General features: G+C 33.6%; 4 protein-coding genes across 13 annotated transcripts; 3 read left to right on the top strand and 1 right to left on the bottom strand.

The window, feature by feature from the left end:
* The first annotated feature begins 1,464 nt into the window (after positions 1–1,464).
* LOC105339835 (RAF proto-oncogene serine/threonine-protein kinase) lies at positions 1,465–25,063 on the top strand. 3 transcript variants are annotated; one of them, XM_034469693.2, is made up of 12 exons: positions 1,483–1,678; positions 2,273–2,399; positions 2,766–2,824; positions 3,191–3,844; positions 6,155–6,200; positions 18,247–18,345; positions 19,685–19,846; positions 20,546–20,767; positions 23,030–23,164; positions 24,147–24,276; positions 24,484–24,564; positions 24,685–25,063. In XM_034469693.2, exons 2-12 carry the CDS (start codon positions 2,317–2,319, stop codon positions 24,769–24,771), a joined length of 1,758 nt encoding a protein of 585 aa, XP_034325584.2. In that variant the 5' UTR covers positions 1,483–1,678; positions 2,273–2,316; the 3' UTR covers positions 24,772–25,063. The 3 variants fall into 3 exon arrangements, with proteins under 3 accessions (XP_065944628.1, XP_034325584.2, XP_034325585.2); XM_034469694.2 differs by lacking the exon at positions 1,483–1,678 and adding an exon at positions 1,682–1,789; XM_066088556.1 differs by lacking the exon at positions 19,685–19,846 and having other exon boundaries at positions 1,465–1,678.
* Positions 25,064–33,867: 8,804 nt separating this feature from the next.
* Positions 33,868–98,021, bottom strand: LOC105319791 (small conductance calcium-activated potassium channel protein 2). 8 transcript variants are annotated; one of them, XM_066086741.1, is made up of 12 exons: positions 97,637–98,021; positions 86,625–86,934; positions 65,876–67,159; positions 54,961–55,056; positions 51,731–52,152; positions 46,495–46,630; positions 45,975–46,085; positions 45,385–45,512; positions 43,118–43,187; positions 39,467–39,538; positions 36,842–36,943; positions 33,868–36,725 (listed from the first exon to the last, which is right to left on the bottom strand). In XM_066086741.1, the coding sequence occupies exons 3-12, from the start codon at positions 66,740–66,742 to the stop codon at positions 36,354–36,356; spliced, it is 2,376 nt and encodes a 791-aa protein (XP_065942813.1). In that variant the 5' UTR covers positions 66,743–67,159; positions 86,625–86,934; positions 97,637–98,021; the 3' UTR covers positions 33,868–36,353. The 8 variants fall into 8 exon arrangements, with proteins under 8 accessions (XP_065942813.1, XP_034325593.1, XP_065942814.1 ...); XM_034469702.2 differs by lacking the exon at positions 97,637–98,021 and adding an exon at positions 95,586–95,689; XM_066086742.1 differs by lacking the exon at positions 97,637–98,021 and adding an exon at positions 91,470–91,856.
* Positions 98,022–101,079: 3,058 nt separating this feature from the next.
* On the top strand, positions 101,080–103,168 carry LOC117689255 (E3 ubiquitin-protein ligase Midline-1). The gene has a single exon (XM_034469708.2). The coding sequence runs from the start codon at positions 101,095–101,097 to the stop codon at positions 103,021–103,023; it is 1,929 nt and encodes a 642-aa protein (XP_034325599.2). The 5' UTR covers positions 101,080–101,094; the 3' UTR covers positions 103,024–103,168.
* Positions 103,169–111,953: 8,785 nt separating this feature from the next.
* Positions 111,954–113,895, top strand: LOC136276351 (E3 ubiquitin-protein ligase TRIM56-like). Its single transcript, XM_066088222.1, has 2 exons — positions 111,954–113,065; positions 113,240–113,895. The coding sequence occupies exons 1-2, from the start codon at positions 112,000–112,002 to the stop codon at positions 113,893–113,895; spliced, it is 1,722 nt and encodes a 573-aa protein (XP_065944294.1). The 5' UTR covers positions 111,954–111,999.
* The last annotated feature ends 2,158 nt before the right edge of the window (positions 113,896–116,053 follow it).

Consider the following 116,053-nt stretch of genomic DNA (forward strand, 5'->3'; position numbering starts at 1 on the left):
AGACATATTTTTGTTTATAGCCGCTTACAAAATTTGGTCGCTCTCTGACGTTTTGCCGACATTAAATGCATGAGAGAGAGAGAGAGAGAGAGAGAGAGAGACGCCAAAAGAGCCCGGCTTTCAGTACTTTGATTTACTGAAGTCGTCGCTTTTCTTCAGTATTTCCGTAAAACACGAAAACCGACCAGTATGTTAAATTTTCATGCAGATCAAGGTATCACACCGGTAATTGTTTCCACACTTTTGAGAAAAAAAGTTCTTAAAAATCATGATCAGTTTGTATTTCTCTTGACAAAATATTCGGAGGAAATTTTATTTGTTACCTGTTTCATCGGCTGACACCAAAATGGGCACACGGTACGGCATTTTCTCAAAATATCTAGCTCCAAACAGGTCTACCCTCAAAACCACGTGTTTTCCGTTTGTATGTAAACAGACTGCACATTCCCCAGGAATCTGTTGCATGTGCCCTAAAAGAAGTATTCCCTATGAAAAAAGATCATCATCTAACAAAATACACAAAATTTCCTTTTCAGGAAAGGAAAATGTTAAAATTCAGTCAGAAAAAAAAATAATTCTGAAGTATATAATTATGGAACTACATTTGATGTGATTCCTCTAGAGTTGCCCTATTACTTGTAAATAAACTGCATTACTTCACTTTACGGGGCTAGTGTTGGCCTTTAAAAGTACAATAAAGCCAAATAAATTAACTATATTTGTAGGAAAATATCGTAGAATTTTTTTAAATCAGTTATTTATACAGAATGCATGTGTTTGATATAAATTTTACAATTTGTGCGCCGTAAATTACATCTTATTAACACGTAAGACTTGCAGCTACATGTATCCTTGGTACAGGATCCCTTTTCTCGATCGGTTGGAAATAGTCAAAGTATAAGTGGTTGTAACCAATTACATGATCCAATTACATTAATCATACAACACGTGACAGGTTGCTTGGGTAAAAATGTTTCCGAGTCCCAACTGTCCATTAGTCAAACGTCGGTTTTCCTTTTTTTTGTGTCGAACTTCTCATAAAACGCTAACTTTAAAATTAATAAGGACATAATATATAGATGTGCAAATTTGAAGGAAATCTTTATTCTAATAATTTTTCTGGGTATTTAAAAAGGGCCATTCAATGAAAATGCAAACAAAGCAGTTTATCAATGCCGCTCCTCTATCCAATGAATTTAACATGAAACGATGCTGTAAATAAGGACATAATAATGTGTATTGATGTTTGCTTTTACTTAGAAATTTTTGATTTGATATTTTTCTGATATCCTGTTTAGTAATATATTTAATAATTTGCTGGATTTAATGCATAGTTTGCCACTCAATATGGATCGATTTTCAAACGGATATACATGTACCCAGTGCACAGAGATACACAAAATCAGTTTGTCTACCACGAAAATTGTTTTTTTTACTAAGAAGCGAAGAATATGTAATATTAAAAAAAGAAGAATGGATGAAAGAAAGAATTGATATTTCTTGATGATATTTCTATTAGCACATCAACGGTTGTAATCAATGTTTATATGTCACAGCAGTGCCGTCGAAGAAAGACCGTTCGCCGAGAGCGTGTGACTGACACATCTCGTCGGTAGAAGCGCAGTCTCGTATCGATCACAAACATTGCTTGGTTGAACAGCGCCGAAGCTCTAACTAGGTATGTTTTGTTTCGTCGTTTGCACCATTTATTAATTATCAAAAAGATGTACCATTTGTTTAAATATATATTTTGTTGGTCTTTAAAAGAGATTTCGGAATTTGTCAAACGGTAAGGATTACTTATTTGTTTTTATTTTGCGTTTCATTTGCTAACAAATTTTGTAGTTCTGTTCATAATTCCCTTGAGATTTGACAAGAGTCTTGCGTGCTAATGAATTAGTTCAAAAAATACAGTCTGAAATTGGAGCAGCCTTAGTTTTGTACTATTGAGAAGAAAAAAAAATCCTCTCATCAGTAATTAATAATCAGAAGAGGGATCTTTAATTTGATCAAAGGCTGCTATTGATAAAGTATACCTTACAGACGCGTTCTAAACAACGAAGTTAATTATATTTTTCAAACTAGGTTGAAGATGTAGTCTCTCTGTCGCTTGCTGAATATTTTTTACTTCCATCTCCTGACTAGCTACTTTATAAGCAGTATAAAATTGAAACCGAACCATAGCACGTGTATCTAACATATCACATGTTCTGGGTGCGACTACTAATATTTAATTTGTATACGTATGAATCTTATGATGATCATTGTATAGTGCACCCAGTTGATCAAAGAAAAAAGAGTAAGATGTGATCTAAAATGACGAAAAAATTTGGAAGCAATTACTGTTTGGATGATTTAGAGGAATGTCCGCCCCTGCGACGTCGACATACGTTTTCAATGTAAGTCTTCTGTGTTACATACAAATGTATATTTCAATTACATTTATCAATGAGAACCTGTACTTTGTGAAACATTTCATATGCATGAATGAAATTACTCACTTATGTCAGTGACTTGCATAATATTATTGAGCTGAACTTAATTTAACTCTGCCATTGCAGTAAATTGCAAGATACGAAATTGGACAATGAGCGATAACAAGCTGTAAATATGATATTATGAAGGCATTATACTGATGACTTACGAACAATATTTCCCAGAGCATCAACTGCAGCGCGTTGAAAATTGTTTGATTTATAAACACTACAATATATTTTGAGTAAACCTTTCTCTAAAGATTTCATTCATGCTTTTAATTCTTTCAGTTTTTCAACATCTGAAGATAAATCGGCATGCCAGCGAAAGCTTTCCAAGAAAATATCAGGTATAAAGTTGAAAGCTGTGGTTAAAAAAGGAATCAAGTATGTTTAGAATAATAAATCTTTCTTACGACTAAAATTCAGAAAAACATATGTTAAGCACTACTAACAGAAACCGAGGAAGTAAACAAATACAAGTATGTTTTAAGATCGAAAAAAGTGAAATAAAGTATTAATGATAATATCTCATTCACTTGTTGTGAATAACATACTGTGATATAACAAATACTTAATATACTGACTAGATTCAGTACGAATGTTCATACAACAACAACAAATTTTAAATCCTCTATAAAAATGGTATTATGTTAGCAAATATATCTTCTCATTCTTTCAAACAATCATGATCATTAGCAGTGTGATGATTTCAGGGGATGAACATTGGCGGAAGTTTCACACAACAAACGAGACACCGGTCATTTTTCATTCTAGACCACATCGTCCTTTAATCCGTAGGTCTCTCAAAAGGTTAAAAATACAAATACCTTTTCGAAAGACACGACTGAAACAAGAATCCAAGGAGGTCCAGAAATCACACACGTCGTTGTTTCGCAGGTTTTACATATGGATGAATTCCAAATGTCGCGTAGAAAACAGGCAGAAAAGCCATGCAGAGGACACTTCCACATCAAAATTTCACCGAAATGTCACTAGAACTATTGCAATTGACCCCCTTTCTCGTGAGGACAACAATCGTGCAAACAGTTATAGATATGAAGAGACAATTCATCTAGAACCCGTCGGATGTGACGTAAACTATGTATATATTTGTAACAAATCGTCTGAAACAGTGGTTCAGGAACAAAACACAAATGACGTATGTAATTTATCGCCCGCTAAACCCGTTTCTTCGAACACCCTTCATGTTTCGGCAATTCATGTGAGGATTAAGGATGTTTCACCAGAAAGGCAACCACTGGGAGCGACCTCCAGTTGCCCCCCTAGAAAGAGCAGTGGCGTCGGTATATTAAACATTAATTTCTATGGAACATGGCCACTGACCAAACGAAAGTTGGACGAAAAAGGTAAATAAAGCTATTTCATATTTAAATTTGCAGAGAAAAATGGATTGATAGTTGTGTGCTACTGAGAATCAAATTTTTCATGCTATCAAAACCAGTGTGTTCCATATAGTTCAAAACAAAAGTCCTGCTATTTGTAGCATATTTATGTGACTGCTGGCGCAAGTGTCATCAATCTGTTTCTGTAACGTGCGTGTCAACACCATCAATTATTTCAACATATGAACCATTGATCGTATCAAGCTGTTAATTGACACGTGACCACAAATCCTACATATGAAATCAGGTCAAGTGAAAATAACTTTGATCTCGGCACTTCATTTACTATTTAGGAAATGTAGTAGACATTTTATTATTGAAACAAAAAATTCAAAGATATATCCTTCTCCCATTCCTGTCGAAAACCCTCATATTTTGATTCTAGAAACCGCGTCAATGTTGTACATATTTACGATCTTTTCTTTGACCGATGTTTGCTAGGATTTACACAACCTGCTTCTCTGCAACTTTAACACTTGTATGTAATTCATGCTTTTGATAAAAAGAAATCGATATTTGCTTACTGTTTCTTCATTTTGACACATTCCCTGCACCAGGTCTTAATCATGTGAATCCTACTGTTAACTCTTAATAAACGTATAAGCTTTGGTGCTCAATAAGAATTATTTATATGATATTAAACTATTTGATAATTAAAAGATGCAGGTAAATACGTTATATTTTTAGCTGTTGATTTGTAAATCTAATAATACGCAATTTGTTTAAAACATTTTAGACAAAATGAGCTTAGTAAACTAACTTCTATTTGATGTTAAGATTCTGTTCTGCGGGCGCCTATGGTGATCAGTCTGTCCGTTAAAGATCCCTTGTCCGGAGCATATCTTTTCTCTATTTGACCCAATCTGACTCAAACTTTACCCACAGAGTGCCTTTTGGTAAAGGCTGTACACTGACCTTGAACCGGTATTCTAGATCTAAGGTTAAGGTCATATCATAATGGACTGAATTTTTTTTGTCCGCATTCTATACTTCCCCTCGGTCCAGTCTTACTCATACTTCACCCACAGAGTGCTTTTGGTTAAATGCTGTACATTGCTGTAGTTTCTAGGTGAGGAATCAAGGTCTTATGATACTATGCAATTTTTTTTCAGAGCATGTTTACTTTCTTCTAAACCCAAACTGGCTCATATTTCACATAAACAGATTTTGGGTAAAGGATGTGCAGTTACTTTGAAATAAGTTTCAAGGTCAAATGAGAAGGACATACACTGTAGCAGATCTATTTAAAATCCATTTGAGACCATTATTAATTTCTAATTAGAACCATTTTAACAAGGCCTTTGACTTTTGGTAGGACGTAACTATCTATTTCTTGCGTCAAAACAAGTTAAAAATGACGCCGATTTCAAGCGAAATATACACCAATTGCGTAGTCTTAGCTCAACAGCCAGACAAATCTTGTTGATTTCAAAGAGCAATGGCTGAGTAACCAACAATGAAATAGACAGGCCTACGTCTCATTGCTGTTTGGTATCAACTACCCAAAGTCCAAGCTCTTGTTAAAATGGTTCTAGCTTAATCTTGCTCAGATTAAACAAAACATTTAAATTAAAGTTGTATGCCAATTGCAAAATTTAAAGTTAAAGCAAAATCATCTGAAATGATTTTATCCTATTTTCCATTATTTAAGCGGGGCCCTTAGAAATGGACACATTCTCAATTATGTCTAATTTTTATTCTCCCTTCAACCGATAAAGGGAGCTTCTGTTAATAAAAATAGGCTTTCATGATTTAAAACCGTGGCAAATGACAAGCTAAAATGGATAAACGATGAAAAGGTGTCGATTTTATTATAAATATGCATACGTGTATGAATACTGTGTAAAAATTATTATGTTCTGTTACGTACAGTGCATTCACACAGAGGGTAGTCAAAGCATTGGTTTGAACGTAAACCACCGCCTATTTATGCCTCTACACGGTTTTCAGAATCAAAATATGAGAGTATGCAAGAGAAAAGTTTGTGGTTGATTTAGTCTTTGTATTTGATTGTCTGACCTACATTCTTACAGTCTGCCTAGAACTATATTTTAAAATCAATACAATACACTCAATTATTGATTTACGTTTGCACACATATGTTTCTCGGTTGCAATGCACTTTCAGAAAACAATATATCACCTTTAAAAGCCTAATCAATTTAACAAGATAGAGGCAATAAAATCTACTCAACGGCACCAGACAGTCAGATACAATATTATTTCAGCATAATATAAATAATCCATTTGTGAATCATTGACATTCAAATTACAGAGGAAGAGTGTGATCCAACGTTCGAGAAACTCATCATTGACGCAAGGTTGGTATTGCAATAGAAGACATTTGCAGCCTTCATTTATCACGTAGGCACATAGATTCAAACAATATCATAACCCTTGTATAAGAAGATTAGATGAATGTTGCTTATAGTTTTATCGTGGTTAAAAATGTATTTTCAATTGAGACTAAAAAGGGCATGGACTTTTTAATATAGAAAGAGATGGAGATTTGTGGAGTAATTTTTATCAAATGTTTGAACATGAAAATAACAGTCAGTTAGCTTAAGGGTTAAAGTTTCAATATTCTATTGTGGAAAATGAGAAAAGGATGTTTTAATGAAAAATGAGAAGACGGCTATGTTTGTATTCACTTAATCAAATTTTGTTGGTGTGTAATACTTCCTTTGTCGTGCGTATTATCATTTATGAATGCACTTGACCTAATTATCTTTATTGACGAAATGTAAATGTGGCATGAAAAGTTATCAAATTTGTAGGCTTAACAAAAGCAAGGTAGACAGATGGTTATGCTCTAATGCTGTGTATTGCAGAAGAAAAAAACCCTAAAACCTTTAAACCAACCAATTGGAAATATTAGATAATATAGAATTCATTTTAACTAGCGTGAACTAAATTGTTAAATAACCGTAGAAATCAATAATTATTTTTTAAATACTGATGAAAAAGTGTCTGGTCATATTTATCGGATTAATAAAAAAATATCTATTTACAAGATATATGAAAAGTATAATGATAAAAGAATCCATAATTGTAATTCTATAATTCTTTCTTTTTCATATCATGATACAATTACAAAAACCGTCATATACACATTGATTAATTGAAAGTTCTGTTTCGCTTAATATTTTTTTCAATGTATACTGAACATTCAGCGAAATCGTCAATTATTTAATGAGCTGCTTTCAGGCATCAATTCATTACACGCAATCCTCAACCAAAGAAAATGATACTTTTGGGTTTATACTGTATGAAAAAGTCAAGGATAAAGTTTATAATTGCCTAAAATTTCTAATTTCTGTTCGTCCCTTGAGGTACAAAAGGCTTTGGCAAGAACTCATTTTCTTCCCTTTATACCATTATACGATAGCTCTCTTCCCTTCATTTTCTACCATATCACACAATACAATGTTTAAGACAATTCATACGAACAATTAATTTGATTATAAAACAAACGAAAGCTGCTTGCCAATATATAAGAATAAAGCGTTTATTAGTTATCCATAACAATAAAAGAAAGTCTATTGCTGACACTTGGTTATTTGTGAAAAAAAAGAGATTGAAATCGATCGAACAGTGTTTGAAAAAATCACCTGGTTTTCAAATTATGAGACTTTAATGCAGTTATAGCCATAGACTGAACAAATGACGCTATTTTGAAGTAATCTGAGTTCCAGAGGCGGGTTATAAACTTCGAAAGTGTTTGTTTTTTTGCTCTTTGTCTGCCTCGCCAGTTGTCTTCTTTTTGTATACCGGTATATTGTACTAAAAGTACTTAAAGTTAAATTCCAATCTGCACTTGATTTGCATGGTTTCTAATATCTCTAAGATTACGGAAATGGGAAAGAAAAATTTTTGATCTTCATCTTATTAGTGTTAATATTTTTTTTAATTTGTTGGTAGTCTGATACACAAAATCTCCTTGGAATTAAAAAAAAGGGGGATTTAATATGTCAAACATTATTTGATTTAGGATCGCAAGATTTTTAATCACTTGTACATTTTACGAAATTGTTTCGTAACAAGTTCAAATGTAATAAAGTTGCTGTCTAACGAGCACTGTGTTTTGATGAAATGATTTTCTGCATGACGTAAATGACTTTCATGTGTAATTTAGTAGTGGGACCTTTATTCAGTAGTCTACTTCAAAGAGCAAAATTAATATTAATATGTAATACTGATTCCATAGGTGCTGTGTGATATGTTTGAAAAGCCCCAAATGTAAATACTTTGTGTGATTTAATCAATAACGGTCTATGCCGAAAAGCACAGAGGTTCAATTTTTCATTAGCTCACCTGAGCCAAAGGCCTGAGCCTTCCTTATCAAAATTTGTCCGTCGTCGTTGTAAGCTTTTCACATTTTCGTCCTCTTCTCCAAAACTGCCGAAGCCAATATCAACCACACTTGGCACAAAGCATGAATATTGGGCGAACAGGATTCCAATTTGTTCAAATAAAGGGCCACGCTCTGTTTGAAGGGGATATAATTTTGAATTATCAATAATTTGTTTGCATTTTTCTTAAATTTCTTTATAAAAACCATAAGGGATTTATAGAGAAAAACTCATAACAAAGCTCTTCTCAAAAACCATACGACCAGAAGGGCTCTACCTTGTGTGGAAGCATTCTCATGTAGTGTAGGTTCAAATTGTACAAATTATGATCCCTGGGAGTAGGACGGGGCGTCAGTAGAAGGAGTTGAATTTTTACCTTGGAATAAATATACAAAAATCCTTATATATCCTATTCTCAAAAACTGAAACAAACAAGAAGCAGGTCAATATTTAACATAAGAATTATTTATATTGGAGAAAAAATCTCTGAAAAACAAGATACTAGTATAATCTACGAATTTTTCTAAAGGGTGTTAAGAAAGTTCGTTCTGGTTATAAATTGACAAAAATAAATTGACAAAAGCAATATTTCTGTTTCAAATTCACACTGGTTATACTAGAGAATTTTCTCTCAACATATCATCAGTTATCCTCCCCTATGTGCACTCTCTGGTGGTGTCATAGAGTGATGTAAACATTTATGTCTATTACGTCATCAAACAAAATGACGAGTTCGGTGAAAAAGCAGACGTCTTGCACAAGTGTCGATACTGTCAACGAACGAGCCCAGGCTTTGGCTTTATTAGATGCAGGAATCAGTGTGAAAGATGTGGCTAAACTGTGTAAAAGTGAGCGATGGGTAACAAAGTGGAGACGCAGGCGAGAGCAAAATAAACAGCTCACCGACCAACCGAGATCGGGCCGACCGTCGAAAATAGTAGGCCTAGTTAAAAGCCTAAAAAGGAAAGTCGAGAACATAAAATACAAAAGAGGAAAATCAACAAGAAAATGCAGCAAGGAACTCAAGAACTCGGGCTTTAATGTAAGTCATGTGACTGTGTTTAATTATTTACGGAAAGTAAAAAAATGGAAGGCATTTAAGCGATCAAGAAATCAGCTTCTGACGAAAACACAACGACAAAAAAGATTGAAATTTGCTCGTGATCACAAGCACTTGACAGCTGAAGACTGGGAGAACTACATCTTCAGTGACGAATCTTCAAAATATCTGTTTCATGTTCCGAACCGACAAGACGATGTTGTGTGGGGGTCCCAGTCAGATGAGGTACCCGACGTCAGCTGCGTCAAGTCAAGCGCCAAAGTCATGATCTGGGGTGCAATGGGAGTAAACGGTTTGTCAAAGCTACACATTGTTCCATCCGGCAAAACTATAAATGCAAGATATTATGTAGATAAAATTCTTCAAAAAGAACTTAAACCTGCACTGAATCGACAAAAAAACACTGGCAGGATTGATGAACGAAAGTTGGTTCAATATCCAGGACACGCTACGTTTGTTCAAGATGGTGCGACACCTCACACTGCCCTAGTAACACAGAATTGGTGTAAAGATAATTTACCAAACTTTATTTCGAAAGAAGAATGGCCGGGCAATTCCCCAGATCTAAACTGCATAGAAAATCTCTGGAGTATTCTGGACAGTGAGGCCTACAAGGATCCGCGCCCGACATCCATGGACCAATTACGCCGCCGTCTTCAACGAGCATGGAGGGAGATACCTCAGAAACATTTGATTTCTTTAATTCATTCAATGCCAAACAGAATTAAAAATGTACTGAAAAACAAAGGTGGTCTATCTGGTTATTAAAAATCAAAAAACTTACAAACGAGTTGTTTATTAATGAATCTAGGCTAAAGTAAATCACGGAACGAACTTTCTTAAGTAAACACCCTTTAGATATTTGTATTTTTTACTCTAAGGACAATCTAAAGCTTTTGTAGGTTTTTTCAGGTGATCAATTTGGCACCTGAGCCTTGTGTTACAAATATTATCAGAATAGTATTTAATAACTTTATGGTAAACTGTTTATTACCATTGCATTCAACTATAGCTAATACAAATTAATAACCTATTGCATTAGTCACATGGTTTTCTTTTATAAATAGATCATCACACTGACTTAGTTTGAGTCGGGTTTCCAATATTATAATAGCAAACACAGCGTTAGAACAGCATATATAGTTTAAAAAATGATATCAATCCCAATCAAGAGTACATTTATTTCACGGAAACAAAATTCATACATTTTTTAGTTTATGACCATTAGGCATTTTCCCTTCTTATTTTTACCTCACTATGACAAAGTCAGAGGAGAAAATGCTATGTACTTCGAGATTTATAGTACATATTTACAGATAAGATGAAATATTTTATAAATGATATTTTTCAGTGTGTATATTTTGTTGTTGCTGGACCAAACCATTGCAAAAATCGCACAATTTAAAAAACGGTTGCTAGAGAAAAAATTCCACCCCTATCTACAACATTTCACTTACAATTAGATTTAATTTTTATCATTACTCATAATATTTTCTAAATACCGTGCTTTAAGGTTTAATGGAGAGAAAATTTTTATATCAGAGAATAAATAAAATTTTGGTCTTATTCTATAGAGAATGCTGATTTGTTCTCGTACAATGATGAATTGAATTAAGGAGGTTGGCTCCTAAAATAATAGTAATGTCTATCATCCGAAAACCACTTAGATATAAAGATGGGGACCTAAAATGTTCATTTATTTTATTTGTGACCCATGTCACATGCCATTTTTGGAAATATAGGGCCTCAAACAGAAATGATAATTTCCCGGAAATTTGTGCTAAAATTTGACATAGAAATTGTTTATTTGAGGAAATCAAACAAATATTTATAGTTTGAACAGTTATTTACATGTAGTTATGATTTTAATACAGTATGAAGATGAACACTTGTAGTGACTATTAAAGTAAAATCTAAATCAAAGGTTATAAATTCTTGCTTTCCTGGTGGCTTCAAAGGCCAGTACACAATGTACACAACAGAAGATGTTACAAAATTTTGGAGCAATCAAATTATAACGCAAAAAAAAAATATTCATGTAGTAATGTCATCTTTCCAAAACTTTGCATACAAATAGACATACATTTATTGCCTCAATTAAAAGTAAAACAAGAAGGGGTCACATTTAAAAAAAATTGAGATATAGCATGAAATAAGCTAATTTTAGGCCAAAATTGGAGTTAATTTTTTCTTAAATTTTATGGAATATAAGCTAAATATGCCAAAATATATCGATAAAAAAATCAAAATGTTGTTAAAATATGTTTTTCAGAATATCATGAATCTATCGTAATACACAAACTATCTTAGACTAGAAGTTTGGTCTGCGCTGAAATTTAGGAAGCTAAAGTAACAGTACTTTGAAACTAGAGAGTTATGAACATTGTTCATTTCCTTCTTGAAAACCTTCCGCCACAAAATTTAGTCCTTTACTAAACTGTAAAAATGTAATTTAAAAAAAACCCCAATTTTATTCAATATAGTTTATTGGCATTGTAAAATATAAATATACAACTAGAATTAATATGTGATGCAGAATTTTCAGACTAAAGGTGACCAAAATGGCTACCCAAAACCTTAGGAGCGAACCTCTTGAACTTCTCTTATAGATGAATTTGATACAATCTGCTGTTTAACTGAGAAAGTTAATACTTGGCTCTTTGAAAATTAGAGTTCACCCAAATAATGAAATATGTTAGTTCTTATCCACGCAGCAAAGAATTGTACGCTGTCTAGTTTGTTTTTATACAATTAAATCACAATCAAAATTGACACAATGTCAAAGCGGCCTCAAAGCTATAGTATTTTTTTACTTAAAAATTGGCAAATCAAGGGATATGTATGACCTTAGCAACAACTCAAATATGATTTGCAATACATAAAAATATCCTATATATCATAATCATAGAGGCAAAAAGTTGTCAGCCAAAAATATATCAATGTAAAATGCCAATCGTTTAAAAAAGTTATACCAGATAATTACTTACTTTTACGTTACTTTTAAATAATTTATTTCTGGTTGTAACGCAGCATTTGATTGGATAAAAAAAAGTTAATTTGTATAACTTGGTTTGCATTTCATAAGACACGTCATAATGCACCAGCGTCAAAAACATACTAATCCGCTTCACGTAACGTTTGAATTTTGAACAGATCAATATCATTTTTAAAAATTTAACATGGAGCTGTTTACGCTTTTTCATAATCCGCTTCACGGATTTTAGGGCGTAAACTGCCCCAACCCAGGTTATACGAGTATAACGTTTAGATATTAAGTTACAAATGTAGTTTCTTAAATAAAATAACAATTGGATTAATTGTTTCATTGTTTTGATAAATAAACTACACAAATACGTCATAGCTTCAAAAGCGTCCAATCAATTGCTGGTGTATTTTATTATGTATTAATCAGCTGTGAAGTTTTAAGTTTCAAATAGTTAAGGATTGACGGACCAATTTTATGGATTTTGTAATTCAAGTTGCGTTTAGATGTCAATTCGTTGATTTGCATTTTTATGTATTAGAATTTTTTTTAAAAAATGGTTTCATTACTTATTCGTGTTGAAATTGATTTTGCGATCTTTTATATTTCTATTGAACACCACTAGTTGCTGCTGTTAATAAGCGGAAATGGTAACTACGTGTATTAAAAAGGAAATACACATGCATGAAAATTAAAAATCTAAAATACTGTGTTTTTTAAACAAGGTACAGTACTTTCATTTCCTGTAAAGTGAGAAGGAGAATTTCATTTGAGTCGCACTTGTTAAAAGCATATTCATGAAATTAGTTCTGAGCCGTTCTGATGTGTAAAAATCACAGGAAATTGTAGTAGGACAATGACCAAACAAGGATTGTTGGATTAGCCATCCAGAAGATGAGAAACTATATTAATGTCGTCAGTGTAAGAGAAACCTCGTCAACATTTCTTCCGTTTAAGAATTTCCAATCTGACAATCTTCGACTTAATAATTTCTTGACATCCGTTTTGATGAAGCTTCATTCTCCAGTCGTGGTGACGTTACTCCAGCGAACAGCCTTTACACATATTTCAGCCACTTTACAAAATAATTTGTGTTATGGACAGTCTTTATAGAAATCAGGTCTTTTTATGGGAAATGACTTCAATCTTAGTTCACTTCACAATGATCTGTAAAAACCTAATAAAATGTCATGTCCAAACGACCTTGCAGCTATCTAATGAGTTGTTTGCTGGAAAGTTTTATCGAATGATTTGAAGCATTTGGAATATTATGATAATTCCTGGCTTTACAAGTAAAAAGGGCAAAAGCAAATCCTTTTACATAGAAAGAGTAAATCTGGAAGGAAGAGTATTGCCATTTCATTAATCTCATTGTGCAAACGAGACTTTGATATGAAAACACTCGGTCATTTCTAACTCCGAAGTTTTTTTTTCTAAGATCTGACAAAATTTAATTCTTAAATTCATCCAAAAATTTAGCTCATGTTAGTTTTTCCTCGTTATGAGAAAAGTTAAGATGCCTTCTTAGCAGACTAAGTCAAATGTTAAACATGTACATGTATATATATGACATAAATTGCTTGGATACAGGATTGATATAGTTTATATTTACATCCACTAAGAACGATTGCCTGCCTCTATTTCTTATTGATTGTAAAATGATTGTAATTTACAGATGTATAGAAACTAACAGGGCTGAAATCTACACGATCCAGTTCTAACCAGTTTATTCATCGATCGTAACTTTCAAGAACCTAAAAGAAATCACGGACTGCACGAAATAATTATGATAATGTCATACTAAAGATTCCCATATTAGACGACTTGGCTATTTCTTTTATCGAACGTACTGTCGTACATCCACATAATTAGTAAACAATAATTTAGTTACTTTTACCTACTTTTTACGATAGATTCATTAAATTGTTAAAAGATAGATATAAATATAAACAAAAAATGCTTTGTTTGATGATATATGTGGGTTATGAATAAAGCGATCATTGCAGAAAAATGTATGTTTTTTTCAATGTCGCTACCTTAATAGCCCGCATGAATCACAGAAGAAAGAATTTTATGTGTATAAATGACTCTCTAATTCAAATATAATCCGATTTTCATCCGTTTAAAAAATCATACGATTGTTCAGATGGGAAATTTCATAGTCAAGTTGTGACGATGAAAACTATTGACTCAGCTTGCTGAAATATTCAACTCAGCTGATAATCGAAAAAAAAGTTTGTTCGAGAAATGCAATATAGTAATTGTATTGGAATATAATTGTGTTGAGTTAGCGCTTGGTGGTTAGCAAGAGAGAGAGAGAGAGAGAGAGAGAGAGAGAGAGAGAGAGAGAGAGAGAGAGAGAGAGAGAGAGAGAGAGAGAGATTTGGTCATATAGCAAATTCAAACAATGTAAGTCTTGTAGATAAAAAACAATGTAGATCTTGTAGTCGAAAAAATAATTATTATTTATGCCCATTCATTGATCTAAACAGTTACCAATAAAGCTTATTCCATTAATAGACTTAAATCTTTCGTTCCATCTATGAACTGCATCTTGTTAATTTTTTACCTTAAAAAACAACCAAATAGTCATTGACGAAATAATGTCATTTATTAATGACGAATCAAAAACTTGTACAAATAAACCACATCACAAACAGGGAGATCCCTGACAAAGTCAATACTTAAACTTATTAAAATGACTTATGTAACAGGTACTGTGGGATCTCCCTTATTAGTTAAAAAACACCTGAGCAAATATTGATTCACCCGGTAAAATATAAACAAAAATAGTAAACAACAATGGCATATTGATTAAAATGAAATTCGTTTACTAATTTGTTGACAATTTTATATCCATGGTAATGAAAAATGTTATAAAATTTATTTTCAATCTGAACCAATTCCGATTAAAATCTACATTGTGCACACTGTACATATTAAAAAAAACACGAAACAGAGCCTTTTGTTTTATCAATAACAGTCATCCTACTTAACTTACAACGACCTTTACTTATGTGTCTGAATTGTACGTTAAATTGTATTCTGATCATCGGATCATTCACTCTAAACATCTACCAATCAAAAGACAAGTTGTGCATTAGATGACATAACAAACAGTGTTTAAAATCAAAAGTCCAGAGGAAAAATACAAAACAGGAGGCAGAGAAAACACAAACCACTAAAAAAAAATACTTTTTCAGTAAATGCTATTATATAAATCCATTACATAATTTATTATATTCAGGTGACCAATAAGGTTCCCGGGCCTTTAGATTTTTCTCACGATCGTGAATTTTATCTTTTCAACGCTTGGAAATGGTTAGGAACTTTACTATTGTATTAGTCTTATCATTCCCAGATTCAAATGTAGATTAACTCAATGGCACATGTCTTCAAAAAAGGTTAAAACAAGAAGATAAATTGTTGAAACAAATTTCATTATGAAATGCTGTAGCGAAATGTAAAGCTGTGTTGGGGAAAATGACGTCAGTTACTAGTTTATTTAATAACAGCTGCTTACGCAAATCACACTTAGATAATTTGTCAAGTGTGTTGTCATGTTTCCCACTGAGATGTTAAAAGTCTTATTTCATCCGTAATCATTTGGCACATGTAATTTCATTTCAAAGTAATACGTCCATTGGACGATATATATATATATATATATATATATATATATATATATATATATATATATATATATATATATATATATATATATATATATATATATATATATATATATCTTGGACAAGCGATTGGGTGGCTATGAAAAAGGATGATTCATAAATAACTGAAGGAGGCTGGATGGTCAACAAATTGACCTTTAGATCTACCTAAAATTTGAAATATGGTTTGTTTAGCCATAAACTAGGCTATAATTATTTAGTAAAGCAAAAAAAAACCCCATATTTTTTGGCGTTAAATTTTGTGATTTTCTAATATTTCTATATATAGTCTTCTTTTAATTGAGATCAATACAGTCTAAAGCTGGTCGTCTTAAACACAGCAATTAATTAGATCTATTGAAACGCGAATTAAAGTGTTTTGCAACGAGTGTTTTCAAAAAAAGTTATGACGCAAGCGACCTTTTTAACGTTTTATTTGTTTCCTGGGAAGTCGCCCTACTTTTTCATGATTTGAATTCAATTTTTAAAAGTTTTTGAAAGACTAAAAGAATTTTGGAATGATACAGATGTTTTAAAAACATACTAAAGAACAGTTTCGTATACATATTCCAATGTAATCATGTTCTTTTTCTTGAATCTAATTACAATATACACATGAGGCTACTGGTGCCCTCGTTCAAAAAACCTCGAACACATTTTACGTCTCAAAAACTTATATAATACACAAGAGTATTTTATATTGTTATGCATACAATTCAACTTGGAAGACCGTTTTCTGTATTTTGACAGAGTTTATATTTTATGGGAAATTGAGTCGGACATCAGCATGATTATTTCGTGCAGTCTGTGAGTGATTTTTCTTAGGTTGTTGAAGGGTTAGACCGATTGAAAAACTGGTTAAAACTGGATCGTCTAGATTACAGGCCTCTCAGTTTCTTAGAACTATTGATTACAATCAGTTTTCGAAGGAAATAGAGGAGAAAATACTTTGTATAATATGTACGCCTCCTTTGATATGCGGATTATCTGGAAAGGCATACATCTATAGCAACTAGAGGGACAATTAAGTGAATAGAAATGTTAAGCAAAATACAGAAGTAAATAGTATATTGTACATGAACAATATATAAGTAAATGCAATTGTGGACATTGCTGCTTTGTAAAGAAACAATCTTATGAGATGTTATATAAAAGGAATATTTTTTCAATAGTTACAATGACATACTGTAGCGGAGTATCTGGTCTTTGAATCTTTAAACTGTCAAATGAATTTCCTGTTGTGCTGTTTCGCAAGAGAAACTCTTTTTATCCATGGCAACGCAATGATTTAGTTAATTTGCTTACGGGAAGTTCGTTTGTGTTTTCTGGTGCATCACAGTTTGATTTTTGGCCAGTCAAATGAGGAACACGAAAGTCTTCCTCTACTCGTACATTTGTTTTAGCTGGAGCTACTTGTAACCAAAACTAATTATATTAAATATATTTTTTGCGGAGAATTTGATTGTAATTTCTTAAAATAAGAGCCCGAGAAACTGAGATGAACTGGTTCTGGTCATGCGTTTACAGCAGTTTTAATAAAATGAATTAAAATGTTTAGTGTTAGGCTGCACGAGATTGAACTGTGTACACGTGCTGAGTAACTAGTACTTATATCTGGTTTAAATAGTGAATAAAGAAAAAAAACTTAATTCTGCATGTGTGGACATGTATCATGTACTTATACGTGGATTGTATCATTTACATATACGTGGACATGTATCATGTACATATACGTGGACATGTATCATGTACATATACATGGACATGTATCATGCACATATACGTGGACATGTATCATGTACATATACGTGGACATGTATCATGTACATATACGTGGACATGTATCATGTACATATACGTGGACATGTATCATGTACATATACGTGGACATGTATCATATACATATTCATGGACATGTATCATGTACATATACGTGGACATGTATCATTTACATATACGTGGACATGTATCATGTACATATACGCGGACATATTTCATGTATAATACGTGGACATGTATCACAAGTTACATTTTCCTTCGTCTTTGTGTTAATTTCTCTTAATTTAAAAAATACTGAAAAATATATTTTGCCGTCTCGATGCAAGTTAATTATTATTATTATTTTTTTTTTTAATTTCATTTCTTTTTATTTTAAATCTGTTTTGTGTAGGGGGGTTATATCAATTGATCAGTTAAGTAAAGGACATTATTTTGAATTATTTACTTTATTTCAAATTTTCGGGAAGCATTATACTAATTTCAAATGAAGTTGTTATAGTATTTTGGCTGTTTTATCTATAGATCTGAGAAACACGACAGACTTGAGGACTTTTCCATTGCCTACGAGGATATCGAGTTTGGTGATTGTCTCAGAGTTGGACGACAGAGAAGTATTTACAGGTAGTGTGAAACCCGTAATACTTTTGGAAGATACTTCCATATGTTTTCATGATATGAGTTCTGTTCATCCTTTCTATGAAAGCAAGAAGACTAATCCACAAAGCATGTCTGTTCCTACTTACACTGGAAAATTAAACAACGACAACTCTAAAATTTAAATTAAAAAAAAATAATGAGCTTACATAACATGTAACTGCATAATTAGAATTCTAGTACTCATCCTCAGACTGTTTCTTAAAAAGACTGTTGACTTCCTATCACAGAAAAAAAATCAACTCTTAACATACACATTAAAAACGTCTTCGGACAAATTTACAGAGCTGTTTTTCTGTTGTATGTAAAGGAAATGCATTGCCCGAGTGCTAAAGTACCTACGTGTTGTGATAATTTGTGTCTACATTTTCTATCCAAGAATTTTTTGAGTCATACTTGAGGCAATATGTTTTTTAGAGGCCACACCTATCAATAAATGAATTTTGTTTTGGTACAACATAAAAAGAACATTTAGCAAAATTTATGGAATAGAACCAAATTTTACTTTGACACTCAATTAATTTTATGGATAATGAATCGATTATATATCTTGTTGTTGATGTTATTTCAAAAAATTGTTTACATGTGCTGAGAATATAAACCATCGGTCACCATTGATGTGTCCATCCCTGATGCCTAACTAGTGATAAATCTTAATATCGTGCCATTGCATCAGGACAGGGGATGCCTAATATCAAAGAGAAAATAATTGAATAAGATCGTTACAGAATGATTGGTGTAAACGATTACTGCAAAATCGAAAGGACTGTTGAAAGTAAATGCGAACTTGGAAACCCTTTTTTGTCCATTAAAGGTTTATCAGAAAATCGACTTTGTAATCCACTATTTAATTAATTCATTATATACTTTTTCGCTTATTTCTTTCAGCTGAATGTATATAAAGGAAGCTAATGAGTCGAAGCAAATCCAGTAGATAAATGAATACATTGATTTCTATAGACAATGAAGAGAATATCAGTTTTATCAACCTCTTTTAACCTCATTCAAAATTCGAATTCGTTGTTATCGATGATAATGATTATCTAAAAATCTTTACGAAAGGCAGTGAAAATTACAGTCGCTGTAGCACTACTTAGGTCATATATGAGCTTCTAATAAAAGCTTAAAGTTTAGAGCGATTCTAGAATATTGGTAATTAAGAAAATTATCTGCTCAGCTTTTTCGGAAATTTTGACTAAGGTGATTAACGGGCTTAAATCAGCCGAAAAAAAAATAAGCTAAAACTTAATGAATATTTTACGAGACCAAACTAGAATTCGTTAGATTGATTTTCGTTTCCTTCCAGAGGACGCTGGCACGGAGATGTTAATATCCACGACTTCCACGCTGTATCAGATACGAGTGACTTTTGGAATAAAGTCAGAAAACTATGCCGCATACGTCACGAAAATTTGGTTCTATTTATGGGGGCTTGCTTAGAAGAATGCCATCTTGCAATTATATTAAGGTAAATTACTCTTTTTTGGGGAGTATTGATTCGGATGTTAATGGTTTTTATATATATAAATTATTGATATTAAGACAAAGATAGAAAGCTACCGACATTGGAACAGAAGGGAAGTAAATGATAATTGTGCTGACAGCTTATTGAAAAGGTGCCAATCATGCGCGGATCTATGGGGTGGTAGTTCAATTTTTTTTATATAGTAAAATTCATATAGTAAACCCCCCCCCCCCATCCCACCCCCACCCCCACCCCCCAAAAAAATAATTATCCCTAGGTCCCTGCTCCCTGGGAAAATAAAAACTAAATTAGCGCATGCCAGTACACCATTATAACTATTGTAATATGAACTGAACACCTTAGTTTACTCTTCCATAACCACAATACAGACGATATTTTAAAAAATCAGTTGTTTCCTCAATCGATATTTCCGATTTCTCACCTTAGTTCTTTCGAAATTGAAAGCAGCATCCTTCTTTTATTCTATAGAATACCTTTCGTACAAGATACATCTTTATTAAGTGCAATATTTTGTCAGAATTCAACTGAAAAAGATCCTAAAATGTGAACACATTAAAACATTTAAAAAGCTAAGTCTCATTAAATTTCAAAATAATGATAGTTGCATTTATATTTCTTGACTGCTCCTGTTGATGTTGTTTTTGCTTTAACCATTACCATTTTTTTTTTTTATATCTATAGCTGCCAGGGCGGTATCTCTATGTATGACCACATCCACATACAACGTGAAAAAACTTCCTTGATCTCAAAAATCCAGTTCATCAGACAGGTTTCCTATGGAATGGGGTACCTACACTCCAGAGACATCGTCCACAAGCGGCTTACAACGAGAAATATATTCCTGTGTCCCAACGTTAGAATCAGCGTTGTTGATTATGGGTTGGCGGAGGTCAAGTACGACAGGTGCGTAAGCCGCTTACCCAATCGCAACTTCTCGGGCAGGCTCGGAAAGGCCCGGGAAGTTGCGATTCGGCCCGAGGAGTAGCGATTGCCACTTACCGTGTTTTCAACTCTAATCAGTGGGTGTCAATCAACGTCCATTTAGTGGAAATCACATTGTCTAAGGATATGTAATTTCGTGATCAATGATCTTATCAATACAATACGTTTACTTAATCAATACTTAGTCTAGTAGATATTGCACTTTAATGAACATAAAACTTTATGGATCAACTCTGTAACGAAAGCCATGATTGGGATGAAAATCGGTATTAAACGAATATTGATAAAACAACATTATAATTACAGTTTCCGTTGCATGCATGCAATATTTATTCTTCTTTTTTTAATCCAATGTCATTTGTAATTGTGTTTTGATAGTAAATGACTGCTGAATTGAAAGTCTCCCAATATAATCCATTATTACTTTACAATAATCAATTGATTTCACCAATTGCAAGTTATAATTGAGAAGGTGCGCATCATGTATTTAGACAAGTGATGATGTGCAAACAGAACAAATATTTCGATAGCAAGCCAGAGTAAGCTGTGTTTTTTAATTAACAAAAAAAAAAAAACCCCAGTAGAATTCACGCGGTACGTTCTTTATAACCCCTTTGAGAACGAAACACTAGAAGTCTATTTTCTTTGAATAACATATAAAAACGTCGAATTATATTGTCGTCATACTCGAACGCAAGGGATTTGATTTTAACAATTTTACTGGATTTTGAGCTGCGTTAACGTTTACTAAAATATCGATATCGATCAAATATATAAATATTTTACTTAGTCTTTTTTTCATCATGCATCATTGTTTGATTTGACGTCATTCGGTATAGGAATTAATGGTATTGAATTTAACAAGTAGATACATGTATTATTAATATATTAAATTTTACATTTACTTTTTTTCTCCCTATTACACTGTCTTGATTGATTACAGTGATATTTACGCATAACACTGAGGACTCAATCACCTAATCTGGTGCGAATGAATACATTCAGTCTTCCTTCATTACTTCTAGGTGAACATGACTCAGTCTGACTCTCCTCGTGACTTCAAACCGGATCACGATCTGATATTATACTTACGCTGATTATTATTTCATTGATGTAAATATTTTTCAACAGTTAAATGAATTCAGTTGAATAATTTCTTAGTATACCAAAAGTAAATTCATCTAATTACACAATGAAAAAATAGAATTGTGTTATAATTAGAATCTAAAACGTTTTGCACTATTTTTGATAGCACAATTCGGCTGTTCCAATGGCTTTTCCGTTAATTGCGCATTACTCGTTAGCTAGCGCGCGTTATTCAATTTGTGTGCACACATCGTTGCAGTTATGAGACCACATCTTTCAAAAAATAATGATTCAATGCTTAATTATCAGATATCCTGAATTAAGTTGTAATGTTATATCAAACTATGGTATGATTGATAACACAAACTTCGAGGATTTGCAGAATTAAAAAAAACCGTAATAACATATTCATTTATGGTATGACTATCTCGAAAACTTTAGGTCGTTTGACTATTAAAAAAAAATATTGAATAAACAGACTTGGCTATCAGCCGCAATTGTATCGGAACAGTAATGGCAGCAGAAACAATATCTTTTCAGAAGTAAATTAATTAGTATCAAATGAACGAAATATTAATGCATTAACTTTACTTAATTAACCATACCAACAGAGAAGTGTTTTTTATGTTTTCTTCCTTTATACCCCCCCCCCCCCCAATGATCATACTATTTTAACAAGTTTTTTTTCATTACACCTCATTCAATAAGTTACGAGGGTATAATGTCATTGACCCGTCCGGCAGTCTGGGGGTTGTTTTGTGTCCGCGCAACGGAATTTCAATTTAGTGATTTTTCTGTGAACCTTGATTTGTTTGAACTTAGAGTGTTGTTGTTATTAAAGACAGCGTCTGATTCTTGGCACCAAGAATCTCAAAAAGTAAAGGAAGTAATTATCTTTGAAAAAGAGAAGCAAATTCCGGAAATGAAAATGCTAATTCTTTGTAACAAGCGACATTGTATTTGGAGGGTTATACGAATTATGTTTAGATGTGCATATCTGCAAGAACATTTGATAAGATGATTTTATTGGACTTGTATCCCTGTATTTTATGTATTTAATGCGAACTTTGTCCTTCATTAAGTTTAACATTGTCAAGTTATGTACGTGAGCTTATTCATTTTTTCTTTCATTACCAGACCCGGATTCGCATGCTTGCCAAGAGGGGACCTGACGTACATTGCGCCGGAAGTCTTATGTTCCATGTCTGTTGTTCCTCCAATGCTCGTCCCCAGCGTTCCTTTCACTAATGAAACCGATGTATATGCCTTCGGGTAGGTCTTTCCATCCCATTTTTAAACAGTCAAGTGAACAATGAACATATTATTATCATTACGTAAAATTCCATGGTAACGTTACACTCGTGCTGAAATATTATTCATTTCTGCAGCTAGTGACACCAGTGACGTCAGTATATTTTTCAACTTTTCGACGTGATGCAATGTGGCACGTCATTCTATAATGTTTGTTATTAGCACTTAGAGGTATTTTGATATTCACCGCTGGTTTAATGATTGAATGGTGGGAAACGTAACACATATTGATTGAGGTTTTTTTTTCTTACAAGAAATTAATTTTTGATAATTTGTCGGCCCAATTACCACGATATCATAGATAAAACGAAAGCTTTTTTTTTTTACGTGTTTCCAGGGTTTACAAGTATACCGATATATCGAATAAAACTATTAAAAATTGAATTCATTCCATAAATATATGGTGATTCAATGATTGTAAAGAAAAAATCACTAACGCATTTAAAACAAAACCAAAAACGTCCTTTTTTTAATTTGTTATTTCCTTTTGTCTTAATGGCAATGGGCTTTCATAATTCAAAATTTGAAATAACACTATAATGGCAGCTTCGACAGTTGCATGCAAAGATATGATAACTCTCTAAACCCCAAAATGTCAAAGTATTTATCATCAGCCATTGAAGACAGCAGTAAGACATTTTTGAGACTTGTTACCTAAATGCAATAATGCAAATCCACTCAAAAAGTTCTTTCTTCAAACAATATTGAGAGTTGCTTTTAGCAATTTTACGCGAGCTGCAGCTAAATTTAGGGCTTTTCTGTGGATAAAAAGATTGAAACAAGGAAATTATTTACTGCTAATATCTCTTAGGAATCAAGACAAATAGAGAACGCCTACGTCATTTTCGTCATAGTGCCTCATTTGATTGTCACATCCGTAATGTCAAATGTCGCCTGTAAATAACTAAATGTTTGACGTTTATGTTCCTCGTTCTAATTAAAGAACCGTTGTCTATGAGCTGCTGACAGGACATTATCCATACTACGGAAAACTCCCAGAATTTATTATTTGGCAAACTTGTAAGGACAAAAAACGAGGGATTCCTAATAAGACCGGCATGAAAATTCTCGAGGTACGTGTAACTTCTTCATCCTGTTAACGGTCGAAAGTTTTTGAGACCTACACAGGCTTTTATTAGTAATAAATCTTAGATCTTAGTCTTTTATCAAATGTTCTCTATTATGATTAACATGCACTACACTCAAAACAATCAGTGATCGGCATAATACATTGTAAGTGTCGAATTGCAAGAAAAACAAGAATATTTGACACTTTTCAGACTCTTACAAGCAAATGTTGGACGCACAATCAAGCGAAACGGCCAAGTTTTCAGGATATCAGCAAAACGTTGCATAAAAACGTAAGATTACTTAAAAAAGAAAATAATTTGAAATTATTTCAAAGTGTTTACAAAATTTTGATGGCATTCGTCAAATGAATATATTTCATTTTTTATTTCATTTTTTATTTTTTTATAAAGGCAAATCTTCACAAGCAGCATAGTGTATCGGAACCCGACATTTCAGGACGATTTGGAACCAACCTTTTGAATGGCTTTCTAAAGTAAAAGAATCAAATGTACAGATATTAGAAATAATCGAATCAAATCAATCTTCAATGATAGAATTACATTTTTTCCCCCAAGACAAAATGAGTATGCATGCATTAAACGTTGTATAAATTGATGGAAAAACAATTAAAATATTCCGTGGCTGCCATGTGGCCGTATATTATATGTTATACAAAATGTTTCATTAAACATGATTGTGTAAAATATTGCATTTTAAAGTCATTGTAGTTTTCGTATCTATGTGTTCTTTGAATAATAGTACTTTTTATCAGTAAACTTTTAAACCCTCTTCTTTTGTTTTGTGAATACAAGGTAGAGATTAATAACGACTTTGTATTTTTCATTGACGTATTTATTTTTAAAATTATGCAATACAGGGACTTGTAACATAAAAAGCATGCTAAGATTTCGATTTTAGTAGGTTCATTTGTAGGACTTTGGTGAAATCTTAGGATCTGCCCAAGTCCTACTTACTACTGTCATACCGAAATATAAAGGAACCCAGGCAATGACTTACCCAAGTCATGTTTATGTAAAAAGTTGTTACGAATTGCTCATTTCTTTTATCGATTTTGAATATATTGATAATAAATCATTGTCATTATCTAAATAATCATCTTGTTTATAACAGTAGTTGGCCATGAATGAGTTCGCAAAATTGCAGCGGCGTTTAAAAATAATTTCCGCTTTGAAAGTTGTGAGTAAAACTTTACCGTGAATCATGATCGTATCAAACTCAATTTTATCCGAATAAAAGTTTAACCGATTTTTGTTTTTTTGTTATTTTCTGGATTATTCCCCTTTTGTAAACAATTTATCGTCTGTATAGAAACAACGGCTCCACATGGGAAAGAATTGACAGAAGATGTTTTAAAAAATCATCATTATTATGATATCTTTTTTTTAAATAACGGGTTTCAAAGCTACAAAATTCATGAGTTCACTAATATAAACAGCAAAACGATTCAGAAATTTTTGGAAGGATGAACTACAAAACCCAAGCGGCGAAGTGGGATAAGAACAAACAACACTTCGAGACGAGCGAGTTTTATTAAGACGTGTGAAAGGCAACAGAAGACAAACATTACAAGATCTGAGAAGTAGGTTTAACAACATTACAGGGTGTAATGTGTCTGAAAGAACTGAAAGAAGAGGACTTTGTGATGATGGATATAGCTAGGAGGCGTGTGGTTTCTAATCAAACTACTTTCTCGCACCTAAATCGAGAACGACGGACACGATTTTGTTGACAAAAATTAACGTGGACGGTTTTTGAAAATTGGTCTAGAGTCATCTTTAGTGATGAAACGAAAATTGTGTTGGGTAACAACAATTAAATATACGTTTGGAGGAAGCCAGACGAGCGTCTACGACCCGAGTGCCTGGGTGAATGTGAAGACAGGGTATGTATTATGTTTTAGGGTGTATTTCATACCATTGCGTAAGAATCCTTTCACCAGTTGACGGCAACATAAATACTGATAAATATATTTATATCTTTGATGATCATATATGGCCTGTGGTCGCACAACGTTTCCCGAACCGACCCTGGATCTTCGAGGGAGACAACGCCCCTTGTCATGTGTCTGCTAGGGTCAATGCTTGGAAAATCATCAACGATATAAACACATTACCATGGTCAGCCCAAAAGTCAAGATCTGAACATAATTGAAAATGTCCGGAAAACCTTGAAAATTCGCATGCAGCAACGAACATCTGAAATTAAAAACGCCGAAGACTTGAAACGCATTTATTTACGTTGGGAACGTGGACCGCATTAATTTACCTCTTCACTATACATATACATGTATACGGGGAATTAGAATTGTAAAACGCACAAAGGGACGAATAACTAAATACTTAACAAGAAGGTAAACAAGAATTAAGGTAAGTGATTCATAATTTTCAGATCAAATATCGGAGTTTGATTTTTAGCAGACAAAGTTTGTTTACATTGTCGACGCCGCCATTTTGGGAACTCATTCATGGTTAACTACTGTAGATACAAGTGCCCGATATTTTTGATATAAGATGGGGTTAGAATGAAATGTACGGAAACAAAATTCAAAGTGGCATAAGTATATTGTAGATGAACCTAACATTTGTTATAGAGCTCAAAGCGATGGATCTAATGCGATGATTCAGTCTACAATTGTTACTTCTTTGTTTTGAAGAATATATTCACTTGTTTAGTTTAGCCGTCCTCGAAGATTGCACGGGGCGTAACTTCCGTAAGAACTTGGAGAATAATAAGTTGGATTTCTTCTTTATATATTTTGTTCTACGGTTACCTTACAAATAAACAAACTCTAATAGTAAAATTTCTTCATAAAGTCGATATATCGAAATGAAGCAATCGTCACCTTTTAAATCATTGGGTGTCTGTCTTTAAACGCTTTTTCCAGTTTTGCAAGTATATACATGTAGTAACTTCTTGTAAAATGACTAGTAAATGTGTCTATGACCTATTAAGCAGCCCGCTTGGATAAAAAATAAAAAATATCACGGCTCATCACGACCAATGTTAATATTTATATCAATTAAACTAATACTTTTACATGAACTGAAATCACCTCTATCGGGCGCCTAAGTTTTGGTAAATTGTTACAGCCCCAGGTCTTCTCGAAGACTTACATAACGTAATGATAATGCCACTAACAAAAAAATTGTTAAATTTTTAAATTAAATAGAAAAACAATCGGCAGCTACCCCCAAAAATATGTTGACAGATGAGGTCCCATGATAAGAGCTCTAGAACAAGTAGACCCTGAAGAAACACTTTTATTAGTAGCCTAAGTGACCCAATTCCCGCAATTTTGCAAACAAATGAAAACATTGTAATTTTTTCTTTATACATGTATTTAGCGATCAAAAGTATAGATCGCATATCTGCTTAAGTTGATTTTTACATGTTTTTCTTCATAGTATTATACACATCACACTAAAAAAAATGGTAATTGAGCAAGCACTAAAAATGGTAATTGAGCAATTAAGCCTGCGTTCGATGTTTCCAAGTCAAAAAACCATCGGAAAATACCAATATTTTTCTACAATACATAAAGAACTTTATATGATATTAGTCAAATTTGGCCCCCCATAATTCGCTGTTTTTAAAATGATTCAGGTACATTAATTTGTTGTGCTATTTTATAAAAGATTTGACCTAAAATATGTTTTTTCACCTATTTATTTGATTTATATGCACTCACTGGCAGTATATGACGTCAGAAGTGACGCTATTTTTGATAATTCAATCAAAATCAGTCAAAAATTGACATTTTTCTTATCTTTTTTTCGAATGGGAAATATAGAGCGACTCTTTGAACAAGAACGAACTTTTTGCCACTTATAAGTATAGGAGAGATATATCTTTAGTGAAAATATTGTTCAAGCAGTCGCTCAATGTTTCCTTCAAGAAAAACTGCTTCAAAACAAGCCGTTTTATGCTATAAATGAGAAAATGGCGGGAAAACGTAAACTTTATGATGTCATATTTTTAAATTGTGGGCACTAAAATCAAAATGAAAATTATGAAAAAACTTCAATTGTATATTTGTACAAATAAAACAAAGAATTACAGTAAAATGACAATGTTCATTATAGGGGACCATTTTAGGCTCAAACCATATATAGTCCTTTATTAAAATAAGACCATTTTGACATTATGACTTCACTGTGGTGATAACCTTTTACACACTTGTTACAATTGACATTTTATTGACCTACTTTTTTGAAAGTGAAAAATAACACTACCGTGAAAGGTGTATAACACACAATAAATGGTTTTTCATTATCATTAGTGGATTTTTTTCAATCTGAATAAAAGCAACAATTAAAGGTATACATAGCGTATTTTAGTGAATAACATTAATAAAATCTGATTTTGTTTTCCATTACTTTATTTAAAGATAGGACAATTACATAAATCACGCGGTTTAAGTCATTCGCGTAACAAAGATACGAGAGATGAAAAATATATAAAAAAAAAAAATGTACGTGCTGTAAAAAAAATACAGAATATTTGAATAACCAGCCCGCCTTTAACGGGTCACATGACATCCAACCTCGGTCTATCAACAACAATGGCGATGACAAGAAAGAGAGAAGTAGACCGATAAGTTTGACAGAATCGAAAAGGAAATAAAAAAAGAGACAGGCTGACAAGGATAGGAACAAAAGGGGAGAGATCTTCATTAGAGACCATGTACACGAATAAACGTTTAAGAAGGAATATGGTTGAAGCCGAATTGATCATGAACTAATTGTTTCCATCATGAGGCTTTGAGAGTTTTGCTAGACACTTAAACAGGTTCATGTTTCATGTCTTAACTTTATAAGTTATATCCACAAGTAGATTTTCGGATGAAGACATTTTTGAAGAAAGAAGAAATAAACACTTTCAGTACATGCATCCCTCAGGGGGAGTGGCATATTGAAACCGTTTCATACCGTGTCAATGATCCTAAAATCGTGTTTTTAGCTCACCTGAGCAAAAGGCTCAAGTGAGCTTTTCTGATCACAATTTGTCCGTTGTCTGTCGTTGTCGTCGGCGTCGTTGTTGTAAACTTTTCACATTTTCATCTTCTTCTCAAGAACCGCTGGGCAGATTTCAACCAAATTTGGCACAAAGCACCACTAGGTAAAGGGGATTCAATTTTGTTCAAATGAAGGGCCACGCCCTCTTTAAAGGAGAGATAATTGAGTATTGAAAATTTGTTGGTATTTTTCAAAAATCTTCTTCTCAAAAACTATTCGGCCTGGAAAGCTTAAACTTGTGTGGAGGCATCCTTAGGTAGTGTAAATTCAAGTTTGTTCAAATCATGGTCCCCGGGGGTAGGGAGGGGCCACAAGAGGGGGATCAAGTTTTACATAGGAATATATATATATATATATATATATATATATATATATATATATATATATATATATATATATATATATATATATATATATATATAGAAAATCTTTAAAAATCTTCTTCTCAAAAACTATCAGGCCAAAAAAGCTTAAATTAAAATGGGAGCATCCTCAGATAGTGTAGATTCAAGTTTGTCCAAATCATGGTCCCTGGGGGTAGGGTGGGGCCACAACAGGGGGATCAAGTTTTATATAGGAATATATAGAGAAAATCTTTAAAAATCTTCTTCTCAAAAACTATTAGGCCAGAAAAGCTCAAATTAGAGGGAAGCAGGTAGTGTAGATTCAAATTTGTTCAAATCATAGTCCCTGGTGGTATGGTGGGGCCACAATGGGGGTATGGATTTTTACATAGGAATTTATAGAGAAAATCTTTAAAAATCTTCTTCTCAAAAACAATTAGGCCAGAAGAGCTCAATTTAAAAAAGAAGGATCCTCAGGTAGTGTAGATTCAAGTTTGTTCAAATCATGGTCCCCGGGGGTAGGGTGGGGCCACAATAGGGGGATCAAGTTTTACATAGGAATATATAGAGAAAATCTTTAAAAATCTTCTTCTCAAAAACTATTAAGCCAGAAAAGCTCAAATTAAAATAGAAGCATCCTCAGGTAGTTTAGATTCAAGTTTGTCCAAATCATGGTCCCTGGGGGTAGGGTGGGGCCACAACAGGGGGATCAAGTTTTATATAGGAATATATAGAGAAAATCTTTAAAAATCTTCTTCTCAAAAACTATTAGGCCAGAAAAGCTCAAATTAGAGGGAAGCAGGTAGTGTAGATTCAAATTTGTTCAAATCATAGTCCCTGGTGGTATGGTGGGGCCACAATGGGGGTATGGATTTTTACATAGGAATTTATAGAGAAAATCTTTAAAAATCTTCTTCTCAAAAACAATTAGGCCAGAAAAGCTCAATTTAAAAAAGAAGGATCCTCAGGTAGTGTAGATTCAAGTTTGTTCAAATCATGGTCCCCGGGGGTAGGGTGGGGCCACAATAGGGGGATCAAGTTTTACATAGGAATATATAGAGAAAATCTTTAAAAATCTTCTTCTCAAAAACTATTAAGCCAGAAAAGCTCAAATTAAAATAGAAGCATCCTCAGGTAGTTTAGATTCAAGTTTGTCCAAATCATGGTCCCCGGGGGTAGGGTTGGGCCACAATAGGGGGATCAAGTTTTACATAGGAATATATAGAGAAAATCTTTAAAAATCTTCTTCAAATTAAAATAGAAGCATCCTCAGGTAGTTTAGATTCAAGTTTGTCCAAATCATGGTCCCCGGGGGTAGGGTTGGGCCACAATAGGGGGATCAAGTTTTACATAGGAATATATAGAGAAAATCTTTAAAAATCTTCTTCTCAAAAACTATTAGGCCAATAAAGCTCAAATTGGTATGTAACCATCCTCAGATAATGTAGATTCAAGTTTGTTCAAATCATGGTCCCTGGAGGTAGGGTGGGGCCACAATGGGGGGTAAATTTTTATATATAGAGAAAATCTTTAAAAATCTTCTTCTCAAAACTATTACAGCAAACTACATTGAAGCGTTTAATAGGCGCTAACTCCACAAAAGTTTCTACATAATGTTTTGACTGACCTTTGTCCAATCAGGTCGTAGCTGGATGGAGGTGAGACATTACCGCTCGTGACTTAACTTGAGAGAGAGAGAGAGATAGAGAGAGAGAGAGAGAGAAAGTTAACTGGTTAACTGGTTAATGGAGTAAATTATAGCCTAGATGAGGCAGATGAGCGAACTATCTGTCAACAATAGTTATAAAGTGACAAATCAAGGTCTAGTATATCTTTTTTAATTTATGAAACTTTGAAGTCCTTAACCGGGGAACAACGATGTCTATATATAGATAATGTGAGAAGGTAATGTCAAACATCGAAGACTGTACGAATATTTAAGAAACTGTTTTTATTACGAGTGTTACCGTTAGTACTCTAATCAAAGTTTGCCGAATCTTCTTGGAATTAAACATAGGTTGTAAATTTACATTGTATAAAAACTTTCTTCATGGTTACTCAGTGTGAAACATTCTTTACCTTTTGACGAATTTGTCCGCCATTGTTTTACTTTTCCACTAAGCATCCGCCTGCGTTGCCTTTCCTTTACACTACATCTAAATTCATCATGTTCATAAGTGATCATTCGTTCGCATTTCAAAATATTTAATGTCCGTATTCTCGGACTCCATGCTAGGAAATTTAGTTGGTTAGCTACGTCATTCTTATCCATGTACATGTTGTTGACGGCGTGCGGCCAAAGAAATTTTCACAATCGTTCTTTAAAACGCTTTAAAGTTATACTAATATAGGATATACATGTAATTTTTATAAACAGACCTTAATTAATTTTTTGCAAGTTTATAACTAATGATTATTCCTTCATCGGCACCACTTATAATTTACTCAATTCACCTTCTCTCTCTCTCTCTCTCTCTCTCTCTCTCTCTCTCTCTCTCTCTCTCTCATTCAAGTCACGAGCGGCAATGTCTTAACTCTGCCCAGCTACGATCTGATTGGACAAAGGTCAGTCAAAACATTACGTAGAAACTTTTCTGGAGTAAACCCCTATTATAGGCTTCAATGTAGTTCGCTGTAGGCCAGGAAAGCCCAAATTTGGTTGGAAGCATCCCCAGATCATATAGATTCAAGTTTGTTTAAATAATAGTCCAGGGGTAGGGTGAGGCCACAATGGGGGATGAATTTTTACATAGATATATAGAGAAAATCTTTAAAAATCTTCTTTTTAAAGACTGTTTGGCAAGAAAAGCTTAAACTTGTGTAGAGGCATCCTCGGGTAGTGTAAATTCAAGTTTGCAAAATCTCAGTCCCTAGTGGTAGGGTGGGGCCGTGATGGCGGTTTGAATTTTTACATAGGAATTTATAGAGAAAATCTTAAAAAATATTCTGGGAAAGTTTTCGGTCCAAAACTCAGTACTTAGTGTGAAAGCACAGGTTATGCAGATTTAAGTTTGATGAAACCATGATTCCCTAGAGAAAAGTGGGGCCACGAAATGGGAGGGGGGGGGTACATAGGAATAGAGAAAAATCTTCTTACAGGTACAACAACAAAAGGGGCTTGGTATTTTACTCAAAAAAAGAGGTGGATAAAAATTGGCAGATTTTCATTTTTTTTTTAGCAAGATCTACTGTACTTAGTTGTCAAGATATTTTGATACTGTAATGCTAATTTGATCAGAATTAAGGCAATTGTTGCTCAGGTGAGCGATGTGGCCCCTTTATATGACTATAAAACGGTGTGTATATATATATATATATATATATATATATATATATATATATATATATATATATATATATATATATATTTCCATGTTTGTAAACTTTTATGAAATGTACAGCCCCTGACTACGTTTTGTTAGTCATAATGATCTTTCTTCGGCAATATCACTTGCGGGCTCCAAACATATTACAATACCCTAAAGAAACCCTATGAAAAATAATGGGGTCATACGTAAAGAAATAATGCTTATGAAATTTGAAAATAACAAAAAGTAGGAAAATATTGTCAGTGAAATGTTTTCTATGAGAACCTTACTGTTAACGAATTCTTCATTCACAGATCGCGACTTAATTAAATTCGTACAGTCCAAGCTCTGTTGTACCCGTTTTCAATGTGATATGTTCACCGGTTTCCATAAATCATCGATACATCTAGATAAGCAATATTCATAAGCAAGTTATGTCATGCATTGTCCTTGTAAGGGGTGAAAACGAGAAACTAGAAATCTACTATTACTAGCCTGCGATGCCTGGGTCAAATTCACTTGTCAGGTACTGTCTCATTACAATGTAAATGATACACAGAACCGATGACTTTATAATACTTTCTTTTTAGCAGACACTTTTCCAGAAAAATAGTTTTTACCACGTAATTGACAGCGAAAAAAGATATTGAATATATACAATCCTTTATTATTGATGCCTGTGGGCGTAATAGAATTAGAATTGATTTCTTTTGGTAAAACTAGGTTTTGCAAATGTAATTACGTATTATAATGTTTTTACGTCACCTGTTATTTTATCATTCACTTAAAGCCAAGATTTATTGAGCAAGTCTTGTTATCGTGTGCATTCATTGGAATCTACTTGTACAAATAAATGTTTCATCGGGAAAATCTTTCTAAATTCTATAAAAGACAAACTGCCAATGTTTGTTATATATATCATTTTATTTCGCAGTATCACTTCCAAACCATAATTTTCAATGATTTTATATATTATATGAGTGCATTATTTTAATATCAGGGCTTGCTGGTGTTATATCCATAAGAAAAACAAGACAATGACATTGGAATAAAACAATAAAAACGCATTATAAACAGGTCTATGAAAGTAAAAATTGTCAAGTTCACAAGTGATTTCTGTTTTAAAATTAATCATAAAGAACAAAAATATTTATTTTCAAATAAATATCTGGAGATAATTGTGATTGTCTTAGCACACGATGTATTAGTAAAACAAAGAGGAAAAAACATAATTCATTAAAGAAGATTTCATGAGAAAAAAGATATTTAAACTGGAATGTGTAAAGTCATGTCTTCATCTCTTCATACTTCGGGAAGATGATTCAACAGGAGAAACAGAGTCTTGATGCTAAATTATGAAATCAAGGAAGAGAAACGGTAAGTTATATTTTTTTCTTTGCTTTAATAACATGATTTTGTTTAATTTTGACACTCTGTTATTGCAAACTACAGGCACTTGTCAGTTTTAAATTTCAGTTTCCATTTTATTTTTCTTAAAAATAAATGGCTGTGAATGAATTAAGTAACACAAAAAGTGTAATTCAAGAATGTGAGAATCAGAATTTTTCAAAGGAACAAAAAATTCTTGCAAATGATAAATAATAATACATTGTAACAAAACCTACATAATCAGTACTTGTGATCTTAAAGTTCTTTTCCTTAAAATAGTTTGCTTCATAGATATATCTTATGCACGTTTTCTTTTGAATTTGAATATGAACAAAAATGTGATAATTAAACATTTCCATGGATACCATGATAATGTTAATTGCAAGATCTGTTTTCTCAACACTCAAGATACATTTATTGATAAAATTAATCAACAGACTGAACATTTCATTTTGAATAATCTGCAATTGCCCAGGAACCAAATATTTAAATGAAGTACAATATTGTAACGTAAATTGTTTTCCCAGAATATCACATAACAATGAGCCTAGAAATTGTTATAGTATCAAAGAAGTGGAGATACATTTAAGTTGGGAATATCTTTTAACTTACAAGTCATATGTTTCATAGATTAAAAAGAATGTAAGGGCGAATTTCGTGCAGATGTGCTTAGATACATCTTTTAAATCAAAAGTACCTGGGTGACTGAATGCGCTGATGCTTATGTTAGTAAAGAGGGAAAAGGTTAGAGGCTGCTGTTTGGATAATGGTTATTGTTATTCATTAATTTTAAAAAAGTGTTAAAGTTTAATTATAGAAATCTGTTGAGCACATGGGGAATGATTAAGCACGTAACACAGTATTGACAAAATAACAAACGAAACAAAACAAAAAACGTACTTCTTCGAAAAGACGAACTATATATTTACAAGTCTACAAAAATATATTCTTTCTGCCAATTGTAACAAAACGTTTTCAAAAATTAATAACAAATTTCCTCTGGCAAGTTATATGTTAAGGTATTAACACATTTTGTTAGTGAATAAATTTTGAAAGCCAAAGCAGGATTTATATTTTCAGTTTCTTTTACATAAAATACAACAAGAAACATAATTACTAACGCAGTTATACAATAACGAATAATTCATTAAAAAACTTCTGTTGAATTGAGACGATTGCCTCCTCAAGAGTTATCTTTCTTTTTCCACCACAAAACATTGATAACATATGTTTTGTCATACCATATGAGCGTAGAGCAATGTCTTTTAAAAAAATTAGTTGATACACTGCAAAGATTGAAAACAGGTAAAACCTTTGGATTTTTTTCAGTTCTTTGTATGCATGCTGTTTTAGTTCGAAAAGCATGCTTAATGTTAATCGTTGAGGCACTGTAGCATTTTTTTTTAAAAAGAAAGGAAAGGAATTAAAGCATGAGAAATGTGTCTGAGGCGGATCCAAAGGGTGAGCCCTGCAAACGGAAGACACTGTATTAATTATAAGATGACATTCACCACTGGAACCACACCTGTATATTCAACACTTAACGTTTATATAACGTTCAGTTTCTATGGAACGTCAAACAACATTTAACATCACAAAATAACATTGTGTATATCACAGCTTTTGCCAATCAAGTTCGACAGAACAAACAAAAATTAACGGCAATAATATAGTTTTCATGAAACATCCGTGTCACTTGGCAACCAAATCACCAGAGTCCTGTTTCTCTGAAAACCTTCATCGATGCAATGGAAAAAGTCGAACCAAACAAACAAAAATCATCAAATAAATGATCACCTTGTTCACAAGCGATTAAAGTATTCATGTAGCAATAATCGTTGATAGTCCTGTTAATAAGAAATCAATATAAAGCTATATGGAGTCTAGTGGTATTCACACAATAACACTGGAATGACTATACTGGCACCATACATGATTCCATGACAAAAAAAAAACCGCTATCGTTAATTGAGGGGGTTTCCAGAGACAATCTGGGTCAATATTAGATTTGACTCATACTCCCTTGAGAAGGTGGGTATTGTGTAAGAGTGTTTGTTGAAGGTGCGGATTGCTGACGTCGACGAGGGGGCGAGGTTTTCCGAAGTTGATGAAACTCTGATCGGGTGGACTCTGCACTGTCCCGAAGGTCAGAAGAAACATCCTCGTGCCTCCGCTCTCGCTCTCGATGTTCTACCTGCTCACGTGGCTCAAACAGTTTGTCACGTGACTCTACATGCTTCTCACGTTCTACGTGTATTTCGCGAGAATTACGATCCCTGTCCAAATCCCTAACGGGAGGTAGAGAATAATGCGGCTCGTTCCTTCGTAAGGACACTTTCTCCGCAATTAAAAATGGAAGTTTCTCAAGCTGACCCTGTAAAAATGAATATTGATGTAGCCTATGGAAAATTCATAGTTTCTTTATCTTAATTTTGCTTAGGCTTTCCACTTCTCATAGTTGTACTCTGGTGATTGATTATAGGTACTTACTTGTAAAGACACGAGGGTGTTTTCTATTTTATTCACACGATCTTCCAGCGTAGATGTCTTCGTAAAGACATCTGAAACTGTGTCATGAATTTGTCCCTGTGTCTGGAAAAAACAAGAATTTCTTTTTCGTTCTGAATGTGGTTTGGATCAAAATGTGTTTTTCCCCCCAAAGATCTCTGGAATAAATATACCCGAAATCGATATTTAATTATTTTCGTTCAGAACTAACAGTGCCTCTAAACAGTTTATAATTTGCAGCTGTCCTTTTCTTTTATTAATATCCTGCAAATCAAAGAAACAACAATCTCCGTGTAAAAAAATTGCTATGCTTTAAACAAACTCTAAAAACATCACTTTTAATTTCTAGTCCAATTCATTATCAAGCAGTTTGCTTCCAATCAAAAGAAACGGAAAGCGATGTTTAGAGTTGTTATAAATTAGTAAAGTAAATCAATCATAAGCCAAGTCTACCGCAACCAACCATTTTGCAACCATGTACCGACACATGTATACATCTAACGACAGCATCACAACATTACACTCAGTATGCGTAACATACACATATAGCACATTTCATATGAAGCAATCATACAACAAACCCCAAACAAACACGAAATCAACAGGCCATAGTGCCTTTCAATGCGTCTGTTCGACTTAGTCTTCATAGGACAAATGAACATTGAGAAGCAACTACTTTGTATCCATAGATACAAAAACGTTTCTTCATAGTACAGTAACGACGGGTTTTTTTTATAACTAAGATCAAACAGTGTAAATATAGGGCGACTTATAGCCTCAAAGCCATATGAAAGGAAACTATGCGAAGAGGTTTTTAAAGCTTGTTGAACATAATGAAGTTTTATGATTGTGTTTCAAAAAAAAAAAAAGAGATCGCTATCCTCATTATGTTGTCAGCTTCAAAATAAAAAAGCGTAAGGTTTGAATTTTCAAACAGGAGAAACAAACTATTTTTCTCTATTGGACATGAAAAAGAATCGTATCTAAATATAATTTTAAAACATGAATGTGTGAATTTAATATACTTTATGATGAAAAGTGTTTAATATGAGATACGGATAAGATACTGATGTTTGAGGTATTGCCTAAATCACGTCTATAGCCCAAAAGAACACGTTTGTTATTTCTCAAGAAAATTCATCAAAATCTTTGTGTTTGGGTTATTAGGAAAAACCAAAGAAAAATGACCAGCACCTGGAAAATTCAAGAAACTTGAAAACAGTCATCTCACCTGTACATTCTGTGTGAACAAGAAATAAGGATGGTGAAATACAGACAGAATTAAAAATCCTAACCTAAAAAATGGCGCCTATACTTAGAATTTTGAACGATACATTAGTTTTCATGTCAACATGCTTTAGTACATGTATGTACATGAAGTCTTGCAATCAACTATCACTTACTGGACATAGCAGATCAGACAAACAAAGTCGTCATATCTGTTATGAAAAGTGACAAAATATAGCAACCTTAAAAGTTAGAGGTATCATTATACATGAAATTCTATTTGATCTAAAGATAATTATTTCAACATGTCTCAATTTTCATTTTCCCTCTCTTTCTCTATCTCTGTTCATGTACTTTCTCAACCGAACATGGCTTATACTATGTTTAGAACCTTAATTAACCATTTGTTTAGAGAATGCGTACAGGTTGTTTTCTGTACTCAGTTATCTCAACAATTATGTAAGAACGTCAACACGCGCGGTTAATCACTTGCAAGGAAGGGGATAATAAGAATCACATTGTGATGGGTTGATTTTTGTATGTCTGTCAGATATTCGGTACCTATTCTTTTTGGCTTAATGGAAACTGAACTTGTCCACTGTTATGACAAGTGTTGAAGAGAAAACAAAGTTGATGTGTCCGATTCCATATAAAACCACACTATGAATTAGAAGCGCCCAAGCAAGTTGCATCACGAAAATTAAAATGAAGGATTAAGGAAAGCTGGAAAAATATATGTTCTTTCGTCTGTTGCTCAAATGCCTCGCCCGTTCTTGCAAAAGCTTTTTTTTTCAAAAAATGTTTTAAATATTATACACATTTAGATATCCAACTAATTGACTTCGAAATATATTCAGTTTGTTCTAATTTTAGATTTTCAAAATTACATGTACTCAGATACAAAGACATTTATTTTGCCTTTTTCAAGAAAAGGTATGTGTTTGATGCACACGCTGCGGTGAAACTTATGCAACAGTGCTGGGAAAAAAAGCTGCAATTGTACTAAATAAATGCATGTCATGTATTCAGTTCCATGCCAACTGTATCCACAACACACGATATATTTATGGCGTAATAGTAACTTGACAATAGCTCGTGCAGTGAAAATTCAACCAGGACAAGCACTAATTTTAATATACAAAAACCATTTTGAAAAGATCCCACTTAATTTATAATTGTCATAATAAAAAGATAATTTTATAAAAAACGCCACAGTAATTGACAATAAACCGACAGACAATGTGCCCCGCGTGCATGCGTGATATAAGGGACAATCTAACTACTAATAGCTACAGCCCACGATGCATATTGCCTGCTACACATATAGATATATATATATTTATAACTGCACAGTGTGCACAGTTATTTATGCAGTCAAACCTGTTTGAATTGCACGTGGGGGATTGAAATATAGACGCTGTGAGGCGGTTCCAGGCCTGTACGACCTAAATTCTACAAAGAAAGGAAAGGGATAATCGAACCTTCTTGACTCAGACCAATAAAATCTACAAAAAGTGAGCAGCATTAAAAATAATCATGAAAAAGTTAAGAGAGTAAGAGACAGAGTGATAGAAACTGTACCTGATCAAAATGATTTTTCCAATTATTATTCTTAGGATTTATTTTAATACTCTTTTTGTATCCATTTTAGCCTGCTGCTGTTGAAAGCAAAACGATTTTTTTTGGACTTAACATGAATCAAGTGGGGATATATCCCTTTCCTTTGAATGTCTTTTACAAAGACTTAACGAAATGCTAAAATGAATACAAAAAGAAGAAAGGTTTCTGCGGAAGGAGTGCAATGATATATACATTAAGGAGAAATAAAAAAATAAAACATTATATACATTGGTGGAGGGAGGAGGATTGTTTACACACTACAAATCTCATGACAAGAATTATTGCTCCATTGTAGCAGACAATGCTCACACTTTCACCAAGAACTCGCTCACAGTAATCCAATTACCAAGCCAAGAAAGGAAAAATGGAATGTATTGGAAAAGCAGGTGTTTTCTGTTGACAGTGACTTTTAATTACGGTCTTTTTTTTGTTTTCCAGAGAGTGTTTTAACCGAAGGCCATAAAACACTCAGAAAAAAGTAACGAGGCTATTCAACTATTTTGGGTTGCACTAAAGGTTTAGGAAAAAATATCACTTTCTTTATATTTTTTTTATCTTACTGCCACCAATAAGTGCGTTGATCTCTTTGTAATCTATTTCTAACAACGAATTCACACCATATAACAAAAGCAAAGTGGAAGACAAAAGGGATTTCCATGCATTATGTAGGTTGAAATTATCCTACCAAATCTAAATTAATACCAAACAGTTCAAAACACCATTTCTAAGTTCTCTTGGCGTTAAATCCACGGCATCCTTCTACAAACAATTCCATCAGAAAAACTTTCATAGACAAACTATCAGGATGCAATAATACATTCTCACTCATGTAGCAAAATATTATATGCATGTTCCTAACTTTGGCATGCTCTAGAATATTCATTTAATTTATTTAATCCTTATTGTATGAATTTGGAATCATTTGATTTCTAACGATAAATCTTACATGTACATGTAGGTATGAAAATCCAAAGGCATCAAACTAATACTAGTATACTACCAACTGATTATATAATTAATTATATTTACAGGTACTTAAATTGTATTCAAAATAATCATTGCACTTTAATCTTTTCTTGAAACTGAAGTTTAAGGTCAGACGACACGTTCCTCGAGAATCTTTTTGGTATCTTCTCGTAATAAAGAGTTCCAATAAAAAATATTAATTTTATAATTACTTTAAAAATGATCAAAATTTACTTGGGTTTGGTTAAGTGTCTAGATGGTCGAGTGGTTAGAACCGTGGCCGCACACTGCCAGAAGTGTATAGGTTCTAGAGGCGTGAGTTCAAAGCCCCGCCCCGGCGGGGACATAGTTCTAATATAGTGAATTTCGCTGTGTTGTAGATGTATTTATTTTTATATCAGCAATTCAAGTATATTTTCAAGAAGATTATACAGGAAATTGCATACTCTAGTATTTTGCAGAAATGCCTGGTAAGGTACCCTAATTTTTTGCAAAAAAGCTTGTCAAAGTAGTAGTAAACCATTAACAAATTCCTGGAAAAAGTTATCTAAAATTGAAGAACGTGTCGTGTGACCTTAAAGCAATATGAGCTGCAATTTTCATGATTAATTTTTTTTTTAACAAAAATGTTATATTCAACTAAAATGACAAAAATATCATGGTATGAAAATTTCTTTTCGACAAATTTTTGTGAAAAGGGCCGTTAAGGAGCCTTAATTGGAGCGAAATTGAATTATTGTTGTCCTGTACAAAAATTGATTTGCTCTATGTTCCTTCGAAGAGATATCTTTCCTCTGACAAAAATTAATGATTTTTCCAACCTTATTTATCATAAAAGTTTACGTTACATGCAGACTTAGCATACTAGCAGTTTTTACAGCAAAATAAAATTCTAAAAAATACAGCTCATATTGCTTTAAATGTCATCATTACTACATGTAGCAATATTTGCCATTAAATGTTAAATATAGTTTTATTATTTGTCATGAAATGTAAAATATAGTCTTATTGGGTTTTTTTTATACACAAGAACTACAAAACTACAATTCGATACATATAATGATTTGTTTACGTGGTTACTGATATAGTTTTATTTATAATAATAGGGTTGTATAATTCTAACTCTTAATTGATAAGGTTGGGGGGGGGGGGTTAATTCTGACGAAATATATTATCTTGCAAAGCGACCCTCATAAATCCTTTTATGAGCAGACAATATGCTTTTATCTAGGCATTTTAATTGGGTTTGAAATTTGATGCACTCTGAATAACTTGAGAAAAAAACCTATACTACGTATTGTAGGCCAAATAAAAACAAAATTTGCTGATATAAAGCATTAGGTCTTACCCCCCCCAAATTACTTATATACTAGAACTGTTGATATAACTTCAAAGGTTCTTTAAAACGTTGAATATCAATCTCTTAAATCGAGAAACGTCATATTGATATTTATTTGGAGTAGGGTCATATTTCTCAATCATCATCGTATGCCATTTTCTGATCAACAACATACTCAGTAGGATTTGCTGCCCAGTGATCACGAAAGTACGTACCGTCGTCAAGTATGCTCTTGCAATTTTACTTTCATAAAACTCTCAAATATCAAATCACAAATTAGAAACAACTTTAAATCAATGAAGTAAATAAGCAATTACAGTTATCCTAATTGATAACTCGATTTTTATCTGAACGTTTTTATCTGAAATGTTTTTAGTGTTATCCTTTTAAACAATTTCAAAGCCTTTGTTCTATATCAAAGGTATTTAAGTATTCAAGATATTCCATTTGAATTCCTCAATTATATCCTTAAAGATCCGGTGAATTGAATATTCTTTCTAACGAAATTTCTAGTATACTAGTATGCCATACTTAAATAATCTTAATTATTAAATGTATATACTTAAGAATTTTTTTTTCAATTTAAACCGAACTTATTTGAATAATAATTCTTCCAAAGTTAAGGCATTCTTATTGGAACCATGCTATTCTGCAAGAAAGAATAAAAAAAATTGAAATGGAATCATCACATTTGATTTCTGAAACACTGTTAAGCAAAATGGCATCCTTTATTTCAAAATAATATTATTGGTACCTAAATTTAAAAATCATCCGAGGAGTAATTTCATAATAATAGTTCCATCAAAAGACCAGATGCAATCGTGCAATCTATTCGCCTTCTTTGCTATGAAAAACGTTCAAGCTAACAAAGGCTTTAACACAGAGGTCTTGAGAAGCATAAAAGCCCAAAAAATCTACATTCATATTTACTTTATAGAAGGGATCATGCAGGTTTGATGCATATAGCAGGAAACAAAGATAATAAAAACGTGACGAAGATGTGACGTCACATCCATGACACAAAACAGACGTGCAAGTGACTACTAAGACATTCAAAGAAGGGTGTGTATATATTGCAAGGCTACAACACAAACTGACGAGAGTACCTTCGCAATATCAACTAGTGTGTTTTGATTTTCGGCCAATTTCCTTTGCCCCATTTTTACTTTGCGCAAACTGTAAGAGAAAAATTAAGTTTGTTAGTATTATCACCCACATTTTACCTTCGCCATGTCGTCAAAAGAAAATTTCTCGTCGTCCGCTTTGTCTTGATCAGATTTTATGTCGCGAATACTGAAAGTATATCAGATGAAATATAAATATTGTAAAAGTCGCTGAAAAAATGCAATTTTAAACAAACCTGAAATGTAATTGTGATAATAAAACAAATATCACAATGTAGAAAAAAATAATATATTGGAAGGAAGTTTTTTTTATCGCAATCAATTCAATTCAATTTTAAACCGGATACAACTTCAATGTGCACGTAAAGAAAATAGAAAAACTTAACACTAGATAAGGTTGATATTTTTCATTAACAAAGCTCTTTTACTCGGTCATTTTATCAAGAGAGTCAAAGAAAGATTAAAAGAACGGTGTTAATAAGAATCAGTAAGATGTTATATTTATGGCTTATGTGTGATATAAAAATTGTATTCATACATGAAAGTAGAACATAACAAAATTGAATAGGACTAATGTCGGTAATGTATTTTTTTTATAATACCCGTGCATGATGAAGCTCTGCCATTTAGTCAATTGATCGTTGACCGAGAGGTCTGGAAATGCGATGAAAGGTATAGCTATGTCATTCAGTTACCTTTCAGTCACACTTCAGTTACCTTTCAGTCACCTCTCAGTTGACTGAATGGCGCAGTTTCATCCTTAGACCCGATACTTCTGCATAGGTTGATAATTGCCCATCCCATCACGTCCCACCCCATTGACAGATTTGCTTGCTTACGTTTTTAAAAAATAAAATAAAATCTACGATCGACTGCACCAATTCTCCCACTACATCAAAAAGTGTTTGCACTCAGGATTGTAAAAATGTGTCACACTATGCAACAGCGATAGTAGAGGCGTGCTGAGCCTTTGACATTTAGCTGTTTCATTTCATAGAATTTTAAGTCGCCGGATCCCCCATACAAACAAAAGAACAACTGCATTAGTTTAATGAGAACAGCTATTTTCATTTCAATCCATTATGCACCCGGGACATAGCTTTTGGTTGCGGAAAAGTCACTTTGCACATCAAGGTGATTAAACTGGTGTCACTCTTTGTTCATAAAATGCCGCTATTGTACTTAGTCATTGTGAAAAATGGTGTTCTGTGCAATATCAAGTTTGACATATTTTTCATTAGAACAATACGGATGGCGCTACTTTTAATAATTTACATCGGTAGTTGGCGTTTAAATGCAAATTATTCGATACTCAAACACTGATTAATTGTCTAGATCTTGTTTATGTACTTCTAGCTACGAAAAGAATACGTTAACATCATTATATAGCTGCAAGTGGCTGCTGGCACCATAAAGAAAATAACAATGCAAGATTATATATTAAGCCGCATTCCCCCAAATAGATGTTATGATTTGAAAAGCAGACTTCATTGGGAAGGCTATCTAAATAGCTTCGCATTCAAAAAATCAAAAAGTTTCAAGTAAAGATTTAAAAATTACAAATACAAACCATCTACTCTTGTTTGAAACAACTTGAATTAAGTAATTGTTATACAGTACGTTCAAAACCAGTCCGTATAGTTGATATGTGATCTCACATTTTTTTTTTGGATTTCGTCTTAAAGTTATTTCCTTTTATTTAAAGGGGCATGGTCACGATTTTGGTCAAATTTTATTTTTCTGTTTTTATTATTTACAATGCTTTATGAATGCATTTCTAATGATTAAATGAAATTTGGGTGCTCGTCGATGAGTTTTAAGCAAGATACAGGGCTCACAATTCTTGGTCATGTAAACAAGGTTCGTGCCCTGTTTTTGTTTACATAGGTTCAATATACCAGTGACAAATCTTTTTCAAGATAATTTGTCTATATTCTTATTCATTTTAAGCATAAATAAACAGTTCTTAACGATTAACACATTCATTTTAGGTCTATAACTGGAATTTTCATTTCAACATTCAAAATATAAACAAAAGCTTTGTTTACATAGCAAGAAATTGTAAGCTCTGTAACTCACTTATAACTCAACCAATGACACTCAAATTTTGATTGCCAATTAAAAATGCCTTACTGAAGCATTATAAACATTAATATCGAAAAAAATAATTGTTGACCAAAATCGTGACCATGCCCCTTACAAAGCTAATACTATTTGGGGGGAGGAATGTTGTATTATGTCGCGTTTACCTGTGGATTGCCTGAAGAAACTTTCTCTGATGAGCTCGGACCTTCCCGGCGTCGATTTTGTTGACAAGTTTTGTGTACTTGTATATTAGCCACGTCTCTCGCAATACATTAGCTGCCGCATTCTTCAACTGAAAATGAGAAAAAAACATGAAAAAATTAAAAAAAAGTTAATACCTACGTAGCAAACAATGTAGTATAAGAAGCATGAAAATAAAATTCAAACGGCTCATTAGGTACGTTTGCTTAGAAAAGTTTGAAAGGATGTGGTAAAGTGAATAATTCTTTTGCAAAGTACAATGTAATACATAAAATTATACGCAACAGTTAAAATAGAAGAAAATATTTTGATTTAAGTTACTACATACAATATAGGTTCAGATAAAAAAAACACATACAAGTTTCTTTTGATTGCATTATATGTGTATGTGCCCTAGGCCTAGAATGCCATTTGTGTGTTAAATTTAATTAACTAAAGCCTTAAGCAAAAAAAAGTGAGAATTCAAGGAGAGGGAGGTTGTTGGGGTTCAGAGGAAGTTAAGGTAACCTTATACATAGAGTTGTATCGTGTTGTGAGTCCAGCACGTACTTACTCGTTTTGACAATTGGGTGTCCATCATGAAGAAATGAACGTGTTTCTCTGCTCTACTGAGTTCTAACTTTTTGGACAAAATAGCAACAATCAAAGCAGTAATACCAGCACCCTGAAAACAAAAATGTCAACATTTTAATGGATTTTAAAAAAAAGTAAAATTATCACACGCAAAAACCATGAAAATCTTGAATATCGTGGAGACGCTAAAACCACGAACTTGTTCGCACTGTACGATTTTCCATGAAACTCGAAACTTAATATGCTAAATTAAAAAAAAAAAATATGCATTGCGTTGAAATGGAACTAGGTACTAGTACTTATTGGCATTGAACATTTTTTCCTGATAAGTACAGACCTGTGCGATAATTTCCAGATGTTAACGTTATCGGGTATTACAGGGCCATGATCATGATCACGGTTTTGAACTCACAATTTTTCAAACTTCAAATTTTTTTTCTTCCATTTATGATGTTTTATTAAAGATATTGCTAATGCAATATGAATGGTACACATCTTACCATACAGCCCACCGCGATGGCGATGGTCCTCCCACAATACGTGTTTGGGACTATGTCACCGTAGCCCACCGACAGAAAAGTGATTGAAATCATCCACATGGCGTTCAGAATGTTCTCATGTCGATGATCAAAATAGCTGTAGAAAAAACGACCAGGAATCTTGTTAAATTTTAAACAGTAAGAATTTTATATACATGTACATCTGTTAGGTAGATATCTGCATCACTATAGACTGATCTGAATTCATAATTATAACGTTATCACAACGTATACCAAATCTCTGTCTGTCCGTCCGTCTCTCTCTCTCTCTCTTTCTCTCTTGCAAAAAGTAGATAAATAGACAGATAAATAAATCTGAGTTACTCGGTCTAATATATAAGTTACTGGAGTCCTTAGCAGATCTCTATATAACACCTGCTATTTTTCAAGCGTATGTTCATGTATGAGTGTACGTGTGTGTAATTTATGTGTGTAATTATTCACCACTGTGTATACATTACTTTACATATGCAATAATATTTTTACACCAAAATGTTAAGAAAATTTCAATTTCAAGCGGGAAGACACCAGCTTTGAGAGATGAAGTCTTGAAAACATGAAATTAAGCTAAGAACTTACTGTTCATGCACTTGCTGTAATAAAAACCATGGAATAATTTTAATTAATTAAGCCGTTTCTAAGAGTTTTAGCCAAGAAAAACGACAATTAGAAAAGACTTAAAATATCAAATTTTCATTTGGCAACCTACAAAATTTGAGATGCAATATAAAAAGCTTTATTGATTTTTAAATTCAAGAAAAACAGGCGGGGAATACTTTAATATTTTATATTGCAGAATTTCATGCCAAAGCGCATTCAACTCACAACTGTCCTAGAAGATATCGACCTAAACCTTATTTTTTTTTTTTTTTTTTTTTTTACAAAAAAAGTATTGATCCTTCTACAGTCATTTGTCACGTTGTGGGTAAAGGCGGTCTTAGGTTGACTAATTGATATAAATCCACAGTCTTAAGCAACCAAATCGATGAAAGCCAGATCTGATTTTAGCTTAATAGCAGTTGACAACATGCAAGAAATGCAAAAATTTTTAAAAGATTTTTACGCAGAAGTGAAAGCATTGAATTTGGGCCAAGGTTATACATTTGCTATACCAAATAGAATCGTTTGTTAAATGAATGATTAACACTCCCGCTACATGAATAAACAAACATTAAAATCTTTTTTTTTCCCCAGATAAATGATCACGTCCGCACCTTTTTGAACTTGTGCGAATTTTACGCACTTGTACTGCTGCGGAAGCGGACGTTAGAGTCCTGGATTTTCCGAGATATTTTATCCTGCAGATCCTTTGGGAAATTTGTAATATATCTCTCCGTTCGTAAATTTCAATCATTCCCGGAAATGGCTCTTATTGTGAATACTAGTTTATCTCTAATTGTCTGACGGAAGCTGCCATGACGGACTTTATTTTCAGACCATAGTAATATGAAATACTAGTATTCTATTCCTTATATCTTCCACTCCTATACACGTATGTTTTAAGAGTCAGAAGGTTCGTTGGCAATCAAACCCATGGGATATATATTTTTTTTCGGAGAGATCAACACAGAAACTTGTATAGGTTTTAAAAATAAATTAAACCACTTCCAAAATACAATTCTTCTGAGCATCTTAATTGAGTAAAGTACACGTACTCTCAGAGAGCAAATATAAATTGTTGAGCAATTATTATTCAAATCTCTAGATGAATAAAATGCAAAACATGTTTCTTTGCAAATAAAGAAGCCAAGCTGTTGGTACTGTCCTTTACAAAAATTTAGATTATTGAGAATCAAAATTTGTACATGACAACTTTTTTGTAAAGGACGGTACTTTATTCCAAAACAAACTGATTTTCTATGCTTGACTTCATCATTTCCTAATCATATTCATTCATATGAAGAAAAAAAAATAATAGAGATTTTTTTTTCTCCTTGGGCCAATAATATTGTACATGTAACATTCATCCAACAGACATTCATGAAACGCATAAGCACGCTTAAGTGAAATTGACTTGGAAAACACTGCATCAATTCGATATGAAATATCATGTGATACTAACCACACTAATTAAATAATGAAAAATCTGCATATACTTTGCTAGATAACTAAGTGCCTAGGTTTTAATTTTGGCATCCGTCTATAGGGTGCAATTATCTTACGATCCATATTTCATATTATACAGACCATTGCCTAAAGAGTACATGACTATATATGGTCGCTTTTGTTTCTCCTGACACGTAAGATATTTAACTTTGAAAATGTTTTCCCCACAGTATATGCTGTAAAAAAGTATTTTATGGAATTTTATAAAAACCAAAAGAGACTACCAGCTATTTACACATTATCAATGGTCTATCCAATGAAATACGGAGTAAAGGAAAACTGTACCCTTGATGGTTGCAAAATTTCAACCTTGGGACTGGCTTATACATCTGGTATAGTGTTAAATTTTCTGTCGAGGAAGATTTGCGAATGAGATATTGCGGTCTAGCCTACCATTTATTCTCCTGTCGATTATCAAGACAAGTTTCCTTTTATTTCAATCTTGCGACAATCACATTTATCGTATATTGTTATATTTTCATGTTAAATACTGAAATCTGATTGGTTAAGACGCAGTTAATAATATTTACTATTACCCTCAGCGTTAGCAACGCACTTGGCAACAAGTAACATTAAAAAATGTTACATGCGCGAAAATTATGCGCGTACGGTTCGCTGTAGAATTCACGTTATTCCTATATAAAAGCAGTAAAATTTTCTTAAAAATTTAAAAAAAGACATTCAGTATAACAAAATAAATAGTGCCTGTTTGGGAGGATAACAGTTGAAATTGACACCCCTCGAAAACCATTGTCAACCTCCGCTTCGCGTCGGTTGACAATGGTTTTCTCGGGGTGTCAATTTCAACTGTTACCCTCCCAAACAGGCACTATTTATATAATGTTTACTAAAAGTAATCTGAAAGTTTTGTTTCACTAAAAGGAGAAAAAAAAACCCAAGCACTTGATTTCAAATTTATCAAGCGCTTAAAATTGGTAAATGAATATACTAGATGATGTAATACAACGTATATTATAGTAAACTAGGGAAACCATAATGGTAATCTAAAAAATATATACCTTAAAAACCTAAATAGTAATTCTTTGGGTTTTTAAATATACTAGTATATTTTTCAGATTATCCATTATTTTAATTTTAAAATAACAAATACAAAACCTTTCGTCGATTCCGGTAGGAATATATTTAAATGTTAAGAAAGACAGTAATTGACTTCAAATGTCGATATATGTTTAGATGTTAAGGATTTCGTGCTGAAACCTACATGGACACCGGATGTTTTAATATGCGGACCGGAAATGACTTACAAATGTATAATAAACACTGCAAATATTTCGCACTGCCAGGAAAATATCAATTTCATGCAAATATTGTCTATTTTTTGCTTAAATCAAAAGTAGTTGTATTGAAATACTCTTAAGTATTATTGAATTTAATAAAGATGACAGATTAAAAATCTTAAATTAATTTTATAATTTTTTCAAACACTTGCAATCTACATAAATAGGAACAAAACAAAAAGATTTCCAAACAATATAAAAGCTTTAAAATTTCGTTGATCTCTCGAAGGCAAGCATTTTTCCCATTTCACACCTAACATTCAAAAGGGAATGTCCAAGATATCAATTTTTGTCACATTCTGTTATTTAAAGGTGATGGCAACATCGCGTAAAAACTGTGATGGAAGATTGAATTATAACGGAGGCAATTGCCGATTAATAAAACTTCTTTGTGGCTAGAATCGAATTGGAAATTGGTTTAGCATAATGAACGTTATTCAATAAGAGAGGAAAATCCACCACAGCAATTTATCAAAATTTCTCTTTCCAAAAATCCAAAACTAAAATTGTAGACGGAAGTGCTCTGTCCGATGTCGTTTTCATCTCCAGCAATTTAAAGCAAGAGTATTGTGTAATTGTATGGACCATACTTGATTAGCTGCGGTTACTATGCATACGACCAATTTGATACTAGTGCCAAAAATAAATTGATGATTTGTTTTCATTATTCTTATTTGCGGTCGAAGAGAACGCAGCAAAAAAAATCATTTCATGCATTTACGCACAGCAATATATGAAAACTGAAATAATATCACTTCTTCTACAAAAAATAATCATCAACCCAAATTTTCTCGTCATTCGTTTTACTTTTTATACGGTACAAAACCAAGAAAAAGCATGACCGGATTAAAACGTCAAATTTGCTGGTTGATAAAAAGATCAAATACTCGGGGGAAAAAACCCTATTCTGACCATAATATAGCTGTGATAATTCTAGAAAATAAAACTCAGAAATAGCATTGTTATATATTTGTTGCCATGGTGACCAAAGTAGGCAAGGTAATATAAAGAAAAATCATAAGGAATACCATTTTATTCTAACAAGATTGTTCTCTCTACACGAATAAATTCATACACTAAGTACCTCTTGCTATGTCAACTTTAAATATCGATAATATAGTATATATTAATTATTGATCACTTACAAGTATCATGTACCTAAATAATAAATGCTTTTCATCAACCAAATGAATTATATGATTTTACATGTTAACGAGCATTCGATATATAAGTCGTGTTCTCATTAGCGTCGAAATGTTGTCAGCACTGGAAGCCGCCATTAATGTCGATGAGTTCACATGAATAATAAAAATGAATTGGTTGAATGTCTCAACAGTATGTACATGTAACATTTAGAAAAACACAACATGAATTCCCCTGCTTTGCTGCTTATATGTACTTTATATGTCAAGTGACTTAGTGCATGGCCCAGGGGGGTCGGAGCCTGGGGTGCTGGTTGCATTAGGGTGACTATTTAACAAAGGGTTACTTTGCAGATAAAAGCACAGGATGAACCTCTGCTATTCAGTCAACTGAATGTTAACTGAAATGTCTGGAAAGGTGACTGAATGGCACAGCTATGCCATTCAGTCACCTTTCAGTTACCCTTCAGTCACATTTCAGTTAACTGAATGGCAGAGGTCCATCCTGTGAAGTTTACTATATACGGTTTGCTCCATCTTCGCTAGCCAAGGGTTTTTGGTCCACTTCGGAGCGGAGTGGACAAAAAAACCCCTAGGCTAGCGAAGACGGGTTTGTACTTGAAAGAAAAAAAGATTCAAAGTTGAGTTTACCTTTCGCAGGCACGTAGTAACCAACTGGTGATAATCCACATAGAAAGAGTAAATACAAGCATCACAGTCCCTGGGCAAATGTGCATTAAAGTTTTCAACACAAAACGTGTATCAAAATTAATCCTATTCAGCGCTCCTATACTCCGCGAGGAAGCGTCCGTGAATAGTTTACTGTGGAGCAACATAACCCTGGCGATGAGATACAGTCTCATGAACATTGGAATAGATAGAAGTATATCCACAGGGACTGGTTCTTCACTCACAGTCTGCCCATCGTAGAGTTCCGTCTTCCATATGAAGAAGAAAGAATCCCCTGGAATCGGATGGACCGCACAGATGAGGATTTCAAGGCTAAGTTGGAAACTTCTCTTCCATGAGATCGCGATCCGCCAATCTTCCACACAGTTGTCAATGGCAAACAACTATTTAAATAGAGAAATTAGATTTGTTTTCGTAAGGAGTTCAATTTATTATAAAGAAAGGTTAATAAACAACTACAACTTGTTAATAAGTAATTTGTTACTTCATCTATATGTACAATCAATTCTAGTTTTCTAAATGTAGTTTAATAAACAGATTGTTTAAATACATTATTGGAACAAAACCACAGTAATATTTTGAGAATGCATGTGTTATACCGATAGAACGACCTCTCTCTTGCTTCTAAATCAGAATTCCGAATCGAAAGTTTCAATTTTCAATAGTTGAACGATTTTTACTGTATGCTTTGACTAAATATATTTTGGTAACATTTTTATTGGTATCACAATCAGACTGAGTCAGTATTTATATCATTTCATTCTGTTAATTTTCTTCGTTCTTTCCATTCTTAACAAAATTCAGGTATAGCTTGATTATAAAAACCTTTAATCAAGAAACTATATAAATACAATCATGTAGATTTCTATGTTTGAAAGTTTCAAAATCCACTTGTTTCGAAACTCGCACTCAAGCCCAATTGTGATAATAACTTGGGGTTAATTTGGCGAATCTGGTTAAATGGCCAAAAGGCAAGTGCCTAACTTTGGCTTAATACGTCCTATCACAAATGATCAGCTCGTGCTTATCAACAGAAATCGTTATATTACAGTAGCAATTACTGAACGGTATTATGGCGAAAATTTTTGCAAAGATGTCGATTGTGGGACCACGGACTTCTGGGAAATTATCGTAAAAGTCTATTCTGCAAATGCTCATTTTATTTCAGATCGATGTAGCCTTGCGGTAAAAATTGCCTTTTTAAATAAGTGGCAACATCAGCAATTGGCTTTACAGACAAATTATGTGCCATTCATATAATACCTTTCTGACCATCGTGTCTTAGGAAGATGTGCTAGTGTCAAATTAATAACCGCTATTTTCCATCGTTGATAGAATAAAGATGTGGGGGTTGTGTACACTGTAAAATTTATTTTGGCAATTTCAGTAGCTATTTTTGTTAAAATCTATATAGATGATAGAAATTTTAAAAGCCCCAGGCCCTTTCGACAATTCATTATGAAATGTCTCACATAAATGACGCATTCAATTCGCAAATTTCCCATAAACGTCAAATAGATGTTCCACAATGTGTTTATCTGTATTTCATTTAGGATAATGAATCGAATTTCAACTGTACCAGGTGAAGACAGGATCTACCATCTATTACCAGTTACCGTAACTTTTCATAAAAGTACAACTACAAATCGTCTACAATTAATGCCTGCTGCTCTATTGAAATAAGGATTCCGCCTCGCCCTCATAGCGGAAGTGATCTTATCTTGAATCAACATCACGTGATCAAACGCTAAGAAATACCGTACTTACAGTTGAACTGAAAAGAAATCGCATATAATTTCAACTGAATGCATTGTCATAGATGTTCAAAATACAACGGTGTCGCTTTAAGCAATTGTGTAAAATGATAAGAGGAGGAGGGGGGAACAACTAAATGACAACATTGCTACTATTGTATATCCATCTTAAACAACCAGCCTGAGGATAAATTACATGTAAAGCTATACAACGAGACAGTATACGTAAGCAGTTTGCCTAAAAAGTGTTAGAAATAGCTAAAATAAGTGCGAGTGATATATATATATATATGCAAGCATAAAAAACCCCCAAAAAGAGCTTTCTTCGCAAGTAAATGTGTAGATATGGATAGCAAGGCGTCACAATCTTGAGAGCTTGTTATAATATACCAGAAAATACTTTTAAGAATTACCAAATGTTGCAGAGTAGTACATATTTACTTAGGAAATCATATCTACTGGCGTTAATTTAGATTCTTTCATGGCTTACGAAAAATTCTTAAAACCTGTCAAAATGCAAAACATAAAGGAAAGAACGCCCTATATCGTAAGGCTTCTATGCATTTGGTAAGGCGTCTATGCAGCAATATGCCGTTTGAAACTCATATAAAAGTTCATATATAAACTTTAATTAGCCAAGTTCGCAATTTTCATTCCTCTTTATTAAGCGCAAACGCTGATCTCACAGTGATACAAGCAAAAAGTTCAAAACGTAATTCATTGCTGGTACTTACTTTAATCTACTCAAGATAAAATGGCGTCATCCAGAGAGCACAACAAAATATTACGTCATCAGTGAGAAGTGTTACGGGTATTGCAAGGAATGTTAACCCACTACCCATACCCAACGTCCAAAATACGTCAATTGAAGCATATTTTATAAGCTGCATTTACTAGTATCTGTACAGTTGTAAATGTTTTCAAAGCTCTTACAACACAGATAGTAGGCTATGGTTTCTAAAGCACTACAAGCGTAATGGTAACTGAGGTATGTACCACATGATCAGCAAATAGTTCATTTGCAATCATAAGCTACATGAGGAAAACCAGAACATGTTTACTAGAAGCAGATCCGGAAATTGTTCATTTAATTATGTTTATTTCATTTTCATGAATGACAATTTCTGTCTCCCCCTCGTCATACATTCTGATAATCTGCAGCTCTCTTTTCCCTCTTTCTTTTCGTTTTTAAAGTGTTAAACTTAACGTGATAATTATGAGAGATAAAACCTAGTGTAATATTCTTGTAACATGTGTACATGTACAATGTACCGGGAGATAGGAATTAGGCCTTTGCACTTGTACAACAATAAAACAAAGAGGAGAGAGAGAGAGAGAGAGAGAGAGAGAGAGAGAGAGAGAGAGAGAGAGAGAGAGAGAGAGAGAGAGAAAGAGAGAGAACTACTAATTTTTAGAAGAAAAAAAATAAAGACGTACCTGAATCTCGACGGCGTGGTAGGCGAGTATAAGACCAATCAAACAAAAAGTGGACAGAGAGATGAAGGCCTTCAACACCAGTGAGTAATAACTGTCCTGAAAATAGAAACCAGTTCTCAAGTATATATCGCGTTAAACTGGAGATGAATCTGACATCTTACTGCATATTGACACATTCAAATGCTTAGATGACATGATACTTAGGTACAATCCTCTTGGTTTTTTTTTTTGCCTTTTGATAAATTTGCATGATTTAAGTCACTCACCAAAAAAAGTATTGTGGGTTTTTTTTCGAATAAAAAAACTATGTAGGAGTCGATGCAAACGTTTTTAAAAGGGATCATAGCTTGTCATGGTCATTTTAATGAGACAAAGTCCGCTTTCATCCTATCAAACAACATTATAAAACAAAACATCAAGTAATTACAGTACATCCAAGGTAGCTTGTCAAGAAACCCTATGTTTCAGCAGTTCTGATTTTCAATTATGTCTGCACAGCCGCCATACCGGAAATAGCTGGATCGAACGGTCTCCGATTCTGGATTTAATAATTTGGACTCGTCAGTCTTTGATGCTCTTTATCGTAGACTCTCTGGTTCTGATTAAATAATAGGTTAACCAGAGATTGACAAGAAACTATGCATAACTTGATGAGAATCGCATGATTGACGGGGGCCATTCTTAAGAAGAAAAAAAATCAGTGTTCCTTTCGACAAATTGCGTGCATGTATCTTAGACGTTTTTTGGTGTCTTACTAAATCTTTTATTTGACCCCAAGTAGATAAGGTTGGACCAGAAACGATTTTTCCATTTGGGGAAGGAAATGAACATGTTTCGTTCTAATATGCTTATTACAATTACAGATTACTAATCAAAGAGTTCAGACAAAAGTAGAACAGTGCACGCAGACGGTTTCTACGCACGCGAATTCTTCATTTACTTTTGGGACCAAAGAGGAAAATCTGGGCTTCAAAGAAACCGAATGTGAAACAAAATAACTTAATATGTGTCTTGATAAATTATAATTATGTACAATTTCATGCTTATTAAATGGAATAGAAAACGCACGACAACTCTGTCTCAATTTTTTTACCTTCAAAGAACAATAAATAATCAGCAAGATGATACGAAGAAGATACGAAAAATTGGTAAATTCACGAATCCCTCAAAATTACAGAAACTATTTCTAAATCGACAAAATCGACAGCAAATCAGAATATAAAAAACAAACATTTATTTGCATTATCAAGCTTACCAGCGCTGGCAGTATCGTTTAAAGATTTAACCATAAACACAGTGTCTCGTAATAATAAAACTCGTGCATGTTTATTGGTCTAGTCTTGTTTCGTGAGACCTGGATATATGACTTTATGACTTACAAGCGCATTCTAACTGCCACAAAAATGTTTTAAAAAAACACTTTTCACAATATCGCTGATCTTGATGGCAATCAAAATTGTCCATCACGCAAAACAATTCAACTGGATGCATTTCGGGGGGAAGGGGGCGGGGGGTGTAACATTGAAGAGTGCATGTTTACAGATATTGAGTAGGTTAAGCCTAGTAGGCGAATGACTGTTAACGTTTAAACAGATATCATCATGGTCATCATGGATCTAAATTCCTTATCCAATTTTACCAGTGGGCACACACAAATAAATGCTTAAAGTTTGAAAACACGTATTACATGTACATTGTAAAGAAGATGCAATGTAAATCAGAAAAAAGGTATATTTAAGAATTAATTAGGGAATTCAACCCAGTATCGAAAATCAATCTGCCATCAGTTTTATTTCCAAAGCATCAAACAAGAAAACAAAAAAATGACCAAGTGCTTAACGAAATTAAATATTTAATCTTAGTAAACCCAAGGAAGAAGCAGAAACGTGCGTCATACGTTACCGTCAAATAAAAAGCCAATTACAAAATTAATATTGAACTGCTCAACAAATATTTCATCAACTGTGTAAAGATCATAAAAGAAAAACCCCCGGAATCTGCAACCAAAGTCCGTTCTTTCATCTGTGTAATGCAGTTTGATTTACTCTACAAAAACGTAGAAATATCTTAGTATTTACCGATGGAATAAAAGAAAATCCATATTTCCACTTGAACTGTAGTCAATTAAAGTTTTGTTTGTGTTAGTAATGTATAAAGACAACTCCTTAAATAGTGTGTTTAAAAACTTGAACGGAAAGCGTTGTTTAAAGTTGAAAGATAAATGTGCCAAGCAATGGGGGAGGGAATGAAACCAAATCGATTGAGATACATAAATATTTGAGTTGCATCTTTGAATTGGAGGTTGAAACGGAAATTAGAATTTTTTGAGGTCTTAAGTAAGAACAAAAACTACGAAAACAACTAAGAACTAAGGTTCCAGTACAATTTGGACTTTTGTCTAATATATATGTCTCGACAGACAGAAAAACTCTGTTACTTTAAGGGTTTTTCTTCAGGTCAGGTGCAGTGCGGGGGTTTTATGTGTTCGTTTTACCGATTTACCGATTACCATTCTCCTTCTCTAATCCACATATGAAGCTTATAACATGTTTGGCTTTCGAATGTCCAATAGTTTGGGATTTCAACTTAAAAAAAAATACCGCTGTTAAAATGAAAAACCCGTCAGACATTTTTTGAATATATACCTGGATGACATGATAAGCTGCCAACAGATGGCCAACAATTGTTGCATCACAAATCATCTTTCTTGTTTAAAACAGATGGTTTTACGTGCCAAAAATAATACCCTCAATTATAAGGTATAATAACAATTACAAGAACTAAGCGGTTTGAGGATAAACTGAACAAATCAGACAAGAACCTTATAATATTCAAAAACATGTAGAATGTACGTGTTTCTGTTTCTATGGTATTTGGATGTTCTTATTATAGAGATTCAGTTCAATTTGTGTCAAAATCTTGTCTGTGTTTCTCTGTCGAATATAGCTCATATAATAGAACAAAGCAAGATTTTGCTTTTGAAAGGCACATTTTGCGAAAGAATATCTACAGACAATTTGTAAAATAAATAGCGAAATTAATAATATCAAATACTTTCTTATTTTTAATTCTATGCCTACTCACACGTTTTCTACAGTTGCTTTCAAATTGTTTTCCTTCGTTAATGGTAAAAATCACGTGTTTAGATCATACTCAAGTCAAGTGCTTTATGGTGCGTTATTAAACATGACGCTGAAACCCCCGATATGTACGGAAAGGCCTCGTTCGATAGACTTCACATTAAAAAGAAATTATACCAGCTATCATGAAAAAAGCTATATACAGTTTGCAAATATTTAAATTCTATTTCAGGGATTAATTAAGTGTTTTTGCACGACTTTCATATAATTTCCCGGGGGTAACTGTCCCCCAAACAAACCGAGATGAAATCGATTCTAAATGATATAGCATTAGTCCTGCTAATATGAAAAAAATTAAAGGGTAGCAATAGACAAGTATCGATTCTAAATTGTTTGTCGTTTTGGTCAATGTTTAAATAATTTCTTGTGTACTCTTTGAAATAGATTTCTTAAGGTTTTTTTGAAAGCTATTTCCCTGTCCGATGATACGGTTTACAGGTTTAAATGGGAAGTTAATGAACGATTTTAACAAAACCTGATGTCGGCAATAAATTTACAGAAACACTCGGATACACATTGCAGCCCTGACGAGTCTCCTCAATCAAATATTAATTCGTCCATAAAAGGTGTCGACTGTGGTCTCTAAAGACCCGCGCTATTTTCAGCAAGAAAATTCTGTAGCCAATGAAAATCAATATACCCGCTCGCCGCCATGTCTTTATGGCTTTATACTGAGGAATAATGGAAGTCAAGAGTCGCTCATGACAAATACTTGTAATCACTCTCAATCAGTCACAGCGCCATTGTGTTCACAATTAATGATTATCAAGTTCCATTCTCGTGCGTTGGACAGGAGATATTGCACGAATGGAGTGGTCAAATCTAAAGATATCACGTTCCAGAAACTTAATTTGCGCCTTGGGGAAATTTCTTCTAGTCTGACAGATCAGATACTGGGTCGCGATAGATGCTCACAAATTTCGTTAACACTTAAGTCTGCAAATTCTATTACAATTTGCTCCCTTTTCCCCCCTCTGTTTGCAATAGGAGAATGGGAGACGTTTTCGGAAATTATATAAAAACAATTCATAGTGCAAAACACACAGAATAAAAATGAAAAAGATGATGGAATGCAATTACTTGTATTAAAGTAGAATCGATAGTGAATGAAGTCGGTAAGCCTTTGAACTGTTGCAGGTGAAATGGAACCGATGTTTCAGATAGGTTAATATTTTTCATGCTCCACATCTATTTGTTGTTTCTATGATATATGAAAAGAGAGGGGGGTAACACAATTGTTTATATACTGTTGTAACAGTCTGTATTTCTGTGTTGCATTTCAACTTTGGTTTGGCACAAGGGATCAATTTTTGTAATTGTAGAGCTTATATACGTTATGGTTGCGATGGATTTTTCATAGGGTTGTTCTAATTTTGCAGATCAAAGGGTTGATCAGTAATAGGGGAAAAGAAAAGACAAATCTTTTTACCATGTATGGGCATAACAATATCTGTCTTTAACTCCTTGATGACAAGCTTTATCAGATGAAATCATGGATACTGTCAGCGTCTGGACGCTTTGTGACATTTTTTCTTTTAACTATGGACACTAAACACATGTTTTATCTTATGTCATTGAAAAAAAAGGAAAAAAATTTGGAAAAAATTACGTAATTGTGTAGTTTTAAGTATGTGCAATGCATGAAATATACTTTTGAAGAAAATCATATTATTTTCAATGGGGGTTTTTTCTTTAAAAAAAAAACCCCAACAACATCAACAATTACATCCATTGCAACTTTGCAAGGACATTGCATAGAGGTCAACGTAAGGTGAAAGTGATGCCAAATTCGGCACCGATACGTTATCAAACGTGGCCGGGATGAAACAATTCCGTGTATTATATTAGACTATTAGGAAGAATGATAATGGGGAGCTCGAATGGTGATGAAAGTTAGTAGATGATGGAGGCACAATATGCTGCAATTTCAATTTGTGTGGCTGACGAAATAATTGTTGTGGTTATTACTTTGTTAAATTGGCTGCAGTGCGCTGGCATAATTTGCATAAAAACTGCCGCAGAGAATCCTGTGTGCAGCGCATCTCGCGCGCCCCTGTGCAGCAAAGCTAGAACATTAAGCCTTCTGTGATCCAACTCCCCCGCACAATTGTATGCAGCTCTTATCATTGGCCTTTTGAAAAAAAAGAAACATTGTACTTTTACTTTGCATTTTGCAATCGGTTTTATTATGCATCATGAATGTTGAACATTCTCTCTCTCTCTCTTTCTCTCTCTCTCTCTCTCTCTCTCTCTCTCTCTCTCTCTCTCTCTCTCTCTCTCTCTCTCTCTCTCTCTCTCTCGGTGGTTGACTTCAGGAGGTCTGTGTCTGTATGCAAGTACCTGTCAGATTCAATGAAGATCCGTCGACCAGGAGCAGTACTAAACGTCGGCGGATTTATCGGAGATACACCTGATGCGCGCGCTCTACTAGTGGGAAAAGGGGGAGGGGGTGTATTCCCCTTTGAATTTTTAGCGTCGTGAAATTTTTTGCACTTGTTTTTACAACTTATTTAAAGAAAGCGAATTTCGATTTCATTTTTTTTTATTTACATGTAAAAAAAAAAAAGAGGGGGAGCAAGAGAGAGAGAGAGAGAGAGAGAGAGAGAGAGAGAGAGAGAGAGAGAGAGAGAGAGAGAGAGAGAGAGAGAGAGAGAATGAGAATATTATGGTTAGGATTTCTGTACCATTATATGCACATATGAACGAATATATACTGACTGAACCGACTCGAGAAAAACCAAAACAAAACAATTATCGGCAACTTCATTGAACCTCTAGATAGTGTTTGTATAGGGATCGCCAGCACTCTGTGGATATTGGTTCGCCTATTACCGGCCCAACCGCTCTAAATGAGGTGTGTTTTATGGGATTCCTAAAATGGGAATTATTATAGAGTTTATACTGTGTCTGTAGACAGTAAGAGCACTCGATTCCGCACCGGTCGGAGATTGGGCCAGAGAAAGCCTGCTCGCAAAGTGTTTAATTATGGATGTGTACCATAATACGTGTACTTATTCATTGAGAGAGAAGCAATGGGGCTTTAACGTTTGACGAGTCAGTCAGTTGTAAATAAAGACACAGAATTCCTGTGGTTTTTTTTTAAATTTAATTAAGAGTTTAACAAAAGAAGTAAAAAGATACCATGGCCAGTGATTCAATAATTGTAGTTGTAGATATTCTAATTATGTATAATACTATGTAGTTTATCAAATGGCCATCCTATTGATTTTTATATTTCTAAGCTGAAGTCGGGTTTTCTAATTACATAGTCATGACATCTTGAGGATGATCAGTATTTTCTTTTTAATCAGTCACACAGTCTTCATTTTCATTAGTCAAAGTCAATCAGCTGTTAGGTTTATTTTTACTTCATCGAGACAGGACAGATAACAGAAACGTGTGGGTTCACTTAGGCCAATTGCAAAAGCATAAATATGGCGTCCCTTCCAGAAAATCGGTAAGACGTTCACCTTACACCTCAGGGGAAACGCTAAGTATAGGTACTTATTGTAATAATGATACTATTAGGTTGTACAGTCCAATAAAACGATAAAATCTGACTTGTAATTTGCAAAGTTGCTAAATTAATAACACCAAATGCTTTGAATGGAATCAGGTTTGTGATTGGGAGAAATTTTGGAGTTGTTGAGAGAAATTTTGGAGTGATGGGGGAGGGGTTGGTTTGGGGTTTGAGGGGATATTTTACCTAGATGCCCTGTGTAAATCTGGGGTACACGAATTTCTAACTCTACTCTTGTTTTAAATAGCTGGCAGATTTTTTTTTAATGTTATTTTTTTTAATGGAAAAAATAAAGTAATGCTTGTTTCTTAGAAGCGGCCTCCAATGATGATGTAATGGTTAGGATTCACGTTAATAATGTTATAAAACTTGAGTCTAGCTACAAAAACTAGACATCGTGTGCATGCAGGACAAATGATGAAAATTGTAAAAGTAGGTATATACATTCTCTTAAGATTTATTAATCAGAGGCATCCTTCCCGAACATGCATGGCATGATGACAATGAACTACGGACACATGTATACATACATGTAGATTGCTGCTTGTTATCGATGATTTGGTGTATATATTCATAAGTCAGAACTCGACTGCAATCAAAATCTGATTAGGTTTTTTTTCTCCCTCTTATTAACCTTTTCTACTGGGTGGGGTAGAGTGAGCTGTTCAGATTTAAGCTGGTTTCGTCAATGCCGTAATTCTACCAAATCCTATAAAGATTACGTGTACAAAGTTTCCCACTCATTTAGAAAGCTCGCAAAGGTAACATACATAAGTTTACTGCTGCATAACACACCAAGCCTACGTTTGCTCGTCTAAGGGCTTGATGAACATCGGTTGATTAATTAATCCGTCTAAACAATTAAGAGACGGTTAACACGTAACACTAAACGATTTTGGCGACCATTAAAACCAGCGGCTATTGTTTTGGGTACAATACAAGGTCATAGGCCTTTTGTGGTATTCTCGTGTTCTGGAATATTTTTCCCGATAAGAGAATTTCCGTGGAATCGTCGGATAAACCGTGGTTCATGACTGATGAATCTTCTTCTCAAGTAAGGACGCCATTAGCTCGATAAAAAAGGTTACAGTTTTGATATCGAAAACTGGTATTGTTGTTAATTTGTGCGATCGTCGTAAAAATGGAGACCCCGGGGGGATATGAACCCCATTTGGACTTCGATTTACAGAAGAATACGGGGTTTTAAACACCCAACAATTATCAATCAGAACTATGATTTGCACAATGTATCAACACCTACAATCGAAACTTTTATCTCGTACAAATCCGGGTGGGCTGCAGACGAATATAAACATTAATTGTGGCTCAGAACGCTAGAGATAAGCATACATATATGTAAAACAAATTATGCATTTAATATTCTCTCTCTCTCTCTCTCTCTCTCTCTCTCTCTCTCTCTCTCTCTCTCTCTCCACCAACTGCCTCCCCCCCCCAAAAAAAAACCCCCCACCAAACAAGCTAAACAACCGAGAGACATATACAACAATATATGCAACTAAAGTCAGATATCGATGTCAGATATTTTTGAGCCAAAAAAATTTGAAAGTGATATCTCTTAATTTTTGTTTTATTAATTTTTTATTCATCATTTAAATGGAAAATCTTATATTCGAAACAACATCAAACTAACGATTTTCGTACCATCTCCTAGTGTCCTCTTTCATGTGCATTCAAACATTGTCATCGATTTATCAACAAAATGTTATCTTACAAGAAATCATTTTTCTGATAAAAATCTTAAGGTTCGTGTTTTTTCAAAAAAAATTACAACCTTAGATAATCTGATCTGAATTAAACAAAAAGCCGTGTGTATCTATAACAATTTATCCGTGAAATGCTTTAAATGACCCTAGCTAGAAACTAAACATTTTATTATTTGTACTAGAAACCCAATCCACCTATACTTAAATCATTACTTTAAAGTATAATTATCATAGGAAAAACATTGAAATATCTGGAGTATTGTTTTGGTTTTTTTAATTGGGGAGGGGGTATACGATTCGCCTTATTTCAATTTAATATGTAACATTGGTTAACGAGCATAAAATATGGAATCGAGAATCTTTTTTCATTCCACCAAATCCATTGATTGTGATTTCAAATTCGTTTGTTCAATTCCAAAGTAGAATACTCCGTTTCAAATCCCAACGCACATGGAGAAATGTACAGTCAACTTAACAGAGTACCATTGTGCCACTGCGGGGAAAAAGTTGATAAATAATTCAAATTTTTGTGAAAACTTGCCATTTATTCTAGAAAGTGACGTAGTTGTGCTTCAAGAGGAACCTCTATTGGCTCTTTATGGAATTTTTTTTTTTATCTGCCTGTGACGAAACTATCAGTTCGTAAATTATGCATTATCTTAGTATAGTTGACTAATTGCTCTGTTCTCTCAGGCTCGCAAAACATCTGACGAAACAGTCGTCAATTTGACTTTGAGTCTCATGCATGCTGTAGGAGCATTCTGGCTGCTCTTGCTCAAAGGGAAGTAGATTAACTAAGAAGGGAGTCTTTTGAGAAAAAGCTCTTTTGGTAATATTATGTTGATATCACGTACATTGGAATCGCTTCGATAATCATACATTTATGTAAGTGCACTTTTCAAATGAAACACGACACGCTTAAATTATCGAAATAACCTAAATATGTATATCGAAAAAACAATTTAAACCCTCTTCCTTTCATTCTTTTTTGAATGATTAAGTGGCATGGACATTCACAAATATGCTTATGACTCAATTAAACATTTGATAAATATGTGTTGTCTAATATGACAATGACGGACTGTTTTGGCCGCTTAGTTCAATATGAAACTGTATTCCCTAATGGAACTCAAAACCGTTTCATGTTGAACATTAAAATCAGTGACCCGCATGATCAATTGACTAACGTCTATGAGAATCAGCTATTAGCCCCGGATTTACATTAAAACAGTATTCATTAAAACAAATCAATTTTCAATCCTCCGAGCCAACTCTTTTATTTTTGAAACATCGAACGGTTAATTAAAGTACACTCTGCCGATACCGGACAAGATACAGCACGATTTTTCCCTCTCTTAACATTCTTCTCGCTTTTTGAACGCTCTCTGGTTTTTGATTTTTTTTCACTGTGTTTTACATAATAAGGAATATGTTTATTTCACCTACGATGTCGCCGTCAGGAGAAGTTGATCAGCGTTAATTGCCATGATGACGTGGAACACAAAACTCCCGCTGAGACCCAAGCCCCCGGCACACTATGTCTGTTTCAGCAACTGCGTGCGGTTAATGAAAATGGCAGGTTTTTTTCTGGGTGTATATATCCCTCTCTCTCTCCCTTTTCTCTCTCTCTCTCTCTCCTCTCTCTCTCTCTCTCTCTCTCTCTCTCTCTCTCTCTCTCTCTCTCTCTCTCTCTCTGAATCCTTCTCCTCTCCCCTTCTCTTCAATATCTATAACATCTCATCATCCCCCCGAATATGATAACAGGAGGTTATGTGAGGTTTTTTTTTTGTTATCTCTCACGACACATAAATGACAGATGAAGATGAAAACAATGCACAAACACACCACTAGGATCACATGAAAGATAGAAAACGAAAGGCTAATTTTAGGCACATGTGCCAAGACACATGATGGCTCAATGCAGTGAGCAGCATATTTACTTAACGAAGAACACCTGAGCCCGTGTCTTTGACAGTTCCTCGTTTCCCTGTAGGTCTTTTGTGGAAAATTAAAAATATATATATATATACAGACACAATTGGGAAAACTTCCGATACAAAGACAAATCGTGTAGCGTCAGAATTAATATAAAAAATGACATGTGGGATGCGACAGATCATAAAATGATATTTAACACAGCATGAAAAACAATAAAAAACATCTCGGTCGTTTGATGGGGGAAAGTTAAAATCTTTGTCCTGGGGAGAGTGCAGATGAGGATTTATGCCAACGGGCTGAGTCAAATACAGTGGGTAATTGCTTGGAGCGCTATTATTTTCGTGAAGTATGCTTTGTGCATCGAAGTAGATATGTATGTGTTCATGCACAGGGAAAAGCGGGGGATCTCATAATTTGTTACTCATCATCATCGACTCCTACTACAACTGTTCGTAACGGCATCCAAACAATGTTTTTGCCTCGACACCGAAAAATATTATGCACTTATAACGGCGCCTTTAAACAAAATCAAAACACACAACAGCATAAAACAAAAACAGACTTTAAGATGACCCCAACAAAATCGCACTCACCTTGACATAAACTTTGGCCATTATGAGCTCTGTTTCCAGGATCATAAGCAGAATCCCGGCCATGCCGAGGACGAGACAGTAATCGGAGATTTTCCTCCGCCGTTCGTACAAGGCTTTCCGCTTGCCGAGTCTATACCCCGCATTCGGTTTATTATCCTTTTTCTGTTTATCGTCCATACACTTTCCGGAATCACCTTTCTCCACTAGAGCCGTACCGGCTCCGGTTTCGTCATTAAAACTCATTTTGGAGGAAGTGGGAAGTGACTGCATGGAGGTTGGCTTCTGTAGCTGCTTAAACGAACCAATGGCCCCATTCACTCTCATTATATCGGCACCAATGTCCGAAATGATGTTGTCCTTCGTGGCTTTGTTGTTGTTTCGCGCCTCTTCTCGTCCCCCACCATCCTCTAATAATACGCTTCTCGACGTATCCTCTTCGGCGATGATGGCACAATCTATTTGCGGCAACCGCGTGTGTGGAATGGAAGTATTTTGAAGACTCATCTGGGAATCGTATTTACCTACTTCTTCGTCTGTTTGGCTGCCGTGGTCAACTTTCTTGTTTACCTGAAAGCTATAATTTTGTAACTCGATGTCAGGTGAGGAGTAGGCCTGATTAATGCGGCCGTCAATTTCTCCATGTTCCTGGAATTTTAAATCCTGCAAAAGTTTGGCATTTTGCTTGTGCTCAGTACGACATTCTGAATGTTTATCGAGGCTGTTCGGCAATGAATTGGGACGTTTGACATTTGCACTGGTTTCATCGTTTGGATCCGCGAATGCTACTGGCACTTGGCGTATTAGCTGCTCCGTAGAATCAATACGTGTTTTTTCATTGGCTGGTTCGACCATGACGAGAGCTGACATATTCAAATGTGATGGAAAATTCAATCAAAATATCGATTCAACAGCTGTCATTCACTACAGGTAGACAAATGGGGAAGAGAGCGTGACACCATTGCTCGTAGCATTCCCTTCGCATTGTCTTCTCTCGACATCACGCAAATTAATCAAAATTTTTTTTTAATTATAGGATAATACCTATTACAGTCGAACACATGTAAAATGGCTCTATAATGTGAATAATTACTTGAATATTACCCAGCTGTTATGTACCTCGGTGTGTTTTGCGCCAAAATATAGCTAAATATATCGTTACTTATGATGGAAGCACGGGAAAAGAACGCAGACGATAGAAGCACGTCTGCTCATTAGACGCTGGAGTTTGTTGGTGTTGTTGTTGAAAACAGACATCAAATTTTATGTAAGCCAACTGGATTGTCCCTACAATGAAAGAATCAGAACGTTATGTACATATACAAAGTAGTGCTAGATTTTCGTGCTGAATGCGTTGAAATAATTATAGATCACATAGTTATTTTTGGTCCACTCTTTCCCGTAGCTTTGATTTAATGAGATTGATATTTGTTGAAGCCAAAAGCATTTTGTGTAGTGAACATGGCAACTTCCTACTTAAATTCAAAGATTAGGTAATTTTAAAAAGTTACGAAACAAGAAGGACCACCTGAAGATGTTGTTTTGAAAACAATTTGATGAGGCATTGGCTTTGATATATATTTGAATACCAACTCAACATTTCAAGAAACAATTTGATACCACATGTTTCATACGTTCGATTAGATCGGGAAAATATTTCAATTATATATATATAACTAAGGCAAAAGTCAATCGCAATCAGTATGATTTTTGTTTTGCAATGTGACATATAGCGCACTGGAATATATTGACTGTCGATGCATTTAACTATACATGTACTACATGCAATCATCTTTTCCTATAACTGAACTAACAATAGTTTTTATATCACGTGGTATTTTTCATCTTTTTTTTACTGATTTGTTCATTACGTTTGAGCTTTAAAGAAAAACTTTAATTTAATTTTAACTCACTTTCTCTTTCTCTGTTACTGGTGAAAAATATTTCTTTGCTACTTCGTGTATGGAGTTTGTAAAAGATCAAAATAAGCATAGACCACCCTGGGAGATTAACACCCCCAACAACACGGAAACCCTTCTTCTTTGATAATCGTTTTTTACATATCTTTACACTTTGAATAGTTTAGTTGTACGCCTTAAAGTACCATACTCTAAAGGGAATTACTCACTTAGCCTTAATTACACTACAACAGATCAACTTGAAATGACAAAGAAAGACTTCGTGCCGATTTTTTTGCAGAGGATTGTATAAATATTCAAAGATACAAAGTAAAAAATGAAACAACGCCAAAAACATTTGACATAAAAATTGACTTGTTCAAAGGAACATTTCTCCATTGAGTATTAACTTATTTTTCATTAGAGGTTTTAATATTACACAGTCAATGTATGTTTATACATTAATTCTTTTATTTATATATTATTTATAGGTGTGAAAAGCCGATTCAAAAGATTTAAATATTTCAACACAAATTGTTTTTTCTCCATGCAGGACGATGACCCGTTAATTCGTCTCTATCACATAGACCAAAGGCTCAGATTTAATGCATTAGATTATACTATTTAAAAAAAAAGAACTTCATGTGTCTTCATGTGAAATACCAAACGACCCATACGTCTAAAATTAATTTTGGTAAAGTAAATTGAGGATGGTTCTAACTAAAAACTAATAAACTTTTCTCCAATAAAATAAATAACTTTCTGTATAAAAAAATAAGCATGCAGACTTACCAGAATACTGGTCTTTTAGTAACTAAGATATTTCTTTACCAAGTCAGTTATGCCTATACTGAGGCCGGAATATAATACCGTATCCGTTTACATTTTAGGTCAGCGCAGGGGATGTAACCATTAATTCTCAATCGTTTATCTTGATTAAGAGCGGTTCTTCTTGGCATGATTTTAAATTTGATACCGACCCCTTATTTTTCTGGTTAGGACTACAAAGGGTTGGTCATGTATTGTAATAAATCGTTCTTCTGATGTTCATTCCGACTGTATCAAGGGTTTTAAAATACATAGATCATGTTTCGATCTCTGTGGAGTCATCAAAAATTAAGATGTTCTATAAAATATATGGTAAGATGCCCTGTAGATAACAATCCTTTTCTATATTCCCATTAATCATCGGGTGTTCGGTTCTCATTGATCATTATAACTAGAACCAATATATTGAAATAAAAAAGATTTCTTTTTTCGAAACATGTGGGGAGGGGGTAGAGGAAGCAAAATTGTAATGATTTCTTTTTTTTTAAATTTTGCCTTCGTCATTTTTTTTCTTCTTCTCGTGTTTGTCTTTGTTCAACGATGGAATGGTTTGGAGGAAATCAAATTTGCTCAATCACTCATTACATTTTCTTTGACTTCAAAAAGACTTTTTTCTGCTTAATGTTGTTCTTTGTTTTTCCTTACTCTGAACTAACACAAATCAGCCTTGAGGGAAGCATACCCTTTTATCATCATATAACATGTGTTTACATATCTCTTGCTATGGACTTTTATAGAGGGGGAAACAAATTACAAAAAAATATTATTTTACAATCTCCAAAGAATAAGAAAAACATGTTTTTCATACAAAGTAAATCTACTTGCCTTAGGAGCTAGTGAGCAGATTTTATATACAAATATATTTTTGATAGATCATTATCAAAATAATTGCTCACTTCCTAAATTATTAAAGAATGAGTTTGGTGCGTGTGAGACAGGGAGAGGGGGAAAGAGAGGGGGGGGGGGGGCAGTGATGAACTAGCACCATTGGTTTTTCAGCTACATGTATATATATATATATATATGTATGTAGTGTAATCATTTCAAAGCGACAACGCTCAAGCAGGACTCGGAATAAACTTTTCAAGCCATTCATATATTACCATTTTCTAAAATTTATATTTAACCAATGAGTCCCCTGAGACTCAGTTTTAGCTTTAACAGAGTAGAAGATTTCGTTCCAGTTTTGTAATTGATCGTTAAGCAGTGGAGACTTCCTGTTATTTATATTTATTGTTATGTCATTTAAAACAGATTTGAATTTACCTTAAAACCGTCATTTTTTTTTTTTTTGAAACATAAACTTAGTTAATATAAATAATGGAAAGGAATTTTGCAGCTTAGGCCTCGCGCTGAAGTTTAAATGAAAAACAGAAAAATGAAAAAAGAAAAACCCTGTCCTCTTGATGACTTTGTAAGCAATCTTGTCCCAAAAACATGACTAAAGAATGTGTCCATACGTATGTGCCCCGATTATCAAAAGACAATCATAACATGAAGTATAAGCCGTTATTTTATCAGAATCAAAATTCATAGCCGCGTCACACGATTCCTTATATGTTTAATAAAGCTATTGATTGGCAAACCTCAGTCCTACCCTTTTGTTTAACCAGCGAGGATTCCCGCTTATCGGATTTTAATTGTGGATTATAATACCGCGAATTGATTTGCTTTAAACATAGATATATATGTACAAAAGAACGCGGGCCTCTTTTTTTTTGGGGGGGGGGGAGAGAGAGAAATCCTCTCCGTTAAAATAAAGAGAGGGAGAGAGAACACAAAAAAACTTCGTTAAAATCTAATTTTACGTTAATTAGTTGGTTTTTTGAGGACAATGCACACATAAAAGGTTCCTGCCGAGAGCCCTTTCTTCTTTTTCTGCCTTTTTTTTTAACCCGCATTAGAACTCTATTGAACTAAATGAAGAGCGCGCACTCTAACATGAATAATTGTTTACACATAGCTGGTTCTTGAAGTCTTTATTCGGCGGGGGAGAGAGCCTTAATTAGCAGAAAATGTGCTGCAATAAAACGCTTAATTTAACTTTGAGGAAATCACGGCTTTGAGTTGTCGCAGCGTTAGCTATTTTGGGAAAGTCGAAGTTGGTGAGGCATATGTATGGTGATGATTTGATAGAATATATCAGAGGGATTTTTCTTGGCCAGGGGCTTGAATGCGATAGTAAAAAAAAAATCTTCCGACAATTTTACCAGGACGAGGTGCTGATGACGTAATGACATCATCAAATCTTGACAACTGAGATCTGATTTGAAATTACCTTCCAGGTGCATAATGGGTACACATCGATAAGTTACCACCATTTGAACACCTTTGATTTTTTTTTTTCAACGGTGTTAAATAATGTATCGATGTACTTAGTTGCCTTTGCCATATACAAGACAACACCCAAAATATAATTTGATTCCAGGAATTGAACTTCAACTGTTAATAAGATTTTTTGGGTAAAGCATACATGTATTTATTACAGTTTCTATTTTTAAGATTTTGTTTGAAATGGGATCGAGGTTGGGTTGAGGCAACCCTCAAATGAAAAAAACGGGATACACTGAGCAAAACAGGAAAGTTTGGAGACGTGAGCGTTTCCATTACAATTTTTTTAATGCAAAATGTGTAGAAAACTTAGTAGTTCTCTGATACCAAAAGAAAACTATCTCCCCCCAAAAATTGATTTTTCTCGGCGTAATTCTTTTTTTTTTCACGACTGACAACAGCAAAAAGAAAAAAAAATATAATCAGCGACAGGTGTGCCCAACTTGATGAAAATATATCATATTTCATATCGGAAATCTCGCGCAATAACAGCGGCTGTCATTGGTGCCGGAAGCACCGCGTTAGACAAACCAGGATCTTCTTTAGATGTTTTATTAGCAGAACCAGGGTTGTCAATCAATATGAACCAAAAACGTGTACTTTTTGTTATCAGCTCACAAGAGATCAGACTAAAAGTGCTTCAGAAATTAGGTAATCTTCATCATTTATAAATTAGGTAATCTTCATCATTTATATATACGAAGGCCGTGATATATATATATATATATATATATATATATATATATATATATATATATATATATATATATATATATATATATATATATATATATATATATGAACATCCATGTATATATACAAACACGTGTATATAATTATATATATATACACACACCGTATAAAGTCATGTTGGCAGTACTGATACACTTATTATTACACCCGAACACGAAAATCTAAATGTACTTGCATTCGTTCATCTATATGTACGTGCATTTACCTGTATTTCGGAAATTCCTGCATGGATGTTCATAAAGCAGATAAATTGATGCAATTGATTTTAGCTTGGATAAAAATCGGGCCTGCAGGCAATGCAATGCACCGAAGATCATCAGCTTAAAACGTTTAACGTTTATAATGTTGTAAAATATACAGATTAAAACACAACAAAATCTAATTTTTGATAATTTGAACACCCTACAACAAACTCATTGTTTTATCGCATTTTTTTAAGTCAGGAGAAAAATGCTATGAAAAACAATTTTAAAAAATACACTAAAGCAACACCGCAACACCCTACACCAAACTTATTGTTTAATTGCATTTTTTTAAGTAAAAAGAGAAAAGCTATAAAAACAATTTTAAAAAACCTCAACTAAAGCAACACCGCAACACACTACAACAAACTCATTGGAGAAAAAAGCTATTTAAAAAAAAACAATAGCAGAAATAAAGGAAAATTAGAAGAAGCTTTGTAAAGAAGAGTTTTTCTTTTATTTCTGTTTTCACAGATACATGCTATACCTAACAATAAGTGTAGCTCTATCATAAAAGTGGTTACCATGGTAGTAAAAGGGTATGAATATTGATTTTTAGATCTACAATTTTGTAGTCTGTCACATTTAAAGAAATCCTAATTATCCGTATATGTTTTGCTTTGCCCTATTTTGTAGCTCCTTTTTTCGTTCCGAGATCGATTTTTTTTTTTCAAATATAAGACCATTATCTAGAAAATGTTTGAACCAAGCAAACGAGTGAAAGAAATGCAGCCGAGATTTTTTTTAAAAAGTGTCTTAAGAAGATAATCTGGATCCATAATCTTTGCTTTCACAACCAAGATTTTAAAAAAAAATGCCTCTAGCATGAAAGCAAGGGTTTCCTTTGAACGTGTTTTATTTTTTAAAAGATTTAAATTTTCTTTGTAGTTCAAAACGTATGGCAAACTAAAAAGCGTTTAAATATAAATTATGAAACAAATTCAAAATAATTGTCGGTCATTTTCATTGACCGTTGAATATTCAATGGTAGGGAATAAATGATTTTTTTTTTCAATCCTAACGTCCATATTTGTTTGGACGAATGCAAAAAATAAAATAAATTCTAAACTCCACACTCACCCCCCTTATTTGTAAAGTAATTAGACACACCCAGGTGTTGCTGTTCGTCGACTTTTGCTATATGTTTATCTTATTTACCGCTTGATTAATCCTTTAAGAAGAGTGTAAATAACTATAATTACATGCACTGTCATCTGATCAGTAACAACGTATTAATTTTTAACTTCCTCTCTGATAGCACCATGATGACTTAGTTTGTAAAGAAGAGGCTAATTAAAGATGGAAAGGAGACTTTCTTTGGCCACAAGTCCTTTAATGGGCTAATTGAAGATATGGCATACAAGTACTAGCGGCATCTATAGGGTATTCATGACCAACACTATACGATAGGAAGACAGAATTCAAAAATACATGATGAGGCTACAAAAACAATCGCACTGAACACACGACCGGTTGTAAATAAAATGCTTCATCTTAATTTTAATTAGTGTTCGTTTTGATGTATCATATTCAATTTGACCTTGACCCTTCAAATATACTCTAAGGTCATGTAACAATACTTCTCTTTAAGGTACAAGTAGAGGGGGTACATTGTAATTCCCTCGTGGTAGAGGGATATGAAATGGGAAGGCAATTGTAACTCGCATGGTTTTTCTGAAGCTAAAGAAAGTATCAGAATTTATTCAGGGTTATTTCCGTATATGTTAGCGTTATCTACCTTTGGTGTAAAATACAAGTCTACATGTATGTATCACATTTGCTCATTTTTTTTTATATTATAACTGAATATTTAAGTCGACGGTGATAAGAAAAATCAAATGCTTTATTTGCATATCATGTTTTTTTTCCTGTTTTTTTTCCTGTTCATTTTTTTTTATCAAAAGCTGCTTTTCAAACTTTTATTTCTGGTTTTTATTATAAGGGACCGTTGGTTTTTAAGGCTTTTAATAATAAATGTTCACTTTGATTCGATATTATACCACATTTTTTTTTCCACTATGCGAAGTGCTTTTTAAGGCTATTGTATATACGTGTACATGGCGTACATTGTAGGGTATGGTATTTTTTAAATTTTAGTTCATAAACATTTAATAATGTGAACAATTTGGTTACACATTGATATACATGCGAAACGAAACTATAAAAGGATATTTTTTTAAGGTAGTACTGTAATGATTTTTTTGTTTGTTTATTTTTTAACTGTGAAATTCAAATATTCCATTTGGTTTGCTTAGAAACACATGATAGGAAATTCAAAAATTCCATTTGATTGCTTAGAAACACATGCTAGAGAATACGTAAATATATATTTTGATGCTGACTTGAAAAGAAAAATCAGGGTATATTTCTCTGACAACATGCCAATTCAATTGTAACGGCTTTGTCACTTGTTTATCACGAATAAAATTATTAATGCATGCAGATGTCGCCCATTAATTCGGTCAATCTAGAGTTACATATTGACCTCATACTCATAGAAAACTATATTGATCTCGTGGTCCGTCTTTATGCTTTTTTGTGACGTCGATACTAGTACTTATGTGTATATACACGTACAGTATATATGGTATACTTAATATGTCTCCATAAATTGACCATCTACATTTAATTAAACAGAATTCCTTCTAATTTTATACTAAGGAATTGTCCTTTCTGACATATTTTATTCTCATCTAAAATCCGTCAGAAAGGAAAGTATACTAAGTCATGTTATTTTGAACAATTGGGTATGCAATAATTATGTAATAGAAACAGGCAGACTGAAATCTACACGCCCCGTTTATCGACTGGTCCTAACCTACAGCGGCCTACGAAATACATGTATTACGGACTGCACGAAATAATCATGATGATGCTAGACTCAAAGTCTCACAGGAGACAATTTGGCTGTTTCTTTTAGCTAACGTACTTACTATGTACGTTAACAGTAATTTAGTGAATTTTACTTACTTTTCATAATCAATTTATTAATTAGTAAAAAAGAAAGATGCGACATGAGAAATGATTCATGCGGGTTATGAAGGTAGCGATCATTGCAGCAAAAAATTACATAACCCGCTAACGCGGGTTATGTATTTTTCCTGCAATGTCGCTACCTTTATATCCCGAACGAATCACCAAAGAAAGCATTTAATTGTTAAAAAAATAACCCTCAAAGGGTTATTCAGCTACATGTATAATTATCGGAATTTATATGATCATATTTTTAAAAAAAACCCACATAATATACATGTTATACGTTTATGCATTGTAAGAAGATTGAAATAATGATACAAATTAACACTGATCACATTTCTAGTTCATTAAACATTCAACATTTTCTCTTGAATGTCAACAGAGAAAAACCTCAAGCGCGCCCTTAAATTTAAAAATAAACCTAGTGCACATTTATGACACATCAGCGCCAGCCAGAGGTTTGTGCACTGGCACATGTGCACCAAATATAAATTATAAATATTTCATTGCAGAGGTATCACTCAATCTTTGTGAGAAAAAAAAAATGCATGAAAACTTGATGAAATTTTCCTTGCAAAGCTGAAAATAAACCTCGCCAGGCCATCAATAATAAAAATGGAGTGGGAGTGTTATCGACCAGGGACCGTTTGCAACAGCTGGTACAACGAAGTAGCGGGCGGGTAGTGTAGTGTTTTTTTTTACGATCGCCAATTAATCAATTTTTTTTGCCGTTTATGTTGCTGGAAAAAATTGTTATGGCAGGATGAACAGTTTCGTATTTAATCTCATAATATGCACCGTTTAGAAATAATGGACGTCTGCCGGACTATTACAGGGGTTTGCTCCCATCTTTTGATTTTGCAACATCTTTGTTCTCAATGCACAGCTCATTGCGTTGACATGTTTTAAAGAGTTTTATCTCGATCCGAAAATCAAAACAAACTATAAACAAATCAAATTAATTATATTGATATTTCAATTTTCCTTACATTTGAAAAGTCTCTCTCTCTCTCTCTCTCTCTCTCTCTCTCTCTCTCTCTCTCTCTCTCTCTCTCTCTCTCTCTCTCTCTCTCTCTCTCTCTCTCTCAATATATATGTACAAGCAGAATTAATAAACATTGAAAAAAAACATTTGAAAAGTATGCAATTCTTTTTTTCAAATTTGTCATCTTACCTCACAGAATAATTTCGGGTGGAAGAGTCCTAGTGTTGTTTTGGCAATGTCTTTTGGAGATTTTTTAAGATATTATTTAATCAGGGTATGGCCTTTGATTAAGAAGCATAACATTTTTGTAAAACATTGTAAGACAAGTGCTAAGAGTTATCAACATATCTCACTACATTTTTGCAATCAGCCTTAATTATCAACGGTTTATTAACCTACATTAAGCGACCTTTTATTTCAAGTACAAAGGCCTTTGTCTTCATTGTGTTGTACTGTCCCAATACACAGTTTATAACGTTGTTCAAGAGTTTTTCGAGTTATCTCTCTTTTTACACAGTGAAGTACCTATATATATAAACCTAAGTTACACCAAAAAAAAAAGGTAAGAATGCTGGTTTATAAAGAGCCGATTGGACCATGCGTTAGCTTACATTTTAACCTATTACAGGTGTATGAAGAAAACCGTGGCTTTAGTCTTTAACGTGTTGTAATGTGTTTTAATCTTTTTTCGTGCATATATATGTCAGAAACTGACGAAATTTTCCTCTGTATTAAACCATGTTTTTTTTTCCTCCCTCTTCATCCCATGCCCCAATCCTCATTCTTGCATTGAAAAAAAAGAAGATAAATATTGACCCCCTTCCCCTTTCTAGACTTTGTATCAAATCTTTCACTGTCATTTAACAAAAGCTGATTGACATCTCAACCACTGAGCGTGTTCAATTTCTTCAACAAGTTTAATTAGTAAATAAAACAAAAATCACAATGTAAATATAAAAATGCAACTATTATGATTGTTAGCAATTCCTTTTGATCTTTGCTATTACCAGATCTCAAAAACTACAATGAGTTCCTCTTAACATAAACAGAAAAGCGCAAATCAATAATTCCCCTTACAAATTAACCAAGACAAAAGTAAATAATAAGACTGCTTCAATCTCTTATTTTTGCCATCGTTATGAAAATAAGTGTCTACGATTCACATATCAATAGAACAAAATTTGTCAGCACTAAAGATTAATTTAGAAACCATCACAATCCATTTCAATCGACTAAGTGGATAATAGCGATCAAAAGCTAATAGAGTGCTTTGAAAATACGCTATTAAGCTTAATTGTGAATCGTACAACTGTAGAAAGAGGAAATATTAGTTTTACCCTTGTCTTTTGATTGAAGGTTTGAAAATAATGTAAAACTTTTCATCACTAACTGTTGATTAATGCTAAAGGAAAATAAAACTTGTTTTACTATATATTAATTACACCGTCAAAAATTGCTCACTGTATGATAATTTGTGATCTAAATCTATATAGATTTATGATATTTCAAATGCTTTCAACTACTGGTTCAAAAATCGATCTGTTCCATACATTTATACAAAATTTAAACTTAAATTATATGTGCATGCACATGTACGTACATGTAATATATATTGTGAGCAAAAATCCGGTTATAAATTTTATCAGCAGGTAAAATCTTCCACCTGATTAATTTTAACAGGACATTAATTTTTTTTCTACTTTTGGTGAACTACAGTTTTACATTATAACAATAAACAAAGTTAATAAAATGTCAGATTTTAATATAATAATTAATCGACATTAACATGGCCCATAATTACTGCGTTTTCATCATGATAAAATCATTTTAACATGAGCTTGGACTTTCGGTAGGACGTGACTATTTCTTGCGTCAAAACAATTCAAAATGACGCTGGTTTTAAGCAAAATATGCACTGATTGCGTAGTCTTAGCTCGAAAGTCAGACAAATCTTGCAGATTTCAAAGAGCCATGGCTGAGTGGCCAACGACGAATTAGACAGGCCTACGTCACATTGCTGTTTAATTGTCACAACTACCCAAAGTTCAAGCTCTTGTTAAAATGGTTTATATATATATTTTCTACATACACGTGTACTTTTAGGACACGTGCTCTACTGCATTGACACGTACATGTAAAGAACCCTTCAACTCTAATTAATTATAAATAAAACATCCACATCCACATCCACCCTCCCACTTATATTTGAATGCAAAAAAAGGAAAAAGGTAAAGGTCACCCCATTCTCATGACATCATAATACGTTAACAAGGGGGTAAATTAGAAAGTTAACAGAAATATACACACGCATCCAGAAATACACATGTAAACTTTGTTCCTCTATGATGTAAAATTTTATTATTGCTCAGTAAAAACAGAGAATCGCAGAGAGTCACGTTAACCGCCTTTGGTGTGATCATAAACTATCTGTCCCCCCAGGGGAAATAAAATGGGGATCTGATATCGACCACTGCTAGACGACGATCGCACTGGTTTGCTGGTTTTAGCAATGGTTGGAATTTATATGACATATTTCTAAGTTGATCCTGTTCAGGAGTCAATGTTTTTTTTTTTTATAGCAGATAATAAAATAGATAACCCGGATGATTGGTGATGAAGAGCTCGACCGTTGTATTTCAGTGATTAAGATATTGTAGGGGTTTTTTTCTATGATAATATTAAACGTATATTAAGCATATCAATTTGTCATAGATGATAGATATATGTTTCTAGATATCATAGATAAAACTTCATTTTGATTAATGAAATCAAAGTAAAAACCATAAACCCAATAAATGGAATTATTATATCAATACTAGCCCATCTGTTACATAGTCATTCATTTTAAGAGATGTTTATTAATAGATGTGCACCGTGGAGTAATGAGACCAAATATTATCATTATCGAATTTGTTGTCTCGTATTTCTAAAGATAATTTCCTATTTTAGAAGATTAGGAAAACAATCTGACATGCTCAGAATAAAGAGAACACAAGCACAGCAGGCAAAACTAAGTCTCATCTTGTAATTAAAAGGACACAGTATTTATTTTCAGTACAGAATTTCTGATATATTTATTTTTATTTTTTAATCATCATTACAAACTTGTAAAGTGCTCTTTGCAAAATTTTCATTTTCTATTTAAACTGTTACACGTATTTAGTTTTAGTCTTCTTGTTAATTTAGAGTAACGCTATATTCAGATAATGATGCAGCTCTCTCTCTCTCTCTCTCTCTCTCTCTCTCTCTCTCTCTCTCTCTCTCTCTCTCTCTCTCTCTCTCTCTCTCTCTTACTCTCTACAATTTATTTCTGTACCACTTAATCATTTGAAATAATAATAACACCTTATCTTTAAATCATGTTCGATTTGTGTTCTCTCTCTCTCTCTTTATCTCTCTCTCTCTCTCTTACTCTCTACAATTTATTTTTGTACCACTTAATCATTTGAAATAATAATAACACCTTATCATTAAATCATGTTCGATTTGCTCTCTCTCTCTCTCTCTCTCTCTCTCTCTCTCTCTCTCTCTCTCTCTCTCTCTCTCTCTCGTGGTAAGTCTGGTTGAAACTAATGTGATGTGACGAATGTTCTGTATTATTTTTACTAAGGACCCTTTCAAACATCGATTATTCTTTAAATTACATCTCTCCTACGGGCATATAAAACTGCAATTTAATTTATGAGGAAGATAAAAAAAAGGGTTAGACTGAAAATAACTCTTGTGATATTTGAGCGCCTTCTCCATGCAGCATTGTTGAGTCGTGTTTTAAATTTGAAAAAAAAGCAAACCTTCGTAAAATATAAATGATCCAGTAATACATGAAGATAATAAGCACAAGTATGTAAATATATGAACTGGGTACATATTCAATAAACAATATTCTACGATATATGCCTAATATTGAAAATTTCATAAATGTATTAAATGCCATTCCAATGCAATAAGGTACGAACCGAAATTCTGGCATAGTTGATGATTATATAAACCCTCGAGGGAGCTCCTACATTTTCGAACTTTGAGTAATATACTCTGCCGGAATGATAGTACAGAATGGATTTTGTAATTAGTATATCAGCCTTGAAATACTTCGTAAAGTGAACAACAACAAGGGCAGACTACTCAGCATTGCCATTAACCTACATACTGAGTGCCGTCTAAAAGCATAGGTAGATTTATGTATACACAGCATTCCGTCTTAAGATCTTAACTGTAAAAGGTGGTTTTTAAGGCATATTTACAAATGACTTCGTTATTTAATATATAAACTATGTTTTGGAACGATTATTTTCAAAGAAAAACAAATTAATATACTCATATTTTCTTACATGTACTTCGCTCAAAAGCAATTTTTTTTTTATGAAAACATGGCGTGCATTATTTATAATTAGATCCACCTGTATCTTTTTACAATGAAAATATTGTTATTGATTTTATCATTTTATTGTAACGTGCAGTTAGCAGATTATGTAATTTATGCAATTTCTTTTTGAAATAATCATAACTACAATCATAACTCGCATGAATCATCAAAGAAAACATTTTATTGTTTATATTTACATCTTTCATTTACTTTTAACAAATCATTGAATTGATCGTAAAGAGTAAGTAAAATTCACTAAATTAGTGTTGATTTACATCAGTACGTTAGATTAAAGAAATAGCATAGTCGTCGTATATGGGAATTTTTAGTCTGACACCATCATGATCATTTCGTGGTCAGTGATTTTTCTTTGACCGATCGACTAGAACTGGTTAGAACTGGGTCGTGTAGATTTTAGCCCTTTCAGTTTCGATATATTGACCTACGAAACACAGTCGTTTCCTTAACAAATAGAGGAGAAATTCCTCGGTAAATGTAATTTAATATATATTTATTAAATCTTAATTGAAAAATCAAACCGTCTTATTTTATTAATCGGAATATCAAAACACAGATAACAGAGTACCAAAACCAGCAATCTACTTAAAATTAGACTAGCTCCCCTACCATAGGCGAAACAAGATCATACAGCATCCCAGCCGAGGTCAGCTCAGAGCACCTTGTCAATTATGAATAAATATAAATATGTTAGCCAATTAGAAACAAATCTTAAAATAGTTTTACAGTCTTATCTCGCGATCGTAAAACTCTAGCTAATGCCCTGTCGTCTATTTTATGCTAGGTTAAGTTTTTAAAATTGTGAGTAACATCCGTCCGATCTGCTATTCTTCCATGATACATCTGAATGACAATAACTTACACTTTATTAGAATCACAGGAATTCGTCTCAATCTGATCCAGAGATAAAAAGGGTGATATATAACATAAAAAAGGGAGAAGGGAGCTAACAAGCCGCCATTAATTTTCGGTACCTCGCTTCAAAGTCTCAAAACTTTGGTATAAATTAAGATAGTTTAATAAATGATTTCTTATTTATTATATCCACCGTGGGCAAAATTGCTATAACTTTGTAAAATGCTTGGATACCATCAGTAAATTTCTTTTTATCTCATTTAAAGTTTTAAATTCAAAGGATAAAAAACATTTTTATGATGAACATAATACTTTTAGGCTGAGGATCGGATACCTTTCATTATGAAGAAGTAGGCAGTACTATCGGGGGGGGGGGGGGGTGAGAAGGCGACAATACTGCCGGGGGAGGTGGGGGGAGTAGACAGTACTGCCGGGGGGGGGGGGGCGCTCGATATAGTAGGATGAAGGTGCAGTTTTTATCGACAATGGCATCCGAAGTAATGTTTGTAGACATTAATTAAAGTAAAATATGAATCATTTTTTAAGACAAAGAACCTGTACACAGCATATTATCTGTTTGTATATCTATTCATTTTTTTCTAACCATGGACTCTGAACTTTTAAAAATTCGTCATTTTAATACTCAGAATTGTTTGTGTTCACTATATGATGGTCCGCACAGCTGTTGTAATATTAGAATAGCTGTGATTGTGCGATGATTTAAAGTGAACGTATAAACAAAAAATTAAATGGTACAGCGTTGCTTCTTGTCATTTCCGACAAATGAAAATATATTCTGGTTATGGGGATTTTATGGGCTTGAATTGCCGGAATTATCTAAAAATGTTGATTAACTGTAAGGAAAGCTATGCTTTACCAATTGAGCTTTACAATATTAGCATTACATGACCAAACTTTTTCTTTTACTTTTATGTGTAGGGTGGAACAATAGATTAAGAAACCTCGGAAATCGGATCATATCTATTTTTATGTTAAAATGGAATTGTCATCGTTCAGTCTAACTTCAGTAGTTTTCCAAAAATATCCGACCATGATATTCCAGTAAAAAAGACTAGCCTAATGTAGTTCCTGGCGCTCGAGAGCATTAACAAAATGTGTATTCCTCGCCTGTCTTCACTATGCTTTATGGGAAGCCACGCGAGGAGTTCCGATTGTTAAATATGATTCACCCGATTGAACTGTATAGTAGGGGGATATGGTGTATAACTAACGACGGCGACCTTTTTCTCGGAAGTTTGAATAATTTCAAAAAATTTCTGTGTAGTCAGGTAAATAATAGCATCGGAGATACCAATGATAGCTTGTTAGCTCTTTCTTCCCTATTATACATGTACTATATATATATACCCCTTTTATCTCTCGCGCAGATTGCGTCAAATCCCTGTGCTTAGAATTGAAACATGCACTTCGTTTCTATACGAGGCACCTCGGGGGTTTAGATTCATCAGTGATAAAGAAACACATATCCGAACTACCAGCCAAGAATTCGACAGCAGCGATTTGATAGGCTATTTAAAAGGTCGCTCTGAGATGACCTCTGTACTGGATGTTGTAAGGCCTTGTGTTGCGTATCGTAGGAGAGCGGTTTTACAGGACTAATTCTAATTAAAATGCACAAAAAAGCTGCAGCAACGGCTATCAGATATTTTTTAAAAAATTATATCACACAATTTGATTGGTCGAATCGAGTTGTGTACGTTGTTCTTTATACGTCACTATCATCACATCATCAGTGGCCTGATATTCTGATTTATATGTGTTTTCGGAATGCAAAATAATAAATATTTCAATTTCATCATAATTTCATACATGTATCTATAGTTAGATATCCTCATAATAACTTATCAAACCATCGTATCCGATGCTACGCGACGCAAATTACGCGCAAGCTGTATACAGTTTGTTTCTGCAATTATCTGTGGATAACCTAACCCTAGCCTCGACGGCTATATTTCTCAAAGAAATGACGATAGTAGTCTATTGCACCCCGATCTTTAATCAATTATACAACGTCAAAGAAGATAAATTTAGCGGTTTCAACCAAAATAACTTAAAGCGATGAACACCAGTATAAAATTGTTAAAAACTGCATACAGTATTCGTTACAAACCTTACTAGACATGAAACAAAGAGCTAGAGAAACATTTTCAATATCAAATACAATTAATTCGATTTGTAATTATTTCCAGAACTGCAATGTACATGATGTACATTGATGACTTCTGAAACGTATCAAATTATGCAATTCCAGTGAAAAGGAATTCTTGCTTAAATAAGAACAGTATACATTTACTTATTGCATGCATGTTCACTTGAGTCGAAATGAACGTGCAACTCACGTAACAATATTATGTACACCGATGGTTTTTAACCATGGCAACGCATTAGCAATGTTTGGATTATTTGTGGAAAAAAAAATAAGAAATGATATTCTACCAAAATATCCTTTTTCTTGCAATACATGTATTTGATGTGCCACCTACATGTATTATTTGTACCAAAGTTTCTGACAATTTGAATCCTCACGTTCATGTATTTTGATACTGTTTCACTGTTTGCAAGTATGCATCTACAGCTCTTGAGTCATAAATTGCTTATAACTGAGACCTTCAACAGGTTTTGCTTTGCTGTATAGGACTTTTTTTTAATCCAATGAAATTAAGCCAGATAGCTATTCAAATTGGTTTGGTTTTTTTACAATCTACTGTCCAGTCCAATTGCAAATTATGTACACTGTTCCGATTTCTTAACACCAAATTATTCTCGTAGAAAAAAAAGTTTGTAAAATATTATAGATAAAAGTTGGTACAGATTATACATTCATTGACCCTATAGTTCTAACGAAAGTTATGATCGAACCCCGCTTCCAATAATATTCAAAACTAAGTCAGCTTAAGCCAATCTACCCTCTGAAATAATAAACCTTAGCTTTTTTCCTTTATTCTAAAAATTTTTCTCTGTAACTAGCTGTTACTTCAATGTGGTTGCCAACGAGATAAAAGAAACAACAATTGTTTCGCATGAAACAAGGTCTATTTTCTACGCTTCCGCCTTCGTGCACAAGATAGTTAACGTTTTAGAGTCTGCCTGTATTCTCTGTGGTTTGATTTGACCTCTGGGAGTCATGCATATGAGACTATTATTGGCCCGCAATGGGCAGTCGGTCATTAAATATGCATTGCTAAAGTTAAACTTGCGTGGAAGTTAGGGCAAAATATAAACCGGGTTCTAGTAGCCTAGATTTGTTTGGTAGAGAAAGCTTTCGATGCAGTTTGCTTAAAGTGTTTTGTGCTTAATTCAATTTCATTTTTAAATTGTTATCTTTTCGAAAACTGTTTTAAGGTCAGACGACACGTTCCTCGAGAATCTTTTTTGTATCTCCTCGTAATAAAGAGTTCCAATAAAAAATATTAATTTTATAATTACTTTAAAAATGATCAAAATTAACTTGAATTTGGTTATATGTGTACATGGTCGAGTGGTAAGAACCCTGGCCGCTCACTGCCAGAAGCGTATAGGTTCTAGAGGTCGTGAGTTCAAAGCCCCGCCCCGGCGGAGATATAGTTCTAATTTAGTGAATTTCTCTGCTGTAGATGTATTTATTTTTATATCAGCAATTCAAGTGTATTTTCAAGATGATTATATAGGAAATTGCATACTCTAGTATTTTGCAGAAATGCCTGGTAAGGTACCCTAATTTTTTGCAAGAAAGCTTGTCAAAGTAGTAGTAAACCATTAACAAATTCCTGGAAAAAGTTATCTAAAATTGAGGAACGTGTCGTCTGACCTTAACTTTTTATCCAATCGACACCGATTTCCAATTCAAAGCAAGTATATAACAACTTTCAATTTTTATCGGCAGGCGTAGAATTTATATGTCAAAAGTCTTCAATAAAAGCGTTTAATTTAAGGAAAAATAATTCGTCGATCATATATAAAACTAATCAAATGTTGTAAAATATTGCATTTTTTTTTTTCAACATTTTCTTTTCGAATGCCAAGCACAGGCCTGGAAAATGACCCAGTGACTGGTACATAAGTCGCGTTGCTAGGATTAAGTATTCTAGTTACTAATGCATACTAGTATAAATGTAGTAGATCTCTTCACTGATTATTTTGGGCGTGGATAGAACTTGGCATTGAAAGCCATATATACGGCCGATACATGAACAATACAAATCAGACTTGTTATAGCTATGTCATGCAGACCAAATACTTTAAATTTCTTATTAAACGCGAGGAATTTATATCCGCGTAAAATTGCGTTAAGCATCCCTCGCGGATTTTAAAACATCGCTTTTATTTTCTGAGAGTTGACAACTATCAGAATAAAGAATATATCTCCCGCGTTCGCGATTTTATATTCTCGCGATTTGATACAAAACAGCAGGTTCGCGGAATTAAGTACTCGCGTAATATAAGGAATTTACAGTATATATTTATCGTTTCTCTTTTTGATATATACATATACATATATAGTTTAACAGTTGTTTATTCCACACTATTGCATGATTTCTTGTGATGAAAAAACACGTTATCTGATAATATTTTCACCATTTATCTCTTAATTTTTTCAAAGGGCCAAATACAACCACTGTATCACATTTGTGTTGATAAAAAACTGAACAATTAAGATACCGGTGAGGAAAAAAAAAAGGTTACTATATAGTATTATCACGTATAGCTATTGATATAAATAGCATATATGTATTTATTATTACTTTTTTAAATTGAAATTTCATCGAGAATTATCTATTCTATACCACACACGAGGAAGTAATCAAAGTCTTTTTTTAATGAAGAAAGGAAATACATCATAATACGATGTGAACATTGGTATTCAATGGCGGAAAGGATTATAATTTCTTATTTCATTTCTAAAACAAACGGAAACTTTTATTGCGTAATGGTGGTATTTAACAGACTATCGAATTTAAAAATTTAAATATGAACCAAGTTGTATTTTGTAAATCATTAAGTATTAAATTGTTTCTAGTATATTCAATTACATTAAATTGGTCAAGGATAATGGGGCAATACAAAATGTAAGAGGAGGTCAACTTATATATTTCAAGATTGATTTGGAAATTAAAGGAACAGACATTACCTATTAGTATACATGTATTGATATAATACTCTTGAATAACAAACGGAATTATCAAAATTGGATTGATATACATGGATGTAAGGTGATGTATATATCAATTATACCAATATCAAATTGCTACATGTATAATATACATGTGACTGTATGTTTGAATAAACGATGTCTCTTTAAAGTAAACGTTAAATGTGTATAATTATTTTAACGTCAAATACACGGACCAATAACTACGCAATATTTGCAAACGTTTATCGATAGTGCGTATTTTTTTTTCTTCAAATAACATCATCATCTTGTTAAAATAGAGTAAAAATTAAAATGTTAGTTTACTTAGTATATGCTTTTAGAAACAAAAATACAAAAAAAAATTGTACATACCTTTGTTTATGATACTTTGATCCACCCCATTCTTGTTCATAATATCTTATAATTCATTCATTCAGTCATTGAAACATATTGTCTTTGGACAAACCGGATGCTTCGAATGATCCACAAACTAGACATGTATGTATATACACCCTCACGGATATCCTAGTACAATTCACTGACTTTATTAAAAGTGGTCAATTTCACTTTCTTCGTATAAATTCATATCACAGTTCTTGGATTGCCGCATAGCTGTCCGTATCGTGAAAAATTTTGGGAACAACTACAGGTGCCTATCAAAAATCGTTGCCTTATCATCCACCTGCAAAGAAAAGGAAACAACCTGTAATAATCGTTTCAAAGTTTCTGTGGGGCTGGATATCAAGCACAGGGTTATGGGTTGTCATGACAACAAATTATCTGCATCCAAAGATAAAAATGCATAGATTATCAACGGTACCTTTGTAACGAGAGTAGTGAGTGATGTCAAAGAAACACCAATGTCTGCTATTCGGATCATTCGTGTAAATCCATTACAAGAACGAGTAAATTCCACCAAGTTTACTTTCCCAACCAAATGCAATTAACAAAAAGGAATAATATATTCATCGCAGACGCAGTATAAATCTTCAGATTTATACTGCAAACAACTTGTACAAGGAAAAACAAATTGTCTTAAAAGCGATTGGAAAGAAAAACAACATTTTGAGAAGTTTTATAAATATTTGAACTGTGCTTTTACAACGAGCTAAACGTGGTCTTGTTATATAATGAAAAGATCTCTGGTATTGTAGAGCAAGTGTTTAAACATACACAGTCAAAGGGGTTTAAACTGATTGTCACAAATGTTTTTGTATAGAACACATACAAATGTAAACGATTATTTCCCGTTTAAGTATTTACAATTTAAAAATCAAAATATCGCTATCACGAGAACCATATGTCATCTACGTTTTAATACAGCATTTCGGTGAGAGTAAAATTGTTGGCTTGGCTTGGAAATATGTTTAAGGATTTCCGTGATTCTCCATTTAAAAAAGTTATAGCTACGATGGCGACAAGTCTTAGAAGAAAAATCTACCGAATATAAAATTAAATTGTGAAAATTCTCTCTCGCTCTCTCTCTCTCTCTCTCTCTCTCTCTCTCTCTGTTGAATATTTTTGGGTTTTATAGAGAGGGATATCAAGGATATCAAGAGATGATATCAAGGATATCAAAAGAGGGGTATCAAAGAACTTTGATAATAATACAAAAGGCAACCCTCAAAAGCTGTTGCATCCCAGCTAAAAATCAAAGATTGGTATCGTCATCGATACATGTCATTGCCGGTATTACACAGTTAGGTTTTTGTTGAACATAACTTCTTCATTTTTTTAATTACATCAGTTTACATTTCTATTTGACCTTATTTTTAATTTTAAAATACACTAATTTCCCAAAGGAAATACATGTACATTGGACCTCCATCATGGTTATATTAAAGTTGAACTTCATTAATTCCATCCAAACCAACCGTAAATCTTTATGCAGTGTATAAATGCAGAAGGCAAATCTTGCACTTAATTTGACTTACACTCTTCTTCCCATACATGAATAAAAAAATTGAACGTGAGTGTCACACAATCAAAAAGAAGGGAAAATGAAGAAAACTCGAGAAAAATGTTACCTAGCTCCGTATGTATACAGACGCCATTGCCTACTGTCCAAATTAACAACCATGAGGAACTCTCTGCTATTTGCCATTAGTCTTCTGTGACATAGTCATTAGTGAAATGCATTTTACGAGCTCTCGCAGGCTTATTCGCTGAGAGGTACATTAATTGCGATAATTGAAGAAGCATTATGTAACTAAAGACACCACAAACTGTATTCTCAAATATTGTTTATGCTTTGTTGACTGTTACCAGTGTTACCGTGAGGTCTAGACCAAAACAGAAGCAACATCGTAATTTAATTCATATAGACCTTTGCATTATTGAGTTTATTTCACCCCTTCCCCTTCAATAAAAATATACTCCATCTTTCCTAATAGCAAGGGGCTCTTAATCAGACCAGAAGCAATTCATCATTGTACAGGTACATGTATCATGATGGTGGCCAGATTTTGGCTGAAGCTAGAAACTTTTAGTGCAAGAAGTATTAATACCAAATAAATAAAAAAGAAGCTTCAGATGTATACACGTATATTCCGGCTTTCTTTAATATATTGTGTCATTTGTTTGGAAACATATTACGGTACTAACGTTAAGTATCTGACCTGCTGTAAAAGACCTGGTAAAATTTTAAAAATACTAACCTAATGCAACAAATGGCGTAGTAAATATAGCCAAGTATCTGTGTGAGGTCGGGGTGATTCGGTAAATGAGTCAGTTGATGCGTGCGAAGTACAGATATTTTCTAGGGTGGTCGATAGCAGCTAAATCTGATTTAATGTGATCTGATGCATGGCGATGCTTCAAATTATCTGTGATCATTTCCACGAAAAAAACAAAAAACTTCTAATCTTGTTAGAATCACCACCAACCCTGTCTTCCCTTTATTGTCAATAGATTTAAGCATTGAATTCCCTCTGCTGCTGCATTTTGATTGCTCAAGAAATAAGCTATGTTGTTCACATCTAAGAAACCCTTAGTCCTTTAAGCAACAACAGCTGAAATACCATACAATGTACATGTATATTCCAAATCTATAATCAAAGAAAACTCAGTAAAAAAATATGATTGGGGGCTACATCCTCAAAGTACATAGTAAATATAAAATTTAAAAAAAAGACCACGATTTTGTACCAAATCAGAGTTGAATTGTGATTTTTATATAAAATGCAGGCGAAGATCTTTCAATTTTTACCGCATGGTTAGCGTGGACTGTACCACATCAGTAAAAAAAAATCAGCTTTCAACTTATATAGGAATAGAATAGCTATACAAGTAAGCTTTTCTCTACAAACGAAACTTATTTTGTGCAAGAGTAAAAAATGGGGAGGGTTTATGACAAAACGGACAAGTCGCTTCTGTTTCAAATTACAAATTTCAAACTACACAATTTTAGTAAATGTAAACTTATCCCGAGACTCCGAATTCGAATCCTTACCTTCATTATCTTTACCAAATCCCCTCTAGATTCGAGCATACAGTATCATCAAATACACATTCATATACTTTTAAGTAAATCATGACGTTCAACGAAACAACAAAACCATACAACTTCGAACAGCCAAAAGTAATTAGTAAATGTTGTTCTAAGGTAAATCAAAAGAAACTGAAGTTCCGGGCTGATCTGGGTCTTAACAGAAGTTCCATTGAACAAAATGGATAAAAACCTTACTCCCGCATTAGCATTCACGTCATCATTTATATTTACATGTAGCTACTCCCATTGTTTTTCACTGAAATTGGAATACCAGTATCCGCAAGTGGTTGCATGAGCCAAGGGTTAATCTCCTGAAATTTTATTTTTGATATTATAATCATACACACAAGTTATCTTATTGCATACATATAAACAGCTTACTACAGGTACATGTAGGTATGTTCCCTATACCAATTGACTCATCTGCCATTTGTCAAACAATTCTTTTTATTCATTTAAATTCAAAACAGAGGAGAGTCTTGCGAAAATCCGAAACAATTAAAACACCCTTCCTCTACTTTGCTTATCATATAGAATGTCCCCAATATACAATGAAAAAGAAATCTTTGGCGGAATGATGAAAGTGGTGAATATGGACAATTAGAAAAGAATTTGAGACGGAAAGATTCGAACTTCAACCTGTTAACTTGAAGAAGTGGAATACTATTCTTGTGAATGGACAATTAGAAAAGAATTTGAGAATAAAAGATTCGAACTTCAACCTGTTAACCTGAAGAAGTGAAATACTATTCTTGTGAATTAACAATTAGAAAACAATTTGAGAAAAAAAGATTCGAACTTCAGCCTGTTGACTTGAAGAAGTGAAATACTATTCTTGACCTCATTACAGACGAAAGTAGCAAGCGAAAGACATAACCTGCCATAATAACGAATTCCTTTGTATTGGAAGACAGTTAAGAACCATAACAAATTTGTCAGGTTTAATTAACATTGGATTTGATCAGAAAACATCAGCTAACAGCTGCTGCCATCAAAACAGTCATTCTCTTCTTATACAACATGGCATATATGATTGCAGGCATCTTCACCACTAATTTTAAAGCAAGTGGTTTATACCCCCCCCCCTTTCTTTTCCCCTTAATTTGAAAAGTTGAATAAGACAATGAAATGAGGCTTCTCTTTTACATTAAGCTACTTTGCACTTGAGTAAATTACAATGAACGCACTGAGAGGGTGACCTAAAGTTAGAAAGCACTAACCCTTTGTTATGAATATCCCTCTTATCGCCTTGCATGGTTACTGTAGTTAGATGCTGCCAAAATGTGGGAGTTTAAAAATGCTGTGTATATACAATTATACATAATTTATTGATAAAAACGTTTTTATCTGTCTACTGAGATTTGTTGCGTTTGCCACTGCTCTCATATTTCTTGTTATTCAATTAACACTATTCCTATTAGCACAACACTACGATACATGTATTCATTCGTCTGAAATATGTATAATAAATAATGATGACTCTAAAGATTTACGTTACTTGGTTACTGCTGCATATTGCACAATAATGGCGATTGTTTGTTTCTGAATATAAGGGGAAAAAATAAAATATTTCCACAGACGCTATTTAAGTACTTTAATCGTAAATTTTATATGGTGATCAAAATTTGATATCTTTTGATGCAGTTACAGTCGTAAAAAAGAGAGAGAGAGAGAGAGAGAGAGAGAGAGAGAGAGAGAGAGAGAGAGAGAGAGAGAGAGAGACTTACCCATTAACCTAGTTCAGTAAAACCAGTAAAGCACAACACGACCAAGGCTCTGACTTACACCGAGAAATAGATGGCCAAAGATCAAGACATATGATTATAGATATAGTGTCTCGCCCGCTACTTTTTTCATTACTGCAAGTCTGTTATTTTGCTGCTGAGGCCGTCGATTACATCTGTGACCAAAATGACTCCACACAGAGTTGACACAAGATCAATTTACAAAAAAAATCTGATGTTTAAAGTCCATCTGCTGCGCTCAGACCGAGTTTACCCCGTCATTCAAAGTAGGTTGAGTGTTCAAATTTCTCCTCATGGATCTCTCACTGTCCGGGGTTTGTCGGAACTCATTTGTCAGAAAGTCGGAGGAAAAAACTTTCATCCGTGGGCCACCAATCCACCTGGGGTTATACTCCTCATAGCACGTGAAAGAAAAAAAAAAGTAACAGGGCTAGAATATAATAAAATCCTCTCCGTCTTTGGTTCAGATTCAGGGAAGCTGCAAACTGATGCAGTAGTGTGTTTTTTGCTGATGGCGTTACAGTCTCGCATGTATGACGTATATTACGTGACACGTATAATTTTAGGTGTGGAAAATATATTTTATAAATAGGAGCATATCGATGTTTAACAAACAAGTAGAGACAACACGACTAAAGAACACTTCGATAAATATAATCTTATTATTTTCTCTGTATCAGGCCGTTATGAACACTGGGTTGGAATTCAATAACTGATTATAATCTCCTTTCCTGATATATTCACTTTTCTTGTATGTATTGATATAAGATACAGAGGGCTGTCAGTTGAAAGATGAGACGTTTTGAGTATGTATTGTTTTCTACAGAAACACAATTTGATGGAAACTGGAGACTTCAGCGCTAATACTTGGCAAACCTCTCGATTCATGTGTATATAATGTCTCCAGGAAAACGCGTTAACAGACTACCGAATTCGACAAACCTTTGCATCATTTGAATGCATATGACACTCAATGCTTTTGCTGGCTGGTTAAAGATTTCTTGATTAGCTTTTGGCAATGGAGACATTTTCCTGAGTATACAATGAAATGATATGAAAGTAATCTTTCAGCAGCATTGTACATGTACTGAATTCGGATCCGGTATCCGATATAAGTAATTATATCTACATGAACCTCTAATAAACTCACTGGTACTGACTGTCGACTATGTAGCTCTTGTAATTAGTTGGATCGAGTTTAATGGAAAAAAAACCGTGAGCTCATTTGTATTCATAGTCCTATATTACAAAAGTCCTTCAGTTGGAGTCCTGTAGGATAATTACATGTAACTTAAGCACTGAATGTTTTTTTTATGTCGTTGGTCCTAAAACACACCAAGCGGTGCAGACAACTTGAATACCGCGCGTTAGTAGTTGAAAGTTATTTCGTTTGTTATCAATGGTTTTAATATCACACCTATACATTGACATGCATCTTACTTGAATAATCATTTGATTTCGTGGTTCGACTTCATATCGAAATGACCAAAAAAAATGTGTTCAACGAATTCTGATGAAACCATATTAGTTCAGCTGATCAGGGTTTCAGGAAAGTTGTTATCGTTACAAATGCAATACTGTATACAGGGAAATATTCGCCCCCATTTTATTTTCGCCCCTTTCGACCTCGTTTTCAGCGGGCGGGAATTTAAGACTGAACAAATACCAATATTCCAAGGTACTTAATTATACAATCGTGTCTGGGCGAATTTAAGATGGGGCGAAACCATTTGCAAGTGTCGAAGTGCGAAAATAACACGGGGCGAAAATAACCCTGTATACAGTAATAGGAACCTTATAACGTTAGATACATGCAGGAAGATTACATAACGGGTCGTAAAAAGGAACAAGAAAAAATTGACGTATGGTTTCAAATGTAGCAAAATTGAAGCGCGTTGCAATAAATTGTTGATAGTTCCAGTTACTGTTGATGATTCGTGATATTTAGCATAGATAAGGTAAGCATAAAATCTTTAACAGTTTGTTTGGGTAACATTGACAACGCATTCTTATGTTGAAAGAAGACGCACCATCATCTCCCAGTTGCTTTTAGTCATAATGAGCTTTTCGGCTGTCGTAAAATGTCGTCGGAGATCAAAAGACACATTGTCGTAAAATCATCTTGAGAAGGAAAGTGAGTTACCCTGAAGAATACGGGGTTTTTTATAACGTTAATTAGGAAGAACATTTTTTCCGGTAGCTTGAAAATATGATATAAATTTTTCCTAATGCAACTAAATTCAAATATTCGAGAGAATCTATAATATTTTTTTTGAATTTTAAGAGAAAATGCTGAAAGATTTGTTTCCGTTTAAAAGATACGAAGGAAGCGAGGCTTGATTTATTGAATTATTATATCAGATTACGGACTCATCATGTTAAATCAATGCAGCATGTTAATGTCAGAAAAAATGCTATATCACAAGGAAGAGTTTTAAAACTCTGAAGTTTCAAAAATAATCATTTTTATATACACGTTCAATATGTCATTTTATGCCATCAATTCCATGACTTCCACAATTTTTTCGCTTATAAAAACAACACTATCAATACAGCCTTGAAAAACTCAAAAAATCATAAATGACGTCTTCTTCTTACCATTTTTTTAATATTTACTATGCATTGGTTATTTAGGGATCGCCGTTTCTTAAAGCAACATGAAAAGCATGCACAAAATGTCGTAAAACTTTCAAATATGGAAGAAGTTATAAGGTCGTCTTTTTCGTCTTCCTATCATTTGGTCTTCTTTGTGATATAGCACACTGATCAATCATAAGATGATTTACGTATTTTTCTCGGTTTATCTGATTGATTAAAAAGGAAATTGCACAGAGTTTTGTTTTGAACATATTTCATTGAATAAATCAAAAGGATTGGAAACAAGTTCTTGCAACTTACAAGTTCTCCTAGAGAGATTTCTAAAAATATTAACAGTGAAATGCTTTCTTATGCACAAGGGATATAATGGTAGAAACCGCTGACTTGAAATTCACGTAATTCATTGACAGGGCTTAATAGTAATATGGTTTTTTTTTCCTGAAATGCCTACAACAGTCATATTTGTATGAACCACAAAGTATTTCATCAAAATGTACGTAACACATTCATAGGGATGTGTCGTACATACATACATGTAGCTGTACAGTACAGAATATTTACCATCCACATCTTGTTTCCGTGTCATTAGCATATTTCATTTTATCAAATAAAATATACAACATGACTACTTTAAGTAGTCATGTTGTATAATTCATTTGATAAAATGAAATATATCGGAAAGGACAGTACGCTTGCATGATATCCGTATTTCCGGTAACAAATTTAGTTATCTAACTTTCCTCTTTTAGCTTGCCAACTATCAGCCTGAATCCTTACTTCCTCAAAAAATACATTTAATTTCATGTTTCAATTGACATATAAAAGCATTGGCCAACCAGCCGTTGCAAATTTAAGTATAAAAAAAATTGTTGCCATCAAAGTCAAATGATGTCTTGCAATTCTTTCTTTTCTTTTCTTTTTTAAATTTAATTATGTTCGTCTGCTTAAAGGTACAAATTATGACGCAACAACACTATCTGCAATCAAAACTTGGTCTGTAACTATACTTTCATTATTTAATTCCCACATTTAATTCCACTTCTACACTATTTAGAAGCCTTGGCGAATTTAAAGATTACATTTGTGGGTGAGAGAAGGAAAGAAAATGGCCGCCGTTCCATCAAATTTTTGTAGGATGGAGATAGTGTCATTTATTCATTGATATGTGTTTACATGTCAAAGAAATCCTAACTCACGGTTATATATACAAGTAATTCGACTGGCATGTAATTTAGTATCATTATATTTAATATATATGCTTTACACACGACTAGTAGAGTTACGGTACTCCACCTTTCTACCGAAGAGTAACGAAACGTTCTTGATATAAGGTACATATGTATAAAATCTACATGAAACTCAACAAAGTGACAAACCTCAAATTTATCAATACGCAATTCGATCGTTTTATCGTAAACTATAATATTAATCAGGGAAATTCCTTATAACAAAGAAAAAAAATGATAAATAAATATATAATGAACAAAAATATCAACCAACCTTTAGGAAGCTTCATGACCTTCATTCATGATCACAGTATCTGTTAAATACTTTAAATTTCGTATATAAATTTACGTCAACAAGATTTTACATTGGATTATAGTTGCATTTCCGCAAGGAAGTAAGTGGCGGGTTCCGCGTTCTGTAGGAGATTTTGTACTCTGTAATTTGGATGTATTTTTGAAGTGATCAAAACGAAATATTTTCTGGTGGTCATATGTACATAAATAACCGATAATGGAAAATTAAGAAGTATAACTGAAGACTTTATGTCTTTTTCTATTCACAAGAAACCAGGGTTGAAAAAAAGCAAGAAAACTCGGAGCGAACGCACTACTCCATGCAGCAGGCGAAAAAAAAAACCCTGCTTCCAATGAAATCAATATTGTTACGAGTAACTTGAAAATTAATAAGATGAACCCAGGCAAACTAATTTGTTGAAGACATGACGAGGATACGGCCACTCTGCCTCGTTGTTTCCGCCACAAGGTTCGCTAAAAGACATTTTGTAATTTTGCATGCTCGGTGAAGCTCAGCTAATAATTTTGCATTATACTTGCTAAACGTAATGGCCGTCGTTTTGGGTACAATGCCGGTATAATGAAACTCCAACAATTCAGTATATGCAAATTGGAAAGATCGGTCATTAGTGGATCTGAGGGTTATGCAATAAGTCAGTGGCTATTAGCTTGGCCAGTGTGTGTAACTATTGATCGGCTGTTTACGTCCGGACATTGTTAATTTGAACAGCTGAAGGAATGTCATGATGTACCATACACTTTTTTGGGAAGCTACAGCTTCCATGTTTATAAAGACTTTTTATAATACTTTGTTCAAATATTTTCAAATCAATAAAAAAGTAATTTCATACTATTATAAGCGATTTTATCATATTGTAAATTTGAAAAGAATTATTTAATTGTCTTAAGTTTTGTTTTTAAAATTTAAACACGGGTTACCTAACCTACCCCCCCCCCCCCCCCCCCCCACAATAACAACTCCTCTTCACTTTCCCCCTAAAAGAATTCCATTTACCCTTAAGCAGTAAAAATCTTAACTAATGGTAAAAAAGAAGTTATTCATAGATTTCGGACAACTAAGTCGCATATGAAATTTAAAAAAAATTCTTTTCTTATATAATCGTTTATTTAAATCTATCGTGTGTAAGAAATGAAGCTGAGATCTCGACATATTCGATAAATATGCCTGCAATATACTACCATCATTTAATACCCTTCACGGAATGACTCTTAATTAATAAAATATATAGTATCAAAGATACAAATAAAATAAGATTATTACGCTTTGATGTACAGTTGAAAATGGGAATTAATTAAGATGAATGATGAGTATGTTGCTGCTGACTTTCATAAAACATAAAGGTATGTTTTCTTTGCCCATTCATCAATCACACGCGTGTTCCAAATTGTTCTATATTCTATATAGTGTTTTATAGTTTGCCATCTAGCATTCATGAACGGTGGTTCAACCCGAAGCCTTGTAGCAGAAATGAAAAGCCCAAGTATATGTTAGAGTTCTTGTATGAAAATAACCATGACATTTATGCGTGCATACAACTCCTCCGAACCATCCTTAACTAAGAGTTATCTTGTTGAATCTTAGCCATTGTTTGTAGCAATTTTTCTTTCCCTTTGAATGTACATAACAACATTAATTTACTCCAGGATATTCTATTTTGAACAAAGACTGCTTATTGTTTTTGTTTCATGGTGTAACAGATGTTAACAAAGTGGTGATATTTTAAATGATCGAAGTTTTATCAACAAATTACATGTACATGTACCATATCAGTGTGGTTTGGGTCTTTTTCCATATACTAATTAAAAGTTTTTACATCATTCATGAAAATTTATCACAGTCACTTTTCACAAATGTACTCACTAAATTGGAGTTAACAATTTTTTTTATTAATTTTGGATATAGTTTAATTCGTCTCAAACTCACCAATTTTGCATTATCTGATACATGTATATATACTTATATATCTTATCTACATGTATACACAAAATGACATCCAAAGAAACACCTACCTTAAAAGCTTGTTTAAGAGTCATTGCCGGTACAGAGTGATAAATAATCGCTGCATCTATATTCATCCAAGACTCAAGAACATACACTGCTTTTTTTTTTACATCACGAGCATGCCAGATAATTAATCCTTGAACCAATTACCAAAATACAGTAAGCGGCATTTCCTGGGGGTCGCTTAAGTGAATGATAAAACGAAGACCCGTGTTTGATCACCTGGAAAAGGTGATTTCCTAGAAATGAAGTCCGATTTTCCTCGGGTCATGCTGCTGTAATTACAATATAGACAACTGCGTACAGTCTCGTACTCTATGTTAAACGTGGCGTTTCTCTAGGTGTTCTTTCACATCAATAAGCGGTGATTGCCGACTCGATCCGATGCGTCGTAATACATTTTAATTGATCTCACTACCTCCTCGCCTTTGAAAAGAAACCAATTTTCTATTTAAATTCAGACAAGTGGATCATCATTTGTTCTAGCTATGAACCAGTCCGCATGATGAACTATAAACTAATACTAAATCCATGCGACAGACTAGAACTTCCAGCGCGCGACTTTGATACATATATGTAGGTTCAGATTCCATTAATCATTATCGAGATTTTGACGACATACCAGTAATTCTCTTCTGAAATATAACCTTTTTTTTCTTGGCAACTTGATATCATTATAACCAGGTGTGTTCATAAACTCAGCAGGGAAGGAGGAAAAGATAATAAACCTGACTTTATTGCCACTTGGATCCTAGAGACGCCATTAACACCAAGTGATGCGCTGATTGTGTGGACCAAAGATGCTGCTGTGGTTGTCTTTCTATGTAAATGCATGTCTTTAATTGCACATTGCTCTGGTGTTTAGTTCTTCAATCAATGACCAGGCTTCTTTATTCGACAGCCCGAGATATCTGTAATATATGCAATGTTTGGTATCCGCAACCTGTTGCTGATATATCTCCAGATTGATTGGACCTTATAATAAGCGAGAGAGAGAGAGAGAGAGAGAGAGAGAGAGAGAGAGAGAGAGAGAGAGAGAGGTTTGGTATTTGTCTATGCAAATCATACTAAACTGATAAATGTAAGTTGGGATTCGGTTGTAAAATCTTCCATTATTGAAAAACCATCAAATGTCTTAATGAAATGCAACGAGAGTGATATGAATATTTATTACAAAATTATCTTTGAATATATTTATTTAACCTATATTTCATGATCTCCCCCCCCCCTCCCAATTATATATAGTATTTCTATCGTAAGAATACTGATGATGCTGTGATGACATGACTATTATAAAGAAAAAGATGATGAGAAAATGGGACGATGAAAATGATGAATAAATTCGTATGAATATTAAAATTTCCAAAAGAAATCAATAAACATTGAAAAATGATGATCATATTGATTATAATGATTGGGGTTACTTTCATTCGTATGATTTTCAGACGACATGAGGAGTGGGGAGGGGAAGGGGGAGGGGAGGGGGTAAAAGGGCAGGCACACGATGCTTACACTGACAATGACGTTGACGATGAAGTGGATGACGATAATGAACGTCTTGTTGAATCCAAAGTTGACTGAATGACGGAATACAAAAAAGAAAACAAAACAAATAATTGATTTGTTCTTTTTTTTCTTTTCGTTTTTTTTTGGGGGGGGGGGGGTGAAGACAAGGAAGACAGATTTACCATTTGATTGCAAAGATCACTCTTAATATTTATCTAAATCATCTCTTTCCAAAACGGAAATTTCTATTCCGGCAAATGTATGCTGAAGCTTTAAGCATATAGATACAATTTTTTTTAAATGTCACTTGCATATATTTTACTGATACATGTAGCATAAATTTCAATACCATGAGATGACGCATTTTACACCCAGGGCTATACATAGTATTCTCTTTAGTTAAAAATGGACAGACGTTAGTATTGATGAAGATTATGCACATATATAAATATGCCTTTCTGTTCTCAAGAGGAAAACTACATGCATAATTATGCTGTAATGTTCATCTACATGTCTGCATGTTAACTCGCTGAAAATTTTGAAGTGTGTCACTCTGAGCATGCTACTTAGTGGATGTATTAGAGCATCGTTGATACAAGATGTATTATTAATGTGGTTTGTTCGTTGCCAGAAATGTCAATAAAATTAATTAATGAGCATGAACGGTCAATCCGATACAACCGTTTATGTCCATGCACACAATGTTTAAGTGGTCGATTCAGCTACTCGTGAAAAACAACTATGAAACAGTACAGTGGCTTGTTTGGGCACGTTAAGGAGGACCACTTTTAGGCATCTAGCAATAATTACTGTTTCAAATGTGGATCATGAACTGCATGCTGAATAAACAGAGATTTATCTTTTTTGGCGGGTAATTTTTATCGATCAACGAGAAATTCTGTTCATCGTGGATTTTTCTATCAGCACGCTTTAATACATGTATACACATGTGCTGTTTAAAGCACTCTGTATTATTACTGTACATGTATAATATATAGATGTACATACAGTATATTTATTATATGAGTGGATATTCTAACTTTGCATATGTACGTACATGTACATGTATTTCTATAGCTTCCTCCACTATATTGAAGAAAACACCAACAGTCTCCAATCATTAAAACATGACTTCTTCCTTAATTAATTCCTTTCGTTAATCTATCACGGGTGCTTTCATCTTCTAAATTAGAAAGGAATTAATTATTTCAGCAAATTTAAGTAAGCTTGGATTTTTTTCCCCATTTCATACTGATTGATTAACAGGTGTATTGATTCAGAAGACATCTTCTATCATATCCCTTCTCCTTATAAAAGTGATAGTTTCGTTGTTTTCATTAAAATTCAATTCTTAATTTTTGAAATCCGCATTTTTGATTTAGAATATGAGTGTTATAATATCATTTTTAAATCAGTTTCATTTGAGAGTATCGTAAACACGTCAAAAAAGGGAAAATTATTTAGCTAGTTAAAGCGCTTTAGAGCTCTATTCGTATATATGTTTAATATCAATCATCTAAAAACTTAAAGCCCCCTGTTCTAAAATGAAGTTTTTCCAAACAAATTACAAAAAATGCAGTGAAGTATTCTCACACTGCTGTCGATTCTTATGAGATATGCATTATCTAAAATCACTACCACCAACCAAAAGTTCATACATAAACAATAGTAAAAAAAAATTGTATGAATTATGTACAGTGAAATTAAACTGAAAATGAACTGAAAATGAATTGTAAATACATCAACATGTCACAGATTTCAAACAGCTGTCCCTTTGCTTCTTATTTTTTTCTGCAAACCCATATTAATTGATTTACCCCCCCCCCTTTCACCCTCCCACCACGTGTTTTTACTGTAGTACATGTATGATTTTCAATACTTACACGTTTACAAATTGACATTAAAATAGTCGGGTTCGGACACAAGCTAATTACAACGGGTTTGACATTCATGAAAAGAGATGGCGAGCGGCGGGAGCGATGTCGACGTCGAGAATCAAAATTTAGCTGCAGTTTGTTCCATTTGCTTGAGAAATTTCAGTACACCACGGTATTTACCATGTTCCCACACCTTTTGCCACGACTGTTTATCGGAGCACATAAAGTTGTCATGCGATGAAAACGATTCATCATTAGGATTTCTTTGTCCATTATGTCGTGTGTTTATCCCTGAACCGAGCGGGTTTGGCGAATGCCCGCCAAATGCATGGGTTGAACTTTTTCCAGAAAACAAGTTTATGTCAAACGTTGTATTAAAGTACGGTGATTTAACCGGTGTCTTATGTGGCCCCTGTAACGTAGACAATGTGGAAACGGAGGGAAGTTACTGGTGTCGAGATTGTACCGAGGCTTTGTGCAAGGACTGTTTCAAATTCCACAAGAGATTCCAGGCATTGCGAGGCCATGAAATCACCACTCTTCGGGATGCATCGGCAACTTTACCTCCATCTCATATTGATATGGATATGTGCAGAAAACATGGTAACAGAAAAATGGAGGTATTTTGCGAGAACCACCAAGCTCTTTGTTGCATTCTCTGTTTAAGTTTTCAACATCGAGCTTGTAAAACTGTCAATCTGATTGAAAAGATCTCTAAGAAGTGTAAAAAGGAAAATTCACACCCCCTAGAAGCTGAAATTGCAAAACTATGCAAGAGACTAGATGAAACTATTATGGCTGAAAAATCCAACATTGCGAACATCGAGGAACTGACGGAGAGGTATGAAGGAGACATAAGGAAAGCTAAAGCGGACATGGTCACTTTGTTAGATAAGCTTGAAGAAAAACATTTAAATGAACTGACTAAGCTGTCTAAACAGGCTAAAGAAAAACTGGAGAAGTCTATCAAGTCTTTCGAAAATCGTGTATCATACCTGAAGCATTGGAAGAATCTTTTGCAACAAAGAAAAGAGGGACAACATACCCAAACAGAATTTGCTTTAGTCTTTTTGAAACTGAAAGAAATTCTTGTGGACATGAGAAGAATGAAAATAACCAAAACGAGCTTTTTGCTGCAAGGAGACATGTGCAAATTATTTAAAAAGATGACAACTTTAAATGCCTATTTTGATGTCAATCTGACAGAGGATACAACTGAAATAATGGCCGATATCAATCTTAAAAAGGCCAAGTTAAAACTATTTAAAAAGATTACTATTCCACGCAGTGATACTGCCACTGGAATTTTTCTGACGGAGGAACTGATGCTTTTTGCAGACAGGAAACAGCAAAGGTGTATTGTATGTGATGAAGATGGGTCAATTATACAAGAGGTCAAACTTCCGGGCACTCCGTGGCAAATGTGCATGGATTCCACAGGGAAAATCCTTGTGACAATTCCACGAAAAAAGACAATTCAAGTCCTGCACTTCGAGAATTTGACTTTAACTCAGGGAGAGGAGATAAAGCTTAGAAACCGGTGTAGAGGAATAGCTGCATACGACGACACCATCATTGTTGCCACAAGACAGTCTTTGGTGTATTACAACACAAGCTTTGATTTTCTGACAGACAACCCACTGGATTTATCATATAACACAGATGAAGTTGCTGTTGACAAGAATGGTAATGTAATATTTTGCAGTAATCCAGTGAACCATGGGCATTCAACAGTCACAAAGCTAGATCAGGATGAAGAATTGGTGTTCACTCATTCATCGCAAAACTCGAGCTATTTTAACAGTGTGTCTGTCGATCAAGGGGGAAATGTCTATGTGGTGGACAGTGGCAATGAAAGCATTGTTTTCCTCTCTGAGAAAGGAACAGTGATTAGAACTCTGGAAGAATTGAAGGACCCGGTGTGGGTGACCTGCCTCAGAGATGGATTTAAATTCTGTGTTGGTGAGGCAGGCGGAAATGTGAAATTTTATGAATTTATCGGAAGTGTTTAAATCCTGAATATCTTCTATTGAAGATATATGCAGTTTCAGTTCTCGAGTTAATCGAGCATTCTGTGAGTGTTCATAAAAATTGACATTTTGATTGCATTGTTATGTCCCTATATTTGTTCAAATTAAAATTTGATAAAAATTTAAACGATGTTATATTGATGTACCTGAAAAGTCTGAAATATGTTCAGATCTGATCGAGAGTAGTAATTTCAGACACCCCCACCCCCCTGTTAAATTCATGGAATTAAATTCAGTACTATATGTGTATTACCAAAAATTCAGTCATTTATAATAAAATTAACATTTAATGTGTGCGTGAAAAATGAGATATGAAATCAAAATAAACGTTCAGCCAAATTTTTTTTTACCGTACTTTAAATTAAATGGATATTTTCTTTTTTCAAATAATAGTTTATTATTAACTTTATAACTTAAAAAATCATGTCTTAAATTTTAAGGAAGATCTGCTGGTTAATTTTGTTGACCACCCAGCCTACTTAATGATTTAACCTTGCTTGCCCAATTTCATATCTGCTAATTAATTTCCAGTTAAAATTTCACATTTGGGGATGTAAAGCCAAAGGGGATTTAAAAAGTTAAAGGGTACCGAGATAATTTTGGGTAAAGAGAGGTAACTCCTACTCTATTGTGAACTACATGTATATGGCAAATGTACATTGTGCATGTGTTTTCTTCAATCTGATTAAAATCAGATCCTCGATGCCCCCATTTAATGATATGTCGCTCATTAAACGGGAGCATCGAGGATCTGATTTTATTCAGATTGGTGATTTCTTACAAGGCTAAGTGAAATATCAACAAGTAATGTATGTGTTTTAAAACATGACTTTTAAGTAGAACTATGCATTTCTTTTTAAAAATATAGTTAAAGGATATTTTTATGACATCATAATTGATTTGATGACAATTTATCCGTTCTTTTCGGCTATAAAGGAATTTTAAATATGTAGAAAATGAAACAGTTTCTTGACATTCTTAATCCAATCCTGAAAAAAGTAATCCCAATACCTAAGTTTAATTTGACATCATTTTAAAGAAGAGGCCAAGAGCTTGTTTGATGTCGTTTTTGAAGAGACGGTAGGCATTCTAGATATATTCCATTAATTAAAATTAGTCAAAACTCTAAGATTTCTTACTTATTTTTATCACATTTCTTAGAAAAATTACATTACAAAAAATGATTTTTCATTGTTTTTAACAAAAATTTGAGCCCCAGTACACCCTGTAAAACAAAACTATTGAAATGGATTGAACAGCAGGCATAATGCCTATTTATGTTCTCTCCTGTAGTCAAGGTATAATATGAGTAATTATATAATTTTATATAAGATATTATACAAATATTGACTGAGGTTGAGGGCAACATTGATTATATTAGCCCCCGAGGGACGAAATATTGCCCGACGCGAAGCGGAGGGCAATATTTTCGTTCCAAGGGGGCTAAATTAATCAATGTTGCCCGAAAACACAGTCAACATTTGTTTTGTTATATGAAAAAACAAACCAAAATTTAAGAAAGTAATTGAAAACAGATCACGGTAATTTTTTCAGCTCAACATAGAATTCACGAATTCAATTTTGCGCAAAGTTCATTTCCAAAATATCCTCGACATCAATTGATCAGATGTGATATTCCACCGCCCGTAAGAATTAAGTTACAGATGTTCTACCTGATTTTACTTCAAAGTAACTCGCAAATCTTTATTTCCGTTATGATATCAAACCGTCTCATTGCATGCGCGTCCGTTGTTTGCTTGCTTTGACTGATTGCCTGTTATGACGTCACCTTGTTTTGGAGTCGCGAAGAGTTATTTACGTCACCGTTTACGAATCAATAAATCAGAATCGATTAATTGAAAAAGAGGAAATATTCTCTAGATATTATTCCTAGCCGGTCAATATTAAAAAAATATTGACCGGTCAATATTTTCGGACGAGCTTATATTACAATTATTGACTATTCGTCTATGTAGAGTTATATAGTGAGAATATACTACTGAATATAGCAAATATACATATATATTGCAACTGAATTTTGTATAATAGATTAATTTTATAAATAGCATTGGAAGGAGGTACAGTGCAAAAAAAATAAACAAAACAAATAGCTTATGATAGGAAAATGAAAATTAAAAAAAATTAGAAAAATGATGATAATTGCTAAGGTTGAAAATAAAAAATGTAGTGTAGAGAAAAAATGAGAAAGAAAAGAAAAAACATGTAATAATAACAAAACAAAAATTGATAACAGAGTAAAAAATAATGGAAAGTATGGGGGGAGGGGGAGGGCGGGGGGGGGGGGAACAAATAAGCAATGAAAAGAAGGAAAGTAAATGATACTTTGAATATCAGTAGATCTTTAGGCTTGTAGTGATGAAAGTAGTATTCAGAGGCGGATCCAGCAATTTGGAAAAGGGGGGAGGGGTTCCAATTGATGAACATCAATGCGTACAAAAATCATTATTTGTCAATAAACAAGGCCTTTTGAACGTTCTCCGTGCGTAAATTTAATAAACAGTTATTTCGTCAATATCTATTTCATATCATTTTAATATTAGAGTGCACTGCATTTATTAAGCGTTTTGGTTTAGGTAACTAAAGGAAGATTTGCATTATTTCTAGCTTTTTTTTGGTAATTTTTTTATGTTTTTGATGTGTAAATTCTGAACTATTTATCGATTTTAATTTCTATCGATTGCCTTCTTAAAGAAAGGTCTAAATGATAGGATATGACAAAAATGGGGATAGTTTATCTGCTGAATAGATGGTACGTGTGTAATGCAATTGTACAAGCAATATAGTAGTCCCAGGGAACTTAATTGATGTGACCTTTGTAATCACCCGGCACTAGTACAGATGCGATCATATTCAGGAAAGTTTTGAAAAGTTCTGGATTTTCATAATGGTTTACATATAAACCCCTTACACGGTATTTTTGAAACATAATATCCGATTCTCGGAAACAAAACAAAAAAGGCTTTCTTTTGTGTTTCATGTGGGTATGAAGGTATCTACCATTCCAGAAAAATAGCATAACCCGCATAAGCGGGCTTAATTTTCTCTGTATTTTTCTTTTTTTTTTCGTATGAAACGTAGTAACTTTTTTGTTATAATTACTTACATGTAAGTCATTTGAAAGCAGCTTTTAAAAGTAAAACGAATGTGTGTACTCGTATTTGAACGCCGTTTTACTCGATGGCTTATCAGTTCAAACTGTATGTTTTCTCATCGAAGTGAACACCGGATGCTAAAGGGGAGTACTTTTTTCGATAAAAAAAAATAGTTAGGATTTTTCATATCTGAAATGTAAACTATGGTACGTTGTGAGAAAATCTTTAGATAAGCAATTCTAAAAGCATTTACTTAAAATAATTACAGTATTTATATTATAAATGGAAAAAATTGCCTTTAAATATGCATTAGAAGTTTTCAAAAAAAAAATTCATATGTCCCAGAGAAAAGAGGGGGGGGGGGGTTCCGACGGTTTGTTCCCGTTTTGCACACATTTGAAAATTAGGTATCGAAAAAATGTGTGCAAAACGGGAATTTGACCAGGTGAGATAATTGCTTAATTGCTATAGTCTATATCACAGCTCCTGTAAGGGCAATTGACAATGAAATAAATAAAACATATCTACTCGCAATTGATATTTACATTTGTTTTATGTTACAATATAACTTGCATAGAAGCACATTTACATAATAATTGACATCCATGTTCTGGAATTTAATTTTAAACATCGATTTGGTCATCAACAATTTCATGAATTTCTTTAAACAAAAAAGATTATTGCAAAAATGTTGTGTATGTAGTGCTTTTATTTATCTTCCTGCCTTTAGGAAGTACACTTACACGCTACAAGTTTGAAGAGAAAATATCATATATTAGTATTTATTTATTGCTTTTGCTTACATAAATGGAGGAAATGTGTCTAGTGAAAACGCTGCTAATTATTTTTCATTTATGCTGTGGCTTGAATAATCGAAGAGAATACTATTAGACAAATTATTGTATGACGATATGATGATAAATAGGCAATTTTATATGCTTCAAAAACTGAAAATATTTTTTCACAAAACCTATCAAATGTAGAACTAATTCATACATTTTCAACCTTCTTCAGTTTGAGGTATATCGAATCAATATTTAAATTATTATTTTTGTCGGAATTTATTGAGCTGCTGATTTGAAAATTGACCCGCAATATACTAAAGCGGTGATGTCGATCATAAGATCTACTGTCAAGGCTGCTACTTCGAAGATTGAAATATTTTGTGATAAAGGTCTGTTTCTTTTCATAAAAATCTTTCTGTTGATACCAAACAACCAATTATAAACACGCGATTTACATATTTTGCATCTACAATGTAAGTTGTAAAAAGAGACAAGGACTACCCCATATGACTGTCCGTGTAGTTTTCCCCTTTATCATATAATTATCCACTGAATCAGCTTCCAATTGGCCCGGGACCAGCAATTTTTCCTCAATTCATCGAGTTTTATATTTAAAGTAAATGGGCAAAAATGTAAAAATCAAATCATCTAATCCTTATTTTTCTTATCAGTGAGCGGAAATTTAAGACTAAAAATATTAATTTGATCTTTATTTTATCAAATGAAAAAAAATTGTGATAGTTATTAGTCTAAAACACAACAAAATATCTATATTCTTCTTGTTTCATGGAGCTGATGAATGAATGATAAAACACAAGTAAAAATCCAGGTAAAATCTTTGACTGAAAGCAGACTATAATTGCTATCACAACACAATTCACACCTATTGTTCTATACCCAATTATCAAATGTGTGCAAAACGGGAACACACCGGTTCCGACCCCCCGGAACCCCCCCCCCCCCCTCTGGATCCGCCAATGGTATTTAGTCATTGATGCACAGTTGCCTGCCATGTGCGCGGATCTAGGGGAAGGGGGGAGGGGGTTCGGACCTGAAAAATGTAAATTATTTTACATAGTAAAATAAGAGAAAATATGCACTAGAACTCGTACCCCCGGCAAACTTAAACCCCCCCCCCCTCCCCCACAAAAAAAAATGTTCTGCATCCGCGCATGCCCTTACGATGTAGTTATAATTATGTCAATCGCAGCTTATCGGGCCTTTCCGTCAAGCTGGGAAAAACACATCGAGGTGTTTTTCCAAGCTCTGCCGGAAAGGCCCGAGAAGTTGCGATTGGTAACATGTAGTTAAATCCTTCTCCGTGCAATGAGGGCAAATGTGCTCGTGCAATGACACCCCTGCGAATGTGTTCGGAATGTTTTCTTTATCGTTGCTACATGTTAATGTGTAATAAATCCAAAGGTGCTCAAATAAAAGTTCACGAGACTTCACCGAGATTTGTTCAGTTCCTGTGAAATTTCGAGTGGAAATATAAGTGTTCGGATAATATTCTCAAAATACGTTAGTACTGGTCGATTTTTATATCATATCCTACTTTGAATTATGTTAAAATATCAACATCTTTTATGTATGTCTTATTTCACCACCCAGCGGTTTTTTAAATTAAACGATGACATTCAGAACAGAGTTATCGTTCGTGTTCAACCACGTGTAGAGTGGTTGATAATATAAACATTGGGTTGCTTAATAAAATCATAGCCATGTTTGATGCTTGTGGTGTGCAATACCATGTTTTTGAAAAAAATAATGGGTGTATGTTTTGCATAAAAACTTTGAATATCGAGCCATTTTCAAGGAACATTCTGCATAAAATAGTACAGTCTGTTTCACTATTGATGATGTTACTAGGTCAGGCCTCATACATAGTCAGCGCATGTTTGTCTATTGTTCTCCGTTTAAAAGTAGTTGTATATTTGCATCATCAAAGTTATGTCAAAAGTAGATTAATAGACAAACATGCGCTCATGGTTTAAATGAGAAAAAAAACCTGCTTCTTCTTACTTTCGCTTTCCCCGTTGTAACCAAGGGTTGATGCATGTTAAGTATTATAATTCAACTCGTGATTTCTCATCTCAAGTAACTTTGTGATTACAAAATTCTATCACGTGACTGTAAGAAAGCATGTTATGTACTAACTTCAAATATATTCGAAAAATGTGCAAACTTAATCGATGAAATTTTAATTTCACTCTCCTTGTGCACCCAGATTCCTGCTGAATCTACATCTTAGGGATCCACTTTCTTTTATTTCAGAATATGTTGATTTTTGCGGTCATACGATATTACAGTTTCAACGTTGTCCTAGAAATGAACCGTTAGGATTTTTATTGATAAAGCTAGCAAAAAAAAGGCCCAGGGACCTCTTTACTCACCATTAGCATTACAGTATCAAAATATCTTGACAACTAAGTACGTACAGTAGATCTTGCTCAAATACTTTTAAAAAATCTGCCGATTTTTATCCATATATTTTTTTGGTAGATATCGAGCCCCTTTTGTTGTTTACCTGTAAGAAGATTTTTCTCTATTCCTATATAACCTTCCCCTTTATGGCCCCACTTTTCTCTAGGGAATTACGGTTTGATCAAATTTTAATCTGCACAACCTGTGCTTTCACACAAGTTACTGCTTTTCGGACTTAAAAACTTTCCCAGAATATTATTAAAGATTTTCTCTATATATTCCTATATAGAAATTTATCCCCCATTGTGGCCCCGCCCTACCCCAAGGGACCATGATTTTAACAAACTTGAATCTACACTATCTAAGGATGCTTCCAATCCAATTAAGCTCTTCTTGCCGTATAGTTTTTGAGACGAATATTTTTAAAGATTTTCTCTATATGTTCCTATGTAGGAATTCATCCCCCATTGAGGCCCCGCACAACGCGGGGAACCACGATTTGAACAAATTCGAATCGACACTGTCTGAGGATGCTTCAACACAAGTTTAAGCTTTTCTGGCCTAATAGTTTTTAAGAAGAAGATTTTTATAGATTTTTTTTCTATATATTCCCATGTAAAACTTAACTCCTCCCATTATGGCCCCATCGTACCCCCGGGGACCATGATTTGAACAAACTTGAATCTACACTATCTAAGGATGCCTCAACACAAGTTTATTACGCTTTTCTGGCCGAATAGTTTTTTAAAAGAAGATTTTTAAAGATTTTCTCTATACACTCTTATGTAAAAATCCATCCCCCCATTGTGGCCCCACCCTACCCCCTGGGGACCATGATTTGAACAAACTTGAATCAAAACTACCTGAGGATGCTTCCATGCAAGTAACAGTTTTTCTGGCCAAATAGGTTTTGAGAAGATGATTTTTGAAAAATGCCAACAAATTTTCAATACATTCATGTAATTCTAAAGAATAAAGAATTTCTTTTTAAGAAAGTGTGGCTCTTCATTTGAACAAACTTGAATATTCTCCACCCAGTTGTGCTTTGTGCCAAGTTTGGTTGAAATCTACCCAGTGGTTCTAGAGAAGAAGGTGAAAATGTGAAAAGTTTACAACAACGACAACGCCAATGACGACAGACAACGGACAATTTTGGACCAGAAAAGCTCACTTGAACTTTCAGCTACCGTCAAGACCACCACTGTGAGTATAAAGTATGTTAGTATCGCGTTTATTACTGTAACTCTGCTTTACTAATTAAGCATTAATTTAAAGAAAATCAGGAACACCTTTATAAATAGAAATGCAATACAAAAATATCGGATATGTATTATACAATTATATATTTTTCCCTTGGTGCAGGGAACAGCTCAGTATGATCTATTGCCCGAGGCCAACGGCCGAGGGCAATAGATCATACTGAGCTGTTCCCTGCACCAAGGGAAAAAAATTCTGGTCTATTGACTGTTCAAGCATTAAATAACTGTTTTATTACCTAATTCCTTTTTTAGTTTTCGGGGTTTACAATTCGCATATTGCAGATGGTTTTCGTGCCATTATGCAATATACTCAGATTTTTTTTATTTTTTCATCTTTTACATGCACAAAACCTGTTGCATGCATTACAACATCTCAATTTGATATTAGTTTACACAAAGAAGGGGGAGTCTTCAACCCATTAAATTTTAAATAGTCTTTTTCCTTATATAAAGCTTTATAACCGTTGATTATTTGATACTCCATTTTGATAACATTGAATTTGGTTTCACCAAGTACTAAAAACAGCGTCTATGTAAAGGAATAAACATTCCCTGAGAACTATCGAAAGGATGTAAAATTAACATACCCGCGTTCTGAAAAACGTTGCCGGTCCAATAAATCGCAGTCTATTGACCGGCGGTCCAATTGATCGAAGTCTATTGACCGGCGGTCTAATAGATCGGAGTCTATTGACCGGCAGTTCAAAATAGACGCAAATATTTAATTTGTAATCAAACAGCAAAATCCCTTTGATTAGTAATAAAGAATAATACATAACCTTTTCCATATCACTGCCGGTATCGGCCCGAGACTCCAATAGCAGCCCGAGGACCGAATGCCCGAGGGATGATATTGGTCGAGGGCTGATGCAGGATGTAATATGAAAAAGGGGTGTCTATTATTTTATTTAATACAAACTTTGTAATAAAATTAAAAACAAAAACATCGACTTACACAACTTAATTTTAAATATTATTTGAAAGTAGTCTGTACACGTATTGTAGCTACAGAACCAGAATTTCTTCCGGCTTTAAAAGTGAACTGCTCTAAAACATTTGCTAGCTTTTTTAAGTTTTCAACTGCGCTAAAAAATTTCGACTGTAACAAATGTTTTATGTTTTAGTCTGTAAACCATGCTCAAGTGCCGAAACTGTATCAACCCCGGATTTGTGATGTCAGCTGTATTACAATGTAATAAAATCAAGTTGTTCTGACAAATTGATATTTTTTGTTTTATTATCAAGTTTGTAATGAATAAATTAATAAATACTCTTTTTTCACATCACAGCCATATGAAACTGCTAACAGGAACGACAACTCTCAGCCCCTCATTTAGTACTTTCGTTTAAAATTCTTTATAAAGAAAATCTGCCATCATGGCGACAGTCGGTGACGAAGAAAGCAGTTTGACTACCGATGAAATGTTGTGTTCTATTTGCTTAGAACAATATAAATTACCCGTAAGTTTACCGTGCTCCCACTCTTTCTGTATGACTTGTCTGTCTACACACATTATAACATCTTGTGTAAACTGTGACCCGCCCCTTGGATTTCCATGTCCTCTGTGTCGCAAATTCATTCCCGCACCTGGTAAAATTAAGGAACATTCTGTTGATCAGTGGGCAAAACTGTTTCCAGAGAACAAACTCCTTGCTTCCATTACGACTGGCACAAACTCGATTTATTGCAAATCATGCCAAGAAGATGACCAAGAATCGAAAGCAAGTAGTTGGTGCAATGATTGCTCCGAGGTACTGTGTGACGATTGTGTGAAATGTCACAAAAAAGTTCGCCTTACCCGAAATCATGTTGTAGTTGCTATTACCGAGTGCTCTGCGAGTTTCCATCAATCTTTATCTCTGGATAAATGCGAGACACATGTAGGTCGAAAACTGGAGCTAATGTGTAAAGAGCATCTCTTCCCATGTTGCTCTGCTTGTGTAACTAAAGAACATGATGGGTGTAAAACGTTTTGTCAGTTGGAGGACGTTGATGCAAATATCGTAGGGCTTCACAATGTTAAAAATCTGCAAGCTAAGGTGGAAATTATGTGTTCAAATCTTGAACAAATTATCACAGATGAAAAAAACAATATGAACTGCCTCGATGATGCATCCGATAAATTTACCAAAGAATTGTTGGAAATAACCACATCTATCATAGCCACTATCAAAAAGCTGGAGGAAAAACACTTAGATGAAATTGCTAAATTAATCAAAGAATCTAAATCGAAACTTGAAAATTCGGTACAATCATTAGGGCAAAGACTTAACTATCTTCAGTATTTGAAGAATGTGTCAAACGAGACAGTTCTTAAAACAAACGAGGTCTTATCTTACCCCAAAATGAAGCATATTTACGAAAGCATGAAAAATTTGGATTATTCAAAGTTAGAAATCTCCATTCAAACTGAAATACTCGACAGCGTTCAGAAGCTAACAAGTTTGTCATGCCTTGCAAAGACGACCTCGCGTGAGCATCTTAATCAATTTGCATTTCATCTGAGAAGACTTGATTTAAAATACGCCGATATGATCAAAATTTCAGAATTTAAAATTGAAAACTGCGTTCTCTTTGATGGTGAGTTTTTAAATCATGATAAATTGTTACTGACAGACCGTAAAAATAAAAGATGCGTGCTGTGTAACACTGATGGAGTAGTTCTACAGGAAATATCTTTACCGGAGAGCCCGTGGGGAATGTGTATCCACGGGGAAAATGAAGTCCTCGTAACACTACCTGGTGGCAAGAAAATCGTAGTACTTGATGCCAAATCACTTGAAATAAAACAATCAGTGCCTATTGACTGTTGCTGCTTTGGAATATCAACGTCTGGAAACACCGCAGTGTTTGGTGCACGCAGCTCCGTCGTAATGTTTGATAACTTTCTCCATGAAAAAAATCACAAAACAATGGTAACAGAGACAGGGATTACTGATGATGTAGCTCTGGATAGAGATGGAAATGTGATTTATAGCAATTATTCTGAAAACACTGTCAAAAAACTGGACAAAAATGGAAAGATCTTATTCAAGTACAGCCATAAAGAATTAACGAAGCCATATGGATTAACAGTAGACGGACATGGAAATATATTTGTAAATGGATTTAGAAGCAATAATATCCACATTCTTTCAAATGATGGCGAAAATTTAAGAATCGTAAAAGGAGTTGAGAGTCTTCGATGTATAAAATTCTTACGTGGAACTTACCGATTTTTAGTTGGTGAAGACGGTGGTCGCGTTAAAGTTATCGAACTTCAGGAAAATTAGATATTAAAAATCGATCACTATCTATGTAATTAGAGCAACCAATCGATACAAAGCTCCGCAAATAGTACATTCAGTGACGGTGTAAAATATATGTACATACACGAACAACAGATTTTGTTTAATATCTGTTCGTATGAACGACTGGTACTAATAAGGCAACAAAATCATTAATTTAGAATATTGTGATTTCTGCTATAAAAATTAAATCGGAAAAAATCTTTTGTATAATCACTGGTCTTCTATTTGTATACATCATTCAAAAGTTAAAAGAAAATTTGTATATGTAGTTGTATTTCAATTGTATTGATGTAAAAATAAAAAAAGGTTGTTCTGGTACATATATATCAAAGTTTTCTCTTCGTTGTCAATAAAAACTTTTCCTTATATTCTCTTCGTTGTCAATAAAAACTTTTCCTTATAATCTGTACATGTATTTAATGACAAGAGGCCATAGGCCTTAACGGTCACCTGAGTAGCATATAACCCAAACGCAAACTTGTCGAGGAGTCTCATATATTCATTTAATTGGGTTTCATTCTGGAGTAGAAAAATTATTAATTTGTAATGACGACCACCTCCCTGCCTGAAATCTTTCAAAAAGAACTATGAAACCTAAAATGTTGGCAAAAACTTAAAGATCTGTCTACAAAATCATGAATTCAGTTTTCCTTTCAGGTGTGTTGGAGTAAAGAAGATAATTTTTAAACATTACATGCAATAACACCTATACACATCCATTTTGACCCTGCCCTAGAGTCAAAACCCATACTCCAGGGGACATAAAATTTAAAATTTTAGAAGAGGACTTCCTGGTAAACATAATAATGAAGTCAGTTTTTCATACAGATGTGTGAGAATAGAGAAGAAGATTTAAAGACATTATATGTATTTACATTATATTGCCATATTGCCCCCCTCCCTATGTCCTGAACCCCTGTCCCAGGGGCTATGAATTTCACAGTTTAGGTAGAGGAGTTTGTGGACATCATAACCATATGTATTCAGGTTTTTGACCACATGTTTGGGAGTAAAGAAGAAGATTCTAAGATTTAACACATTTTTACTAAATGGCCATATTGACCCCACCCTAGAGCCTGAACCCCTGATCCAAGGGTCATGAATTTCACAAGTTTGGTAGAGGGCTTCATGGACATCATAACCATGCATTTAGCTTTTAACAAATATATATGGGAGTAAAGAAGAAGATTTTCTAAGATTTCATACATTTTTACTATATAGCCATAATGACCCCATCCTAGAGCCAGAACCCCGACCCAGGGGCCATGAATTTCACAATTTTGGTAGAGGGCTTCATGTACATTATAATCATGCAGCCAGTTTTTTCCTCACATGTGTGGGATAGAGAGGAATATTTTTTAAAATTTGGCTTTTTTTTGGGCATATTTGGCCCCACATGTGGTGCCCCGGGGGAGGTAGAACCACGAATTTCACAATTTAGATTTTTCTTACCATAGAGATGCCTCGCACCAAAAATGGTAACAATTATCCTTGTAGTTTTAAGAAGAAGTTAAACATTATGTAAAATTGTAAATGACGATGGCCGAAAACGGATAGCAAAAGGTCACCTGAGTTTACTTAAATTAGGGACTGTTTTTTCACCAAACTAAATAGATTTTCTTCATTGAGCGTTAAATAAACTTATTCCGACTTTCAAAAATATTTTCTAGCAAATCAAGATTATTCACATATATATTTTTAACAATTTTTTGACATTTTGTATGTAAATTTATTTAGAAAATAAAGAATGTAATTCATGACATGGGGCAATTTTGAATTGTTCACAATAGAATTTTAGAAAAAAAGACAACATTTCTTACTTTTAAAAAGTACCTGGTACATATCATAAATAATAGAAAATCAATTTAAATGCAAACGTTTTGTAATTATATTGTAATTCTAATCTATTTGTACTCTTTCGTGTATACTTTGCTAAAATATATCTCGCGAACTGCCAATTTCAAAGTAGTATTTGATAATTTTTTTGCTCTTGAATGCATATTAAATGTATCAAAAAAATAAAATAATTGTAAAGTGTTTTAAGTTAAAAATTTTCAAGGAGATTGTGACATGGTCTAGTAAATAACAACCCGAACTTTACTGCCATACCTGCTACATATACACTACAAAACTCATGTAA

Source organism: Magallana gigas, chromosome 6 (assembly GCF_963853765.1).
Source record: "Magallana gigas chromosome 6, xbMagGiga1.1, whole genome shotgun sequence".
Lineage (NCBI taxonomy): Eukaryota > Metazoa > Mollusca > Bivalvia > Ostreida > Ostreidae > Magallana > Magallana gigas.

Bases quoted from the DNA above. Each gene is read 5' to 3' on its own strand.
- LOC105339835 (XM_034469693.2), top strand. From the start codon at position 2,317: ATGACGAAAAAATTTGGAAGCAATTACTGTTTGGATGATTTAGAGGAA. The intron at 24,277-24,483 runs GTACGTGTAACT...GACACTTTTCAG, and splicing joins CCGGCATGAAAATTCTCGAG to ACTCTTACAAGCAAATGTTG. The intron at 24,565-24,684 runs GTAAGATTACTT...TTTTTTATAAAG, and splicing joins GCAAAACGTTGCATAAAAAC to GCAAATCTTCACAAGCAGCA.
- LOC105319791 (XM_066086741.1), bottom strand. From the start codon at position 66,742: ATGTCAGCTCTCGTCATGGTCGAACCAGCCAATGAAAAAACACGTATT. The intron at 39,539-43,117 runs GTACTCTCGTCA...CTTTCTTTGTAG, and splicing joins CACTAGTTGATATTGCGAAG to AATTTAGGTCGTACAGGCCT. The intron at 36,726-36,841 runs GTAAGTACCTAT...TCATTTTTACAG, and splicing joins ACACCCTCGTGTCTTTACAA to GGTCAGCTTGAGAAACTTCC.
- LOC117689255 (XM_034469708.2), top strand. From the start codon at position 101,095: ATGGCGAGCGGCGGGAGCGATGTCGACGTCGAGAATCAAAATTTAGCT.
- LOC136276351 (XM_066088222.1), top strand. From the start codon at position 112,000: ATGGCGACAGTCGGTGACGAAGAAAGCAGTTTGACTACCGATGAAATG. The intron at 113,066-113,239 runs GTTTGTCATGCC...TGTTACTGACAG, and splicing joins CAGCGTTCAGAAGCTAACAA to ACCGTAAAAATAAAAGATGC.